Raw genomic sequence first — 142,326 nt, 5'->3', positions numbered from 1 at the left:
GGTGGCTACCTGAATTTCAGAATTCTTTTACTATTACTCTGAGTCTTTAATTTTGAATGTCGTTACTCAATCAGTTTGTAATTGTCATAGTCTAATAAGTTTAATAACAATAGTATACAAATTATAAGTCCTAATTGACTGGAAGAGCTAGCTTGAAATACTGCAAGTTATTTCCATTACTAGTGACACTGAAAGGAATTTTAAAACATAACTACTGTCTCGAGCATAATCCTGGACAGTATTAGTGCAGTCCTTTCCATGTGCCTTAATTCGTTGTTGATATTAATTCTTTTATTGGGGGGGAATTTTAGAAAAAATAAAAAAAGGAGAAAGATTTGTGGTCAGTCTGTTGGCTGCCGGACAGCCTGGCATTTTGCCTCAGTGCTAGAACTTAACAGCAACAACAATTTATTTTCCTTCCTGAGCTAGTAGGAGCTGATCTGTGACTTCAAAGTGGAAGTGAAATGTGGACAAAACAGTCTGCTTTGAAAGCAAAACACTTCTAACACAAATCAATTACAATGCAAAAATATCTATGATGTCCATATAGCAATGTAAAATGTAATAATTTTTTGAGTTCTTGAACGTGGTTACCAATGCCAGTTGTAAGAATGATGAAGTTTTGTTTCGATGGCAGGACTGCTGCAGTCTGTGACAATAACAGTTGATACTATTTGCATGGTGACTGAATTAATTCACTGTCCATGTGTTTTGAAAACCTGCAACCAACGTTTTTTTTTTTTTTTTTAAATTGGCATGTATTTCTTCTTCTTCTGTTTAATTAAGTGAATGATGACGCTTATTTTGCTCTATTACTGTATTGGGTGATGTATATTGTGTACCTATGTTTGGGCTTAGGTCAGATTGTTTCGTCCCCCAAACACTCTTGTATTTTATCTTCTGTTTATTTTATCTTCTTTTTTAATACAGTATTATAAATTAATACAAGGCAAATAATTTGCTTTCCCTCTTTTTTTTTTTTTTTGACATTGCAGTGATTAAATAAGCAGTACTACTTCATTTTATCCTTGTTTTGCAAGAATGGTAGTCAGAGTTCTTTTCTCCCAATTTTTAAGGGTTATGATCTTTATTTGAGTTGTGAAGAGCCAAAAGGAATCTCAGTTTAATTGTCTTCTTGAAGTGCAGGTCAACTTACAGTGCATTTTGCAAAATTGGTTGTATGTAGACTCTGCCAATGTCAAAGACCATTAAAATAGAACAACTAGAATAAGAAACTTTGCTTACAGATTTGCTTTAAGATGTTTTGGTTGTATTTGTGATACATTATAAGGAAAATTCAGAAAATATTTGTGGCTTGAGAATAAAATCTGTCAGCTAAATTGAAGAAAGCAGTATGATAATGTCTTGCATCTTAGAACACTGCGTTTCAGCTGTTACTGCATTGTATTTTTCTCTGGAGCTCATATGGACTTAAGAGATGATTTTGTAATGTGATGGGAGAACATCAAAAGGTCCTTCTCACATGTGAGAAATAATAGTATGACAATTCTAGCAAAGTTTTGGCTTTTCACTACCTCATTTTACATTTTGAAGAAAGGGTTTCCTGCTGAACAAACACGTTAGCCTGATAGCATTTTCCTGTATTTGAATTGTGAACAGTCAAATGACTCAAAAAATTTATGTTGTAGTAGATACAGGGTTTTCACATAGAATATGTGCATACAGTAAATCTATTCAACTAATCAGTCTGCTTCCTTTCCCTCCCACCCCCTTGCAGCTGGAAGTTCATCAGCTTCTGCTACTATATCTAGCTTCCTCTCGAGACTTTCTGGAATAGAGTTAACAGTGGTGGCAGGCATTAATGAACAATGTCATGATTATAGTCTGCGGGTCTGTATAAGTTGTCATTTTCCATTGCTACTAATTCTTATGGAAACTACGTCATTTATTTAGTATGAGCACATTATGTGTGCCATGCAAAGTTGCGTGCTGCAGTATTTAGTGAAAGCATGTACATTGTCATTAAATCAGTAGAAAATATTTTTAGATTTCATTAGTGACCAATCTGGCATTTAAACCGGAAAATTTATGATAAGATTTTATTTTCTTAACTTCTTAGCTAGGGTAATGCAGGATGGCTAGACTTCCATTGATAGATAGTTTGTAATTCATTATGCTTTGAGGTTCTTTGGCAGATGATAAGACTTTTTTAAGGTACAACTGTGGAAGAATTCAGGAAGAAGAAAAATTAGATGCTTCCATTTGCCTTAACAGTTGTAAACTTTCATGATAAAATACTTGCAGTCAGATCTAATGGAATCTAACAGCCTGATTAAAAACTTGAGTAACAGTGATTTTTATTGACCTTTTTTCTTTAAAGGATCAAAATGTAATTTTTCAGAACTAGCTTCTGGACATGTAGAGATACTGGCTAAACGTCTGCAGCTTCAGTTGTATATGGCACTTGGGTGTCCTGGTCGAGCTTCAAATACTTCAAAAAAGTTTTAAGGTCCAATTTATTAAGACATTGAAGAGATGGTAGAACAGATGCTGTAATTGAAGAATCTTTTAGAACTAGTTTTTGTATAATTTTGAAGTGGACTGTAGACTGCTGCCTGTTTAGGTGTATGCTGTCGGGATTAGATGATTGTTGGCGACAAAAATCTATGCTTACTAGTGCCACCACTTTTATTACCAACCACTTTTCTCAGTGGTCGAGAAATACTTAAAACAATAGTTTATCTGTGAATGGTATTCTCCAGGTGTTTTGTACTCTCTGCTGTATTGCTTGTGTTTGTGAAATACGGAAGAAATCTCGAAACTGCATTAACAAGTTTTCTCGCTACTTTTTGCATGAGCTGTGTCGGCAGAGTTGCAGACGCTGTTGCTACAGACTACTTAACAGAAGTTACAACTTGGTATTTCTGGTTGCCCTAAGGCAAATTTAGGATGATTGCAAGTATGTTAATATGAGTCAGATTTTTTCAGCCTTATACAAAGTTTGTCTTTGTATAGTGAAAGCTGGTGCCAGGTAGAGCATTGCTCTGAAGAAGAGGCTACCTCTTTGGAAATGTGCTTAGCGGAGCCTACGTATAACCACTGTGTCTATGAAGCTGGTATTTGCAGGTAAAAAAAATCTCATGGTTTGCTAGGTTTTACTCGTTGAGGAAGTGATACCTTTTATTGTTACCTTTTGTGTCACGTTGAGGGGTAGCAGAACTAAAGAATTTGGTCCCACTCAATTGTTTCCCGGTCAACAAAAATGTTTCCTATTTGAGCATGGCAGGATGAAGTGGAAATCTGAGAAAGAATGTTTATTAATAGGAGCAGCAGGAGCTGGTGGATTTAAAAAGAGGTTGAGGGTTGAATGCCAGTTAGTTGCTTAAAGTTTTTAAATCTCTATTCATTTTCAGGGAAAATGCTGAATTTTATATGCTGTAAGTCAGAGACATTGAGAGTAATAAAACTAAATTGCTTAGATCTTTGAAGTTAGAGGGATATGATTTTTTTTCTTGTTAAGTACTTAGGTGAGAAAAAATGATTAAATTGTTTGAAAATAAAGTACAAAAGATTATATGTTCAGATTATTTTTCACTGATCTCTGGAAGGAATGCAGTGATTTTGCCAGTATTGGGCAGAAAGAACAGCTTAGAAAGGGCAATATAATATTTTAGCAGATCTGGCTGAAAGTGTTAGGGAAAGTTTAAATAGGAAGAATGTATTTATTCAAATGACGTTTTGATCAGAATGCCAGAAGGTCTGTCTGGAGTATGAAAAATCTTTCTTTTTGTAACATAGAACTTATGTCTGCACTTACAAGGATTCAAGCATATGCTGAATGTGCTCTATTTTGGAGTATGGTGAGCCAGATTTGGAGTGAACTGCCAATGGTCTTTTGCCAAGCAAAGAATGGGAGACCAGGGGTTTGACCTTATGGTAAGTGGATCCATCCGGCAAACTTCTTATCAGTGGACCAGATAAAAAGCTCTTTTATATCTGGATTAGTGACCTGTCAAGCTAATTGTTTCATGGTGTGATGGCAACCAACAATTCACGAAAGCTAAATATACTCTTCTGAGGAATCTGAAAATGCTTTGCAGTCTTAAACTAAGCCTTACTATTCCTTCACTAACAAATCTATGAATAAATTTATGACCTCTCTTAGTGCCCTCTCAGGCTACAGGGCACGTGGCCAGTGGGCCTGTTGATGTAATAGCAAGAAGCTGGAGCAATTCAAGCCTGAGATGGCCAAGAAGCAAAATACTGTATTACCTGTAGTGTGTTTCTCTCCAAGTACTGCAGCTCAACGGTTTCCATAGCAGGTATCAGGGTTACTTTTTTGGCAGAGGCTGCAGGGACTTCGAAGGCTTGCGCAGCGTCAGACATCACATTGTGCACAACTTTGTGCATCCTGGAATTTGTCTTGTTCTGGGGGAAGGTAAATGCTACTCGAGCAGTTACTTGGTAGGTGAGCACCCCGTATGGCACTCTGTAGCTGCCCTTTGAAGACATTCTTCAGAGAACGAAGATTACTTTCAAATCCAGCAGTTGCTCCGCCTCCTTCAGTCAGTGTGCATCTTGGAAAATGAATAAATAGAAAGCTTCTGCAATAAATACTGCTTCTGAAATCTAACTCCAGAGCTGTGTCAGGCAGGGATGGGGGAAGGGGAAGGATGAACTTTGCCTTGCTTTTTCTGAAAATTGGATTTGTGTGCTTTAGAAACAGCCAGCAATCCTAAGTAACTGGCTAATGCTCTCCACTAATGAGTGAAGTACAGCAAGCAGCTCCCTTATTGCCAAGAGTAGATGTTACTGGAAATTTGTGACAGAAAGACTGTCTGAGCCCCAAATGTTTTGCTGGGAACATGGTAGGTCTGATGAGCTGTGCCTGAATTTCAAGCAGGATTTGAGGGTATTGCTGGCAGGCAGCCGCAGGGACTGGGCTCTGCAGGCTCCGGGACCCCCCTGCAGCTGCTCAGCGACATTCCTGTCAATTTTCCATGCTGCTACTCGAAATGGATCTGACAGGAATGTCTGCTACTACTCTGGTGTATTTGCTTTTCGAGTCTTTTTTTCCAGGGTCTATCCTAGGAAAAAATGTAGGTGCACACCAGCCAACCGTTTCCTCTCCCCAGTAACTGGGGGTGCTGTGGGAAACACAGCCATTTTGTAAAGGCAAAGCCGAAACACATTGCTACAATTTTATTCTTTTTTTCCTTCTCATAACATTTCAAAAGCTGAAGGGATAAGTGTGTTCTTGTTTGCCTCTTCCTCACCCAAGAGATGATGAAATGATCTCTGCTGTCAGAAGTTGTCCCGCCCTTGGTCCGAGATGCTTGGATCCTGGAGCTGAAAGCAGTCTAGATTGGCAGGAGGACATCTGTGGTTAGTCCAGTTATTCACAGGAACTACTGGGAGTTGTGTGCCAGCGGGAGATGGAGGATCCCTGCTTTCCTTGTCATCCACACATACTCCTTGGGATTGTTGGGGGAGAGGGAGGCCTGTCCTGATTGACAAGGAAAAGGAGTTGACAGAGGGGATTTGCTCTCCTGTCAGTAATTCAAACTTTGCCTCACACTCTACAGAGTTGCTAGGAATCATCCCAAACCCTCTGAAGTGAATGCAGAGCCAAATCCTGGTCAGTGGCAGCAGTAGTTCAAGCTGTACAGCTTCCCAGTCTGTATGGGCTTCCACTTGTTTGACCTGTTTTCCATCAGCGGTCTGTGCTGATCACTCTCCCATGCTGGTCAGCTGAAGAGTACGTATAGAACCACTTCTGTTCCCTTACAGGAGAGCGACTTCGGTGATGGTTAATAGACTGGAGGCAGTCCAGTGCTAACCATTTCCCATTTTGCATGAAAAAGGCATGCAATATAACTCACAAAGGTGGATATTCTTTGCCAATTTTCTGATCTGGATTTGAACTTGGTAATGTCTTAATATTACATAGCATAACGTCAGTGTGCTGAAGACTTAGTGGAAATCTGTTAAAGCTTGCTTACCTGAAGTTTTGTCACCTTGCAGTTGTTTAAAACTAAAGTGTTTTTTAATTACTGTCAGCATTGCCTGCATGCTTGGCTCACTCAAAGTGAACTGCACTGTTGTAGAAATTGGTCATGGCACCATCTGGTCCCTTTCCATCCTATTCTTTGTATAATTCTGCTACTTCTATTGGGCAAAATCATAGAATCATAGAATCGTTTAGGTTGGAAAAGACCTTTAAGATCATCCAGTCCAACCATTAACCTACACTACCAAGTCTACTCTAAGCCAATCAAGGGTAGACATAAATGCCCCAAGTTAAAAGGTACATGCTGCTTCTAGTCTATGGCTTAAAAGATCTTACTTTTAGAAAGCGATTCCATCTACGCTTTTAATTTCAGAATTTTCTCTTCCTGCTGCAGGCAAGTAAAATCCATGGCTCTTTTTCTGCCCTTTCTTTGCATTGGAATGAATGAAGGGTTTCAATTAAATACATGATATCTTTAATGTGTCACTTAGTTGTGCTGTGTATACTTGCCAGCGTGATCTGTTCCTTTCACCTCCTAGATAATGCTGAAGGGGAACCCTGATTTCCTTCCCAAGACTCCCACTTAAAAGTGGCTGTGGTTCTGCATTGCAAGTGGATACATTATTTGCTATCAGCTGTTGCCCATGGCCTCTCCTGGCATTATTGCTGGACCATTTTCTCACTCTGGGGTGCTAAAATTTCTTGTGACCTGGATCTTCCAATGAAAGTAAACAAAAGAAATTCCAAATTTGTAGACTTTATAAAGACTAAATTTTGTGTTAATGCTTACTGTAATATAAGCAAAGGCTTTCAAATGCAAACATCAGAGAAAATTTGATTTCAGCTGTAGCACTAAGTAACCTACCTATTTGTTTCTCCAGTTTTGCACATATGAGTGTTCCATAGGGAGAAAATTATTACTGAGTTCTCCCAAAATTATTTATCTGTGAGACTCTGCCTTGCAGCAAACTTATTTGGGGGTTGGGGGGGAATAATTTGATTCTGTTTCGTGGTGTTTTGTTGATCTGATGCAGTGTAAAGAGAAGGCTTGAGGCCTCTTATTTTTGGAAGGGTAGCATCTGTATTTATACTGGTGGTGTTACTACACAAAGCTGATTCTGATCACCCGTCCCCATTATTTGCTGTGGGGAAATCAGATGCAGTCATTTTGTTAAAAAGCTGAAAACCAAGTAAGAAAATTTTAAGGCAGTGTAAATGCACCACTGTTCCTAAAACAGCAAGCCAATGTAAGACTGCATTTTTACTTACGGTGCTTGGCACTGTGAACTATTACATTTGTCCCACATTGCTTCGATGTTACTGTTTTCCCTGTTGAAAGAGGACTATAATGTAAGATGATAGTATAAGCGACAGTGTATAGCTATAACACTGTAATCAGAATGGTGATTCACTAGATTTCTTGAACAGTAATTGAGGCTAATGAAGGCACATGTTATCTTGGATAGTATTTCCTGTATCTGTGCTAATCTGTTCATAACCCTCCCTGAAAAACATACCACTACAGTGTGGCCAACATCTCCCTTTATAATTTCCACATTAGCTAGCATAAATTTTTTCTGCACTTCTTAAATATGCATGGCCATGCATATTTTAACACTTTATATTATTAATGCGAGTATTAATGTATTTGGGTAAGAGATTTAGAATGGTAAGTTAAACTCAGCTTTCTTTTTGTATTCAGTAATTTATATTTACATATTTTAGAAAGAAAAGTTGGCCTAGAAGCATCTTCTGATCTTGAAGCGAGAGTAGAGCGACTTCAAAAGAAAAATGCTCCTAAAAGGAAATCCACACTTATCTATTTTTAATATCAGGTTGAACTACTTTTAGGATTTAGAGAGTACAGCCTGTAAGGGTGAGGTTTTGGGGCTGAGCTAAGCTGGTTTTAGGACTGGCTAATGTTGAGGGGGTTGCTGTCCCCTGTACCTCCCTGCTGCCAGGGGTTTCTGCTGGCCTGTTGCGTTGGCTTGGGCAATTCTGTGGTCCCTCAGTGAAACCATTTGGATTGCTAAACTGGCAAAAAACAAACCCAGAAAAAATGGGATCCAGGCAAGGTCATATATCCAGGAGCAGCAAGTGGCAAAGTGATGCAGGAACATAGGGGAGCCGGTACCAACTCGCTACCTGTGAAATCTCGCTCGGAGCTGGTCCCCATGTGGTTTTTCTTCTTTCTCCCTAAGTGATGCTCCTTTCTTTGCTTGAAGGTAGTTCTTTTACTTTGTTGTGGCAAAACACTTGGCTTCCTAATGGAAATACATCAAAATGATGAAATAAGATACGTTATTGAATGTAAGATGTAAAGGAGGTAAATAAAATGTAATCGTGGCCTTCAGTATTGCCTGTTCATAAAAATAACAGAGCATGGACAATAAAAGAAGAAGTATTCATTAACTTAAACACATACTGCTTTCAAATGGCAAATATCTGTGTCAATGGCATAATTAGGAACTAAAAAGCAAGGTAGGTGTCTCTCCATTTTTTTCTATGGGTATATCTATATAGCAAGGTGGAGACCTGAAAGCTGTTGTAAAGTACCTGTTTGTGCTTCAGTGCCATTAAGAAGGCAACTAATAGCTAGCAGCAAGGGGTTAGCAGCTCATGCGAGAGCTATGAAAAGCCTTTATTCTCTTCCATTTCACAGCTGTTGTTGCTCACGTTATCGACATACACAGTTTGTAAAGATACATATGCTGCAGCCATTTGCGGCAAACTCCTGTTCGTCAGGTTCAAGAAATGCATTTACTGTGGCTTATACTTTATAGACAGAAGCATATTTGCAGGTACCGTGGTGAGGCAGCGCTCTTCTGTGTGTGACAGCTGAAACCAAATGTTTTTTGGGAGGCAGGTGAAATGCGTGGGTTGGATTCCACCCCCCCTCCCTTAAGTATTATCTAGACCCTGATTTTGCAGTTTTGGAACTGCCTACTTTCTGCTTCACTAGGGATGTTAGCACTAATTAACTTACATATGGCTATTTCTGACCAGGACAAAAACAATCTTGCCTTATTTGAAGTAATTCTTATGGATTCTAATAAATACTGTTTGTCTTTTACACGAAATGGTTTCACACTTGGCAGTGCAGGTACCCTGCTGTCTCTTTTCTGTATAGAATAAAAATGTATTTCATACTTCCAATTTTTTATGCTTTTGTTCTTTCAAAAAAATCGTGATTTATGTGAATCACTGGTATAATTAAACCTACCTTGCAGTGGAAGTAAAAAAAAAAAAAAAAAGAAGAAAAAAAATCTTAAAGATTTAGTGGGTCACATCAGAGGGAAACTTTCCTCTGAATTCCTGAAAACATATTTTCATGTGGTAATAGGAATACTGTTGTTAGGCTTTTTTTTCTCCCACATATTATTAGAAGCCCAAAAGGACAATGTCTTAACTATAACTTGCCTGTAAAGTATCTCCTTATCCTAGGGAGAACACTATTTTCAGGAAGATCTTGTAATGGTGTGATTTCCAGAAGCTAAACAATGAGAACGATGGATGTTTGAGGTTCTCTTCTGGGTTTGGCCGCTAATGTGCTTACCGACCACAGTGTCCCTCGTGACTGAAAACTCTCAAAATAACTCTGCAAGCCATGGACTCGGTCCTAAATTCCTCATATCACTGACCGGTAATTTTTTGTATGTGAAAGGATACTGTGTACAGGATTATTTCCCGTCTTAATGGAAGTGCGATTGCCCTATGCTAGAACATGTTCATCGGTGACTAAATAGCAAAGATTAATGCAGTAAGGTAGTTAAAGAGAAGGAAGCAACCAAATCCACCTAGTTTTACTGATTGAATTTAATGCAGATATGGCTTGGTTTTGCACTGTGAAATAAATCTATTCAGGAGGATGTCCTCCTACAAAAACTTCTATGGAATTTTTAATAGCCACAAGTGGTCACAGCTTTGTTTATGCATCTTGTTCGAAAGCTGGAAAATGTTCCTATAATTAAGTTTAAAAAAAGGGAGCGTGTAGGGAGAAAGGAAGAGAGAATAGCCTGAGAATATCCGTTGAGGCAAATGTCCTGAGACAATCAGATTTGTTCTCAGAGATGAATGTGTATTATTTTAAAGGCCAGAAGAAACATGTCTGCCGATTCTGTGTATGGGTGAGGATACGTTTGTTTAGTTTTAAGCCTTGCATTGTGTAAATATCTGTACACTTGCAAGACGTTTCAATTGCAGCAAAATTAAATTCCATCTAATTGTTCTTTGCTTGGAATGGAAATACTTAAGACCACCAATTTGGGGCTAATACAGAAGAAGGAAAATATTTATCTTTATGAAATCAAAAAGCTGGTTGAGCAATGAGAGTCAGGGGGTTGTGTTGCTTCATAAGTGGGGTTACAGAATTAGTGTTTTATCTATCGTCAGATACTGTTAGATGTTTGCTTTCTGCTGGCTGTGGATAATAATCCACAATCTACTGTGTCCTCTTGAGAGAATGAATTCTGAAGTCAGTTGAAGTGTTGGAGTGAGATTGCTTTAGACCTTGGCTGGTGACTGATGATCAAAAGGCTAATAAGTGAAAAAAAAAATTAAACACGGGAGTTTTGGTTAATATAATACCATTGGAGAGCTTGAAAGGATTTAATTTTTGCTACTGAAAAAGATGAAGGTATCAGGGGTATGGACTTGGAAAGTACTAGATTTCTGTCTCCTATTATGGGATTTGCTCCTAATTTTCACAAACCTGTGGGACTTTATTTGCAAGTTGATCTGTTGCAGTTCTTTCTCAATCTGGAAAAGACTTTTTCTTTTTTTTTTTTTTCTTTTTTTTTTTTTTTTGTGCCTGCTTGCTCAAAAATGCTTGTGACGTCTTCATAAATGTCAGTTCTGGGCTAATGCTTTTGTTTGGGTACTGTACTTGGGTTGTCAGTAGTGGAAAATTATTTAACAAAGTGACATCACAGCTGCAGGACAATGCACTGATATCTGTGACAAGCTACAGTTTGGGTTTTGTTTGTTTTTTTCCTAAGACATTTAGAGTCAACAAACCTGTATTAAAAGTGTGTATTCCAATATGTGTTGGTTTACAGGAAATTCATTTAAGTACATTTAGATAATTTACGATAATTGAACAGAGATAGGCCAAGTTGGAATACATGAAATTTTTTTTCTTTTTTTTTTTTCTATTGGTAGTAAGCGTAGTAGTAGTAGCAGCATATATGATGTTGGGTTTTTTGTCTGTTACTACTTGGCCAAGAATATAATTTGTACTTCCATCACCTTTGTTCCTCTTAAATAAAATATCAGTATGTATATTGACTTTCTATTTAGTAGTAGCTGAAACTCTGAAGTTTTAGAAAAAGGAAACACTCTCCCTGTAAGCTACAAGGTTTTCACGCAAATGACTTAAATTAGAACATTGTCTTTATTTAAAGATTAGAAGATAGCATGAAAGCGTGCTGTAGCTGCAGTTTGTTCACTGTACTGAAATGCTTTTGTTCTTTTTTAATATTTAAATGTTCATGCTAACTCCTCCCATCCTGTCTACTTTGTGTTTAGATTGGTGAAAGAAAAAACTTGGAAATGACTCAGAGGGGACAGCTAGAAAATTTGTCTTGCAGAACAAATATGTAATACACGCTCTATGAGCTCTTCTGTGTGGAGGATTATGTGAACACCAGGTTAGAAAAAGCAGAAGTGTTCTAGCTGCTGAAGCCAAAAAGGTGGCTTATGGAAGGGGTCTTGCCAGGGCAGATCATCACTTCTCATGTGTCTGCAATATTTGCTTAGGACTGTAAAGATGTTTTAATGCACTGTTGTTATTTGTTGGCCACTTTTGATCTCCTGTTTGCTTGCCATGAGTCTAACATCAGCCTTGATGCCAAACATCTTAACTGTGGCTTTCAATTTTTTTGAATAAATAAAATGAATATTTTTCTTTTCAAACTGGAAATATTCCAAATGCTTATTCCATTTTTCTAAGAACAGGTGGGCACCACAGCTCTACATGTTTGCTTTCCAAAGAAAATTATTTTCAGGCTCTCACTGTGGTCCCTGCATTGCAGGTTGCGTAAGGCACCTCATGCTCAACTTAGAAAGACTGAGTCTTCACTGAGGAAACATTTTATCTATTTAGAAGTAAGACGTAGGGTTTTGAATGTTTTCTAGATGTTTTAGAATCATTAGAGAGCAATGAAAAGCAAAAAATAATTGACATGAAAAATGTAGAGTAGATCCTTACTTTTCCTTACTTGTAAGGAAAAGGTTTGACTAATGGTGGGTGCCCTTCTGTGTTAGTGGGGATTTTTTTGTTTTGGTTTGGTTTTAGCTGCAGTTGAATATCTTCTACTCTTCCTTTCCTTTCAGGTAAGGCAGGCACATACTCTAATGTTAATATTTCAAAAGCCTTCACTGAAATACAGAAATATTGTTACATTTTGTTTTAAGACAGAGAATCAAAAGAACAGGGACAATAGACATAAAGTCACATAGCCTCCTGGAGCAGGCACCTTCAGCCTCTGAAGTTGCAGGCTGTAATGCCACATACAGTCTCTTCAGAACCTTTTTTTTGGTGAGCTCATTTTCCCATTGGTAAGTTTTCTCATGAGCGTGAATAGCAGTGCTGGAGAAGGGAGGTAGTGATGATACACAACCAACAGAAGGATGAGAATAAGGCTAACAATATCTTGCACACATGCCAATTTATGGTAACGATAGGACAGTGCACTTAGGAGTCATCCCACCAGTCAGTCGTCCCTTCTCTGTGCTGGTAGTGTGAGTGGAAGTGAAATATTGACTCTGCCGGTAGCTCTGGAAGCTGAGCAGCACTGTAACCCACACTCAGTTGTATCCTGGTTCTTTTATTCTTATCAAAAGATACTGGAATCTTTTGGCTCTGATACTAATACCGTTATTTAAAGATGTGGCATTAATGTGCAGTTGTCTCTAAGTGCTGTCTTATAAGTGCTTTCCAAGTGCAGAATCTTCTTTTCCAGCAGACTTTTCTTGTCTTGCATCTGGCAGATAGATACTTGATGTTATTTCCTAATGCAAAAGGCAGTCTGACTCCATTTAGTTTATTTCCTTTTTGTCTAACAGCATCATTAATTATACTGAGGGCTGTCACAGCTGCAGCTGTGATCAGAGGAAAGGGAAAAACAGCAGTCAGACTTTGGGTGCTGTAGGAAAAGGATCGAGGTGTTTGATTTCTTTTCTTAGGTGGGTTGCTTGAGCATAGAAAACTGTCCCAATTCGTGTTGATTCCAAATAGCGATTTCACTGTTCTAGATATTCCAGACCTGTCCCAAGGAGCTTTCACTGCACGGTAATGTAAGGGAGAAGAAACTGCATTACCACTCGCTGACATTCTGCTTTGGGAAGAGTTTGTGATAGCAGCTAATCCAGAGATTTTGTAGCTGAGCTTGAAGAAAAATAAAGCACCATCTATGAATTCTAAATATTTAATGCTTAAATTATTTTCTATTTGGGTTGTCACAAGTATTTCCAGTTGCCAACGAAGGTGAGAGTTACCGAAATGTCTCCTGTGGCAAAAAGTTAAAAAATGAAGAACCCTTAACTAATACTGGTACTGCAAAATTTTAATCTAATTTCATCTACCGATGTAATACTACAAAAATGCTTTAAGGATACTTGAGCATACTTCCTAGCTAAGAGAGTGATTGATTATACACAGTTTGCCTTTTTAATAGTCAACATTGCATAACAGTTGTCTTTTTTTTTTTTTTTATTGTCAGTCCTCAGTTAACTAATTGGAATATTTGTGGTATGTGTATGTACATAGTGTTTGTATAGTCATAAAATCTCTTGAGTTTTGATGGTTTAAGATCTTAGAGTATACATGTAAGACAAAGATGTGATGTAGACACATGTATTTATAAGGTTTGATGTGAAAAGAATCTTACTGGTATTTGCATGCAAGGAATTTTTAGGAGTGGGTAGATTTCTGATGAGATGAAGGGAAAAAGCAGGTAAACATATTGAAGTCTGGTATTCATTTGTTCATCAGAAGACTGTCATTTCCTAAACTGGAAGTAATTTAATCATGTTTGTATCTGGAGTAGTTAAATGAGATCATTTGCCATAATTACTTCATGTCTGACAAGGTCTGTTGCCATTTGGATTTTATGTTACGATTCGAATCCTAAAAAGAAAGGAGCTTAACCACTGGACGTTGAAAATAATCAATATATTTCAGATTTGAACAGAAGCTGTGTTTCAAATGTGTCTAAAAAATCTCCTGTCAGGCTGAACCTTTGCTTGTGATCCTGTTGCTACAGTCTGTTACATGTGTATATGACATAAAGAAACAGCTTTGGCCATCCCAAATGATTGCATTTGTTGTGTGTTGCTGTTGGGATGGAACCATTTAAATATCTTAATAATTATTTTTGTTGTTCCATTTTACTGAGCTAGAAGGAAAAGCTGTTTATAATTAAGGAGCTGTTTCCAAGAAAGTGGGTAGCGGTAAAACTGTTATTATAGGATCATTGCAAAGGAGGTGAATATTTGTGGTTGATGTCCAGTGCTGTACAAGTAAGTGAGAATAATCTCTGTCCAAAGAAGTTTCTTGCTAGGGAAAATCTAATTGCTCAAGAAAAGCAGAGGTTTTGTGCAAATAATTTCTCACGTTTGCTGGTTGCAAGGCAGAGACTACAGGGTAAGGCACTGCTGCTAGAGCGTGACAGCTATAGCAGCGTACAGAAACATGTTTGTATCTTCAGTAGCAAGTAATTTTTATCAACAGGGTAACATACTTGTTTTAGCATAGCCAAGGAGAGACCTAAAATTGACTTAAATATTTCAGACTCACTTAAACGTTGTCATACAAACACGTAAGTTTGTGATATGCTGTGTTAAATAACTGATTCTGATCATGTATTTATTTATATATCCTATTGATGGAAAGTATTTGCTGTTAAGGACGTTAGTAGTATCGTACTTACCTGCATCTCTGTTCTACAAAGCAACCAAATGAAGGGGTACTGCTAAAATTCTGATGTTGTCTGAAATCAGCACCAGGGTACACATCTCGGTAGTGAGTTGTATATAGCTTTGGCTTTTCTTTGGCTTTTTTCCCTGAAAGATAGTAATGTCTTTTCAATCATAATTCATTGACGCGAAGAATTTTGGTCTGTTACTGAAATAATTGGAAGGATATCAGACTTGAATTTGGCAATGCAGCTGTAGAGCCAAATCTTACCACATATTGTAGGACAACAAGTTCTCTTTGATTGTCTACCTTTCTTTTGAGAGATAGTTTCTGTCCATAGTCATTCATTCAGTTACATTACTTACAATTTTATAAAGTAGAATTCCAATAAATTAGGTTTGGTGTTGTTTTTTTTTTTTTTTTTTTCCTGAAAATGATCCCAGCTAAAAAAAATGCCCTGATGTTTCATGTAAACTTACTTTTCTTAATCAGGCTTATTCAGTTTTCTGTGATGAGGTATGTTTACAAATGCTAAAAGGCTGTACATTTTGCTCTATTCCAGTGCCTGATGACCTCTCCATAGAAGAAAGAGAAGAGCTTTTAAATATTCGTCGCAGGAAAAAAGAACTGATTGATGATATTGAGGTAATTGATTTATCTGTAAAGAACCTTAGAAGACTGCTTCAGTAGATTAAGTTACAGTAAACTGCATAACTAGGTATGAATTCCAGGTAATGTTTTTAAAAGCATATAAATGGCTTAATCTAAATCTTACTAATAATGAATAGGATTTATGCATCATTTGTGTGCTTTTAAAAATGCTAACTTCTGTGTTTACGTAATGCAATATGTGCATATGTACACATTTGATTTGTGTAATCAATAACTCATTAAACAGGAGATTTGCATACAGAATAGGAGTGAGTAGAGAAATTTGGGTAGAGAAATTTGGGTAAAGAATTCTTACACTGAAATTGGTAATGGCAGTTTGGTCTTGATGCTGTGACATGAGCACACACTGGGAGTTCAGATACAAGTGTTTAGCAGTCATTCAGCTGTGGTAAAATCTTTAAGCTAAATATCTAAGGAAGTCACATGATTCATCACTTCAGGTAACTAGCAAATATTAGAAAATAAAACCTAACTGGTCATATTAATATATATGATAGATGATTTCAAAAAGTGTTTTAAGGTAGGTTAACATATTGTCCTTCCTTCTTTTGGCAGAGATTAAAATTTGAAATTGCTGAGGTTATGACAGAAATTGATAATCTGACTAGTGTAGAAGAAAGGTAAGTAATGCTAACATATGGACATGATTCAGTAAGGCCTTGGAACAGGTCTTCCAGGAACAGCAAATAAAAATAGCTTCATCATGGTCAACAAACATTGGATCACCTTTATTCAGTCTCTTACAAAGTTTCTAAAGCCTGACTTTATCCTGTTCAGGTGTGTCATTTGTTTGGATAGAGAATATGTTGGATAGAATGTAATATTTTAGACTGTCCAGTTGGTAATGATACAGTTCCCTGAAGCTGCAATCACTTGAAAGAATTGAAAATAGTAACATAATTTTCCCCTGTATAAAAAGTGAATGTCTTGTTTTTGTAATAGAAAATACAAAGTAGCCAAAATACAAATGAAAAGAAGCTCATCCAGAAGTTGTTGGTTTTGTAAAAGAGCAATCAATAACTGCTTGTTGTTTCTTCTTTTTCTCCACGTGTAGCAAAACTACACAAAGAAATAAGCAAATAGCCATGGGAAGAAAGAAATTCAACATGGACCCTAAGAAGGTAGAGAATTTTTTTTTCTGCTTGCCAGGAATCAACTTCCTGTTTGTAATATGATCTATGACAAATATAGTCATGTTTTCTTCAGAAAATATTTCTAATAATATAAGTTCACAGGCCTTATTTGTATATCCTGTAACTCACTGAGCAGAGGGTTAAATTAGAAGCAGTCATCTAGTCATTCCCTGTCATGTGCTTTTTTTGCTTTAGCAAACCTTTTTTGATAATGGAGGTTGTTTATCAACAATCAAATATGCCAGGTATTGATTGAGCTGGCTTGCAGAAAGAATATTTGTACTTGACAGAGGTATTCTACGTTGAGATGTCAAATACAATTCTAAAAATATTTTGATGTTTGGTTATCATTAGTGAGGCCATGCTTCTTTTTTATGGCCTTCTAGTTTTGTTTCTTCCAAAATACCTTTAACGTGTTTTTTAATTTGTTCTCACATTGACTTTTATATTTGCATATCTGAATTCTGTTTGTGAAAAAGGCCTGTGTGAACATTTGTATGTTTGCGTACAGATATACATGTACCTATATGACTTGTACGAACACCTGCAGGTAGAAACTTGTTACCAGTTTCAAGAAGTCTACTGTGCATTTAGCCAAGAAGTGAAGTAGTTCATTTCTCCGCAGTGCCTCTACTTTTCTTAAATAATTGTTAATTTTCTGGAAAATTCAGACACCTGCACATGCTCTTACAGACCTCCCCCGATATATTTAAAAGAGCTGCTTTGACATATTTGACCTTTGCACTTTACTTTTCATTTTACATCTTCTTGCTTTGTTTTACTGCCTTCTGTTGTTTGTAATTGGGATTCCATTTTGAATTTGTGAAGAGTCTTTAAGGTCTTTTTGGAATTGTTTAGCATTTGTTTTTCTGTGTTAGTTCTTGACATGTTTTCTTTCCAATTGTATTGAATTCAGTTACATTTTGGTGGCTTTTCTGTGATGTTCCAAGTACACTGATGGCTGCTATTTCTTCAGGCTGTTTTCAATTTACCAGAAACACTGAAGTACTTTGAGATATAGAACCATTTTAAGCTACTGACCATGTCTTTTATTTTTATTTTCCATTTTGGTGACTGTCTAACTTCAGTTCTGTTGAGGGCAGAATACCCCCAAACATCCTGGTAGTTTGCTGTTGTCCTCCAGTGCTTTCACATCCTAGAAGTTTGCGGCAAAGTCACAGGATGAAGTCAGATGCTCTCATTCCAATGTTAACTATTTTTTGTTACTGTTCTTGTTGGGTGAAATTATTTCTATAAATAGATGCTGTGGTGGCATTGCTACTGTAACATAATTTAAATGTGGTAAACAGACTTGCAGTAGTAATTTCTTAATAATGTCTGTGAATCAGTGGTGGCCTGCAGTAGCTGGCTGCTCTAAAGCTAGATCATCTTCTTGTTTGCCGCTGCTACTTTAAATTACAGGCAGCTGAAATATATGTCTTTCTAATGTTCAGAGAATTAACTTGGGGTCATTGCGAAAAGGGTGTTTTTCATTCATAAATGGGAGGGAAGATGGTCTCCAGAGTTAGGAATGTGAAAGAACTGGGGTAATAATCCATGTGCTGAATCCCCCAAGTTTTCCTCTTTAAAACCAAGTAACAGAGTTCTAATGTTTTCATATTAGCAGGAACACAGTGAGGTAATTTTCTTCTACCATTTTTATTTGAAGACCTTTACATTTTTTAGTGTGTAACCTATATGCAGAGCAATTCTCCCTGCCCCCATCCAGAAAATCCTCATTCAAAATAGCTGTGTTTAACGCAGGTACGTGATGTAATATCACGTACCTCGCTGTTTGGATTTGGTTAGCTAGTGTGGGAAGGGCTATAATGGTAAAGCTTATAAAACGCTTCGGGAATCCCTGTGCAGAGGACTTAAAGCTGTGCTTGAAATTTGCAGCACTGGAAGTCAGTACTGCCTGTGTTGGGCCCAGAAAATGAATTTTCTTTGACAAAGGCAGGGTTTAAATAACTGTAAAATTTGTAGTTCAGTTACTGTAAAAGCTATGAAATTCAAAGCAGATTTCATTGCACTGACTTAAAAAAAATCTATTGCAGTATTTGTAGTGAATATTGAATATCTCTGTAGCCATGAATTTTGTGTGGGGAGGTCAAACTAATACAGCTGTCTTCTGTCTCCTGTCAGTCTACAGAAAGAAAGTTTGCATCAAGACAAAAGATAGCATAGGAGTTGATGAGGATTTGGCTGACCTATTTTGCCATTTATTCCAGACGCTGGAGTTGTTGTCCCAGACAAATTCCTTTTCCTGCCTATTTGACTTCTGGTTCTTTAACATCTTAAGAATAATAAAAAAAAAACAACAAAAACAACAACAACAAAAAAAAAAACAGGAAAAAAAATCCAGCAAAAGGCAAATTAAATTGATTTTTGTAGTATGTTAAAGTATCGTCTTTTGTGCACAGAAATTTGTTTTCCATGCTCCTAGTCATGTCCATTACCTTTTTCAGTAACTTGTACAACTTTTTAAAAACTGTTCTGGTCAGTCTGTTTACACTGAGCATGAATAATATGGTCCAGGTGTTGAACAAGGGAATCTGCAACTGCTATTTCTGACGTTTGTTAGAAGGAAGGTTCTCTGTTGGTGAACAGAGCCAAGAAAGCTTTTGGAATAACTTGGTATGGGAAAAAAAGATTATGTTTCATAGTCAAATGAATTTTTTGTATGAATAGTTATCAAATAAGCTTTGAAGGGATCATTTCTGAGGAAAGCTCAGCTACTTCTGCTTCAAGATAAAATGGATATGTTCTTTGCGATGAAATCATGTCTGTTCTGAAATGACTTATCAAAATATTAAGTTGTCAGAGTCGGAATACCAGCCTGTCATTGAAACTAAGTTTTCAGATGAGGATAACTGCATTCCAGACTTCTTTTTTTTTTTTAAAGCTTCAAGCCTTATAACGTCACAGTTAATTTTCTTTGTTAAATTAGGTCAGAAAATTGACCTTTTTTTGTCAGGCAGGTAACCATTTAATTATAAAAATCCAGAATCAAACAGAAGAATAATTACTTTTTTGAATGTTACTGCAGGGCCTCGCTATATCAAAAAATAATGGAAGTTTTCCCACTTATAATCAAATAAAAAAGAAATATATTCCATCTGCAGAAATTGAAAAACTTCTAATATTTCTGAAATTATGAAATATTCTAGTAGAAACATTTGGAATAATATTAAGCTCTTCTGTACCTATTTGGAATCCAAGACATTAGGGTTACTTACAGTTGCCATTCCTACTTTTCACTAGCATGCTGTTAACAGTTTTATGAAATCAGCAGGAATAGCAACCTCTTTGTTGGGGTGTGTGGTGGGGAAAAAAAAAGAGCGCTGTCTCTTCATGACCTGCTGAGCATTGGAATAACATCACTTCCATCCTTTACATAATCTTTATATGACTCTTAGTCTCCTTTCTTTCTTTACCGCTTTGCAGAAAGTTCTCTGGGCATCCCTAGAGTGTGCCAGTTATAGGGCCAGTAATTTATGGAGGCATAGGAGTCCAGGGGCTTGATCAAGTACTCCCTGAGGGACAGGGTAAGACTTCTCCTGGCTTTGATAGAAGCTCCATGGTAGAAGCTTGACTGGTTCGTGAAGAATCCTTTGTGAGTAGTTTAGTTCAAGTCCTTTGTGAATAGTTTAGTTCCAGCACAACCAGAAGTCACTGATAATCCCAGTGTCAGCATAAACTCTTTTAAACCGGTTTCAGTATCTTCAGCCACGACTTCTGCTGTAAGTAGTGGCTTGATGTATTGGGTTGCAGTTTGTAAATTACAAGTGATGCTTTATTTTGTGTCATGGTGGTAACGAAGTTATTCCTATGTACCTCTTCATTATATGATTTTACAGATTATGTCTCTGCAGACGTTTAGGCAATATTGTGAACAGGCTAACTCATGTATTAACTCCAAAGAGCAACATGGAATCATTATTCAGTTAATATTTGATATTTCTACTGTTGAGGTATTCAAACTGCCACCTAGTACTTATAGCTTTAAAAAAGTGTTCTCATTTTAATCTTTAAACCAATACTAAATATTGCCTTTCTAACTGAAAAACATTTGTTTACCATTTCATTAAAAAAAAATCTGTTGGCTAATGTAATTCTTAATATACTATGTATATGTCTGTGTCAGTATATTAATACCAAATGTTATGAGCGGTATTTACATAAATGCTTGTGGAAAAAAAACATAACATGCCTTTTCCTCTGGAATTGCTCTTCCTAGGGAATACAGTTTCTGATAGAAAATGACCTCCTGCAGAACACTGCGGAAGACATTGCACAGTTCCTTTATAAAGGAGAAGGATTAAATAAAACGGTAATTGGAGATTACCTCGGTGAAAGGTAAAATAAAAATATTGAAACTTTGTTCTTGAGTTTACAAAGCGTACTTATGGGTTTTGGTAGTTATCTTCCCCTTCACAGGCTGCATGTAGTGGAGTAGCTACTCTACTACTCAGATCTATAAAAGCTACAGTGGGAAGTAAAACTACTACAGTGTTGTGCTGGGTTGTTGTTCTTTTTAAATGGGTACATTGTGGAATAGTATTTAATTTATTGTAACTTACTATTTTGAGAAAATATCCTTAAATTTGGCTATAGTGCAGAATTTAATACCATAAGCTTTTGGAACGTCTGAGAGTTGTATTGCAACAGTTCTGGTAACTCTTGGTACTGTGCCCAGGCAAGGAGTGATTTACAATCACTAATAATTGGATAGTAAAGAAAGTACTTATTAAAATGGCTAGTTCCTGGGACAGTGGTTATAAGCAGGTTTTAGTGGTGTCTTCTTCTGCGCACAGACTTTCCATTAGTAAGTAGGCATCTCAAAGGGCAACCACACCGTATCCTTATCAATCCTAGTACAGTAAACATGCAACATGCATATTTATGTATACTATTGCAAAACACAATCAAAATGCAAATTACTTCCATTGCTGTGCAATCCAGGAATTGATTTCAAAAAAGGCAGCAGAAAGAGATGGAAGTGAAGAGCGGGTCAGAGTACGTGTATCTGCATGCTTGCACATGTTCCGGTTCAGGCGCCAGTTATGGAGGTTTAAAAGTTGACTCATTTAGGATATACTCCTGTAGCAATATGTTCTGGCAGATCCCTTTTGAGGCACCTGTAGTCTGTTTACAGCATCGGTGCCTTAGTTTGTGCTCAGCAATTTCCTCCTGACTTTAATAGGTTTAATGAAAGTTTTCACTGTAGTGTGTGTGTTTTGAAAATAGATGTTGGCTATGAAGTATCTATACAGTATATGTAGACATTTCAACAATTTTTATATGACGACATTATGTTGTCTCTCATGAATATTTGGGCAATCAGTATTATAAAATCACTTATACGTTATTGTCCATAATGGCAAAACTGTAACAAAGCTTGTATAAAGCAGTCTGTGTTCGTTTTTGAGAGCTGCATTTTATCTTGGCATTGTCTTCTGAAATACTTCCAGTTTTTCTAGCCCTGTTTATTCCCAGAACCCCTGTACTCATGCAGAAGGGTCTTACCAATATGTCCAGGCCCACTGGATTCATCAATAATATTTGTGTGACTATTTATGGGTTCACATTTAAAATTAAAAAATGTATTGCTCGTTGTTTTGCATCCCTCGCAGGGATGCTGCTGGGCAGCACTGTGGTCTAATCTGAAAATACAGGGCAACCTTTCTTAATATTGAGTATGCACACAGATAAATATGCAATTCAATTATATCTTCTGAATTTTTCAAGACTTAAATACAGACAAACATAGTGGTCAAACTGAATAACAAATTTGATCAGGAAACTTTGTATAAACTGTCAACTGGATAATAAAATCTTAGAGGAAGTGAAAAAAATGAATATACTGCTCCTATTTTACCACAATGCAGAAGCAACCTATCCATTTCAAGGAGTAGTTGAAGTAAAAAATAAATTTAATTTTTTTTTTTTTTTTTTTGCTTTAAAAGGAGCTTTTATTCAATGTGTCCAGTCAGTCTACTTTAATTGGGTTTGCATGTTTCTTCATTTCTGTGAAGGGTGTAATATTAATATGGTAATGGGAAAGCAAATGGTATTTCTGTCCATTTTTTTCTTCACTTACATGAATTAGTAAGGGAGGGTGGAGGTGAAGAGATGACAATCTGATTTTCAGGAATGTGTATGGACATTTTAGGGTAGTCAGGTCTGGAATGGGGAATTGGTTCATCACACTCCTTTGAACTGCAACGTTAATTTCCTAGAATCCTAATAATTTTTATTCATGTTCTTCTGAAAACAACATATTAGGCCTTTAGGTCCTGGGATAAAATAAAATGTGACAATTGAGGTGGTCTTAAGCTGCTAGTTTTGCTTTTGTGACTACCTCAGAAACAGGCTATTAAGTGATTTGTGCTATGCAAATGGCAGTGCATATTATAGATGAGTTTTTATTGAGTTATGTACTGTCTTTTGTCAAGGCATTTGGAGTCTGAGGGCATTCTCTTACTTTGCCGCTCCCTCTCAGGGGCCCATCATGAATTATTTCTGCATTCTAGCTAAATATACCTGAAGACGAGACCAGGATAGTCAACAGAATGAAATATTTGTGTAACATTCTGCCATAAAGAGATATATTTTAAATTATTGACTCTGTAGTGTTACAGCACTCAGCAAACTGAAAAAAGTGAATGGTAAAATGGAACGAGATAGTATCTAAAAATGTACAATAAATAAGGGATGAATTACATCCTGTAAAAGATTTAAGATTTCTTTATATGTGGGTAGGTCTTCACTTATTTTTTTAAGTGGCTTCCTAGACCTTTCATGAGATTTGGCTTGTGTCTTTGGAGCTGTACCCAGCACAAGTATCACTATTAATCAGTCTACGTTAAAACCTAGAGGAGCAAAAATTAGAGTGTAAGGCTAATATTTGTTCTGAATTACTGCAGCTTTACGTAGACATAAGCAAAATCAATATTTGGTTTACAGTAAGAAAGTACCTCTGTTGAGTGCTCTCTTTTGTTATGCTATTATGCTACTTCATTTCACTGCACTGAAAAGTAGTCACGCAGTTGAATTGTGCGTTACTAAATTTGATGAAGATTGCTTTGTTTTGCTTGACAGAGCTTATGAGTTTTTCTGTAAACAATATGGGGACATCCTAACAAATGAATAGTTTGTTTTAAGGTATTTACTCGTGTGTGTTACAGGTTAGTCTGACTATGCAGTTAGTCAGTAATGCAACAGATAATTCTTGGTGGGTGCACACCTTCCTATTTTTGGGTGGAGGCTGATATGCAACATTCTGTCTTGGTGATGTATTTAAAGCACACCCTGAGGATTATAAATCTTCACACTTCTGGCATATGAACTCAGTGATGGTGTAGACTAAATTCTGTCTGCATCCAAATAGTTTTGTGTTCATTGATGTTTAAATGTTACTTTTGCATTTAAACACCTTTGTATTGAACAAAGCATAATTTGACTCATGATTTACAGAGCAAAAATGAGCAAAATACGAGTGTTAAATATTTAAATGCCTCTCAAATAAATATGTAAACTGTTCCTGATGACTTGATTTTATCAGTATGATCATTTACTTCTTTGCTGATTCTTGGAAGCAAATAGAGATAGCTAACAAGCCTTTAAAGTTCAGAATTGTAATTGTCTATTTCCATTTTTGTCTTTCATAGAGATGAATTTAATATTAAAGTTCTTCAGGCTTTTGTTGAACTCCATGAGTTCGCCGATCTCAATCTTGTACAAGCCTTAAGGTGAGTAAATTCTTTGTCTTTTTTGACCTGAGCTTCCTTTATCAAATTGCATGTTCATAGGAGTCACTGTGTTGATTTATTCATCAGAAAGCTGATCTGCAGCTCAGCACGATTATACGCGTTACTGTGCAAGTTAGCAGAGACAGCTCTGTTTTAACCCTTCCAATTGTTTGTGTGTGTGCTGCATTTGAAGGTGAAAACTTTTAATTATTTGAGACAAATACAAACAACTAAAACATAGCCACAACTCTTCGTTGTGCCTGCCATATGTGGACATTTGACAGAGATAGGTAAAAAACCAAACAAACCCCTAACACAAGCAAATAAATAATTTTCTTTGCTGCCATCTTCTTTCTCCTTTCCTTCCACCTCAACTTGTTCCTCTGGGCGGGGAGGGGAGGAATCCTGCTGACCATAATCAGTGATTATGTTCAATGGCTAAGAGGTTTGAATCAAAGTAATTTCGTTCTCCTTTCCTCAGTTTCCCACTTGTCATGTGAAAGAAAGAGTAATATCTTAGTATACTTTTTCCCTCACTGAGTGAACCGTTTATTTGGTTTCTCTGGGATGCCAGCATACAGTGACCTTGTGAAGTTCCTTCTCGTCTTGGTGGAAATCCATAATAGATCTAGCAAATTAAGTTGATTTAGACAGTTCTGCTAGTTTTGTTGACACAAGTGACTCCCTCCTGACACCAGATAAATTGAAATGTCCGTGTGATCTTTGTCTCAGGTGCAGGGCCTTGTGATGTGGAGTCAGAACAGCTTTGCTATGGTTGAGTGATGTGGTGATGATAACTTGAGCTGCTTGAGGCTTGAGCTAAGGAAGCCTTTTATCTGGCTGCTGAAGCTTGTCTGGGAGGCTTCATATTCCTGTCTCTTTTACCCAATTTAACGTTAGGTTTGACTTTATTCTTCCTTAGCAGCTGCTACTATTAAATGTTTGTATTTTGGTAGCTTACAAAATTCGTGATCTGGGTTGGAACCTTGCATGAGGTGAGTAAAAGACAGTATATAGAGCTGACAAACTAAAGATGGCCTGCGACACTTTAATATAATGTCCTAAAATGAAAAGTGATGAAGACAGGAATAAATGGTTATATATTGGCACCCAGCATACAAGGAATATTGAGAACTTGTTTTGCATGGCAGAGCATGTAACTTTGCTGGTTTAGATCCTGGTTTAATTTAGGTAATTCTTTTGCTAAGAAAGAAAAGTATAAGTGATAAAATTCATTGGAGCTTTTTAGCGCCACAGTGTGCCAAAAGTAAATTTGTGAAGACTTCTGTCCTGTATGCATTCCAGTGTACCTATATGTAGAAATAGTAAGTTACAAATGTAAAAACTCTATTTCAGTTCATGCTGCTAAACAGGAGCACAGATCTCCTGCATATATTACAAAATTACTGAGGTGTTATCATGAGTCTTTTATTTTTAAGATCTGGGTCTGATTCTTGTGGGGTGAATTTACACTAGACAGGCAGCACCTCTCAAGCACTGGGGTTTTTCTTGTTGTTACTATTTTTTAAATGTTCAAGGAGTTCAAGTAAAGATGTTGAGTGTTTTTTGTATTCCTTGATCCCCTACAAGAAATATTTTATGTAATGTGTCTTTTTACATTGTAAACTTTTACATTGTAAGTAAAGTCTAGCTGAATGTTTACTGCTTTTAGTAGCCAGGAAACCCAGGGAGGATTGAACTGATTGTTTCCCCATAGCATTCTCATGGCAAAAATGGGATGCATACAGAAAATTGTTCACTAGTCTGGAAAAAAGAGAGTCTCAGAATATGAACTGCCATATTATCTTGCCTGATAGCATGCAGTGTTGCTGGCTGAATTACTGGGCTAGCCATCTGTGCATGTTGCTTTATAATAGCTCCTGACTTGTCTATTGAGAGATTGAGAACATATTTCTAGGGCATTTTATATAGACGTTGCTGATTTTTTTTTTTTGTTTTGTTTTGTTTCTAATTATTAGTAGTATATGCTTAATATATAAATACGGGAACGAGTCTAACAACTATTTTTCCCTTCTGTAGGCAGTTTCTGTGGAGCTTCAGACTCCCAGGAGAAGCTCAAAAAATTGATCGTATGATGGAAGCTTTTGCTTCACGCTATTGCCTTTGTAACCCAGGAGTCTTCCAGTCTACAGGTTAGTCACAGGAAACAATAGGAGTTCTTAAGTATATATATGTATATATATATATGTGTTTTGGATCATATATCTTCTTCTACATTTGAGGCAAGGAGGCGATGGCCAGTTTAGAAGTTCAGGATAAAATAATATGTGAAATGAGAAATTTCTGAGAACTGAGAAAATGCAACTGTCTAATCCTACCCTTTGTTTCCAGGAGGTGCAAGCTTATGGTCAGAATGCATTTCCGTTTATAAAACTTTAGCATTAACATATATTAAGCCAATTAAAGTATAAAACACACTTTAGGAATGTCATGAAAGACTTTGGCTAGGAATTGGAAAAGTAAGATTCTCAGGGGCTTAAAGGCAGAAGAGACCAATAGGTTGGGTAGTCTTGTCTGTCAGTTACAAGGACTTTACACCTGATTGTATCAAGTCCACCTATACATGACTATAGTATATTATCTAGGAAGTCATCCATTTTTGTTATGAGGACTGTATCCTTTCTCTTTAGCAGCGTGTTCTGCAATAGTTTATCTCAATTAGAAATGCACCTCAGTTTTCCATGGAATTACTTGGTTTAGAATTACTCAAGTCAGAAAAGCTAACATAACTTTATGATACTGCACAGGATGCCCTAGCATTCTGGCATTGTTGGTCTGTTTAGTTATATGCACACATAGCTTGCTGTTGACCACTTAGTTTGAGGAACAAATAGGCTAGGAAGAGGTTATGTAAAGCAGGTCTGCAACAGCTAGAGAGGAAAATACTTACTGAAACAAAATGCTGACGATGCAAACACATTTTTCCTCTGTGTAGCAGAGAGGTTTCCATCCTGCTTTTTACACAGGATCTTGTACTTGAATTCTGGGAGAATTTACTGTAATCATAACCATGTCAAGAGGCATGATAAGATCTCCTTTGTCATCTTTTTCAGTGGTACTAGCCACCTTGTGTATGCCAAGAAATTGAGTCAATGTAATTTTCAGTCTGTTTAAATGCAGTTCAAATATTATTTTGAAGAGACTGTTCTTTCTCTTTGGAGAAAGCTTTGGGAGTACTTTGAGTAGGAGTCTGATCGACCAAGTCTATTATAGGATTTACCAATATAATCTAGGCAAAATCTCTGTGCAGAGAACATTTTGCCCAAGGACGCTTCAGTGTTTTAAGTGAAATGTTAATTTAGGGTGATAGCAATGATTTCAGAAAGTTTAAAAAAAAAAAAATTGAATTCTCTTCTACTGTTTTTCTCATACTGGCTTTTAATTTGAATTGTAACCTATTTTTTCTGCTTAGGCTTACTTCAACAGTTTAAAGAAAGATGAGACTTTGCTTTCATGTATAGCGTTCAGGATTTTTTGACTACATGTTTCTTTTTCTTTAGCAGTCAGGATGAGTTATATATTCATTTTACAGGTTTCTGCCACAACACACAGAGAGTTAAATGATTTTTCAAATCTTATTTCAGATACATGCTATGTGCTGTCATTTGCGATCATTATGTTAAATACCAGTCTACACAACCACAATGTAAGAGATAAACCAACAGTAGAGAGGTTTATTTCTATGAATCGTGGAATTAATGAAGGTGGGGACCTTCCAGAAGAATTGCTACGGGTAAGTTAGACTGGGTAAGACAAGATACTGCTTTGTGTTTTTAATAGGAAACTTAGAAGTGTGTACAACAGTTCTCAGGCAGATTTGTCGAGGGAAAGTAAGAAGAACATTTTCTAGCATGCATAACCTTTTGAGTAGCTGAAAGAAGCATTTTCTGACATTCACAGCTGCTTTGAGCTATTTCTCCCTATATTCAATCTTCTGTTAGGGAAAGGAGATTTCCAGAGAAAACACTCTGTATATCTCTCAATAGTTTGCTGATGGCAAAATTCTTGTGGAATTGGCTTCTTGGGGAGGGGGAGGAGGGAGGGGAAGTAGTATTTCTGGATAAGTCAGAGAAAGCTGGAAAAAGTAGTAAAAATCATTGTTTCGTTATTGCCTCTCATTTCTTTCCATGTGTCCATGTGTGGAGCTTCCTCCTGTCCCTTGAGATTAAAAATACTTATTTGTCTAAGACAGTGTGATGGTCTAAACCATTTTCCGAAAACCCAGATTCATTTGGCAAAACTTGTACTAAATGAGACCTGAAGCTGAAATCTTTGAAATATTGAATGCTGAAGGTAAAGAAAAAATGTCTTTGCTAGGAGTGCTTATAAAATCTGTAAAAAAGAGACTCTTACTTATAGATGAACTAGTTTAAAATCAAACTTAATCAAAGTAGTAAATAATGATTGAGAAGGGATAGTCCAGAATTTTATGGACTGTGTTTCCTATGCTTTTTGTACAAATAGTCTGAGAAGCAGTAGGATGTCCTGGTTGCATTTTCTGTTAGACATTTATTAATGAGGTCTTTTTCCTCTTTTTTTATTCTTCTAGAATTTATATGAAAGTATTAAGAATGAGCCGTTTAAAATTCCAGAGGATGATGGAAATGATCTAACGCATACATTTTTTAATCCAGATAGAGAAGGTTGGCTGCTGAAATTAGGTTAGTTATAAGGGCAGTTTTGCTGCTATATGTTTGTTCTCTGTTAGCATGTTTGCTGCTTCCGTGTCTATCTGCTTTCTTGTGAAGGTAATAGGATTAACTTTGTAATTTGTATTTAAAAATGTATGAACCAAAATTAGTAACTCCTTCACATCTGAAGGTTGTTACTTCTTATTTTATGTATCCAAATCAGGAATCTTGTTTCAAACTTTGGAGTTTTATTTCTGATATATGAGAAATAAAAACTCAGCAACAAAAAGGAAACGCCATATGGTATTTACATGCTGTGACTGATAAATAACAACTAAGTCTCCATAAGGTCATTTCAGAAAACTGTGCGATATTTCAACTCAGTTTTCTGTGTACAAAAAAAAGGATTTCTCTTCAAATAGTTATTTTTGTATGTCTTTATTTTTCCATATTATTTGTGAGTTTCTCTTGGTTTGGTTTTGGCTATGATTTTTTAATGAGTGGTTTAAATGTGCCTTCTTGTTTTCCTTATGGCCTATGACCTATCACCTTTCTGTTCTGTGACTGGCTGTCTCTGCTTATTCTGCATTAGGAGGTACGTATCTGATTGCTTTCCAGTCCCCTCTTCTTCAGTTGCTCATTCTTTTATTTTCTTCGTCCTTCCTCCTGGTTTTTTTTCTTTTCTTTTTTTTTTTAAATCAACTTTATTGTAGCATTTTGCTTTTTCACTCAGTGTCACTAACAATATCATCAGTGTGCTCTGAAAGACTGGCATGTCAGTGTCTAGCTCACATGCAAGTGTCTTCTGCAAAAGAACAAAGTGTTTACATGTAAAGCAGAAAAATAAAGATGACTATTCAGCATACCTCCCTCCTTCATTGAAGAACATAACAAGGGAAGAATAATTTCTACTGAGAGAAAAAAACACGTCTTATTCTTGTGATGAAGTTCTAGAGTGATTTTGTTACTTGTATATCAATTAGATTATTGAAAGACTGATTACATTTGAACTATGCATTTGTAAAAGCTGTTATTTTCCTGCTTATTTCCCTTTGTAAATAATGTATTTAGCTTACTTAACAGAATCTTAAATGAGCACCTAATTTAGGGTTGCGGAAACCTCTGGTAATTTGCAGTCTCCCTTTGCAAGATGCCCTTGTTTACAGACTCTCTTAAAGTTGACGGGATTCACTTTTTCACTTGGCCTTAGGGAATTTTTTTCCTATATAAAGGAGACTGAAATTTTATTTTAACATTTGTTTTTCAATGAAAGAAACCTCTTTTATATAAAACACCAGTGCACGCTCCAACAGAGCCAGTTGTTGGCCACTTGAATGTATAACTGCTTGTTAAAGTAGAAGGAACTTTGTACTTGGAGAATGATGACTAAAGTATGGAAAGGGATGTGTGCCGGGTGGGGCACATGGGGGCGAGTATGGTGAAAGTGGAGCCTGGTTAGAGCCACAGGCCCGCTCTACTGATTGCACCTGGAAATTAGTGGTCATGCTAGTGCTGGAAGAAAACAGATGTGAAAAGGAAGCATTTGTAATTAATTCGCATGCTCTCCAATGTCTTATTTGGACCTCTGTGCTACAGATGCTTTAGAGCTCTTTGTCTTTCTAACTACAAAAAAGCAAAGCTCTTGCTTTTTGATGCGCGTTGGTTCAGCTGGCACAATTTCAAAGATGACTTTGCAGCTTTTCTCCATTTTGTAGCATGAGGCGATAGCTATCTCAACAGAAAGGCTTTCAAGATGAGTAGATAAAATGTGCTTTCTGGAGAAGAGGTAGGGTGTAAGCCCATGCTGTGCATATTTCTCTTTCTGCTGCCAGTGCTCTCTCAAAGTACACGTACTGAGAGTGCAAGCAAGAGTGTGAGTGCGTGTAGGGGAGTGACAACATCCCTTGTGGAAGAAACTGTCAATAAAAGACATATAAGAGATCTAATAAAAAATAGAGGAACAAAGAAATTGAAGAAGAAAGGTGACTTGAAAGTCAGTGAGAGCTGCCAGTTACTTCTGCACAATCCATCTCTGGCTCTGGTGCAAGGTCAATAAACCCAACTTTTCATTATGTACAATGTAGATGAGAGACAGTGCACAGAAAACCCAATAGTAAAAGTGTGTGTGAAAAGGAAGGGTGTTGCACGTAACACTCACACGGCATGAGGGTTATTTGAATAAAGAAATGAAACATGTCCAGAAGCCTCCAGTGAATCAGCCTGTAAATGTGTGAAGCTGCGCTTCCATGAAAGACTGTGGGTTTTTCAGCAGACACTGACCAGTGTAGACAAATACATTTTGCTAGTTTAGATGCAGTGACCAGAAATAAACATGGCACTGTTCTTTTTCCCCCCTCTCCTTTTTTTTCCCCTCTCTTCTCTTTTTTTTACCTTGAGTTTCCTATTTGCTGGGAGGCTTAAATTCTATGTTTGAGAGCGCTGTTTCAATCCACATTGTTTGCATTTTTACAGTCCTTTCTGTTGGGAAACACTTCTTGTGAAATGGATAGGGTTTCCTTCAGTTCTGGAAGATGCTGATATTAAAAGTTCCAATATTGTTGAAATGCTAAGGAGACTTTATTCCTGCATGAGAGTTTAAGTGCTCAGTTGTGGTCATACTTAAAAGTTGAAATAGAAAGTTAAGACGAAGACATCTCCCAAACCCTGCGTATATCCTTTTGTATTTGTTTTTTCTTATAGTCAACTCTTCCCATTTATCTACTTGTGCCCCTCTTTTTAGTATTCCAGCTCACTGTATTGATTATCCTCTGGGCAGGAGATGAATAGCATGAAACTTTCATATATAGTAAAATTAATCTGCCCTAAAGACCACCCTAACTCTCTAGCCTGGCACTGGGTTTTAGAAAGCTGGGAGGGTGCAAAATGCTTTTGGAGAGTTTGCTGGTCTGAATTGTTCAGAGGTGACTTTGCGTAAAGTCTGAGTGCCAAACCTGGCAGCCAGACAACAATTCTGGTTTTATCTATCTAGACTCAGCTGGTGCCTTTATATAGACATCTGTATCGCAGTAAACCTAAATTATCATTCAGTTCTACATTGTTTGAAGTATGGTGTAATGAAAATGAATGCTACAAGTAAAAAACTGAAAGCTGCTGAGTGCTAATGAATCCTCACTTAGAGCAGCTTGAGACGTTACGAGCTTTTAGATTTTTCTGCATAAATTATTAGTGGTGTTGGTACCATGACATTTTCTGCCACCCACTTTAAGGTATTTTGAAATGGTTGTCTGTGCTCTCTCTCCTAATGCCCAAGTTACAATTGTTTTGCACATGGAGGCGTTTCCGTGCCTAAACCAGCTTCTCTTGGCAAATAGCTTGGTTTGTGTAATACTTTCTTCTAGTTAGAGGGAAACTGTGACATTATTCCACCAAACTGGAGAGGAAATGATTCAAGCCAGACACATGATCGTGTTAATTTTTTCTGCCAGTCAGGCAGTTACTGAGAGCTTGGAGATTGTCCAAAAGCTTCGCATCCAGGCCTGTCCCGCCAGCGGTGCTTATTCCAGCGCATCTGTCCTTGAGAGGATGTCGTTTCTCTTCCCTAATCCGGGGCGAGAGAATAGCAGTGGTTCATCAGGAAACTGGTGCCTTCCGGTACCTGCTTGGCTCTCGTAGTAACTGATGCTCTTCTAGGTTTAGGCAGTTAATGTTGCAGTCGAGGGAAACTTCTTTTTCGAAGAAACCCAAACTTCGATCCAGTCATCTGTATAGCTGTACAGTTTCTGAGTCCATTCCACCTAGTGGTATCTAAATGAACTGAGAAGAAAAAAACATTCTTGATGTGTGCACCTCTTTCCCCTCTAAAACTTTATATAAATGTGCTGAAGATTGGGGTAGAATTTTCTAACTTTAGATACATTGCTGCCTTTAGTCTTAAGGCCTTTTTTAATTTTGAAATTGGTGTTTCTAAGTCATTGCCAGTTGTTTGTCCCTTTAGTATAGGTGGTTTCTTTTACCTTGTTCTCTAGTTTATACTTTGCCCAGAGTTGGAAAAAAAATAATCCTATGTTGGGTTACATAGGTGAGGAGGGTTTCTGTTCCTCTTTCTGTACATTTTGCCTTTTTGTGACCTTTTCTTCTAGTTTCCCTAGTTTTCCACATACAAGATATCATGCTGCTTTATTTTGTTGTTTGAGATGTCTTTGCATTTTAGTTAATCAGATCTTTGAGAAGTACATTACTTGTATCTCTCCATTTCTGTAAATGTTTATGGATTCATACTCTGATTTTCTTGATCCTGTTCTGCCAACTTAATTCCTTCCAATTTTAATCTTTAAAAGGCTGGGAGCTCAAATAAGATATGACGTATGGTACTAAAACGCTTTGTTGTTGTATTGTGAGCCTACAGCAATCTCGGCCAAGGAAAAGAATGTTTTGTTATCACGAGTTCTTACCCCCTAATCTTGCATGCAGTGTTTACAGGCCACAAAGCCTTATCAACCAGCTTCTTGGGTTTAGCCCATTGTAAAGGCATATTAAATACATGTTATATGGTGACCCCCGCAAAGTTGATGAGTACAGATTAGATTGCCTTTCAAGTTTTATTAGAGTTTCTGTGCTGTTGACAGCTGCCACCAAGTCATGGGGTGCGGAGGGAGAGACTTACATGTGAGATTAGTTCCTTATCCTGCCAAAAAATCCTGCCTTGCTGCTTTTTTTCTGGAAGACAAGAGTAACTCATAGCTTGGTGGAGCAGGGACTTAGGGTCTATGTCCACAACTCAGGTGAGTGCTGTAACCTGGTGAGCTACTGGCTGTTTGAGGGAGAAGGGAGCAGCAAGACAGATGTTGTTGGGAGATATTTCATCATCTTTTTGGCTTCAACACCAATACGATCCTGGAGCTGGGAAATGGTTCATGACAAAAGCTTCATCAAGACTGATTACAAAAGGTTTCAGGTTTGAGCAATCTGGCTTTTCCAAAGAGGGGGTATGTTGTCAGGAAAAATTTCAGCAAACTCAACTGTCATTTGCTATTTGGCACTTCATATTATTCTAGGTGTGTGTTTTAAGACCGTTGTTTCTGCCTTAAATTATAAGCAGGTCTTCTTTTAAATATATGGTTATTACCTGATTATTTTTTTTATTGTGTTTTGACATGATACCACAGTTTATGAGAAACACCTTTGTTCATTTTAAGCTGCCTCTGTGATGGTAATCTCTTTGCCTGTCTGTTTCATCCTCTCTCTTGTGGAGTTGTTTTTCTACTGGAACTGGGCAAGCCATGACATTTGACGCTAGCTGATGTTACCTGTTAGCCTGAAAAATGTGATGATGTTTTTGTGTCGTAAAAATGTTAAATGATGTCAACCTGTTAACCTTAGAGAGCAGAATGTGACTTAAAATCACGGCAATGAACATTGGGTTATATGAAAAAATGTCATGTTACGGCAATAGCAAGGACTGCCCTGGCAGTCATCTTGACTCAGCTGCTGCTTATTCATTGATCTGGAAGTGAGTCAAGCTAAAGTTCATCAACTTTCCATTCCTAGCCCAAATACTTCCCGATACTTGAACCAGCTCTCAGTCAAGGTGATGGGAATTTTTCTAGTGACTTACGTGCCAGTTTGAATGTTTCTGAAATGCTTTATTTAAGGTTCTGTCACAGTGGTTGTACTAAAATGCCACCAGTTCTTCCCTCACTGTCTCCAGTTCACTCAACCATTCATTCTGTCACAGCTTCTGCATCTTGCACTATTTTGCCTTCTCTTATTTCACCGCACCTGCTTGCAGATTAAATTTTTCTTAAGATGTGTGTGCGTGTAGTGGAAACGTATGAGTACATTGAACACTGCAGTGTGCTAGCACTGGGCTACCATTTAGGTCATGCAACCAAGCAAAAGGAAGATACGACATGCAACATACTGGGTCTGCAATGCAAACATGTAGTAGGCTGGTATCAAGAAATTTCATTATATCTCTAGAATTGTTCTTCAACTTAATATGATTTGGATTTCTGTATTAAACAAAAGCCCAGCTATCTCAAGTAGAACAAAAAGATTAAAAAATTTTGTTTCTGTCTTAGATTTAGTTATACGACTTGGATTAAATTGGGGATCTTGTTTGTATTAATGCTACTCTTTTATGCACAGGTGTTCAATAGCAAGATCAACTATTTTGAGATGTTGGGTTAATGAGATTAAATCATTGCTGAATGGATGATGCACAGGTGGTGACATAATCCTGAAGTCAGATAACTATGGTGGAACTAAGCCTGTATATTAGTAACATGTGAATGCTTTATCTACAATTGTCTTTCCTGGAAATGAGTTTTAAAAATAATGTAATTGTGGCATGGTAGACATGTTCTGAAGTGGCCGATGGCAGAAAACCAGCTGAAAGGGCTGAGAAAATAATGTGTGTTTCTAAAGGAACTGTTCCCTACAGTGTGACATTAGCAGGTGTGAGAAAGAGGAGCTCTATGGTTGCTGTTGTCTAAACTGTTAATGCAGGAAAAATTGGATTTTGGAGCAGTAGCTATTTCTTCTGTCAGGTGTACTCAATGATATATAAACCTGTAAAGAGAACATGTTTTTAAAATACTAAATGAGGAAAAGTGACTAAAAATGGTACATTTTGGCATAGGATTTGCTCCTTATTGATGATACATCATATTTGTTCTGCTAATAATGTTTATAAGCATCTTACGCGCTTGATGTTAAATCTGAAAGTAGAGATAGGTTCTTAATCACACATATGCTCATGAGTGGAGTGAAAAGAAGGGGATAAAATGCCCTTAATTTTATTGATGGGACCCTTTCCTTGTACAAGACAGGCTGTGGAGAGGGTTGGTCCTGTTGCTGGAACCCAGTTACTGGTTTTGCTGGTGACTGGCCTCCCTTTGCCATAGCAGCACTGACTGCGTTTCTGAGAGCTGTATAGTATAAGTATTTTTGATGCAGTAAACAATGCTGATGGCATGGACAGAGGGAGCGGGTCCGTCTGCTAAACTATTGCATTCATTCTCTGTAAGACAGTTGACATTTACAACTTTAGAGCATACGCTTTTTGTGGCTGGTCAGCAACACCATAGTTAATGCTGTCTCAGGAGTTTGATCTTAGTAACAGTAACATGTTCCTTTACAGTTACAGTTACAGTAACATGTTCCTTTAACCTCAGCTCATCTGTGCCTGATCCATTTACAATTAAGTAATTAAGCCATATTTTGAAAAACAGGCAAAACTAAATTATTTTCTTATCCATTGTTGAAGCCTTGACAGCAACACACATTTAATTCAGCCATACCTTTTGATTGTAGGGGGAAGAGTAAAAACGTGGAAACGGAGATGGTTTATTCTGACTGATAATTGCCTGTATTACTTTGAATACACAACAGTGAGTATATATTACAGTGAATTTGGTTTGTGATCAAGATATTTAAGTGGCTAATAATGTGCTATTTTCCTGGCTTTTTAGGACAAAGAACCTAGAGGAATTATTCCATTAGAAAATCTTAGCATAAGAGAAGTTGAAGACCCTAGAAAGCCAGTAAGATATTTTCATAATTGTTTTAAAAATGAAGATAAGTAAACCATATAGACCTTTGATGTAGTGTTAACTGAAGATGTTTGTCAGTTTTGGTTTGCTTTTTTTTTTTTAAAATTTATTTCTTCATTGCTACCCTCCAGAACTGCTTTGAGCTCTATAACCCCAGTCATAAAGGTCAAGTAATTAAAGCATGTAAGACTGAAGCTGATGGTAGAGTGGTGGAAGGCAACCATGTAGTGTATAGAATATCTGCTCCCACCCCAGAAGAAAAAGAAGAGTGGATTAAATCTATCAAGTGAGTTTAAAGTCTTAAATGTCTTTCAGAAATGAAGTGTAAGCTCTTTTTGGAGTAAGATACTAAGAAAATTTGTATTCTAACTCATTTGAAGAATTCTGATGTGGCAGTGTCCTCTAGGATTAATGACAAGCTAAGTGGGGTTGACGAATTAAGATACAAGTCTCCTGTTACTGTCTGGTCTTCAGGAAATAGTGCTACTAACTCAAATGAGGAAAATGTGGATTTTTTTTTTTTTTTTTTTTTTTTAGGCAAATGTAAAGCCTTGTGTGAATCGTCTTTAACCCTAATTTTATTAGATTCTTACTTCACCTAATAATTACCTTCAGTGATATCTATCTTAAGCATGTTCACAGTGCAGCTTTAAACTTTCACAGCTTGACTTTATCTTGCAAGGTTTAAAAAGCAGACCCACACTTAAAGAAACAAATAATGGTCAAGATGAAGGTATGAACTCTTAACAAATCGCAGCTGAATAACATCTTTTTCTAAAGAAATATTTGTGATGCTTAGAAGTGAACCATCCATTATCTTATTAAGAGTGTGGAGTCATCCACAGGGAAGAGAGAACAAAATGGTTTTAGTTTTCAAAAACAGGTATTTGTTAACCAAACTGATGATTCCTTTTTTCTCTTCTAGAGCAAGTATCAGCAGGGATCCCTTTTATGACATGCTGGCAACAAGGAAACGAAGAATTGCAAATAAGAAATAGAACATGACCAGCAACTTGTATACCTGCATCAACCTATAAATGAGCATACAATTGAGTGATAATGTAAAAATTGGACAAACTAAACAAAGACAGTAACTGTAAATTTTATATATATACACTTTACTATGACATAAAAACTTGGCAAGACCGTTCAGGGTAAATTGTTATTGGCATATAATTTGAAGTAAGCTTCAAATCCTGGAGAAAGATTATATTGGAACTTAATTCAACTGAAAACATGGAAGCCTTGTTTTCATTTATATTAGTTAGAACTCCCGTTTACTTGGGTTGGGAGGGAAGGAATTCGAGGCTAACAGTAAAATGTCCTGTACCTGTTATTTTTTTTTCCCCGTAAAAGGAGGAGTGATTATCAGACTTTCATTTCTCGCTAAAATGCAGCACCAGAAGCGGAGTACAGAGTGATCTAGCACTTAATTTTTCTATAAGCAGAAACCCCACAATCTCAGTATCAGTTTTCAAGTCTTAGGTGTTTCGCAGTAAATGAACAGCTGAGCGAAGCTTTCATTTAGGATTTGCTCCCCTACCTTTATGGAAGTAGCTTTTCTTCTTCAGAAATGCAACTCAGTGGTAGACTGGCAGCTACGTAGTTAACTAGTTGTGCCAAAGGGTTTGGTTGATATGCACTGAAACGTATGCAGGTCCCAACAGCAAAGGTTTGAGCCTGTAGACCTGACACTAAGTACAGATGTGGTTTGATATTTGCCAGTAGGCTAAAACTCATTCCTGTCTGCTCATACACTCACAATAAGCAGTAAGATTTAATGACTGGTTTCGTCTGCTTTTTATATAGTAACATCCTTCTTATGTTTTAGATTTGTTGTAGTTTAATTAACACTAAGTTGCTACTAAAGGAGTAAGATGACAGGGCTTGCATGAGTTTAGGCTTCGCATGTGAAAATACCCCCCAATAATTTCACATGCATTTCATGTTTTTAAAGGGAAAAACCAGAAAGGTGAAATCTTTCTGTGGGATACAGCCCTAGAGAGTTAAGCAAGCAGGATTCATTCCTTTGCTTGATAACAAACTTTGGACATACAGAAAAGCTCGGTATTTTTATTGCATTCTTAAAGGCGATTTTTCAGATCAGTGCTTCAGCAGTTGAAATTGAAAAAATGAGTAGACATCCTTATTTTTACTTAAAAAAAATAAAATCTTACACATCGATTACCTAGTGCACTTAAGCTCCCCCACAAGCATGTCGTCTTTTTTTTTTTTTTTTTGTAATTTGTGGAAGATCTTTCTGTGGTGCTACTGATAGTCTTTCAGTAACATGTAAACTGCTATGGCACATTTTACTACAATGCTTTTCTGTTGGTAGGGCACATACCATTCTTAAGATAAAGCCCCTAATACCATTCTTAAGGTAATGCCCCTAATTCCACAATGGGGGAAGAAGGGGTTTTTCGGACCCTACTGCTTCTGTTAGTGCTCAGGTTTTCACAGACTTGTTGAACCTGAGCTGTGCCTACTGTGCCAATGAATGCTTTGGAAATCCAGTACTTGTCAAAGCAATTTTGCTTGTTGGAGGTACAGAAGCATCTCTGGATACATTGTAGGGAACTGTGCTGCACTGTCAAAACCACAGACTTTAAGTTGATCTGTTTCAAATCTCCTTTTAACTGTAAGGGAGAGCCTGTTTCATTGTTCCTGTCTTACTAATTTGCCTTATTTTGCATGGGGTGTCAGCCTGTGAATGTTTTGCTTTTATTGCATGTTTGCCAAAAAAGGCCGAGAGGAAAAGAACAAAGTGAACTTTTCTACACCTCAGATTTTCCTCAGAGTGTGTGAAATTGCAGTCTACTTGGATGAGTGTTCAAATCCAAGTACTTTCAAGGGAGTAAAACTCAACCAAAGGAGGTAGAATCAAGTGTCAGCGTGGGGACATCTTTGCTTAATGGAACGCATTTAAACTCTTTATAGAAAAGAATCAAGTTGTATGTCCTGGGTTTGCAAAGCAGCATGATTATGGCGCTGCTAACATCACTTGTTTTGAGTCTTCTGTTCTGCAACTTCAAGTTTCGTTTTCAAGCAACGCATACATCAGTTTTAGCTTTGGACAAGTAGATTTGTAATGCATATAGTGATACGCCAGAATCAGTGGTACTAATGAGTGTAAAGGTGAAAAGCAGCAAATAAAGTATTTCTGGAGAAATGTGAGATTACAGAACCATTAATAAGCCGTGAAGCACTTTCATATCAATTCTTATCTTCTGAAATATCACCTTCAAGAAAATCTATTTATTTAACCAGGTGAGGATGTCTGCCTATAAGCATGAAGGAAATGCCTTGAGAGTTCATTTGTTGTATTTAGTTTGAAGTTCTTATATCCGGCAGAAATAATTATTTAGAGTAACATGTAACTGAGGATATTATAGCAGGAAATATATTATTTCTTAGCATTAAAATGCGACATCTTAAACAGCTATTTGTGGTGCTCAATATATCTATTTAATTTACCAAAGCTAATGGAATAGCATTCTTGTGTGTGATAATATTTGATTTCAAATATTTTGTAACAGTATTAACAGGGAGTGAAACTGGCCCAAAATTTCCACTGGCCACGAGGCCAGTAAAACAAAGTGGCTTGTGAAAATTTTGGCCAAATCAGGTACTATCCATGAGGGTGAAGAAAAAATCTCTCAACCTTTCCCTTTTTTATTGGGCTTCAAGTCCAGGGGTAGCTACGCAGACTAGCTGCTCGGTGGCCTAAAGCAGTATCTGTTACAGTTTGGCCATGCTGAGGAAAAGTCCTCCCGGGACAACAGACTTCTCCCCTCCTGTTGCACTGAAACTTGCACAATTCTTCAGCTCTTTCTTTGTAACATTGCCCTTCACAGCTGCAGGGGCCAGCAAAAGCCACCGCTGCTTCTGCCACGTGCATGGCTTCACTCGGCGTCCAAACCATTTGGCCACTAACATCAGCCACGCTGCCAGTGCAACCTAGGGAGAGAGCTGTATATAATACTTAAGCTCAGCTGGACTGACTTAAATTTACAATATTCTGACAAAATAAGCTCTACGTCACTTAACATTTTGAACCATTTTAAACTGGTACAAAACTGAACCTTTGTAAACTGAGCAGCATTTATAATGCTTCATATATAAAACCAATGCATATTTTTAAGATTTATTACATATCTATGTAGATATGCTTGCTGGAAAAGCTAGGTCTGTTGTAGACCAAATGCTACAAATTAAAGACTTGTGGCTTACCAGTTTCATTTCTATATTTTCTTGGAAAATGTTTCTAGCTAGAGTTTAAATATAAAATGTAAATACTGTACAGATATGTATTGATATAAGTATTACTTGGTGTACACAAGTGATTTGCATGACATACTCTGTATCAATCATTGTTAAAAATGTGATGTTCTGTGTAAATCCACTGCAATATTAATGTTTTCATTTATCATTAAGACCTGTTGCTTAAATCTGGAGACTTTCCTCAAAAATAAAGCGTGAAACTATATCGTATAGCTCCTCATTTACCAAGAAGGCATGGGAGGCAATTGCTGATTTTTCTTTTTTTTTTTTTTTTTTTTTTAAGATATTAAGGTTCAGTTTTATAGCATGTGGTTATAACTGCTCTTGTAAGTAAAAGGCCTCTTTTCCCTACCTTTAGGCACACTGATTTAAATTACCAGGTTTAAATTTTCAGAGAGAAAAACCAACTGCAAAATAGACTGTTTCAGTAAAGCATGCTACAACTCAGTGTTACTACATCAAGAGCTGGTTTCCCTTGAGAGCCACCCTAAATTAAGGAGGTATTTTGTCAGTTCCCTTCCATGAGTTTCAGTCAAGGGGGGGGGGGGGGGCAGGACTCAGATCTCTTCTCCTCAAGTAAATTAATTAGCCCTCCTCCCCCAGTTAGAAATGGCTACTGCTGCTGCAGTTGCCCAGCCTGCTCCAAGCTGTCACGAGCTGCCCTCCCTCCATTTACTGCTCATTAGTTAGTTCAGGCAGTTGTTCCTTCTGGAGCTCTTCTGGAGGTACAGCAGTCAACATTTGAACTCCTTTTATACATTTATGCTGGAGTTACTCATCAGACAGAAGACAATACACCAAATCTTGGAGCCAAAGAGGAAAAAAAAGCCAGATACAGGAAAGGTATGTGGTTTCTTTGTCACGTTACTTTATGTAACTTCACATAACTGTTGCCATAGGAACATTATGCAGGGTACACTTATGGTTTGGCTTATGGTGTTCTCCATGTACCAAAATATTACTTAAGTATTTAGTAAAACATTAACCTTGCACTTCTTTTTTTTCCCCCTTTTTTTTTTTAGTGTTGCACACAGTAAAAAGCTACTGCTGAGCTTCCAGCCTGTTGCCTGTTTTTGGAAGCTTTTAACTTCAAAGGAGAAAGCCTTCTGCATCCTTGTCTAGGCAGCTGAAGTCCCAAGTTACTTATCTTCTCTGGGTCACACCGACAGCATCTTCTCACCTACCACTGAAAGGAAGATCTGCTTTCTTGAGTATCAAACACACTCTGAAAGCTGTCAATTCACATGACATATTGCATGTTAAATAACTCAAGTAAAACTCAAGTAAAAATCCATTTGAACTTTGCTGTATTTATATACTATATAAATTTTACATGCTATATATTTACAGTGGGGCAAGTGCTTTTATCTTTAAAAAAACAAAGATCAAACTTTAGACATCTCTGAACAACACCGCTTGTATAAACCAGACAGATTATTCAGATGAACTGTATTTAATACAGGTTCCCCACTCATCTCCTGATGCAGGACCAGTGAATAATAAGTGCATCACAGTTTGATAGCATTTAATAATAAAAATAAAAATCACAGTATGAATTTGTCTGTAACGAGACACTTTAGAGAGACAAAAACGGACAACTGAGACTTAAGACAAGTGACAGTATATTAAGAAAATGTAATAAAAACATGGAAGAGTATACAAAGTCGAGAGATACATTCGGAACTGCATATTCATTGTTTCACAATGTTGAAAACCAGAAGATTTTCTTCAGATCTTGAATATAACTCAAATGTGAAGTAAATTAGTTTCTAGTGTCAGACATCACGGAAAAAAGATGCAGCTCTTGCAAAACTCTAGTTATTTGAGAGCTTGTGAAATTTTAAATAAGTCTTTAAATTAAATATACAGACTGTCAGTTGCAATTTTTATAATTCCTGGTCGCTCTTGCACCAGATGTCTAACTTGGAGTAACATTACATGAATAACATAAAGTCAACCTGAGTCTGTAATTAAGCAGCATTTGAGATGGTCTATTCCAGGGCATTATCTCACATCAGTGAGATATTTATGTGGTAATTTACAATGTTCAGCAGTTGTAAAAAGTCTCCACCCTTTTGGATTAGAAGTATATTTTTAAAAAAGAAAGTCTCAAGTTAAAAACTAAAAAAAAGTTCTTTCATGGTAAAATTCTGTACAGAAATGTTAAGCACCACTTATGACTGGATTTTGTCTTGATGGTAATTGTTTTGATAATAAATTTTAAGTTTTGATGGTCAGTGTCAGGTTTGGTGGTCAATGTCGGTAATGTCAGGTTTGGTGGTCAATGTTGGTAATGTCAGGTTTGATGGTCAATGTCGGTAATGTCAGGTTTGGTGGTCAATGTTGGTAATGTCAGGTTTGGTGGTCAATGTCGGTAATGTTGGGTTTGTCGGTAAGAAGTTGTTGGCTTTGATGGTAGGTTTAGTTTGAGTATGGAAGGCTTCCATCAGTAAGCTCCGCATCTGAAAGACAAAAGGAAGCAATGTCACTCCCTGTCGTGGCATTCAACATAAAACTGTCTCAGTGGTTTGATCTCTGAAAGAGAAGTCTCAAACCTGCACACAGCTCTGTCTGCCCTGCGAGTACAGCATCCAGCTGACTCGAGAAGGTGGCTTACAGCATCCAGCTGACTGGAGAAGGTGGCTTCCTCACGCTTAAAACTGACCGCATTTCCGTTCTGCGCTAAGACTGGGAACTTTACAGAGTATTAGGACAAAGCTACGTGCTTTAATAGCAAATGGTAGACCTTAGGCAAATTAAATTTAGTTGAAGTTTTGCCTAGACGGCGTCCTTGTTTTACTAACAATCTTGTCGTCAAACTGACCAAATCTTGCCCACAAAAACAGGAGCCTTCAGAAACTTGCTGGAGAGAACATGAAGGAATGTAGGAAATGAACATCTTTAAAGCTGCGCCTTCTCCCATCCTATCCGGATTTTTCTTAAATCACAAGTTATCACTAGCCATTCTCATCCTTATTCATTTATTCAAAGTAACATGAGTCCCGGTGAAAAGGCACAACCTAACAATTCCTTCCCGGTTGTTCCTAGCCTGTCCCTAGGTTGTTTGAGAGGTTCAGTGCTCTCTAAAAACACACTGCTGAAGTGGCCTTTTTTGAGATTAGATTCCATCATTCAGAAAATCCCACCTGAGACCCATTTTTTTAAAAAAAAAAAGTTTGCCCTTCCACATGATGAAGCTAATTAACATCCATGGATGTGATGAAATACTAAAATCCTCAAGCCTTAAAAAAATTGCTTTTCACAGCCCTCATATCCCACTTGCGTTGCAAGCAGCATATCAAAGTGGGGTACTGGCGTCATATTTATCACTGAGTATCTCTTTCACCTACATAGCCCGGTAATCTTAATGCCCCCGACTCATACAACGAGATGCAAAATGTTTACTTTCTTACTATACTTTTGGCTGGTTTAGAAAAAAACAAGTTTGCCATCTGCTGGCCAAAGAATTCCCTAAAGCCAAACGAGTATTAGAGCAGACGCATTTTGTTCTGTTCGGTTCCTGATTTATGAGCTAGAACAGAGACACTTTTAGTGCAGTAAGAATTATTTTGACATTAGTATCATAAAAAAGTCTATTATTTGGAAGACCTCAATTCAGTCCTCCTTAAATTTGCCTTGTTAAAGAGATAAATATAATATTGAATTTTACAAGAAGAATGTGTGAACAATCAGCTTTCCCTCCATACTATATTTTCAGAATAAAACTTTTGGTTGTCTATGTCCTAAAATACAATCGTCTTTTTTCCACAAATGCACTTCCTCTTTGCCGTAAGCTAACTTCTCAGTGCAAGAATCTACTGACTGTGGCAATTTACCTCAATGTGGAAACAACAAGGAGTTTTTGAAAATTAAAATCTCTTCCAAGATTAAACTTCTCCAAATTGTGAAATGCATTCAGCTGTAATGCAAGTGTTTTCTATGCCAGAATGACATTTTCAACACTGGGCTATTAATGAACAGGATCGTCACTGACTATTAACCCAGTTCTTAAGTTGTGGGTAGGTATAAAGCTGTCTTCTTCAGGGAGTACTTCAGTTATCTATAAGAGTAAAATAGATGGTTCGGGTTGTTTGTTTATTAAAATATCTGAGTAACTGGGACTGGCTTTATGTCAGATAATGGGCATTTACGGAGGTTTTATTTTTATAATAAACACTTCTGTTCAGAAAAAAGTCATGGGAAATGTTGTCAAATTTGATTTTAGATGTTGAATTTGTTGCAGTGTGCAATCTTCTTCATTGCATAATTCTAGAGCTAATTAATTTAAACCATATTATCTACTGAGAGCCAAAGTCAGGACTCCAACAAGCAACAGCAGACAGTTGAGTGTAAATTCAGTCAGGCACTGAAGTTTGTATTTAGGTTGGTGGTTTTTTTTTTTTTTAATAAGAAGCACCAAACCCTCTTTTTTTAATATTAAGAATTGGGAAAGAGCTGTTTCATCAGCCCACTTCTGTTAGTATAGGCTTAAAAATACAGAGAAGAAAAGCACAAGTAAATAAAACAATAGCAGGAATTTAACATACTCTCCAGGTGTTAAATTGCAAAGTGTCCTCTGGAGGGTTAACAACTGTGAATTCAGTGTGCTTAGGAGAAGGCAGACCTATATCTGAAACAACAATATTTCAGTATTATCACCAACTTATGTTACTCTGAATAAGCAGTCAGCATGGTTTCTGTGTTATGAAAGAGCTAAACATAGTATTTTATTGAAATTGATTATTCTGGCAGTCTTTTTTAGGAAGATGGTGTTTCACTACAGTATTACTAGCCTGGAAATCTCATGTCATCATCCTCCATCTTGACTACTGAACCTCCTGTCTACCTACTAGATTCTTTTTCAAGACATAGCTGCCCAAGCTTTATTTTTCCTAGTTAGTTGGACAGAGTTTAATAAGGCATCTTGCATTTCTCCCACTTGTTCACCACTTAACCATCAGATCAAATTAAAATTACTTGCCCTTCAACCCCTTTGCAGTTTTATTTCAGACTTTCTTTCCTAGCAGTCATTTAAAAATGGGGAAAAAAAGAAGAAAAGCCTATCAAGTTTTTTTTTATATTAATGTAGCCTGTTTAGAAGCCATGATATAAAGCAGAGATTTTATCACACAAGCATTTAAAGATTATTTTACATAATAGTGTCTATGCGAATAAAAAGGAGTCCTGCAAACATCCTGTGGCCCCTTACCTTTAACATACTCATTGGATGTGACGGAGCTGTACTTCTTGCTTTCACCTGCACCAGAAGGCTTCTCTTCCTTGTAGGGTTGTTTACTGCCCAGGTTTCTGTATTGCTGACATAAATAGCCACCCAGAGGACGGGATTCTTCCTTCTCCTGTGTTTTCTTTTGGAAATGAGGATGTAAGTGTTCCAAGCAGCCTTTCATTTTTCTGATGTGTTTCTTCTTTTTCTTCTTTTTCTTATGCTTGCGATTGTCATTTTCAAAGCGGAGCACAGTGAAATCCAAATCATAAAGTCTGAAGGAAACATGCAAGTTAAAAATAGAACAAAAGATGTGGCACTTGATGCATATATGAAGCGTTATTTATTTTATCACAGGTGATGACTTGCAGCGTGTCAGCTGTTTTGTGGTAATTTCTGCACATCTAACTTACTTTAGATGCAGCAAACTTAAGCCCTCAGATTGAAGGACAATACGTCCTGGTTTGTACACAAATCATTAACAGTGGCTAGCTGTGAAATATGTGGAATTAAAAAAAAAAAAATTGTTGCAACCTAATCAAGAATGGTGTGCAGATGTGATTCTAACTACGTGGTCCAGATCTAGCGTTCTAACACAATTCAGCAATATCTTTCCTATCTTTGCTTGACCAACCTAATGACATGATCCCCAGCCAGATTATGCTATATAACTAACTTAGAAACAATGAAAAAAACAGCAGACATGAGAAACACCCAGAAAATAATTAGGAAAAAATTGCTGATTATGCTGGAATCCTTGCTTACTTGTAATCCTTCTCTCGATGTTTCTCTTTAGACTTTTTTTTCTTCTTGACCTTCTTATACTTTTTCACTCTTTGGTCACTTATCTTTCGGCATTTTTTCTCTATTTCGCTTCCGCTTCCACTTCCTTCTACATGTGTATATTTTCTTTTGCTATTTCTTAGTTTCTCTTTTTCATTTTCATGGGAAGAGTCCTCAAAATTGGCGTAAGCTGACATGGGTGGAAGAGCATGCCTTTCGCGAGAGTATTTTTCATGCTGATGAGGTACTGAATGATGATTCAAGCTTGCTCTATGGCTACTGAAATGATATACGTCTTCCTCTCTGGAGAGCGCACTGAGAGGCCACCTGCTTTTGCAGTGGTAATCTTTATGTGACCTGTTATACGCTTGACTCAATTTGTCACAGTCTTTATCGCCATGAGAGAACTTTCTCTCTCTGTCATCTCTTGTTCCATGAGAAGCATAGTAGTCACTGTAGTACCTGCATTTTTGCCATCGCCGTTGTTCATCTTGGTAATACCTCTCTCTGCTCCAGGTTCGCTCTCCCTTGGAATAATAATATCTGTTCCTGTCTTGTTCTCTACTTCGGGATCTGTAACGCGAATACTTTCCTGAGCTTTTGCCATTGTTTGGGCTGTTTCTGTCACTATGCAAAGATCTGTACTTGCTTTCGCTGCAATATTCCTGCTTATGGCGATTTGGCTTGTTTGTTTCCATGCTGCGAGAGCGCCTCCTCTTATAGGAATGATCGTCTGGTTTGCTTCTAGGTTGCTTGTCCTTGTCCTTCTCTTCGGTGTCCGAGTTTTCCCTCTTCTTTCGGTAGTGCTCTTTGTCAGTTTTTTTAGAGTCATATATTTTTTTCTTGTATTTTTTCCTATGTTTATCGTCTTCACTTTTTTCATTACTTAGTTCCTCGTTTTCTCTGGAAAACTGACTCTCCAAAACTTTATCCAGCTTAGTAATACAACAGTCATTAACAGGTGGTACTGCCACGTAGTTATTAGGAACGTCTTTTGTATCTTGGCATTTATCTGTAATGTCAAGAGATGTAAGTTTTTTAGAACTACATTCAATATCTGACTTTATAGCAGAAGTTTGCCCTAATTTGTCTTCCGCCTCAGGAGACCCTTTGCCATACAAAGCATTTTCTTTTGAAATGAGTTCAGACTCTTTTGATGTTCTTGGTTTGTCTTTAGACTCACATTGCCCAAAGATTTCATCTCCGGTGTCCAGCGATTTTTTTCTGACTTTATGCTGACCGTTCATACAGGGGTGTGCATTTTCAGCTTTTGTTATAATACTTTCAGTAGCTTCTTTGGTAGAAACGGTGGTTTCATAATCTGATGGACTGAAGAGATTCTCAACGTCACAGCTGAAGGTGGAAGCAACCTTCCTGGATTCTTCATAAGCAAATAGTGCTTCCTTCACTACAGTTTCCATAACAGCATCATTCTCGGAAGATTTTTGAGTTCCAGGGACACTGTGCAGAATAAAAACATGGTTTTCACTTGAAAAAGTCCATTTAAAAGATGAATGTTAGGAATAAAATCCCCTTAAGTATAAAAAAAATTGGTGGCTACTGGAAAACTCTGAAAGACATTCCTTTTAGAAACCTATTCTTACACCATCCTCAACTCCCAGAGGAGGTGTTTCTTTCCTCTTGATTCTGCAAGTTTTGCATAAAAAAACCCCACACCCAACACATCTGTCTCCCTCCACTTGCTGCTCTGAATCACATCAATAGCCAAACCCATTGTATTTGCTCTCCCCCCAACTAGAATAAAGTAAACACATGGATTTCCCTCTCTCTCCCAAATGGGAGAGCAGACAGTGGGAATTTACATTCACACATCCTAGGATGGGAAAAAAGGGAAAGAGGAATAGAAAAAGTATTCCAGGCAATGGAAAGAAAAAAAAAATGGAAAAACATTCTATGAAGAAACAAAAGTTTTCCAAGAGGCATCTCCCAGTATTTAATACCAGAATAATATATGCCCAGTGCTGATGTTTGTAACGCTAGACGCACAGTGTGGAATTCTCTGTACTGATTTAAATCTTTCTATTAAATAGTATTAGTAGGCAGGTAGAACAATTATAAACTTGTATGAAATCTTGTTTTAATCAGAGTGTATTCATTTTACCTTATTTCCTCTGACAAGCAGGGCAACTGGTTGTACGTGAGAGATTCCAAAATTATTTCTTGAGGAACTGGTGACAAAGCTATAGGCATCTACAATTAAAACATAGAAGTTAACAGACAGAAAAAATACTATCTGTAGTAGAAAACTACTGCTTGCAAAAGTTCTACATTAGATGTTCAACAAGATCACTTTGAGTTACATGCACTATCCCCATTTTACACATCACCCCACTCACCCCCCCATATATATGAAACTTTTGAAGTAGTATCTCAGCTGAACTTCTCTTAAGCTGACGTGTTCTTGGACATCAGCTCAGCTCTGCAAACTCTAATGGGATAATAGCACAAAGTGTTATGATGAAATTTTGTGCTGTGTGTTTTCTCGGCATTTCACTTGAATTAGGAATGTTATAATGCTCCTGAATACCAAACACATCATAGGTGAGAAATTCTAGATAGAACAAACAGAACTCACTGGTTCAAGCAATCCATTTGTTTTGGAAAAGAAAATCTCGGAAGGTTTAATGGATTGGACTTGGCGAGCGGTATCATCAAGTTTAAGTCCATTTTCTTTAGACTCGTTATCTAAACTAATAGCACCATTTAGTGAGTCATTTTTTGGCAGCTCATGCTGGGATCTTTCTTCTTCAGCATTCTGACAGGAAGAATGGGAATTCTGCAATGTACGGACCACCTTTCCAATCAAAATTCCATTAGAAGATATTATGTTGCAATTCCTTTTAAACAAGCCCTTCGACTCCTCAGATTTTCCTGAAGATTCCGCACCATAAGGGACTGCACTATCAGAGCTAAGTTTAGGATTTCCATTCACTGCTGGCTCAATAAAAATTTCATCAGGAACTTCCTGTTTGGAAACGCTAGTAGCAACTGACATTGTAGATGCATTTGAGGTAGACTCTGCTGCAGAAGAATTTGTAATTGTGGATGAAGGAACAGGCTTGCTAAGATCCTCATCCTCCGCAGCACTGCTAAGACAGCCAGGTTGCGACACAGTCTGACGTGCAGGCAATTTGTTATGAATACTGATAGTGATCTTCTGGTTTTTCGATGGATCAGTAATTGAAGGCCTGGTAATTGCCCAGTTTTGAACACAAGCTGCTGGCGGAGCTGAAGACGGCCTTTTTAGGGTGACACCAACGGTATTTGGATCCTCTTTTAGGGGTCCATTTCCATTTAAACGACTTGAATTCTGTATTTAAAAAGAAGAGATTGAAGATGGATATGTGCAAACACACAGCATTTGAAGCTTTAAAACATGAAATTTTCCTACTAAATATTTCTACAAATTGCCTCAACACCCAAGAAGAAAAACCACGCTGCTTCAAATACAAATGTTAAGTCCAGCAAGCGTGTTGAATTCCCGCTTTTGTTTTACTGCATATTGGTATCCAATGAGCATCATTTCTGAAACCCACCCAAACAACATTGACTAAAGCTATTCCCAAATATATTTATTTTCCCCTTTAAACATTCCCTGAAAACACTGGAATAATTGTTCTGGTACTCAGGAACAAGACAATTTGTTTTCACTGTCTCAGCTAAAGTGACACTGATAGGGGAGGGGGGAATCTTTTTTTTTTTTTTTTAATTATTTAAGCATTAATAGACTACTTAAATTGTCTCAAGACAGTGCTTTAGAAAGCTGAGTTGGAAATATAAAGTAATGAAGTAGCATGGCTGCACAATTTAGGATTAGTCACTGTTTGAATAATTCTGGCTGTAGCATGAGGGCTGTGAAGAAAACTGCAGTGTGAGAGGGAAAACAAAACTCAGATGCTAAAACAAAACAACAACAACAAAACCCCACACCAAAACCAAAAACCACTACCAGTTTGGTACCATTTTCTGCCCCCTTCAAATTACCTTAATCATATGAGGGGGAAGACGTGGTCCCATAAATCCAGCCTGTTTATTATTAGTCCCCCGCTGACCGAGGAATGAACGTGGGTAGGTTGGTGCTGGTAAATAAAAAGCACGGTCCCCAAGTGTCAAGTCATAGCGCCTTGGGAAAAGAGCAGGGATCTTAGTTTAGAGTTTTTCTTTCAGCCTATTCTTGCATTAAGCCCCATCCTATAATTTCATAGCAACAGCTTATATGACACAGAAGACAAACAGAAGACTTAACCAAGACAGCAAACTGACAATTAGATAATGGTCTTCCTACAATGACTACTCTTTTCAGAGCGATAACTCATCCTTACACCATCTATGGCCTTGATTTCTCTTTTCTAAATTAGCCAGCTACAGAGAGCAGATATATAGCAATATACACAAGTGCAGCAGTTTAAGGCCAAGCAATGAAAGATAATAAATGACATGGGGAATTTCAGGTTAGACAGAACTGAATTATACAAATAGTAATCTTTTCCTAGGACAGAAAGAAAAACACTTGAAAAGAAGAAAAATACCAGTAACAGGAAAGTAAATGTATTCTGAACGCATTTAGTATTTGTTACTACCTGATATAAAAAAGTACATAAGCTTGCTGATTGAGGACTGTTTTGATGTCGGAAAGTTCTACTGAGGCATCGTTCATGCGATACCAAAGTCCATTGCCGGCCTGCAAATAAAGACAACGATATCTTTAGATGAATTGCGTGTTTTCCAAATGACATCACAGATAGAACACTACAGAACAAAACATACCAAAACAAATCAAACAAAACATATAATGCAACCTTTTCCCCTAAAACCAGAGGTTATCAGTAACATTTTAATTTCTTTGTCAGCACAGATTTTACCCTGTTAGAAACCAAGCTGATATCTACCTTTATGAAGCACAGATAGTGTCCCGCGTTACAGTTGAAACCACTATGAACAAGAACCGCATATAAAGCGTAGATCAGTGGTTCTCCAATAGATTGTGACATATATGCTCGAAGATCCAAATACTCGGGGTATTTTACGTCCTAACACAGACCAAGAAGATTCAAAAATTATCCTGAAATACTTCATAGAATAGCCTGAGAAAAACACTTCTGAAAACACAGACTAGGATTATAGGAATATATTTTTTGTTTCATTTAAAAATACCTATTCTCATAAACAACACTTAATAATTTAAGTTGCAGAGAACCGTTTTCTACTGAATTAGCTCTTTTAAGAATAAGGTATATTTCTTATGGTCACACATGAACTGTATAGTTATTAAAAAAAAGAAAGAAGCAGCCACAGTTGTTATATCGACTTTTCTTAGACCATAGTTATTAGTCTATAGTTATTGCCTGCAAAGGTTAACAGTTTTTAAGTGAGTATTCATCTTTGGGAAATCTCCCATTCCAAGAAGATAAAGTTGCATTACAGCTGTAAATATACCTTGTTGATCTTTCCACCCGTAAAATTCGCAAATCTTTTCAGTGATATTGTAAGTACATTTGAAGAACGATGTATTGTGTATCTCTTTGATGCGGGAACCATCTTTTTACACCTTAAAAACAAGCACAGATAAACGTTTAACAGCGTATCCTTTCCCCTCCCCAAAGTCAAACAAGTTTTCATCTCTCACACATGCTTATGCTATTTGAATGATATTTACTTGCATAATATGTTTTTTCTTTTCATAAATCCATACACTGCATTTCAGGTTTGTTAATAGAGAGAAGATAGCAGGATATAAGAGGACAGCTCTACAGAACAAAGAATAAAGGATTTAGAACATTATCTTTTGATAGCCAAACAAATGTCTGAACATGTATCTTTGTTATGCCAAAAAGGTAAGGCTTCCCAACAACTTGGTGCAAAGCAGGACCAGTAATCTCTCACTAGGGCTCATCACCAGAATGTAAGGCAAGGTACCATTTCTTCTTATGCCAAAGTGGCTATTTTGAACATGTGTCCTGGATACATTCTTTCAGCTTTCTGCTGGAATGCAAATTTAAAAGTGGAACAAGAGAGTCTTGGTCCTCAGGACTAGAAACTGCAAATAATTTCCAAAATGAATCATATACCAACGTAAAAAAATACAATGGAAGGAAACAGTCATTCTGCAGGAGGGAGACATTGGACATTGGAGTAAGTCCTCATGTAGTGAAGTTGCCTGGAACGACACTGAAACCATCTGCAGTCCTTTGAAACAAAATTGTTAATTGTAAGTTTGTTGCATTGCTCACTCAAAGGTAGGAAGTACACAGTAAGCCCTGAAATTCAATCACTAGCACAGAGAAAGACTGCAACATACCAGTTAACCTCATCAAGAAAAATACTGTTGATAGTTAACAAATACAAAGAATTAAATAGTCTCTTTTCAAATTCTGATGTCAAAATACAAGGCAGAGAATTCCAAACTGATGGAGGAATGCCTATGAACAAAAAAAGAAACCCACACAGTATAATGCGGGGGCGGGGGGAGAAAGAGGTGTTTTATAAAATTCTGTGAAACTTTTAATTAGATACAAAGTTTTGAGGCAGTAATCTTTATTAGAAAAATTCGTGAAAACATCAATTAGGAAAAACTTAAAAGTAATAGAACAGTTTACCAGCAATGGAAAAGATACCGTATATACGCCAAACCTTTCTTTTTAAACTCACAAAAAGACTGAAACTTCTGGTTTTATGTACGACTAAACTGATCACACTCCACATTAATGAAGGATCATGCAATTCAGATGTGAGGTGCTTATTACAGTTATCTTACTCTTCCTCAGCCATAATCTGTAAACTGTGAGAATTCTTCATACATTACATGTTGCTTGTTAGGATCCACAGACTAAAATGAACCTGGGATTAAGTTGTTGTAATAGCCTGTTGGATGCTCTTTATTCAACATCTGCATTCAAATGTGCTAATTAACTTATAACTTTCCAACAACAAAAAGCAGGTATTGCATTTTTCATTTAGAAGGATCAGACGGGAATGTTACAGAACCAAGCGTGGCAGTCTTTGCTTTTCCGAGTTTATGTTTGAATAACAACCTGTTTTGCCAAAATACCTTATACAAATGTTCCATGCCCTTACATATGTAGAAACATTTTACATATTGATCAGCACACAGGACATTGTAACTCCATATGCTTTCACTAAGCACAAGTTAGGTTTAGGGTGGCTGATTTCAGACAACAGTAGTCCACAGGTTTTACAACTCAAAAACTGTGCAAGACATTGTTCAATGAGCCAGTAGAGGTTGCTATGTTAATTATCAGAGTCTGTTCACATTCACTGAGACCCAATCTCACTTTGTTTCACAGTGAATACTAGGACGTTCAGGAAGCTGCTGTTGCCTCCCACCCCAAATCATTGTCCATAGCTCCGCGCTTCAACTCACCACTACTTATCAGACATGCCTTTTAACTTCTGGCCATGTGAATAATTTCAGTGTGCAACTTCACACTTAGGAAGGCTGACAAGCCCCAGCGTCAACAATACGAGGAATAAAAGTCTAATGTGAGCTAATGGCCACAATTCTTACAATATATTTCCAAATATTCAAACAGAAACATAAAAATTACTCTCCTAGAAACCAATGTATTATTTTCCCAGTTTTGAATTATTTCAGTGTATTAGTCGTGTAAACAAAAATAAATGAAAGAACAACAGAGTGCTGTGTCTCATTATCTTATTCCTAAGTGAAGTCAAAAGATAACTTATGCTCCAAGTCATGCAATACATTAAGGACTTATCTTGTATTAAGATGTAATTAAGTAATAATCTTACTTGCTACACTTATAGCTATTTTCACCGTCCAGTTGTTCCGGTTTCACAAATTGTTCTAGAGCTCTGGTGACAGATGTAACGGCCTGGATGAGTAAGAAAGTAGAGCACTAAGTCACTGGAAATGCAAAAGTTCGAACACTTACTAGTAGTTCATGAGAGAACCTCGCTAGTTCATACTTAAGTGACCTGTGAACCAGCAAACACTCTGAAGGAGGCGGCAAACAGAGTACACTGAGCATTTACCTCATTTGAAAGTTATTCTACTTCAAAATAAATAAATTTTGCAGTATCACAGACAGCATATGTGGTATGCTTTGGCATCAATAATGAGAACAATCAAACCCATCAGTCTAATAATAGATGCATACTGAAGTAGACTAATCGAGAAGTAAGACAGTATCATTGTTTGTATAGATACAATTATTATTTTTCCAGCTTAAATCCAATGCAAACATGAAGACCATTTACATGGCTTCCACAGAAGAACAAAGTCCAATCCACTCCCATCCACCACCAAGCTCTTTTGTTTTAACACTCTATGTTTTTAAGTAAAATGAGTTTATTTTAGAAAGCTCCACAAGTCTTTACACATCTCAACCCATATTCACAAAACATCGTACCTTTATATCCAAAGTAATGTCGAGGAATGGCTCATATGTATCCGAAACTGCTTTGCAGTTCAAGCACTTTACTGGAATCAAAATAAAAATGCTTAACAACATGTGAAGGAGACTAACTGTGCAAATTTAAATTATTAATACATGTTACTTTAGTCAAACTACAAACTCCTTTACTACAGACAGACAAAAAGACACAGACCAGTTTGAAGGACAGTAAGATTTTTAAAAAGTACCTCGGGATCTTAGATATCCTCCAAATATTTGATAAATAAGTGTGGTGGCTTGAGAAGATCTGTCCAATCTGGAAATAAATTATAATCAGACCTCAGATTTAAGGTACAGAGTTAACTCTTCAAACAGTTTTTCTTTTTATGAAAACCAAGGACACAGATTTTAATTTATGATAGTAAATAAAGGAATAAGAGGGGCTAGAGAACATTTAAAAGTTAATTTGTTTATGCTTACTTGGTGCTTCCATTTAAGCAAGCTTTCTGCAAAGCATCAACAGTGAAGCATAAGAATTCGTGTGCATCCTCTTGACTGCCAAAATGGAAATGTTTTCCTATTCCTAATAAATAAGAGGGTTATTACATTTATCTCATATAAAATGAAAGAAAACTTGTATTTCTAAAACACCTTTTCTTTAAAGTATCAAAATAATTTATATGCATCAAAATTATGTGAAAAATTAAAAAAATTATTAAAAAAACCCATCTGAAATTACTTACTTTTAAGGCCATTGATAACAGATGTAGGTTTGATGGCATTATTAGAGCAACACAGGACCTGGTTAATGTGAGTTTCCATCGTGCACATCATACAGAAGCCTTCTTCATGACCTGAAAAGTGAAAGAAGAAAGCATCCCGGTCTAGTCAAATATACATTGCTACAAAAACACCCAACAAACCCTAAAAAAAAAAAAAAAAAAAGGAAAAACCTTTAAGTTATAGGTACAATGTTCACTCTCAATGCTACATTCTCTTCTCCTAAGGTGTCAATACCCCAACAGTTTTGTGACATTTTATTACGCAGAACAGTATAGAATAAAAATGTCAATTAAGTCTCTGTTAAAGTGCATTTTGTGCTGAGAAATCTAAGTAACCATTGCAATGTCATTTTTTTTGCAGGCTGACAGGAATGTGAACTCCACAGACTGCAGAATATATGAGGAAACAATATTGACATTGATGATACAGCACTAAGAGAGAATGTGTGTTATTTTCAGCACACTGCTCTTGGGTGAGCTACATGACACAGAGCTAAGAATCCTCTGGGAGAAAGGAAAGATTAAAGTAATGTATGTATTAGTATTTCTGCCCTCCTTTTTTCAACAGGATTCTTATGTGAAATAATTTTTATATATGGTAAGAAAACAGAGTTAAACTTCTAGGAATAAATTCTAAGGTACCAGACCAGAAAGCACACAGCTGCTTTTGTAAAAATACACATATATGGATATGAAAAGAGGCTCCTAGGCTTAAATAAAGTCAAGTATAAAAATGAAATTTAAAGAACACAAATTCAAGGGTTTAAAAAATACAAAATTCTATTTAGAATAAAATCAGTCTAAATTTTAATACAGTCCCACACAATTTTCTATTTGAGTTCATAAGAGATTAGCTCGTAGTGCTTTCTAGGGTGTTTTTTTTTTTTTTTAATGGGTCATCAGTGAACATATCATTTATCACAGTATTAGTGCATTACAATATCTAGGCTGCAAAAACTAAGAATCTACAACCCCAACATCCTAAATTTTATCACCTTTCTACCAGCAGGAAACCCAAATGCCAAATGTTCATCAAATGCCTTACTTTAATGCACTTCAAAAAAAGATCATTTCTTGATTCATGTGAATAATGAAGTTTTACCGTCGTACATTAAATGAACAAATGCACTTTATATGCCATTCTGAGCTTCCTGTTAATATAATCATAGAACCATTTAGGTTGGAAAAGATGTCTAGGATCATGTTCAAAGCCAGCTTCTACACATAAAATAGGACAACTAAGAGTTTTCTTTACAGAATCACTGTTGTTCTTTCACCTTCGGAGCTGTCCAACAGATTTATAATAAAGTACTCACATGACTGGGTGTGTTCAAGAGAAAGCATGTAATTGGCGAGAGGAGGAGTGTAGGTCAAACACTGTAGAGTAGAATTAAGGAAACATGTGTTGCCGAGATTCTGCAGTCCAACTCCAACGCTTTGTGTTTGCTGCCAATCCATACAAATTTTCTCAGGTGGAAAAAGAATCCTTTGTGGAGGGGCAATTCCATCATTAACAACTGCAAGAAAATTATATTTTAAAAGAGATATATTGTTTTTGTTTTAAAAAGGATATTTCAAAAGTAGCATTCTGCCAGAAGAACGAGCTATACTCCAAAACACAAAAACATACGACACACAGCTTCAACACTGCCACTCGAATTTGCTGGTCAACACGCTTGTTTTGGACAATAGTTTATTCATCTGTTTTAATTCTTCTAATGCAAGGCAAACTACCACCCTGATTTTAGTAACTTTCGCCATGTTTCTTTCTATCTATAGTCTTTAATTCTGATTATTAATTCAATTGTTTTTTTTCCTTACTGTAACTTAAACGACAAATGTACACTTGTAATTATATGGTAATAAATATAAGAACTAAGACAGAAAAATAAACAAGTAACTAGCACAGAAGGTAACCCTATAGACATCAGATCTCTTCTGGAGCAGCGTTAGCATTCAAAGACTTGTGAATAATGGAAGCCATGAATAGCAATGGTAAAATGTACTTTTCTCTGCATAACAGAAAAGACCTGAATAAGTCTATGTATTGTAAAAAGCTCCCCATAATTGACTGTAAATAGATCAAAACTAAGTTACAAATAGATTGTAAATAGATAAAACGAAGTTTTGCAACACCAGTCACTTCAGTTGCCTTAGGGGATTCACAAAATCGAAGCCTACCACTGAAGTCTTTATTTGTTGTAGTCCCATTTTATAGCAGTACAACAAATAAGAACTGCATTTTCTACTTTTGTTTTGGTTTTAAGAAAAATGGGGGAGGACAACAGACACACTTACCTAGATCTCTTTGGGCAAAAGGCTTAGATTTCTGGGATGATCTACAATAAATAGCACCTCCAGGTCCTTTGTCCACAGAGACTTTGTTTGGGTCTTCTGCAGGTGGTATCCGGCCCAAATTTGCGGTGCGTGACGTCATTTTTTTAGTACGGGGTTTCTTAGATTTGTCAGACCGCCTTGATGATGACTTTTTAGATTTTGAAGATTTTGGCTTGTTAACTATGGTCATTGTTCATATCTGTAACAGAGGCAAAAGTCCTGGTTGACAGAAGAACGATAAGAAGCATTCCAGAAAAAAAAAGAATAGGAGAAATCCTGTCACTTAGTCTCAAAGAAATAACTTGAAGAACTAAACAGCTGATACGAACAATTAAAAAAAAAAAATCAAATCAAAAGAAAACAAAACCCCCAAACTAAACACACAAAGCAGAACTTCCCATCAAAACTGTATCAATATTACTTTTAACTTCTGCAGAGCTGGTGACCGATGACATTTCTTACACTTTCATAGGATTTTAATCCATTACAGTTATGAAGACCTTTTTTTTTAAAAAAAAAGGAGCTGTGAGCAGTGGCACATTCAAGTGCTGGCCTGTTGAGATCCAGGAGGATCCATGTTTGGCCCATCTTTTCACTCCTGGGAACCACACAGCTCTGGAGCCACAGAGGATGGGATATAGTTCTGAGAAATCTTGGGAAAGGAGAGCAAAAAGCCACTTGCAAATTTATTTCTGCCTGGGTTTCTTCTGCCTCCCAAGAAATATTTGTTTGGATGCAATTTTGGCAGCAGCACTCGTGGTATTTTGCACCTATCACATTTACAACTCTTACTATCAACCGAAGAGTTGAACCGAAAAGAATCTTTTTCAGTTCTATTTATGTAAAGTTGTACATTTTTCCCTGGCAAAACAACAGAGGAATGTAAGCTATAAAAAGGAAATGCTGAATGTAAAAGAAAGTAAAACAAACCCTCAGCCCTCAAGGACAAAGGCAATAACTGATATTAAGTCCTTTTTGAAACACTGATTATCTTTAAATAGGTGTAATTGTGTGTGCATAGTAAGCAGCTGAATAACTACATGATCAATTAGCAATTTCTATATGTAAATTTTTGCTCCTATCTTACTACAGCACATAGGGAGGGCCCTTTTCAGTTCAGGGAAACTATAAACTTAACTGAGGGTTTAAAGCATAAGCTGCTTTGTTTTACTGAAATAACTGAGAAAACAAAGCATAAAGCAATTTCAGATTTATGGCGCAACTCAATTGCTATTGATAAAACTTAAGGTAGATTAAACAAAGCACAGTAAATTAGAGAACTTCTGGTCCCACAAAAGACAAGTTATATGCAAAGGCTTTAATTAGATCTTTTCCCCTTTAAATTTTCCATTTAAAATCCACTGTATACACATTTTCCATTTCTGAGAAGATAATACACAAAACTGGAAAATTCCCTCTCATTTTACTGAGAAATAAAGACATCCTCGTCCATTTGGAAGACTAAGATGACAGTTCTTGGGCTCAGTGATTTTCAGATAAGATCCAGTCTTCAAATTGCAGATACCAGTGCCATCTCCTTTTTCCCCGATTGAAAGGGAAAGTGTTTCAACAACATATTTAACACATATTTGTGGGACAAAAAACTGAATCAAGGCTGCAGTGGAAGGCACACAGAAGAGTATTATCACAAAAAAGCTTGAGCGTTATATTGACCAACGAAGTAAGCCTCACGTATCTTTTTATTTTTGACAACTGAGTGATACATTAGCAGATATCAAGCACCAGACAACAGCAAATATCAACGCTAGTAAGAATAAATCAGATCCACCACTTTTTCAAAATATGTCAATGTAATTCTTGATTTGGACATAACACCTCTTTGACAAAGAAGTACAAAACCTATAAACACTGATACTTTTTCCTCTCCCATTGTTCAACATGCATACAGATTCTGTTCCTGTACCACTGCTGAACATACATTTAGATTGTCATGTGTACTGAGTGATGTCATAATAGACTTTTCCCAGTGTGATATTGAGAAGCAGAACAGATAAGCCAGTTGCTTTCCTCCCATTCAGAGTTTCGCATCAGTGTTGTTCAGATTTTTTCAGCAGTCTCATGACAAAACACATCACTGATGACTTGGATCTAAATATTTATACTTGGTCTCCACTTTGCGTGCAATAAATCACAGCTCAGGAAGATTTTATACAAGATCCCATTCACAAAACCGTGCTTAACCAGGGAGCGGTGATTATGCATTTACGTCATTGCAAAACAAACATTTTCAAGCAGCGATTGTAAAAAAAATAGCACACACACACAAAAATACCTAGGTAGAAATAAGGAGCAATGGAAACTACTATAGCATCGATACGAAGACCAGGCACGTTTACGTCTCTCAATTACAAACTACGCTTCCACACTGCAACGCTACTGTAAGCAAAAAAAAAAAAAAAAGGAAATGAAGAAACACCCCAAACACAAACACGCCGCACTAGTTTTACTTTCATTAAAAAATAATCCAGCCACCAAGCCAGCAAACGCGAAATTAATTGTCGCTTTACCCGTAACTGCAGGCCAACTGCGTAGGGCAAGTGCAGAGGAACTCCAAACATCCCCCCGGTGTCGCGGGGCCGGCACCGAGCCCGCGGGTGCCCGGGCAGCGCCGGCACCGAGCCCGCAGCCCGCGGGCGCCCGGGCAGCGCCGGCGCCCATCCCCGCTCCGCTCCGCACCGCACCGCGGCTTCCCCCGCCGGGCCGCCGAGGGGCCGGGCGGGCGCCGAGACGACCCTGCCTCGGTCAACGCCTCGTAACGTCCCTGCTTAAAAGCAAACCGCCCGCCTCCCACGCCCTTTCGCTAGCAGGGCTAAGCCTGAAGCACCAACTCGGTCACCCCCCGCTCCGCCTTCCTCGAGGGTCTGGGCTCCCGAGAACGCTTTGACACCGAGAGATAAAAGGCGGCTTTCACGGGCAGGCGCCGCACGCAACATGTCCGCACTGGGGAGCGGCGGGAGCCCAAACACGCACAAAACAAAACCCCGCCGCGCAGCAGGGGGGCCGGGAAGCGGCTCCCAGGGAGGCCCCCGCTCCCCCTCGCCTCGCCCTCCTCCCTCCGACTCCCGCCGCGCCCCGGCCCCGCGGGCCGCCGCGCACCCCGGCCCCGCGGCTCCCTGCCCAGCCGGGGGCAGGCCCAGCGCCGCGCCGCGCCGCCTCAGCGCCCGCCCTCCCCGCCCCGTCCTTACCTTTCCGGGCCCGGGCCCGCGCCCTGGCCGCGCAGACCGTCCGGAGGCAGGACCGCGGCAAGAATGGCCCAACGGCGACTCCGTGCCCATGGCAACGCGGCGGGGGGGCGGGGGGAGCCGGCGCCGGGGGGGGGGCGGGAAGGGGAGACGAATCGAACCCGGACCCTCCGAGCGGGAGGCGGCAGGCCCCGCGGGGAGCCGCCGCCTCGCCGGGCGGGGAACAACGCCACTCGGCCGCGGGACTCGGGGCGAGGGGGTCCCGGCCGCCCTCCCGCCGGCACCGGGACGCGGGGAAGCAGCGCCGAGTGCCCGCGCCGGCAGCAGGAGGAGGAGGAGGAGGAGGAGGAGGGAGAGGCAGGCGGCGGGCGGGCGCCGGCGGGACCCCGGCGCCTAACGGGGGAGGCGGGCGCGGAGAGGAGGCACCGCACCGGGCACCGCCGCCCCCCGCCGCGCGGGGAGGGGGCCGGTCCCGCCGGCCCAGGGGGTGGCGGCGGCGGCGGCGGCGGCGGCGGGGCTGGGTCCCTGCGCCGCGTGCTGGGGACGGCGCGGCGCCCCGCCCCGCCCCGCCCGGGGGTCCCACCCCCTCCGGCTGCCCGCCAGCCAGGAGGGCAGCGGCCGAGTGCCCGGCCGGCGTCCCGGCGGGCTGGGCTGGGCTGGGCTGGGCTGAGCCGGCTGCTCCCGCCGGCCGCTTTCCCTTCCCTTTCCCGGGCCGGCCCCTCCCCCCCGGCCCATTGATTTCCAGGCGGGGAGGCGCACGCGGCGCTGCCGGGCTCTGCCAGGCCGCCGCCAGGCCCGGCTCTGCCCCCCAGCCCCATTACCTGGCTCGGCCCCGCTTGACTCGGCGCTGCCGGGTCCCCCTCGCCGCAGCCCCCGCCTCAGCCCGGCCCGCTCCGCCTACTGTTACAGCCCGTCGGGGAACAATGACGTCCCTCCGCCGGCCTCTTGCATCCGGGGCCCGGCGCCGGCCGGGCAAGCGGGCGGGGGGAGGAAAGGAGGCGGCGGCGGCGGCGGGGGGGGAGAAGCGAGCTCCTCCGGGTCACACGGGGACCAGCGCCGCCCCTGTGCCGCTGCCGGGAGCCGCTAGAGGGGGCTCGGCGACCCCCGGTCGGGGCTCGGGGCCGCGGGCGCCGCGACGAGGGGGCTCCGGAGGGGCTGAGCGGGCGGCGCGGGCCTGGGGGCCCCGCCGGGCGATGCGGGGAGGCGCGGCCCCGCGCGGAGGTAAGGGGTCTCCGCCGGCGCCGCTGCGTGAGGGGACGCCTCGGCTGCCCGCCGCGAAGCTGCGGTACGAGCCCCTTCCTCGGCCGTAGCCTGCCCGCCCGCCCCTGCCTTCAGGGCCGTATTCGCCCCCTCTCCGAGTTATTCCTCCAGTTACTGTTTTATTGCCCTGCGCTCACGGAGCGGCCATAAGCGCTGGCCCGGCCCCCGGGGCCGCCCACAGGGAGGCGGGCAGGCGGCGCCGGCCGGAGCCAAGGCCGGGACCCCAGCGCCCGGCATGTGGCGGGGGGGGTTCCCGCCGAGGGCCGCGGCGCCCCGCGCGCCGCCGCCCGCCATCGAGTTTCCTGAGGAGAGCCCGGAGCCGCGCTTTGACGGTAAGCGGCGCGCGGGGGCAGCCCGGTCCTCCCCGGGAGGTCTGGGGGAGCAGGGAGGTCCCCCGCCCCTTCCCGCGGCTGGCGGCGGGGCCCCCGGCAACCCCCGGTTGGCAGGGAGGGAGGGTGGGACCGCCGCCGTCCTCCTTCCCCACCGCCCCGAGGCAGCGGCAGCCGGGGGTGATGCAAGCGCGGGCAGGCCCGTGGCAGCGCGCGCCCTGCCCGCCGGCCGCTGCGGGAGCTCCCCCCCCCCTCGGGGAGCGCCTCGGCCTCCCCGGTTAGCGCCTTGTGCATAGAATCATAGTTTAGGTTGGAAAAGACCTTTAAGATCATCCAGTCCAACCATTAACCCACACTACCAGGTCCACACTAAACCAGTCAAGGGCAGACTAGACTAAACCATGTCCCAAAGTGCCACATCTACCCGTTTTTTGAACACCTCCAGGGATGGGGACTCCACCACCTCTCTGGGCAGCCTGTTCCAACTCTTGACTACCCTTTCCGTGAAGAAATTTTTCCTAATTTCCAACCTAAACCTCCCATGGCGCAGCTTGAGCCCATTTCGTCTCGTCCTATCACCTGTTACTTGGGAGAAGAGCCCAACACCCACCTCACTACACCCTCCTTTCAGGGAGTTGTAGAGAGCGATAAGGTCTCCCCTCAGCACTTATATAAGTGTATGCACTTATAAAAATTAATTATAATTAGGCTCCTAATTAGCATCTTAAGGTTCTCACTCAGTGGCAGCTCGTGTGGTGCCTTTTCGTGAGCCGGGGTTGTGTTGCAGCTGTGTGGGTTCATCTGTGCTTTTGACGTTTTGGTAAATAGGCATATACTGAGACCTAAATTCGTTCGTCTGACTGTCCTTTTCCAGAATCGGATGTGCCGGCGGAGCTGCGAGTCGCGAACGGGTCGCAAAAGTTTGTGAATTTCACTTCGACCATCCAAAACCAGCTGCTGCTTGTGTCGCTGCTGGAGCATCTCTGCCACATGTACACGCACAACCCCGTTCATTCGAGGTGTTTGTTCCGAAGTTAGTAAGAGTAGTTCTTTCCTGTCTCTAAAACTGCCTTACTGCAATATATACCAGATTCTTCTGTGCAGAATTACAGTGTAATATCAGTACAAAGCTGTAGGTCTCATACCACTGGGACAAGAGTAATTCTGAGAAGAGGATGAATACCCTGAATCAACTTGGGAATGAGGACCTGTCTTATTTTTGAAAACAGTAACAGAACCTTGTTGTCGATGCACGGATCAGACAGTTCTGTTCCAGCTAAATCATGTGAGTTGCATCATGAGAAGGGTAGCAGGGTAAATTGTCTAAGTTTTAAATCTGATCTGAAAACACAGGTAGAAGAGGAATTTAATGAAAACATTTATCAAGAAATAGCTGTAGCATAGTCTTCACTAAATCTTTCAAAACTATGGTCTGTGAAAATTAGAGTAAATACTTTTGTAAGTCTGTTATTTTCCCCTAAAGTCTTTTTATATAATTCGGGGAGCTTGTATTTTTAGGTGTGAAGTGCTTCTTTCTAAATCTGTCTTTTTGGTATGTGACTTATCTTAGGTATTTTGTTCGTTTAGGCACATACTTAATGCATTTGAGAAACGATCTCCAAGGTTTTTCTCCTTACTGTACATGATTGTAGAAAATAAAATCTAATCTATTGCTGGTACATAAAATTGAAGCCATTTATAGCATTCAGTAGCAACAGTGCAGACAACTGTCATTTTTTCGTTCTTGAAGTCTGATGTAGATGTTTGGCCCTGGGTCTCACTATCATCTCTATCAAAACAAAAAAATTCAGGGGAAAAAAACCCCAACCAAATTTCTTCCTTTTGGGAGAGGAACAAAGAAAAACCCAACCTGGGCATCTTCCAAAGTATGTAGCTGCTTGGCTTCCCAGTGTATGTCTATGGAAAATGGCATTCCTCCATTGGTATAGTTTAAACCAGTTTTCCAAGTGGAAATAACCTGATGAATAAAAGAAAATCATACTGCAGTAATCGTATCTGTTTTGTGGTTTTGGCTGGTATAGTCTTATTGGCAAGGGTGGGGTTTTCCCACTTTTCTATGTGCGTAACTGTGTCCATAAGGCTTGTGTAGCAAAATTCCTGATTTCTTATAGGTTCACTTTCAATAAATTTTATCTTCTTTAAAAGATAAAGTAATAGGATGATTTTTTAAATACTGGTACCAAAGAAATACTGGTACCAAAGAAACTTACGAGCAAGTTTGTTTTAGGACCTTGGAACTCCTAAAACTTCGAAGTGTTTTTTTTTGTATTGTCTTCACAGTTGCGCCCATCTCCAGTATTTGTTAGGTTTTTGTCTGCCACAGTGTTGTTTTATTCCAGCTGAGAAAGATGTGGTGCTTTGGGGGGGATGGAAGCGAGTGACTTCATTCTTTACTATGAGTACGTGCGCAAATGTGTGAGTTTGTATGTGAATTAGGAAACTTTGACATTACCACTTTTGATTATAAACATGTCCTCATAATTGTGAACGTGCCTTGAATGGTCAAAATTAGTTCAAGGGTAACAAGTAAGTGAAAGGGTGGATGTATGTATAATTCATCTGCTGAGATAAGGAAGCAGAGGAGGTGGAGTTGTGACCATGAAGGGCATGGCAAATAACTGTATTATGCCAAGGGATTCCCACAGAGCAGCTCTAGTTCAGATTTAATGAGTTTTTATTGCTAAGAGTATGGGAAAAGGCATTAGAGTAGGAGTGACTGTTCATTTTTTCAGATGCACTATCTTTCAAATAAAGTTTCTCATTTAAAAAACAACTGTTTACATGGTCTTATTGGCCGGCTTTATTTAATGTGACCTTTCTCTGTTCCTTTGTACAGTACTTCGACAGGCTTTCACAAGAACAGGGTTGCTCTCCCCCTTTGCCTTCTGTGATGAATTTAGTACCGTAAGACTGCAGCATAATAGAGCCATTACTGAACTAATGAAAGCAGCTAATCAACAAATACTTAATGGGGTAAGCTTTGTTAAATTTCTTTGGCAACCTCTGTATTAAGGAATTAACACATCATTGCATCCAAAGAAGCTTTTGTTTGGGGGTTCTTTTAATATTGGATTGGGTCTTTTTAATAATTATACAAAATGGTATTCCCATTCTGCCTTAGCTGTTTGGGATGGCATGTTCTGGTTCTATAGGTGCAAACCAAAGCTTTTGAAGCCAGCAATATTTTGTTCCGTCTTAAATAGTAAAAAAAAAAAAAGTAGTTAAAAAAAATCTTTATAAGCACAGGCAAGGTGTTTTAGGTATTACTACAGCTTTTTTTGACAATGGACAGACACCCATTTTCAACTTTTAACTGTTCCCGTTGATTATGTAAACACCCTCATACTTATATTAGTGGAGGGCATAATTTGTATGCTGCATAATGTGCTTCAGGCTGAATCAGACCATTTTACTTATCTCGCTGCTTGAACTAAGCCAGTTAATTTTGTCTTAAGCATGTTTTAGAGCCCTCGTTTTATCCTGTTTGCCAGCAGAACTCTAAAAAAGCAGTAATCTCGCCAACAGAGAGTTGCGAGCAGATTACTGGTGGGATAATGATACTTAATTTGGTGAAGCTCTCTGCAGAATGTGAATGGCTATCAGTAACCTCATTTTCTTCTAAGAACATAGTTGTAGTTTCTATTTTGGTTAAGCTGTCTGTGCCGATGGCATGGTAGATCTGTTATTCTGTATGGCATGTTTTTATGTTGGATTTTGTTGCTTCACAGGAACTTGATAATGGAGATTCTCATGCAATTGGGTATGTATTCAAAGCATTTAGAAATATTAAACTTAACTCCCTCCCTAAAGTTCTGTGTTCCACTCTGAATTTAATCAATACTGCATTTTGTATTTTGGCTCTGAAACATAGAAAAAAAAGGTGAAAATTTCTCCAAACTCTGAAAACGATCTGGTGAAAATTCATTCTTCAGTACAACTCTTATGGTTAGTGCCGCCATTCAGGAAAACAAGATTAATCAGGCATAAACTTAAAGAAATCATCTTAATACTTCTGTTAACACAGTGTGGATTTGTAGCACATGTGCATAGTGTTGCAGCCTTCTGGTTTTCAGTATTCATGATGGTAATATCAAAATATTTTCTTCTTCACGATGTAAATAATATTTCTAGATTGTGTACACCTGTAGCCTATACAATACCATACTTATAAGTTGTAATTTAGTTTAATGCAGCCTAACTTTTTTGATTAGGGAAAACGAAGTTCTCTTTGAAGCACAGACTTCACGATACTTGAATGAATTTGATGAGGTTGCACAGCTAGGAAAAGGAGGATATGGTAAAGTATACAAGGTATTCTTTACCTTCTATTTAGAACTGATCAGTTTCTATCTAGTTTTTCTTTGAAATTTAGAGTTGCTGTTTTGTTTATTTTTCTAACAGAAAACCAAAAATACTAATTTTCGGATAGAACAGGTGCAAACCTGCACATGTGAAGGACGTTGGCATTTCATTTCAAAAGATGCTCAGTTGTGGTTTCTGTTTTCTGTTTGTCAGAGGCAGGATATATCAGATGTTTTACTTTGTGTATTTTGACCCTTTTAAAGTGAATGAAAACTCCTTTTTTCTTGTGTGAAGCATTGTAATATATTGACTTAAAACAGCCACAGGAACTGATTAGTCTGCACACTCCAATGTTCCAGTTGTGGCTGCCTGGAAAAAAGCAGCCTTAATATGAATGTAAACTGTCCAACCCAGCGCTGAATTGTATTAAATACTTGTAACGTATGGCCAGCCTAAGGTTCCCCACGTGGTATATGTAAATGACAGTTGTGGTCTCACAGATTTATTGGGGCCTGTTTAAGCAGTTATCAGGACCTGTCAGCATCTTTTTATTGATGGAAAGACAGCTGTAAAGCTGTGTATTTCACAAAGATTGGATGTGGTGGTTGCAGTCCTGAAAGAAGGCAAAAGTAGAGTATCCTTATCTTAGACAGCTGGGGCCTAATCCCAGTTTCATTCTCTGATACGGGTGAAAGGTTATCTGAATTGTGAAGGAATTAATTTTTAGAAAATAGTTGGTTCTAAAGGATTTCATAATTAATTAATCTAAACACATTGTCATCTAATTTTATCCTCTTGCAATTGATTTCAGGTCAGAAACAAGTTAGATGGTCAGTTCTATGCTATTAAAAAAATTAACATTAAGAAGGCTACAAGAAGAGATTGCATGAAGGTATTCTTTTTCCTATGTTTCATATCCATTTTAACCCCTTGTCTGCTCTAGCTGATTCTGATTTAATTTAGTAATGCAGTTAATGTTTCCCAAAACATCAAAAACATTAATAACTTTTTTACGCATTCTGAGTTTCTAAAGATTTGACCCTATCAATACCTAGTAGGAAAAGAGTGAATGAGAGGTGTTCAAGTCCATTAAAAGAAGCGTATTATTAACTTGAATTTTATTCTCTCTGCAACTGTGAAAATCATAATTTGTTTTAAAGCTTCCAAATTTTCTCCATTACTGTAATCATTTTATCTGTTCTTTCTCTCTCAGAAACTGTTACTTTTTGTTTTCTTTCAGGTTTACTAAGCACTCAGAATAAAGGACAGTCATACTGTTTCTTTTTGGTCTTTTTTAGGTGCTACGAGAAGTTAAAGTGCTGGCTGGGCTGCAGCATCCTAATATTGTAGGCTATCACACTGCTTGGATGGAACAAGTTCAAACAGTACGCCCAAAAGGAAAGTACAGCATATTGTGTAGTTCTTGCTTGCATCCTGCTTATAACCTCTGTACTGTTATTTGCAGGAGATAAAATAACTATTTTTTTTCCCATCTTTAAAACAACCAAAAAAAAGCAAACTACAGGTGACCACCAGGTCTTCGTGTCCCTATGTGCACTTCAGTCTCTTGCCTAATAACTTATCTGTTACTTAATGATGAATTTGGAACTGTGGAAGTATTAGTTTCACTTCTGGTAATATATGAGGAGGATTTTAAAGTTGTGTGAAGTTCAGTGGAATGCAATGAAAATCTTTTTAACGCAAAAAGTAGTGAGTTGACAAGGAGAAGAATGAATACTGGGGATGAGCCACTTCAGATATTGGGGGGAAATCGTGAATAGGAGGAAGAAGCTCACAAATTTGCTACCATGTTTTGAAATCTCAGAGTTGTAGCAAAACTAGGATAAATTTCCCGCTATGCTTCTCTTCCTATCCGGAAAAGAGTTTAGAAAAACTGAAAGAACCTGGAAATAAATACTTGAAGGGAGGGCGGGAAGGGGAAAGATTGCCTCTTATTTTGCTTTCCGCAGGCGAGTTTTTATATTTGATGAATTGCGTTTCATTGTTCGGCAGTGACAGAGCAATCTGTTTTTTTGGGTATCAGCTACTGTCTGTAACTGTTGAGAATTTATCTACTTTTATATTCATTTTGCACCTTTTTCTGCCCCCTTTTTTTTCTCTTCAGTTTCTCTGTTCTTGGCTCTTCCCACACTTTGGTTCCTTTGTAACCCTAATCCATTGGTCCCTTTCTTTCTTGTCCTTTTCCGGAATGCCTTTAGCAGTTAAATCTTTTGATCCTCTCTTAGTGGGAGGTTTGCTTATGCTCTATATGACTTTATTGCTTTCCAAGTCAGTGACTTGATGCCCAGTCAGCTATAAGCACAAAAGAAAATGCATAGGAAGTTGACAGTATAGTAAAACAGACAAGACTTTTCAACTGATGATACTGAGGATCTTGAAGGATGCAACTTTTTAGTGCTAGGAGTACTTCACAAGTATTTAATGGCGATAATATAAGTACATGACTAGATCTATAGGTAGGTCCTGTGGCACTTAATGGTTTTCCTTGGCTTACAAGATTGGTGTTTCATATTTGCCTCTGTGTGCTAAAACAAATGCTTTTTCACATACATACACAAATTTAATGAAAATTATTTCCAAAATATCAAGTGTCTTCAAAAGAGCAGCAGCGTGATACAAAGGATGGTGCCTTGTGGAGTTGCTTCTCTGTGTATTATCATATACATTATAAGCCCTGATTTTGAACAGGCTAACTTCTTAAAGGTGCAGTCTAGGTGAATATCTGAGAGAGCCCAGTACAACCCTTTCAGTGACCTCATACAACATGTATTTTCTTTTCATTTGAAGAAAAATGAAAAACATATTAGGGTTGCTTCTTAGGAGAATAACAAGCACCTTTTGCAGCAGCACAGATAGAGAAAAAGATATCTACAGGTAATGAAGTTAAATTCAGTAAGATGCTGTAGCTTAAATGTTATAGTAAATATATGCATGCTTTGTTTTGTAAATACTATATTTATCTTTTCATCCCATAGATAAAACAATAATGGAGTTGCAGCCATCATCTTTGGAGCAAGAGAATAGCAAGTAAGTATTATAAATCTCAATGATAGCATTTATTTGGCTTTAACATAAGGCTTCTTTTAAAGTAACGTTAAAAGAGTACAGAATTCAGCATATATTGCACAAGTGCTTTTTGCTGCCAAATTATAACCAAAAAAAGTCCTAATTATCCTTGTCATTTGTTCCTCGTCTTGTTGCGTAAGCTGAAGAATATTACTGGATACGTCTCCCTTCTTTGGATCTCCCAGTTTCTGAGTGCCTGAATGTAGTATGGGCCTTCAAGTTTACTTCAGAAGTTCTGTGCCAATCAGCAACACTGATTAGTACTGTGGAGTCTTCTTAGAGTGATGGGGCCTTCTGTTTCTCAGAAGTGTTGATTAGCCCTTTCAATAAGGAGATGGAATCCTATGAGAAATACAGTGTTATACTTCCTAAGTTTAAAGGAATGGAGATGCACCATACTTCTGTCCAGGGAATGCTGTGACCTAGGACTGTATGTATTTATGAGCTGTCTGGGTCAGGGATCAGAAATGCCTGCTGGGGGAAGGTAGTAAAAAGGCTGGAGCCTACACTGCCAGTTATGTAATCCTAAACTTTTATATGGGGAAGCAGCTGAACTCGTACTCTGGAATGCAGTTTGCAATTGTGGGGGAAAAAAAAAAAGTTTTCAGAATGGTGTATCACAAATAGATGGTATAAAACTGTACATATTTTGATTTCTCTCCTTTACTACTTTCAGTGAGCGCTGTCACATTCGGAGTGTGGAAAGTGGTAGTTCAATTATCTTTGCTGACATTACTTCACAAGAAAAGAAGTCCTGTGACAGTACCAGTCTTAGAAATCTGGGTAGTGAATCAGTGCAGGATATGAATGTAAGGAATGATTTTACAAACAGCAATAGTAGAGAGTGTATGAAACCAAAGAAACATGAATTATCCATAGAATTACAAGAAGACTCTGTAAGTAGTGTTAGCAGTAGATCAACTGATGTTAAAAATTCAGCATGGAGACCTCATTCTAGTCTGGATCAAGATGCTAGCACTGGAAGTATGTCCTGCACTGAAGAATGCACCAAAAATGATGTAGCTCTCTGTGGAGAGTTTGAGGTAAATACAATTCTCATTTAAATATACTTAACTGCTGTCTAATTTAGTGATGCTTGTACAGTAGAATTTGGTAGACAGAGGAATGATTTATAATGATAAATCTTAAAAAATGAAATTACTGTGATTAGAGCCAAAAATGTAGACAATTTTTACTTAAGTGGGTAACACCATTACAAGGAAGCTGACCAGAGGAGCTGGCAAAACTCAACATACAAGGGAGTTCCCATGTGTTAGTCATCTTGGGTTCTTTCAAAGTACCTACATGAGTAAAAAGTACTACTCTTGCATAAAAAAAAAAAAAATCATCAAACTTGGAAATCTTCAGCATTCAGTAATGATAGCTAATTCAGATACTATTGATGAAAGTATCTAGGTATGTAATGTGGTGCCTATACTGCGTAGGGTTACATGTGAAAAAGAGGGAAGCGGGTTTGGGCATGGAATCACCACTCTGCCTATGCTTCTAAAACTTTGTTGGCATTCATACCACTGAAATGTTTTGTATAACACAGCCAGCTCTGGAATGCTTCAAGCTTCTGTTATCATTTGGAGTTCCTTCTTGCAAGAAATCCAAGATTTTATAGGTGTTTGTTGAGTTGTCCAGGTTATCATATGAACTAGTACGTTATCAGAAACTGAATATGTTTATGTTAATGAAATTCCATATCAATAGGTTGATATTTTTGCTATTTTATATTAATTTACACTACTTTCTTGATCCAGAATGAACCTCTGTTCAGTATGCCTAGACGCTTTTAAACTCTAGTTTGCATATTAAGGTATGTAGCTGGCTTTTGTTAGCTTTTATCATAAAACAATTGTTAAAATTTGAGGAACAAGCAAAAAAAAAAAACAAACCCCAAACTAGGTAGCATTGTTGCATCTGCTTCTTCAATGCAGTAGATTAGTAATACTGTATTTGATCTAATTTTGGTATCTAACTCTTTTTTAGTTTAATAAACAAATTTTGGTTTTACTAGCTTTAAAGAAAATAACTAAGGAAATACTGTTCGTACTACAGTGGCAAAATCATGGACCATTATTTTTTTGTTAGGTGGAGTATTGTTTGATGCTTCATATACAAATGCAACTCTGTGAAATATCCTTGTGGGATTGGATTGTTGACCGTAATAAAAGATGCAGTGAGAGAACAGAGAAAACTTCCAGTAAGATTCATCACTGTCTTAAAAAATTACTTATTCATTATAAAGCAAATATTTCTTTTTTCCTAATTGGAAGTCCACTTGCCTGATTTTATGCTTTACTTCAGCAGCTTATAATATGGATCTTCTTCATTACATTATTTATTCACTTAATCAAATAGCAGCTAGTACTGAATCTTTGTATGATAGAGGTTGGTAAAAGATTTAAGTTTATGAGTTTTAGACAACTCTTCAAAAAAGAATGAAAGTATGCCTGAGGCATAGTTGTTACCTGGAGAGATCTGTGCCTGGGCAATACTGCTTATTTGGAATGGAGGGTTTTCTTTGACAGAATCTGCTTTTTCTCAGTAAGCTGTTTAAATAATTGAAATTTTGCTTTGGTAGTAGTCTTGCTGCTACAAAATAGAGCTCTTCAGAGGCTAATTTATCTGCTGTGGAAAATATAAATACATCTTTTGTTCCAGACAGGTTGCAACATTCTTAAAAGCTTTTAAGTTTGTTCGTAACAATCAAAACTCCTACGCAGGTTAATTTGTCATTGGTCTAAAGAATCTAACACTGACTTTGCTTGAATGGCCAGAGGAGTTCTCATGCCCTAATACCAAGTCGTCTTCAATAACTGTTCACATTTGGAAAAACAAGTCTAATGCTCTTAAAGCATTAGAGACATGTTTCTTTCTCTGGGGTGGTTCTATTAGAAAAGCATATGCTTAACAGATTGTAAGACATAAACTGTATGATTAGTGTTTAATCTTAGTTTTAATCACTATTAAGATAAATCTGTTTTCAGTCATGGAGTCAGGTTTACCAGCTAACTATCAGCTGACTTCCAGTAATCTCTCCTGTAATCATGGTCTTTTAGCTTTCATAAACTAAAAGATGACATTCCTGGTCAGGGAATGACAGAATTACTAGGGCATTTGACCTTGCAAAACACCGTTTTCACACATTTTCACAAGCAACAGGAGGGGAAAGGTGAATGCTATTATACGTTAGACATTAAGAAACAGAAACCCAAGAAGGAGTAAATGGTGAGTGTTCAAAGTGGCAACAGACATGTTAGATCTGGGTCATTAGAGTAGGAAGACAATGTAGTTTAATAAAACAATAATGTGGGAAACGGTAAAAACAATGAGATGGTAAATTTTTATTTAGGACAGCTACAGCTAGAGGAGATTTGGGAATTTCAGAGGGTACAACAACAGCAGAAGGATTAGGATCCAAAAAGGAAGGGTGCAAATCAATACAGAAAACACGTCATTATGTAAATTAGTATGATTTTATCTGGAACTGTATTTTTCATTCTAATACAGCACTGCATGGAAGTAAAGAGTTTGTTAAATTCATAATCAAATAACTAGCTGATGGGGTTTGGAGGAATCTTTTCAGGCAGACATATGTTCATGTCCCCTGAACTTTCCTTTTTGGAATTTTGAGGTTAGTGACTTTTGCTGTTTCAAAAATACTATCTTAGGAGAAGTATGGGAAATTCTATTTTTAAACTATGCTCATTCTGTTAAAAATTTCTTCCACATCATAAATAAGCAGAATTCAACAAGACATACCACCATAAACTTAAATAACTTAGTAAAATTAGCTGAAATAATTTAGATTTTAAATTGTTTTAAGGTCCATACGATCTTGTGGATGTCTGCTGGACAATGAAAATTTTTCAAGAGTTATTAGAAGGAGTATGCTATATCCACAGCATGGGAGTGATGCATCGAGACATTAAAGTAAGTTCATCGAATTATTACTTGAGGTTGAAGAAAACAGAGATAACTTACATTATGGGAGAATGAAAGCAACTTCATAGTTAAATTTGAGATGACCTGAGCTCTTAAGAATTTAGCTGTGTTCATATATGAAAACATACGTTATCGTCTCTTATACCAGTACCATACTTTCTTTACTATAAGCATAGTACTCAATTACATTGACTTATAAGTGAATTATGATTAAGTTCTGGAAATGTTTTCTCTCTTGTGAAGCCATTTTCTTGTCCTAAACAGGGATGGTCAGATTGGTTTTGTTTTGTCTTGGTCTTTCCTTAACCAGGGCAGGAACTAAATTACCTAATTACCTAAAAAATATTAATTTAGGTAATTATAAAAATAAGCAAAGCCCCTCAAGTACACCTCAGTTTGCTAACAGCATATCAGTTAGCTTTTGAAAAGATGTTCAAGTTATGGTTACTTGCTTTTTTAAAAAAAATAAAATTCCTCTAGTTGCAAATAATTGCTGTCTTTCAAAATGCTTACTGTCTCCTCTAAGGGACTGAAATTGTAGGTGATGTTAGTGACTGAATGAAAAGTTTTGGTTTCATTCCTATTAAAATTAATGAAGAGCAGACTTAAATAACACTTTGAATTATTAGAATAGGATGCCCTTTATATGTTCCTGTGAAGTTTTTTTGGAACTCTAATCATAAGAATAGTTTTGACTTACTGGTTGGCTTAAATGTGAAGCATAGGTAGATATATCTTGCTCCTCTCTGCTCCTCTTTAACCTGATAGACTCAAATAACAAGGAAGTGAATGTGTATTTTCCTAGTCTCCTTCCTGCAGAGGTTCTCTGCATCTGATATGGTAGCTATATGAGAAAATTAGTGTAAAAACCATCTTGATTATTAAAACTCCACATGTGGAAACTTGGAACTACTTGAAAACACACAGTCTTTGTTCTGGATTAATTATAATTTTTCTGCTGACTGTTTCAGGGTCAACAGTTTTTCAGTTTGCTTTCCTGTTTAGCATCGTCATGGCCTTATTGTCCGAAGTCCTGGCAGTTGTATAAAGAATTCCATACAGTTACTGGGAGCCTTTTTTTGAGCCAGTGCTCGTTGTTTTCACCATATATTCTTTTAATGGTGGTTTTGCAGATATCTTGGAGAGACAGTAATTTCTGTGATAATGTTGTAAGAAAGTCTTTCAGCATTTGAAATTCTGAGAACAGAAGTCCAAGGTGGGTGTCCTTGGTTATCCTGCAGCTACATGAAGAGGCATCCAGCCAGACTTGTTGGTGTCCTTTAAGTTAAGATAATACTCAAAAAGAATGGATATAGGTGGAAAGGCACCATCAGACTGTTGGCCTAAACATAGAAGACCGTCATATTTGTAATTACTCATTTCAGGATTTATCTGATGTTTTACATTTTGCAAGATATAGAGACACTTTTCTGTATTATGCTGTGAAGTTGGCTGATTTCTCTGAAATTTGTCTGAAATGGATGTGCCAGCCATAAGTACTAGGCAAATTTAGTAGGAGAAGTTGAAGTGTTGTGTAGCCTCTTGTTATTTCTGTAACATAAAACATTGTTTTAAGTTAATTTGTTTTTATTAAGGTGAAATTACTTAGACTGAAACTGCTGAACTGGTAGGGTATAACATAGTAACAGGTCCCAAAACTTCAGTTGTCAGAACAAATTTTATGAGTTGCCATGACCTAACAGAAGCTTGGTCATTAACTTATATTTGCTAACCACAGCTTCTTTGTGCCCAGCAGGAATGCATAAGATGGTGTTATGCCTTCAGTTCCTCTATTTCCTAGTTTTATAGCATGAGAAATGAGTCATCATGGTTCAGCTTCAGGCCAGTGAAGCTCACAGAAGAAGTGTAAGCAAGCAGAAGTTCCATCTCATCTGTACATACAGACATAATCTGGCAGTGCTTGGGCCTCTATAAAGTCATAGAACGGTTTGGGTTGGAAGGGACCTTTAAAGATCATCTAGTCCAACCCCCCCTGCCATGGGCAGGGACATCTTTCACTAGATCAGGTTGCTCAAAGCCCCATCCAACCTGACCCTGAACACTTCCAGTAATGGGGCATCCACAGCTTCTCTGGGCAACCTCTTCAGTGTCTCACCACCCTCACTGTAAAAAAATGTCTTCTTTATATCCAATCTAAATCTACCCTCTTTCAGTTTAAGACTGTTGCCCCTTGTCCTGTCACTACCAGCCCTGGTAAAAAGTCTTGTCTTTTTTTATAAGCCTCCATTATATACTGAAAGGCCATGGTAAGGTCTCCCTGGAGCCTTCTGTTTTCCAGGCTGAACAACCCCAACTCTTTCAGCCTGCCTTCATAGGACAGGTGTTCCTGCCCTCAGATCATTTTCATGGCCCTCCTCTGGACCCACTCCAACAGGTCCATATCTTTCCTGTACTGAGGACTCTGGAGCTGGACGCAGTACTCCAGGTGGGGTCTCATGAGAGTGGAGTAGAGGGAAGAATCTCCTCCTTCGACCCGCTGGCCACACTTCTTTTGATGCAGCCCAGGATACGGTTGGCTTTCTGGGCTGCAAGCGCACGTTGGCTGCTCATATCTAATTTTTCACCCACCAGTATCCCCAAGTCCTTCTCTGCAGGGCTGTTTGCAGCGTAAGAAGTATATTCAACAATGATTAGTGTTGTGTGTCTGAGTCAAGAGATACTACTTTTGGTTATGGTTTCTGTTTATAGTAAGTAAAACAAAATTAACATTCAAAATTATCAATAGATGTGATTCCATCATATGTTGTATTAAGTCAGGAATAGTATCATTGGGGTGAAACAAATTTATGTGATTGCTTGAACTATATGTAGCATCTTACTTAATAGACATTTATGGATATTTCTAGAATTTGTCATTTTTTTAAACTCATGTGAGTGTTAATTAGCCATCCTGCAGCTATGTCTCCGCAGAGTTCAACTGTGCTGTGGTGGGGATGAATGGCCCTAGTTTTGAGTTGCCACCAATAATTTAATTTGATATCACCTATTTAATTTATTGGAAGAAATACTGAATAGAGTTTCGTACTTGCTTTTCCCATTCCATGTGTGATTTAATAGATCTGTTTTAAATTTAACAGTTTGTCTTGTGTTTTATATTTACTGGTTCCTTGAATAGAAGCCATTCCAAATTTTCATCATTCATGTCACCCATCTATGCACAATTTTCCAGTTCTCTTATGTGCTTTTTGAGATAGGAGACTCAGAACTGCAGACGGTACTCAAGATGGCAGTGTATTCATTCATATGGTATCACAAATGTTTTCTTCTTTGCCCCCTTCCCCCCCCCCCCCCCCAATAATGGGTGATGTACGATTTGGTTTATGAGCACTTTTAGAGCTGCCTGTTACCATTCTTAAGCTGTAACAGTCAACTTAGTTGTTACATAGTTAAAGTTGGGATTTTTTTTCCCCTCAATTTACATTTTCATGTTTATTTGCACCAAATTCCTTTTGTCATTATACTTCCTGCAAGATCCTTCCACAGTTCTTTGTATTCAGATCTCATCTTGATTTCTCTGAATAATGTAGTACTGCCAGCAAATTTTGTCATCTCACCATTCACCCTCCCTTTTCTACCCATTTACAAATATGTTGTTCAGTTTAGTTCTCAGCACAGATTCAGACAAGAATCAGCTGACAACACCCTTCACTGTGAAAGCTGACCATTCATCCCCATCCTTTATGTCTTTAAACTAGTTATCTATGCGGGGACTTTCCCTCTTTTGTTCATTTTTTAAAAAATGTAATTTTCTTAATCTAGAAGTGTTTGTAATCACAAATCATAATCCTGATCAAATGGTTACTTGGAGGGAGAGCAGATCTATGAGGTGTAAGGGTGCTTCCAAGTACTCGCTGTTTCACTGACGGGATGATCAGCTCGTAAAGCTTTAACAGCGCTACTGTCATCTTCCGTTCGTACTTCATATAGCTTTTCACGGTGTGAATTTTATTTCCTCTGCCCACAGGAAAACACAGAGGCAGGCCTACTTACTCATAAATGAGGGAACTGTGATTTTTGTAATGAAAATCCATAATCAGAAGTAGAGGATTTGGAATTTCACACTTGAACAGCGTCGTCCTTTGAGATGTTGCAGGATGTCTGGTTCTAGAATAGCTTTGAAGTAACATTTTAAAGTATTTTGAGAGTACTCTAAAATTAGCAAAAGTTTAAGAATGAAAAAAAAGGCTTAAGTTGCCTTTGCTTTCTTGCTAGTGCTAATTTCTATTTAGTAGGAAAAAAACCCTGTACTAAGCAATAGTGCATTCACTTCTCATCCAAACATACATAAGCTCAGAAACCTTGTGCTATAGACTAAATAAAAACAGTAATTTTGTATTATGTTTTCTTTTATCTGGCAAGTATGTCTTTTTTTTTCTAGTTACATAATGCTAGCATTTCTCCTCCTTAGTGTCCCTAAAGCCAAAATACATGGATAAAACTATTTCAGTTTTTCCAGTCAGTGCTCTCTACTCAAGTCTCTCATCAGTTTGGGTTTTTTCATAGCAACTTCCCAGAACAGAGTAGCATGTTGTAGCTGTGCTTATCATATAGAAAAGTGTATATTGTTTTACATTATGTCTAGCCCAAAGATGATATTTAGTCCTCCTTCCTGCTACATCAGTTGGTCTAATTTGCTGTCTGTTCTTGCCTGTTAACATTAGTGTTCTGCAATTTTCCCATTTTCTGCTGAAAAAAAAAAAAAAGTACTTTCCACTAAATCTTTGTTTTTCCTGTTTTGCTTTTCTTCTTTTTTCATGGATACTTCATATGTGGTCTTTCTGCCCAAATGGTGTTGCTAACACGTAATTTGGTATCAGCTATGACGTTTTTTTCTCTCTCACTAATGAAAGCGTTAAATAACTGTCTTACACCTGTGAAACACTGGATTTTATAGACTTTGAAACAGGTGAAATTTCATAATTCTTTATATGGATATATTTTAGATTTTATACTGTCTTATTTTGTAGCCCAGAAATATCTTTCTATATGGATCAGATCATCATGTCAAAATAGGAGACTTTGGATTAGCTTGCAAAGACCTTCTTTGGGATAATGCAGACCGGAGGTTTAAGACAGAAAGGATAAATGGTAAGAGAAAAAAAGCTTAAGTGGGGTTTCTATGATATTTAAACCATTAAATATTAAATTCTGAAGTGAAATGGTAACAATGTAGCACTAGCTGAGTAAGTCTGAATTGTCTTTATAAAGGACTGACGCATACGTCAGGTGTGGGGACTTGCCTCTATGCCTCACCAGAACAATTGCAGGGATCTCACTATGATTTCAAGGTAAGGACTAATTTTTTTTTTTTTTTCCTATTAACACATGATGATAGAAAATAGGAATAAAACAAGTCTTTCAGTAGGTGAATACATAAATATTCCTCCTACTGTTACTCCTAATGTTTTTGTTGAAACGTGGATTTCAGCTTTGCCTTCTAGTTTACTACTAATGCAAAAATTATTTGCGCTTCTAAGATCATCTTGAAGAATCTCTATAGATTTGGATTTGTGATCCTTTAGTAGTGTCATAATACTTTTCATATCATCATAAAACTTCATTGTCATGAAACTTTTTCATATCATGAAATTTTGATGAGAAAAAGGCATCTAGTAGTAATTAAAAATACCAGGTATCCCAGAACTTTTTCTTCATCCCATTACCAGTCAGACATGTACAGCATGGGTGTTATCCTGCTAGAACTCTTCCAACCATTTGGAACAGAAATGGAAAGAACAGAAGTTCTTACATGTTTAAGGAATGGCCAGATTCCTCATACTTTCTACAAAAAGTGGCCTACTCAAGCCAAGTACGTTAAACTCCTCACCAGTCAGAGATCTACAGAAAGACCAACTGCTGCTCAGCTTCGTGAAACTGAACTGTTTCATACCACAGAACATGTAAGTTATGCCAATAACCTCAACCTTAACAGGATAAAGAAATATAAAAAAATGCCCTTTGTTTCCCTGCCTGTATTATGGGGGCTTTTGTTTTGTTTTTAACTTAAGAGGATTGTGTGATTGAGACTTCTTTTTTCCCCCTGATTACAGTATTTAACCCACTGTATAAATGTTTCTGGTGAAATGAGGTAAATGGTCATTAAGTATAGGTAACTTTATGAAGACTGGACAGTTGATTTACATATAGCTTGAGGTATTTTTATAAGTCAGAAAAGCTTCTGAAGCTTTTCATCAGGTCTGCAGAATCTTTTTATCATTTACCCTGTCCTTGCCATGCTTTGTTTGTGGATTAAGTTGTAGTATCAAATACACAGAATAGCTGTGGTGCTGCAGAATGTCTGTAGTGGATTGTGAACACAATTCAAATAGGTTAATAAGGCTTTATCCTTGCCTGTCTATAAATGAAGTAAACTGACTCTCATTTTCAGGTTATTTCTAACCTACAACAGAAGGTGAGACAGCAAGAGGAAGAAATAGAGAGACTGAGAGAGAAAGTAAGACTGCTTTCTGAAGAACAAGAGGAACGTGTGAGACTAGGTTCTCCTGTTTAAGTACAGGAAGAACTAACCTCTACTGTATGCTGAGTTTATATAAAACATTTCTTTTTTTACATAAAAATATTTCAAAATGTATTTTGAGTTTCCTGTCTGTTCTTTAAAGGTATTCATCTTTTTGTCTTAGTTCAGAAGTCTCCAGTCAACAGAAAGTATTTATGTTGCACTTGGCCTCAGTACAATTTAACTTGTGTAAATAAGCATTTGGGTTGCAGGGAAAAATATAAGGAAAAATTGAAAGTGCAGCTTGTATTTACACAGGACCACTTTAGATACTTTATAATCATTAAACAAACATGCATGTTATGCACCAGTTACAAAAAAAGCAAGGTCACACCCAAAAGGTAGCTGTAATGTTTTTATTAATGTTAGTATTCTGTCCAGCTGTAGTACTTGAATACATCTCAGAAAGGACTCAAACCACTACAGCAGGCATGAAGTGGAATAAGATTAAAATTATACAGTTATGAAGAGTACAGGCTTACTTCAGTAGCTTCATAACAGAGCTGAAAGGTGCCAAGTTCTCACACGACTTCATCCATTTTTGCACATTGGCTGGGGCAGCATTTGCACTACCCGTCTGCTGAAGCGCACACCAGGCAACAATGTCTGCTACGGTGAGTTCATTTCCCACCAACCACAATGTCTTGCCCAGGGCAGCATTCATAGAGCGCAAGACTGCTCCTTTTTCCTTACTGCTGCCTTCTTTTAGCTGGAAGATGGCGGTATCAACCCAGCTGTCAATTAGAGTTGAAGTAACTGCATTGTACTTCTGGCCCAACAGGGAAAAGAGAAATCTAGCGATGTTCCCCTCTCCTTCAATAGGGCACATTGTTTGAATGCTAAACTTCATCTGGGGTTTTGGAACTGAAATTAAGAAAAGAAAGCAAGTGAATGTCGCATAGTAAAGAAGTTAAATGTAATTGTAATTCTATGATGTATTTTATTTGTGATGCAAGCAACACTTCACATTAACCTGATGAACAACTTTCAGTTTTCTTAGTCTAAATACTTAGTCTAAGGCAGGAAACTGGGATAAAGAGATAACTTTTTGCAAACTTCAGCCCAATCTCCCACCTAATTTCTATTCTAGCTAATGTATTTGTAGAAACCAAAAACCACTTCTATAAAAAAAATCCTGTGGGTACAACCAACCACATAAATGCCACATGTATTTTAATAGCAGTAACCACAAACAAGAATCTTCCTCCTCTGTCCCCATCATAGTTCACAGCTATAAAAAGAGCGCAAAAATGTTATCTGCAGCACATATCCATCGTGTGTCAGCACAAGGACAGCAAAGCGTCTGTTGTCAGGGTTTTATAGCACAAGTCTTATTTTCTCACCTATTGTAAAATGTTGATCTACAAGTTAATGTCATTCTTACCATCCTTCCAAATAAGAGTAAAGCCCAACTGATATTCATGACGTGGCTGCTTCTTAGTCTGCTCTCCAAAGCATTTCAAGAGGTTTTCTGGCACACTCTTCACCGATGAATGTGTGTGAACAGCTGATAATATTTTATAGCGTTCACAAAGCAGACTGTGTAGTACTAATAATGACAGTGGAGGCACAGAAGGATTTGCATTGATTACAATATCTTTCAGGGCACCATAATCCTGAATGGAAAGTAAGACACGTTCCACGTCAGACTTTGAAGTAGTGGAGTTTTCATTTGACACCAAAAGGTACATAGTTATTGCATGTGTATATCTGAAATTCTAATGATATTAAAATAATTCAAGTTTGGACATTTAAACCTTGTTTAAACATCTCCTTACTCAACAGTAATATAATTCAAGAACATGACAAGTAAATTCTAGTCCCATCTGAAGCCAAAGTTAAAATTTCCAGTTAGTAAAAAACAAGAAATCAACTGTCATAATTTCAAAATTCACCATTCCAGCTTGGACTTATATCGAAATGAGAATATATAGGATTTAGTATTTAGAAATGTCTGTATCTAGAACCTGGATGCCCAAAATGAAATGGTAGTTGTAGGTTATCCGTAAGAATATGACTTCTATGCTGAGTTCTGAGTGTCCCAGGTTTTAATACCACCCTTTCAACCGCGAAGATCTGAGAGCAAAGAAAGTATCTGTCAGTACATAGCTCAACTAAACTTACCTTTCCAAGCATCAAATCTAAATCTGCTCCATGTGCTGTCAAAGGAGAACATTCATCAGTTTGAATAATATTAGTTACATCAAAGTCAGCATCTGGGGTTTGTATCATCTTTGAGAGACCATCGACAGCACTCTTCAGTTCATACAAGCGTTTTAGAACCTCTTCCTGGCGGGATTCAAGTGCTTGAAGTGACGGGTCAACGTCTTCCTACAGGAGAGGAAAAAACAAGGTCACATAAACGTTCACTCAGCTCACTGTCAAAATTAGTCCACAGCTCACTCGACAATAAGTTTTGAAAGACTTTAAACGCATTCAAATAACCGGAACGTCATGGTCTTATACCTATTAGTTGTCTCTTTTCTTTTGTCTGAATGAATGTGGTGAGATGGGTTATTTAGTCAAATCTCCGAAATCTTCCTGCTTAATGTATTTTTTTAAAACCTAGCTACAGCAAACTCCGTAACGTTGTAAAAAAAATCAGACCACAGCCATGGAAACTTCAAGTTGGCAGTGAAGTGCTGAATTAAAACCTGAAAAACCAAAGTTAGCTTGTCAGGAGGATTCTCTTCAGCCCAGAAGAGCAGACTGATAGTTTGTGTTGATGCCGCCAAACAAGGAAACTTTTTGACAATGCAGGTAGTTAATAAAAGTAAAAAAACCTGCAGGTTTAGATGGATAGTGTATCATATGAAAAAACTCTTTGTAGTCATTCTTTGTTTCAGAGAATATAAGCCATAGAGAAAAAAAGACCTTAGGCTTTGTTACATGTTAATCCCAATGCATCTTTTTGTTATTTCAATTATCTTACAAGTCTCTTGTCTTACAACACCACCTCTTTTAAAAGATGAAAAATATATTCCTGTGGGAGGTTTTAAGTCTACAAACTTACAATAATGTTAAAGAAAAATCTTTATACAGATAATCCGTTTCTAAGCATCCTGAAAAAGGATTAACAAAGCCCAACCCATCAACCAATCTTCCTTCCTCCAGTCTAATGGATAGAGATAACAAGCCAGGTAACCAAGTAAAATCTTGATACCCGCTTACACAATATTCTCAAAGCAAGACATGGAAACACCTCTTAAGTGAGCATTATTTGACTAGTACACAATTTTGTGAAATAAAAACCACTCTCAGAGGACACTGGTAGTTAAAACTTAGATGCCCTCCCATTGGAAGAGCAAAGTAAGCATTCCTGTGAAGTTCTGCCCCAAGTCTACTCCTATTCAGTATCTCCACCAGCAACCTGGGTGAGGGCATAGCAAATACTCACTGAAGAAATGTGATGGCATCAAGCTAAAAATGGCCACAAGCAGCCTGGAAGAATTCAAAGCATTCCTGACACTGGAGAGAGACTGAAATCAACTAGACTAATGTAACAGTTCACATTTTTGCCTTATTTCAGAAAGAAGTAACTGAAGCTAGAAATAGAGGGTGTGCAGCTGGCTAGTTCCTACCCACAGCAGGAAAGCAAACAGACCTGAGCCAGCAGAGTGATGATGCAGCAGGAAGGGACAAGGCCTGCGGGGACAGGCCCGGCCCAAGGCTGGCGAGGCCTCGGCCCGGCAGGGCGCTGCCGTTTGAGAATAAAGAGACGCACAGGAGAGCCCAGGAAAGCCAAGCTGAGAATTACCGAAGGCTTCAGAAATACGACAGGGAAACTGCTGAAAAAGCCGAGCTTATTTAACCCTCGAACGCGCCACAGATAAGCGAGGAGGAAGCAGCGCCCGCCTGTGCTACCGCACCCTCCTGCGGGCTGCGGCGGGTGGGCCGCGGGCCCGGCCCCCGCCAGCTCCCCGGCGCCGGAGGCTTCCCCCAGCCCCCGAAGGCACGCCCCGTCCGGAGCGAACACCGGCCCAGCGCGGCCGCAGCCGGGCCCGCCAGGCTCCTCGGCAGCGCGGCCCCGGGCGGCTGCCCGCGGCCGAGACCGCCGGGGCGAGCACCGCGGGCCGCGGCCTGAGGAAGCCTTCGCCAGGCGGGCCCACCCGCCGCTCCCTCGCCCCTACCTGCGGCGGCGGCGACGCGGCGGGCGAGGGGCGGCAGTGCAGGTTGGGCAGGCGGTACATGCAGGTGGGCAGCTGCCCCGCCAGCACCTCCCCGCCCACCCGGTGGAAGGGCCTCACCCTGTACATCGGCATGGCGGCGCCCTCCCGCGCAGCGCGCCCGCCTCCGGCCCGCCGGCGGGCCCGCCCGCCCCCTGCGCCCATTGGGCCAGGCGGAGCACGGCGCCTTACTGACTCAGCCGCGACCCAATGCACGCTGGCGGCTGTCGCACCGCCTCCTTGTCTTCTTCCTATTGGCCAGCGTGAGCTATTGGTTTGTTAAGCGAGTCTCCATAGGGCAAAAGGTGCAGCAGCCAGTTCTGATTGGATAGTCCCATTGACCAATTGGTGTTAAGGGAGCTGAAACTTCGTTTCGGAATGGCGGGCTCTTTTCTCCAGCTACCAATGACTGGGCGGGGGCGGAGCCTACGGGAAGGGGTCCCTGAGGAGGGTACGGCGCGGCCCGCTGGGTCCCGATGGAGGTGGCTGCGCCCTGGTGAGCGCCTGCCCTGGGCGGGAGCGGGCCCCTGCCCTGCCCTGCCCTGCCCTGCTCTGCCCTTGCCTGCGGCGGGGGGGGCCCGCCCCTCGCTCGCACTCCCCTGCCCAGGCCGCCTCTCCTCACGGGAGGCTCAGGGCCTCGCTCCCCCGCAGCGCGCCTTGCCCTGGCCGCTGGCGCAGTTGCGGCCTCCTCGGCCGCCGCTGGCTTCTCAGTTCCCGCCTCCCCTCCCGACTTGCTCGGGGAAGCCTGTGGAGCTTCTCGGGCGCTCCGCGTTTGGATGCGGCCGCTCGGGGTATCGGTGTTTTATTTTACCCCCCGTCTCGCCCTTGGGTGCCGGTTGCCCTCGCTTGAGAGGAACGGACGAGCTTGGCGTGGCGAGGCGAGCCTTCATCGCCTGTTTTACACTCGCATATTTTTTCCTGTTCCTCCTCTCTTTCAAGCCTGCAGCCTGCCAAAGCCATCAAGCCCATCGACCATAAGTCCGTTCATCGGATCTGTTCGGGACAGGTTGTGCTGAATCTTGGCACTGCCGTGAAAGAGTTGGTGGAAAACAGCCTGGATGCTGGAGCTACCAACATTGGTAACCTTTTCATCGTAATTTCGTAAAATTTCATAGACTTTTGAAGTACTACTTTTTACTCAAAACAGAGTGCATATCAACAAATCTGTGCAGATACTTTCTCTTTGGGCCGAGCATGTTCGTGGTGATTCTGCACCTCTGATAAATACAGCATTTTAATTCCCAGGCTCCAGCTGGGCTCCTAGAAGCATGTGATTTTGTCTGTGTTATTTGTAGCCCTTTTTGCAGCTAAATCAGGTATGTGGCCTATACAGCAGCAGTGATTAGACTCTGCTAGCTGGTGGCCTCAAGCTAGCAGACGGTTAAGGCAGGGTTGCAGTTTCCAGAGCTGCCAGGATGATAGCTGTTGTAACTGGGAAAACTTCTGTTCAGGCAAAAGTGCAATGAAGCTGAACTATCTGCAAGTACAGGCTGGTTTGCATTAGGTTGCCCTGACTTTTGACAGCTATGAGGATTCTTTTTTTGTTGTTCAGACTTGACATGGAAAGCCATTATCTGGTAAAGTTACTTCAAGTACAAAATTAATACTGAATGCTGTGTATGAACATACAGAATTAAACGACTTTATGACTCAATTTTGTAGATATAAAACTTAAAGATCATGGGGCAGAACTGATAGAGGTGTCAGATAATGGAGGTGGAGTGGAAGAGGAAAACTTTGAAGGCTTGAGTAAGTTGAACCTTTTTCATAATTTATATTTGGACATTTTGAAAGCGTATCAGTGGGAAAGCTACTTTTGTTAAACAGATTTTGTGAGTTTAATAATTTTTAATGGATACTTGGCTTTTACATAATATGTGCATGACCTGCAAGACTTGGGCAAAACTAGACTGGACTTCTGTAATGCTATTGTGGTTATAGTTTTTGTAGCTCAGAAGTAGTCTTTGATTTGACTGCTTATTTAAGTGGAACAAAGAATAGAAATAATTATAGAAGAGAAAGTCCTATAAATGTTCATTTAGATTCATTCATGTTGAGTCATCAGTCATTGTTGAAGGAATTGAGCTTTGTGAAAGTGGCTGGTTTTGAGAGGTGAATTATAAACTTGAATATTTGCTGAAAGTGAACTGACATCGCATGTCTGACTCAAATTTTCCATTTGCTAGTTTTAAATTGCATGAAATGGGAACAGAAGCAATATTGTGTGATAAATGTAACTACTGTATGATAAATGTAACTAGCCATTGCAACAGAAATACCCGCATTTCTTTTTCCATATAAAGGCTAGGGATCTCTTTCACCGTAAGTTATTACTCAGTAACTTTGTGTGTTCACAGTATGTGCATGGTTCATCAGAAACTCTTTCTCCTACTGTTCCAGGACAGCAAAGGTTCAGGGGTGCTGCTACTAACTCACTTTGTTACCTGGTGACTGGTGCTGTACTGATGGTGTACCTTGAGTCCTCCTCAGCTGTTGTCATGGTGGAATAGCTTATGCCTGTCCGCTATATACCATGCACAGCACAGCACTGCAGTTGTTTTCTTGCAGGGCAAAATCTGTGACAGGTACATCAGTAGCAGAGGCAGGTATTGTGTACTGCTCCAAGGCATCTTGTAATGCATATGCCAATAGCGCTGTATGAATTTGGGGTGTTAAGTATGGAATAACAGGTGTATCTGAAGATTTTAAAGAAATCTTGCTTATAGGAAAAGGGGAAAGGAAACATTAAGTATTTAATCATTTTGTCTGCAATAATTATGTAAAATACAATGAATAATGCAGAAGTTTATTTGCTTCTTGATATGCATGCAAAATTTGCTTGTATAGACCAGTGTCACTTTGAAGTGAAATATGTATTTTAAATATCTTTTTCCAGCTCTGAAACATTATACATCAAAGATACAAGATTTTTCTGATCTAGTACATGTTGAAACATTTGGATTTCGAGGTGAAGCTCTGAGTTCACTGTGTGCATTAAGGTATTAATATTAAACTTCTTATTAGTAGAAAGTTACTATATGCACAAAAATAACTGAAGCCAACTTTTCAGTTTGCCATTATTGATAAAATGAGGCTTTGGAAACTTCCAGTTCCTTAATGTGAGGTCAATTTTGAGCAGTAGGTTGCATGACATCCTGAGTCCTTTCCAACCAAAATCAGTCTATGATTCTAACCATGTGAAATTATTCTATGATTCTAAGCACCTGACTGGTCCTTTTATGTACAAAATTCAGTGTTACTTAAGTATGCAAATCTTTGCAGGATGGAACTATGTACTTGCATAAGTGTTTGATCCTCTGATGTAAAGCACTATAATATCCAAATGCTGTGTTTGCTAGGCTCCAACTCATTAAAACTGTATTTAAACTCCTCCCAGACAAACTATACATTTGATATAGCACAGCTTTTGTACGCAGTTCTGTGCATCAAGAATATTCTGCTGCTGTGTGTTAGTACGAGGAATGTAGCATCCACCAAAACCAGACATTAACATTGCATTTTATAGGAGAAGAATGAAAGGGGGATACAAATAAAAATGTTTGCGTTGTAGCTAGGAAAATGTTACACTATTCTTCAGGTATGTTTTTAGTTGTTTGTGGTGAGGAGTTAATTTTAATTAAATGACTAGTATTGATGTAGTTTCTATGCCTGATTAGGTCATGAGGAATGGATAAGAAAAGATAGTGCTCAGTGAGTAATCCTGTTGCCTCTTTTCTTTCATTAGTGATGTTACCATTTTTACCTGTCATAAGTCTGCAAAGGTTGGGACTCGTTTGGTATTTGATCACAATGGCAAAATTACTCAGAAAACTCCTTTTCCACGACAACAAGGAACAACTGTTAACATACAGCAGTTATTTTATACTTTGCCGGTGCGGCATAAGGAATTTCAAAGAAATATTAAAAAGGTAGGTTAGATCAGAAATTATTAATTCAAAGGAGTGTCATACCCCAGAATTATACAACTGCTGAATGATACTCAGTTGTCCATAGAATACATTGATTATGTCAGACTATTTCATGCATGTCTTACATCTTCATCAAATAAGAAAACAGTCTTCCTGTATGCTTTCCTCTTCTGTTTTGCAATGATTGGTTTTAAAGTTGCATTCTGAAATTTTCAGATTTTGAAAAGAATCAATATCATGATCACTTTTGTGTATTTTAAAATCGGGGACTGCTGTGTTATGACTAAATATCAATCTTGTAAACATGCTGTTTGTTTTTGAAGACACTATTTTTCACTTTTTTTTTTTAATTTAGTTTGTAAAGAGTTAAAAAAACATTAAACACTCCCCCCTTTTCTGTTACCTGCAAATATTGAATGTTTTGTTTATACATTTTTGTTTTAAAAAGAGACATTTCATACAAATGTGAACTTTCTTTTTTCTTTAATAGGAATATGCAAAAATGGTCCAGGTATTGCAGGCATACTGTATTGTTTCAAAAGGAGTGCGGATTAACTGCACTAACCAGGTTGGCCAAGGGAAAAAAACCTCTGTGGTATCCACTGCTGGAAGTCCTAGTTTAAAGGAAAACATTGGAGCAGTATTTGGGCAAAAACAGGTATTACTTGTATTATTGAAAAGAGAGATAATATAGCTGTATACAGAGATTTTTAGTGTTTAATAAATAGAGGGGATGGAGGAAACCCTTAAAAACTGTAAGAGGGTGGCGCATGTGTTGACTTCTAGCACACCCTACAGGTTGAAAAAGGAGAAACAGTGCATCCTCCAAAAGGAGAAACAGTGCATCCTCCACGGATTCCCGTAAAGTTTCTAAATCTGCTTAGAGATGTTTTGATGGAAAAGAAATGATTTAGGAGTTAGGGTTACTCCTTAATATCTCTCTGAAGCCAGTTTTATGAGCTGTTGTGCCAGCAAGCCTCTGAAGGTTTGTGGTTTTGAAAAACTGTGAGCACCAAGGTCTGTATGTCACAAGAACAAGCAATTTAAAAAATCCTGAAAATGGGGTGATGTGAAAGTCTTAATTGGGGAACAGAAAACTGAGGTGTTTCTAGCTTTTGCAACCTCTTCCTGTGAAACTAAGTTTCATTAGTGTTCTGGTTAACCTTTAAATGGGATTGCAGTCAGCCCCTGTAGAGTTGTGGACTGTGATGCTTTCTAAATAATAGCCATAAAAATAATTGTTATCCTCTAGAAGAAAGCAAAGATGAAAAAAAGCATAAACCCAGCCTTCCTACAGCTGTATATTACAACCATCAGGAATATTGAGTGGTTGATAGCTGCTGGTGCACACAGTGCCTGTGTAGAGATTTCAAAGCCTGTTCATGCTGTGGCTGGAAGTCTAGATGAAAGAGGTAACTTTGTCTTGCCACATAGCAACAAGCATAGCTGAAAATTCACTGTTATCTGAATAGAATATTTAGCTTATAGCCTGCTTTTATAATATCAAATACTTAAATGTAAAATCAGCAGAAAATGCTCTAATGACAGAAGAATAATAGTGGCATGACTGGGAAAATGTTTGTGGTAAACATACCTGTACTGAGGCAGCTTGTGATTCAAATAACATGTCTTTTCTAATAGTTTTATTGTTCTTTCAAAAGAGACTTCTATTACTCTTTTTGCCTTTTCTTTTTGCATACAACTTGATTAGGTCATATGTATGTAGCTGGAGAGTCCAAATTGTGTCAATCATTTTGTTGTTCTGTCTACGTACATTTTAAAGTAAGGGTCTGTGAAATAATTAAGGCAAAAGTAGTGATATCAAAGGATGAGAACAGCCATTCATTAGGGCATTGTTTCTGTTTCTCAGGAAGTAGTGCTACTGTCTTCTAGTAGGTTTGGGTATTTTAAGTATTTGACTTGGTCAGCCAACTTGTAAAAAACCCACCACTTTATCAAATAGATTTTAAGGCTAATAAATAACAGTAGAATAGAAGGAAAAAATCTACACGTTTAATGTTTCATTTCCTCTTTTTTTTTTTTCAGTTGCAGAGCCTCATGCCTTTTGTTCAGCTACCTCCTAAAGAAGCTGTTTGTGAAGAATATGGACTCAACGCTACTGACATGCCACAAAATCTTTATAGGTAGTTAGAAAAGTACAAACCACTGTTGCAAGTGGCATTTTACCATAAGCCAAAATTAAAAAAAAAAAAACCAAAACAAAAGAGCAGAGAGTGGTGATTAATAGTAACAGCATAGTAGGTGCTAGCATACAGTTTGGGAAAGACCATCACTTTATTTAAAAAGTTAATTCAGGACTAAGATGTTGCTAGTCAGATGAGCGGGAAGAGCAAAACTACTATTCCTTGTGTCCTAGTTAGTTATATATTACTGTAATCTTCTGCTGAATGTCACCTTTGTCAGTGCTCTGAGTAATTGGATGGATGAATTGTATCTGTTGTTTATACCTGTATTTCTTCAGTAGTGTTACTGAGAAATGGTATGAGATGAATGTGAATCTTTGGTGTAAGTAAATTACCCTTTACTTTCTTAAAGTGTACTTTTTTTATCTCTCACTATACATGAGATCGGCAAATAGATGCATCAATATCTGACCAATGACAGTTCACAAATGACTTCTCTTCTGCTTTCAGAGCAGAAAAATTACAAATGCCACTTCTTTTGAAATCAGAGCAAGGTACTTTTTCAACTGTCTGATGCCTTTTTGGAGCTGAACGTGTAGCCTTGGTCAGATAAGGAACTGGGAAAGGAAATATGTATACATATTTACTGATGCTGTATAATAGTGTTTCTTTTAGCCCCTTATAAAATATTCTTCCATTAAATATGCTCAGAGTCAGAAAAATTTCTTTTGCTCTGCTCCTCCATTTTACCTTACTTATATTCTTTTTCAACAGTATTACAGGCTTCATTTCTCGTTGTGATCATGGTGTTGGGAGGAGTACAACAGACAGACAGTTTTTCTTTATCAACCAACGTCCATGTGATCCAGCAAAGGTGAAGTTGTTATTTTTCTAACATCACCAGCACTAACTTGTTCGATATTTTCTGAAAACCACTGGATTAGTAGCTGATATGCATATTTGTGGCTTGATGCTGCAAGTTCCTTTGTCTCGCGTTTTTGTCTTCATTGTGTCCATTCGCGTGAACAAAAGCTCAATCATACAATATATGATTTAATACATTAATTGTTTTGAATGGGGTTAAATAACACATACTGGTGGGAAATAGAAGATAATAGTACTAACATATATTGTTTTTTTACCTTCTCTGCAGGTTGTCAAGCTTGTGAATGAAGTTTATCACTTATATAATAAACATCAGTATCCATTTGTTGTCCTTAACATTTGTGTGGATTCTGGTAAGTTATGAATAATTTTCAGTAACTTCTGTAAAGGCTATAACTTCATTGAAGAATAAATTGTATTTATTTAGAGAATAATGTAACTTTTATCTGTATGAATTCCTGCACTGTGGTGATTTTTTTCATCTGCAGTTGGTGAAGTAGAGGGAGGGTCTAGCGGTGGTTCCACTTCTTTTTCCCCCTCAACTTTTTCTAGTAACTTCTTATCTCAATGAGAAAAAGGCAGTCTTGTCGTTAGCTTAAATACAAGAAAACTCGTATCATGTTATTGAACAGAATTAGCTTCTGGTTTGTTTGCTGGAATGTTGCGTAAGTTAAAAGTTTAATTTGCAGACATACTGTGAATGCTAACTGTTGCTTTGGTTTTAATCCTGTGAAATAAAAATGCAGGGTGAAAGGGCAGAAAACTTTGATCCAAGGGTGCAAATTTTTTTTTATTTTTCATTTATAATGAGATTGTTTTTCTTTTCTGTGTAGAGTGTGTTGACATCAATGTAACTCCAGACAAAAGGCAAATTTTACTTCAGGAGGAAAAGCTTTTATTAGCAATTTTAAAAACTTCTTTGATAGAGATGTTTGGTAGTGATGTTAACAAACTGAATGTCAATCAGAAACTTCTGGACATTGCAGGTAGGACACAAATCTTGAACATTTTGTGTTACGATATATGGTAGAGAACTGAAAATGGAATAATGTGTTTTTAAAAACCCAAAGAAGTAGTGAAAAAAATGTCTGACTTAATTTATATACCTTTCAGGGCAGATTTTTCATGTATTACTTACACTGAAAGATTGTAATTGACGTCAAATAATAAAGGAGTACCCTAAGTTACTAAGTGATTTACAGTCAACTACAAAAATTGCTGATTCTCTTGTGACTTTCAAAATTGCTTTTCTGTGTTAACACCACCTCATCCCCCTCATTTCTTTCAACAGAACCCCTTCTAATTCCCTTTTTTACTGAGGTATAGAATCAGTTGTATCCTGATTCTTACTGTTAATTTAAATTAATCTTTAGTAAAATATATGTTGGACTCACAATCTGAGAGGTTGGAGGTTGAAGTCCTCTAATTATCTACAAATCACGTACACTACAAGTATCTATCGTGCCAGCTCCTTAACACCTTGCCAAACAACTTTTATAGTGACCATTAAAGTGTAAGAGCAATTCATTTTTCATTGTCACTCAGTCATTAAACTCTTTTGATAATATAAATAAATGTGCTGATTGGTCTGATTGCTGTTTCAGTTTAAAAAGAGATTACAAATTAATTCACACAAGTACCATTAAGTTTCTTAAAGACGTAACTGCTCGTCTGTCTGATGCTAATGCATTTCAGCCACATACTCAGCCATTGTCTGAAGCTTAAGGGCTCCTTTGAGGAGTTTGCTGTGTTTCTACATCTCTCTTAATTTCCTTTACTAAAGCACGTCATTTAATTCATGTTTCCAGCTAACTTAGAATCTTGACATATTCTGTGTTCTGGTTTTATTAGGCAACTTGAAGAAGACACTTCCTGAAGAGACAGAAAAGCCTCAGGTAGAAATGGTGCCTGACTCTGAGACTGAAAATCCAAGTGATGAAGGAAAAAGAATAATGACTCTTGCCAGATTAAGGGAGTCATTCTCTCTCCATCAAACGACAGAGAGTCATTTTCAAAGCCCTAAAAAGGTAAAACAGCAGCACAGCTCCCCTAGACAAATGTCACTTGATTCAACTTTGAGTACTGTAAAGACTCAAAAGGCTGTTTTGAGTAAGGAGTCTGAGAGTCGTCATAAGATGGACTCAAATATATCAATTCCAAGCAGATATTTGCGAAAATTAGAAGATAATGCTGATTCTGGATTCTGTAGCACTTCTGAGTCAGATGCTGGATGTAGTACACCAGAAGCTGGGAGCTCCGTCAAGAGTGAAGGTGTGATTAATCCTCCTGAAGAAGAATTCTGTAGCTCAGAAGAAAAACTTCAAAATGAATGTCTTAAAACTCTTGGATGTAGTGAGAAATCATTGGAATGTGATGTTCAGGTCTTGGGCACTGAATGTAAGTTAAATCAAGTGAATGACTGGACTAATCAAAATCAGTTATCTCAAGAAGCCAATAGTTCTTCCCCAAGAGTAAAATGTTTTAAAAGCAGAAGCTTTAAAAGTGAAGCAGATGACATCAAGGCAGGTAAATGTCCTGAAGTGAAGAATACTAGGAACTGTATGCCAAGCATTGATGTACTGGTGGAAGTTAAAAAGAAAACTGTGCCACTTGAATTCTCTATGAAGGTTTTAGCAGAAAAGGTAAAAAAAGTAATACAGCAACAACAGAAAAGTACAGAAACACAAAATTACAGAAGATTTAAAGCAAAAATTAGTCCTGGAGAAAATAAAGTAGCAGAAGATGAATTAAGAAAAGAGATCAGGTATTTTCACCTTCTTAACATGTTGTATTCATCAATTAATAAAAATAGTTAAGGAAAAATATAAGACCTGTCTTGGGGGGTGGGCAGGAAGCTTACATCTACCTGTTAGTTTGGGATATATCTTTTATTTAACTTACGCCATTAAAATGTCCATTTGACAAGTTATTTTATCTGACAAAGCAGCTGTGAACTAGGTGCAAATGGAATATGGAAAAAAGACACTAAAAAGGTGGCCACAAACACCATACATTTGGCGTAGTTCAGACTTGTAAATTTGCAGTGTAGTCAGAGAAACACCAAATGTCATGACAGAGAAGGACACTCTGGAAAGACTCCATAACTCATATTTCTTCCTCATGTGAATTTGAAATTTGGTGAGACGTGGCTGTGAAAATAAGTTACATTCAGGTGGTCACTGGGCAGCAAAAGTGTATGATTCATTAATTTTGGATTAAATAAAAGTGTTAGGAAAGCCTTCTAATTGTGAAAAAAGGGCAAGTATGTCAGCTGCCTTACTTCAAAACCATGATGCTGCCTTCAGTGTTACTCATTTGGACCATCACCATATTACCCACTTCTAATTTTATTATCACCAGTGGCTGTATTTAAAATGGGAGAATCCTGAACGAGTCCTGTCTTAATGATGGACTGTGTTCTGCTGGAAAGGGTCTTGTCAGTCAGTGGCAGATTCCAGATAACTGTACTTTTCCACATTCATATGCTGCCTAAATGAGATTTTTAAACTTTTTTTAAATGTAAAGTGTGTTCTGCAGGGGAGAGAAATATGTTTTTAAGTTTTACAGTCTAATATGATAACTGAGGTGTAATTTATAATCTGTTCATCTTTTCTATATACAGTAAAGAAATGTTTGCAAAAATGGAAATCATTGGCCAATTCAATTTAGGGTTTATAATAGCAAAGTTGAATTCTGATCTTTTCATAATTGACCAACATGCTACTGATGAGAAATACAACTTTGAGATGTTACAACAACACACTGTTCTTCAAGGTCAGAAGCTGATAGTGTAAGTATTTTCAGTGTTTTAACAATAATAATTTTTCAGTTTAATTCAATGTTTCAGAGGGGTATTTATGATTATATTTATGTAGCATTTTGCACATTGAAAATACTTATGACAAAAGTTGTTTTTATATTCTGTGTTTCAAAGAGTCAATCTTCACATGAAAAATAAATTCCACAGATACAGTCATAGCTATGCAGCGAGTCAGTGGTCAAACAGATTTCACAGTGGGCTTACCTGGCAACCCCCAGTTTGGTAAGCGTGGTCATGCAACGAGGATATTGGAGACTGCTAGTGCAACAGGGAGTGCTGCCCAACCAACTCTGCTGAGTAACACTTGGAAGTGATCTGTTCAGCAGTGAGATTTTTTTTTAACAAAGTGAAGTAAAATGTTTTAATTGGAGAGCTCTGTCTTAGTATCTCTAGATTGCTTCTGAAACCTATCTTAAGTGGTCTGCACTATGTATCTATGCAATACCATGTTTTTATCTCTCTTTCAGGCCTCAAAATCTCAATTTAACAGCTGTTAATGAAACTGTATTGATTGAAAACCTGGAAATATTCAGAAAAAATGGGTTTGATTTTGTCATAAATGAAAATGGTGAGTTTGGGACAGAATTGCTAGAAGTAAAAAAGTTCAACGGTTTAATCTTATTTATTATGAAAAAATCCCTTTTGGTAGCTATCAGAAACTTTGAAATAATATCTATTACAGTATATGGTTTGTTTGGTTTTTAAGACTTACGATTCTGTGGTCTCTTTGGACTATTTAACAGAACACTGTAGAGTATTCATCTCACCAGCATTTTACAGAAGTTTCTGAAGACTCTTTGGAGTCACTGTTTGCCTATATGACTGGATGTGTATTTTCTGGATGTGTTACATTAAAATCCTTTTGTTTTATTAGTACAGTTGCTGGTCCCAGTAGGGTTAGATGCAGACAAATCATAAGTTTAGAAATTTTAAATTAATAGATACCATTGGTAAATAAAGTTCTTTTGTTTTCCTTATGCCTTTAGCATTGACTTGCTATGTACTTTTGAGCAAATTGCATAACCTGCAAGCTCCTTACTGTTTTCGTTTATAGAGCAAGGGTAATGGAAGTGCTACCACTTTGGGAAGTCACTACAGATTTTTTCCCATATTCTTCATTCCAGAATCTCCAGTTTTTGTCTAAAATGCTATTAATTACCAATCTCTTACCAACAAAAATCCTTAATTGTTTTGTAGTCACATAACCTCAAAATAGCTTCATAAACCATTTGTTCTTTGGAATTGAAGGGTTTGTCATAAATTAGATCTATCTGCTTTGAAGTTTGCAAGCAATTCTCTTATTAATGTTAAAAGGATATCTGCCATAGTTACCGCTTTGGTTAGTTAATAACATCCATCAAAAGACTAAGTTTAAACTTTAGCATATATGCAGATTGCATCATATTAATGTATTAGTTTTTCAATTTTTCTCTTGAGAAAAAGTAATTTCCTATAGTGCTCTGTTTCTTTATTAATAATTGCAAATCTTTCAGCTCCTGTAACTCAAAGAGTTAAATTGGTATCGTTGCCAACAAGCAAAAACTGGACTTTTGGGCCACAAGACATAGATGAGCTGATCTTCATGTTAAGTGACTGCCCTGGAGTCATGTGTAGGCCCTCCAGGGTCAGACAGATGTTTGCTTCTCGAGCTTGCAGAAAGTCTGTAAGTACAGCGCGTGACGCTTGTTTTCGAGTAAATACCATATTTTCTTTTTTATTATAGGTGGCTGCATCTATATATATTGCAGGGGAAGCTGATTTACTATTGACAACAGCTAATATCCTTCATTTTGTTCCTTGTGTTTTTGTCTAGTGTAACTTGGGAAATGTTTCTGGTAGTTCTTTATTTTGTTTCAAACTAGTGCCCTTACAAACAGCTGTATTTTGTCTTCTCTTCATCTTGTCTTTCTGCTTCTAATGCCTTGCACAGTGTCTTTTGGCTTTAGTAGCTGAAGTACTGCTCTTATCAGTGTCAGTTGTCAATATGGAGAAAGAGAAGAATAATGGGTTTTTTTGTCTTTACTTGCAGGTGATGATTGGAACTGCACTGAATGTGCAGGAAATGAGAAAACTGATCACCCATATGGGTGAGATTGAGCACCCCTGGAACTGTCCCCATGGAAGGCCTACTATGAGACACATAGTCAGTTTAGACTTGATTTCACCAGAATAAGTCAGTTTCTGTTTATTAACATTTTCGCTTTTAATTCTCAGTGATCTGTTGAGCTTTTATCATGACTCTTCGAGTAAAAAAAATTTAGCCAGTCTTCAAATCTGAAGACAATAATCCTTGAAAGCATTCAGCAAGGTTTCATTGTTATCTTATCACGTCAACAATATCGACATACTGGAATTCATGTGTAAATAACACTTATTTTATTGTGATTTACTGTGTGTATTCTTTATTTTTGCAATCAAGACTTTTAAAAAATAAATGTTTATATATAAAGATCAAGAGTGGGTGAACCTCATTTATAGCAAATACAGTGATTCTTAAGTGGAATGTGAATTTAAGCCTCCAGTAATGCTATAAAACAAACATTAACTTTTTATGTTTGTCCATCCTGTATATGATAATTTTAAAGAAAATGTTAATGATATACAAGGGAAAATACTTTTTTTTTTTTTTTTTTTTTACTGATACTAAAGCTGGGTTTGATTAGAGAATTACTTCAGGCATTAATATTGCATTTAATGATTAATTTACTGGCATCCATGTTTAATGCTTGAATAGAAAAATTCATCTGGCATATTTACTTTGAATTAGCATTGTTCCCATCCATATTCCAAACACTTTTTTTCAAGAACAGGGATTCCTTCTCTGAGAATGAATGGAAAAAAGCTGTCTCCCAGGCACTGCCGATCAGCACAGGCCAAATTCTGTCTCGGCAGAATCAAAGTAGTTAGAAAAGTGTCTTTTTGAATGACAAAGCCATTAAAACAAATAGCTAAGCTCTTCCATTTCTGTCGGACCAAGATTTGACCTAAGAAATGTTCGGGTTTACTGCTGCCTTTCCCTTGGCACCTCCCTTCACCGCTGAGGGGGCGGAGCGGCGCTGCTGCTGCTGCTGGCGCTGCTGCTGCTGCTGGCGCTGCTGCTGCTGCTGGCGCTGCTGCTGCTGCTGGCGCTGCTGCTGCTGCTGGCGCCGCTGCCCCGCGCCGCGCGGCCGGTGCGCTGGGCGCCCCCAGGCGGCGGATGCGCGCTGTCCGTGACTGCCACGCGTGTGGGCGTGCGTGGGCCGAGCGCCAGGAGTGAATTGTCTGTGTTCGGTGTGGAGCACGTGCAACGTCTGGTATTTTCCACCCACGATTTCTCTGTATTAAAATGAACGCGGACACGGCCGTTTTCCCCCCCCGTCCTGTGTAATGCAGAATTACTCTCCTGGCCGAAGGACGGCCCCCCCCGCCGGGGCGGGCTAGCCTGGCTACTGCCGCAGTGCCCTCGGCGGGGCCACGGGGAGTCGCCTCCCCGGAGGCCGCGGCGGGCCCCGGCTGGGTGCCGCCGTGCGGTTGCTATGGTTACGGCAGCCCTCGCCGCACTGCGGCTGCGCGGCGCGGGGCCGGCGGCGGCGGCGGCAGCTGTGAGGCGCAGGGCGGCGGCCCGGGGCGGCGGCGGGCTCCCGGCTCTGGCGGCGCGGCGCTGCGGGCGGGAGGGGCTGCCCTGCCGCCCCTCGCGCTCCCACTCGGGCCCTTCGTGCGATTGCTCTGATACTGTAACTGCCCGAGTGGGACGAGGCGCTGGCTGGAAGCGAGCGGCGGTGAGAAGATGGCGGTTGCTTGAGGCGGTCCCTGTCGGCCCTCGCCACTGCAGCACGCGGGTCTGGGTCGTGTGTTAGAAAGCAGTGATCGGCAGTCTGTGAAGTGCATGGGAATTGTGATTACAGCCGTTCAAGCGGTGCTGTAACCTTCAAGTAGCTCTTCACTAGCAAAGTAGCTTGAGTTTTATAAGCTATAGTTACTCTGTGTTGTGGTTCAATCCGCAACTCATAACTTTGAAAGCGAGTTAATAATACTAGTGCAGCTATAACTTTCAACAAGCTCAGCAAACTCTTACCTTTGAGAAATGGTTTTCAGCTTTTCCACGTGATTAAATCTTAGACACCTAAAAATCTCCTAGTAAAGATGGAGACCTCTGTGTAGCAAAAGTAAGTGTATTGACAACACCTCTGTTGTGGTGGTTTTGATGGAGTTCTTAAAGGTAATTCACAGACATTGCTTCCTGTTAGCCTTGCAGTCTGCCTACCACAAGCTGAAACCATTGCCTTGAGGAACTGTTATTACAGAAATAACTTGAAATACATGCATATACAATAATTAAGACTGATAGTTTTTCATGTAGTTAGCTGTTTTGTTGGGGGTTTTTTGGGTTTTTTTAATCAAATAGATTATAGGGAGAAAAATCTTTACATAAGACTTGTACATATCCAGAAGGAAGATACACGTTGAGACAGTTCAGTAGTTATGGCAAAGGATAAGAAGAAAGATGGCAAGAAGGCAGAGAAGTCTGTACGTCCTCCTATGCCTACACAAGATATTACAGCTGAGAGTAGTTCAACAAAGCTGACAGATTTGCAGACCTTAGTGAATGGAGTGGAAGAAACACAGGCAAATTCAGTGACATCAGATAAAGAACCAGAGGAGGTAGAGGAACCTCCAGTGCAAGATGTTCCTCAATACTACGAGGAGCCTGTTCTTACTCAAGTTATTGTTAAAAGGTATGCTTGTTACAAATACATCAGTGAAGTCAAGAATTCTCATTTAAGTATCTCTGGTGTACCCAATGTCATACAGACACAGATTTGACTCTTAATTTGAGGCAGTGAATTGGGTTATTCAGACCTAGTAGCGGTGCCACCTTATGAGACTGATACAGGTGGATTCTGCTGCCCTCTTGCATGTTAGAGTGTTACTGGCACTCTCTGCTTGCCCAAAGACTCATTCTTTTAGCTTGTTCACATACGGGGAGGTTTTGTCTAAGTATACAGACAGCTGGCAAAGAAACTGTAGCTCTGCCATTTCATGTTAAGTTGTTGCTGCCTTTTAACATTTATGGTTTTTCATATCCCTTAAAATATCCTAAACTGAGGAAACAGGTGAATGGCCATATTAAGCAAATCCTTTGGTAGTTCAAGAGGACTATATGTAATGTTTCATATACTGACCAGGTTGTCTGGTTGTAAGCTAGTAAATGCTACCAATGTGCTTTGTTTTCTTAATTGAAAGAAAAGGGTCTGAGGTAACACAACAATTACGTGAAATATTACAAGGAAGGTGCAAAAATTTGGAAATTTTATTGTAGCTCATTTTTCTACACAAGATGAAACAACTGGCCTGTGTGTAGACCATGGCAAATCAAAGGTCATTTATTAATATGTCTGTTGTGATTTAGGTCTACTGGCAGTGACTTGAAATCTTCATCTTTAGTTTGTTTTCCTTGTAGCTATGAAGGTGAAAAAGTCCATGGATTGTATGAGGGTGAAGGATTTGCATATTTTGAGGGGGGAAATACATATAAGGTAAGTATATAAGTTTAAAATAAAGTAGTAGTGGATCAAGTTCTTTCTCTAGAACAGACAAGCTATTTCTTTTAATGGAGGTGCGGGTAGAGTACTTAGAATGTGTAACTATTGAAAGCTCTGTTGGTTTCTGGCATTAAAACTAGTAGTTGTAGGGGAATTAGTATGTCGTCACTTTGAAACCTTACAGTCACTGTAGGCTTCAGTTGTGGTAATAATAAATTTGCAAATTATGCCGTTCTTTTCATTTTGAAGGGCATGTTTTCTGAAGGGCTTATGCACGGACAAGGGACTTACACGTGGGCTGATGGAGTGAAGTACGAGGTAAAGTGCAATTTAACTTATAACCGGACACAATTACAGCCAATTAGATGTGCAAATTCAAGGGAAAGTAGATAAGTTGCAGTAATTGGTACAGTATGGGTGGCAACTGCTGAACTAGGGCAGTGATTTCAATCACAAGCCTGACTTCTCCCAGATAGTTGGGGAACAGTGAGTCTTAGTTTTTTAAATGTTGTAATTTAATCTTTTAGGGAACATTTGTTAAGAATGTGCAGATGTTCAATGGCCGTTATACATGGAATGATGGCAGCGTTTATGAAGGATCAATCAAGAATGGACTTAGGCATGGATTTGGATTTTTCAACAGTGGTACTCGTCCTGTTTCTTACATTGGCTATTGGTATAAAGGCAAAAGACATGGGAAGGTAAGTAAGAACACCAAATGAGAGCATGGTCTTCTAGAACAGCAAGCACTCTTGTGGAAAGGTTTTGCAAAAATGTTTTGTGTCTTTATGTGGTCTTATGCTATGTAGAGATTTGTTTTTCCTAAGGATCTTCTCTGAAGTTGTGAATGCTTAATTAGCATTCAACAATTGGGACGAGATCTTGTTTGTAGTGGAAGAGATGAGTGGTAGCTTAAAAGAGTAATTGGCCTGTTACGTGGTTTGTCCTTTATGCTGCCCCAAGTAGATGATGACACAGTCAAAACTGGTGACTGCATCAGTAGCCATGTAACAATGACAGAACAATTAGCTCCCAGTAATGACAAAGTGATCCCGCCTCCCAAATATGTTAAGCAGACTGAGTATGATAATTACAATTAAGACTGCCTTATCTAGTGTAAGTAACATCTAGTTCTAACTTTTTAAAGGTAAGTAGTGCTTTTATCTGTCTCTCTTCTGTACATCCAGATTGAGACACTCTTCTGGGCCTGACATTTTAAAGACCAATGCTCAGCATGTGAAGAAAATCCATTCTAATCACATGGGTTTTAGTTCTGTGTCACTAATGAGACACTAAAATCACACCGGCTGCTGGTGGATGGTCACCAGTGCAATGGTCTGTCCAGGTTGTTCTGAGAGGAAGCTATCAGATAGAGAAAGACAGAACAATTAGCGCTGTAGACCTACTGTTGGAAGTTGGATTCTGAATGAGTCAGAAAACTGATCTGCCTCAGAGTGACTACTGTGATTAAGTTGGCAAAGTTAGCTCTCTGAAAGTATCTCCAAGTGGTTTGAAAAACACGGTAGACTTTGATGTAATGTAGTATGACTTTTTTTTTTTCTTTTTTGTTTTGAACACTTGGTCTTTTTTGAGGTCTTAACTAATATTCATCAAAAGAGGTTGCATTTTTATTTATCACTTCAGTTGCTTTCAGTACAGTGTCTCAAAGTGACTATAAGTATGAGCATGATTATATGTATATGTATATAAGTATAAGCATGATTATATGTGTCTTACATAATTGGTATACAATGTTTTATTAAAGTAGATGAATATTTAGGTATTTAAATTGACTATACTGTTTGTTTCAGGGTACCATTTATTATGATCAGGAACATACCTCTTGGTATTCAGGCGACTGGGTAAATAATGTCAAAGAAGGATGGGGAATGAGATGGTAAATGTGGTAACACTTGTTCTTACCTTCATATTTTTTTATTTTACATGTATTATCATACAGCTTCTCCTGTTGTTTAAAATGTACAATTTATTCTACTGCAGAAAGTACACACTACTATGAAATGGTAACATTTGTATCCAAAGTGCTTTATAAGAAAACAGATCTTCTTCATAACTTACATTTTTATGTTGGTATATTTCTGCTGATCGTTCCCACAAAAGAATATCTAAAGACAAAATCCAAAATCAGCTTTGGTAAACCAAAAATGAACACTTAAAAACAAATAAACTCGATTGATTTATTAATGAAAGCAGCTCCATCTGTTCAAATGAATTATTTGTGCAATTATATATCAAAGAATATTTTGATTAGCTATGGTGAAGACTCTTTGGAAGAAAGGGAACTGGTTAATATTTTTACAGTGATTTGTAATTTAAAAATAGGAGGTAAGCAGGGGGTACAGTCAAACGTCTATATCCATGTCACAGTGAGCCAACTTCCAAATTAATGCTTATATTTAGCATAAATAAATGCTAAATTTATTAGCAATGAAGTTTTGCATAAACTTTGCTTTCGTAAGATCAGAATTTGCTATGAATGAGTCATTAACTTACTGTTTTCTTGCAGCTATAAGTCTGGAAATATCTATGAAGGTCAGTGGGAGAAAAATGTACGTCATGGAAAAGGAAGAATGAGATGGTTGACAGCTAATCAAGAGTATATGGGACAGTGGCTGTATGGCATACAGGTATTAATTTCTTCCTCAGCAATCTCTTTAGTTCAGCAGCTGTCCATTACTCTAGTAAAACTAGGTAAGGAGTTTTGTGCAATATCAAAGGAGCTTTGTATGATTTTTGCCAGTTGAGACAGTGGAAATATGCTGTTTATTGTAAGTTGATTCTCATGTTAGCAAAATTCAAATTTTTAAAAGGCTTTTGACTTAGTCTTACAAAATCATAATTTAATTCTCTAATGGAAAATATAAACCTTTTTCATTAAAAAAGTTTTAAAAGTTAAATGTTTGTGACTGTACTTAGTTTGAGATATGACTTCAGCAGTGAGTATATGTGGCAATTTGCTTCTATGTCACCTGTAAAATATTAGACAACACTGTTCCCTCTTAGAAAAGTTTCATGATGGAAGGAGAAGATTTCTGGCACTTTCTGTTCCTTCCATTTTTTTATTCTGTTGGAAAAAGAATGTGAGCTACTTCCTCTGTCTTTTCACTCTGCATAAAATTGTCAAGGAGTCCAGCTTCTGGAACATAGTGGCATGTTCTCTATCTGGCATGGTGTTCCTCACGTGGCTGTCGAGCATTACAGTCAAAAGGATTCAGGCGGAAAGGATGCCTTTAGGAGCCCTGTTGGTAGAGTTTGCTCAAGTACGTGTTGATTCGGTGTATCCTCTGAGCGCTTCTGCCATGCACCTTTGTAGAATATAGTTCTGTGGATGGTTTGAAGTACTGCAGCTATCAACTGGGTGCTTTTATCTGAGAGATTCGCCAACAGTGACTTAAAGATGCCTAGGTGGGTCTCCTTTTTAAAAGTCTGGACCTGTAGCAATTGCAGCTCTTCTGGAGACTTTTTTTTTAAACACACAATTTTTTTTCAGCATGGATATGGCACCCACATATGGTTTTTGAAGAGAATGACTGCGTCTCAGTATCCTTTAAGGAATGAATACATAGGTGATTTTGTAAATGGGGAACGACATGGACACGGGAAGTTCATATATGCCAGTGGAGCAGTGTACGATGGTGAATGGGTTTGTAGTAAGAAGCATGGCAAGGTGAGTATTGACAAGTAGTAAGACAAAACTACAGACGACACCAGAGGAGACTATTCTGCTCTGTATAGTGGATCTCTAGATTTCTGTATGGAAAAGTAGATTCAATTTGCATTGTGGATGGAATCTGAACATAAAGGGCAGAGTCCACTGAAAGCTGTAGGAGCCCTTCCAAGGACCTTGCTGGGCCACAGACTTGACTCCGGTTAGATGTGTGTTGTGCGTATAAAGAAATATGTTTTACTGTGGAGATTTTCAGTGTAATAGGTCCATCTTGATTTTTGCAGTGGTTGGTCAGTACTTTCACTCTTACACTATGAGCTAATGGATTTCAAGCTATCCTTGCATAGAGATGTTCTCACATTAACAGATTGTTTTAAAAAAACCTGTGAGCGGAGTGCCACATATGCAAACTAAAGATTGCAAACAAGTCTTTCTAGGGCAGCGGGAATGTTTTTTCCTCAAAATACTTTTTAAAATTAAACAGATATATAGACAATTCTTCATCCCAGCAGTGTACTTTAATTAACAGATGACAAAGTACTTTATGAACGAGGGTAGGAAAAACTATCTTGGTTTATTTTATCTCATACATTGCATTTTAGCCAAGATTTTTAAAAGGAATTTGAGAGTGTTAGTGTTATTTTTTCTGATCTTTGATTTATATTTATATTGAAGTTAATCAAATTAATCTGTCCATAGGGCAAGTTTGTCTTCAAGAACGGTCGTGTTTATGAAGGAGAGTTCATAGATGATCATATGGTAGAATATCCTGCTTTTCGAGTGGATGCAATGAATGCAAAAGAGCTGAATGCCATTTGCACAGGAAGCCATTTTGGCACTGGTAAGTAGCTTAAGAAAACAAATTCTACTTAGTCCACATTTTGTTGTTCCTTTTTACTGTAACATGAAGCTGTTCATACTTACTCAAGAGCCAGACATATTTCTTCAAAGAAATTTGATAAAGATGGGAGTTACCTTAATAATTAATGACTTTTGCTCCCATGCTTCTTGTTTCCTATGCATGACACTTTGAGTGACACATCCATGCTACATCTTGTAATGCTTTTGGAACACTGTTGTCTGAAAGTTTCATAACTTACATAATATCTGCATTTCCTTTTGGCTAGGGGTTGGATTTGACAAAATTACTCTTCAGTTGTTACACTGTTGATTATGAAATCTCTACTCCTCACTATAAAGGAGTCTGTTATTCTCAGTTTGAAGTCAGTAAGATAAGAAGGAATAATATATGTTTTATTTTCCCTCTGTGTGTATATGTGTGTATATGTATTTAACTTATATGTATTTAACTTAATTTTAGTTTGTTCTAATTTACTTTATTTGCATGGTAGAAAACGTCACAATCATTAATGGCTCAGAAAATACTTCTATTCTGGGATCAGATATTGAGTTGGATGTATCTTCACTGCTTGACTTGTTCCCAAGGGAAGAGAGACATGAAGAAGTGAAACAAGTAAGAGTCTACTGTTTGATATTTTCAGTTTTGCCCCGCAGTGTGTTTCATATTATTTTATTTCTGGTTTATTAGTATTAAAGTAACTCTTTCCCTTAAAGACTTATACAAAATCTGAAGGCCATGAAAACAGAAAAGCAAAAAGAATGAATAGACAGTATCGCCTCTTCTGAGCTTCCACTAGAATACAATAAACAATACATTAACGTATCTGGAATATGTATTACAACTACATTCGAGTAATGTTCTCATGAACTCTTAACCAGGGATATGCTCTTTGAAGTTACAAGATCAAAAGCATTATATGCCCAGTTACAGGATCAATACAAGCTCATCCCTACTTGCTGTGAGACGATGCTGAAAACATAACCTGCTTTATTTAGGTAGAATTTGCTGTGTTGAGGCATATTACAGAACTGAGAAGAGTTTACACCTTCTACAGCGGCTTAGGCTGTGATCATTCTCTTGACAACACCTTCCTCATGACTAAGCTCCAGTTCTGGAGATTTCTGAAGGACTGCCAGTTTCATCACTCCAACATAACTCTTGCCGAAATGGATCGGATATTGAGTGGTTTGTATTTTTGTTGATTGGGGTCTAGAATCTAGGAATTTTAATAGTAAGCTGTGGAAAGTTGGAGTGGCAAGTTCCACTGATAGCTCAACTCTGGTAGTTAAGTGGCCCTTAGTGAGTACCTCCATGCCTGTGAGTTCTCAGTGGATGCATTAACACTTCTCCAGGCACTTCAGGAGCTTAGGTGAGAAAACGCAAAATTAAAATACCACTTAAAAAATTGTTCTGAGGAGCCATCTGTTCAAAAATTGTATTCATCCCTGGTCTTGCCATTACTACTACGTGTAGTTTTAAGAGGTCTGAGAAAGAGAAAGAGAAGAAACAAATCCTTTTTTCTTTTTTTTTCCCCCAGTGCTCTTAACTTTGGTTTGCATGTAGTATGTTTTTTTTTCTTCCATAGAGGCAGTTAATCATAGAATCCATCAGTTCCATTTAGACCTGCAGTGGGATGCACTGCAGTGTCCCTAGTATGTGAAGGGTTTAACTCCAGCTTGCTTCCCCTTTCATTCCTATATGCTGAGTGGATGTATTTCTAGAAGGAATTTGGTAATATTCAGCTATAGGTCAACAGTCCTCCCTTGCCCTTCTTGTTTGGAAGTGATGCTGTGTCTGGTCTGGTTCCTCCAGGAGTGTTGTTACACTGTGATAGGTAGAGATGGAGAGGATAAGAAAGGCTGATGAGTCAGTGTGCCTATAAGCATTTTAATGTACATGATAGCAATAGAGATTTATTTTGTCAATTTTTTTAGGTGATAAAACACCACTTGAGGAGATACATTGTCCACATGGGACTTTACTGTTCAGAACATTTTTATCTTACCTTATTCGTCTAGCATTTCATATCTATCATGAAGAGCACAAGTAAGTTTCATCTCTTAGTGAAATTTATTTCAGTGTAATCAGTTTGAGTCTTCCCAGATGACTATTTTTGTTTCAACTGTAGGGAGAAAGGTCCTTATCTGCATAAGTGTTTCTTAGAAATGATGTCCAGGAATGTTACTCCCGCTGCCTGTCGTATTCAAGGTAAGTAATGGTATTTCTTCTGTGCTGTGCAGAATTCATCAATTAGTACCATACATGTCACGGTTTTATTGTAACTGTTATTTTTTCCTCAATTAATTTTTAAAGGTATCTTATTTTCTGAAGAACGATGTACAGTTTTTGCCATGAGCTACATCAACAAATGCTGGGAAATATACAGAGCTTTTCGTAGACCGAGTACCAGACCTCCATTTGAACCCACAATGAAAATGAGGCACTTCCTTTGGATGTTGAATGTAATAATCTAAGGTTTTTTTAGTTTATTTTGTGTGATTAGATACACTTTATTTTTTCAGTTCATATGAGCATTTTAAAATACTCCCTGTGGCTTCTGCACAGTTGAAAAGGTAGGAGCGATGTTATTTGTACAAACTATCCAACAAATATTAAAGGGACAGTTGTCCTACAGAAATTATTTATGTACTTTTGCAGGATGGAATTCTGATTTTGTGCTTGATAATTTCAAATAATCAAATCTTCGACATGTGTTTTAAGGGAATATAAATATTTTTGCTGGCTTCCCCCACCCCACCCCCATCCTGTAAAAATACACACAAAATGTCTTACTGGCGGAACTCAAAGACTGGCAGCTTTTGCAAAAACACAGTAAACCATTTTAATAATGTATTAATTTAATATACTACAAGATGAACATGAGACTCTTTACTAAAATTCAGTAATTCAGGGACAGATCAAGATTACACTGAAGCTAGGGAACAACTCCCATTGATATGACTGGGTTTTGGATCACTGTCACTGTTTAAATCCAAGCCTTTTTTTCATTAAAAAAGTTAATTAAAATATTGTAACTTTTTGTATTTTTATTTATGACCTTTCACACGTTCTTCCTTAACACTGTTTTTGCAGTGCAGGAAAAATTCCCATTGACTTCAGTAGGGCCAGAATTTCACTCTATTGTTAATTATGTATGTGGAAGTATTATTTGAAACCACTAGAAATTTTGACACAAGCTTTAAAGGGAGTTAGATTAGGTCCATGTGGGAATGCCTTAAGTGCTGTTAACATGTCACATTTACTCTTACCCAGGATTTTAAACTTCTCAGCAAACAATTAACTGCTTCAAGACTTGTGGAAATACTTCTCAAAGATGGTCCCTCTCCACATGATAGCAGTAGTACCAACCTGGAGCAGGAGGTGTGTATGGAAAAGAACATATCATCGTTCATTACTACAGAAACAATTAAAATTACTTCTAAGAAATGCTGCAAATACTGTCCTATCTGCTAGAACAGGAGGAAAATGAATTGATTCCAAAAGAGTACAAACTTGAGCCTCTTACTTTTGTCTTGCTTTGTTCTGCCTGCATCTTCTCGTTTAGTGTGTGTCCTTCTATGTTTTGCTTATTATCTTAGCTGCCTTAGTACAGTCTCAGCATACCTGACCATACAGATAAGTCCTTAAGAGTGCCGTAACCCAGAGGGTGAAATACCATTTCTAAGAGACTGCTGCTAGTAATAGTTCTGTCTGTGGGGCAGTTGCTGACAATATGTGCATACAGTGATTACACAGGGATGAATCTTGGCACTTCCAGCTGTCAAGGTATGCACTGGAAATGTTAAGATGGGTCAGTAATTAAGATGTGAACCCACTGATCCTGAAAATCTGGTGATCCAAGAAACCTGATCAGTGACCTGTGAAGTGCTGCCACCTCAATGAGGCCGAGTAGTGACTGTAGAAGACTCTGGTGCTACCTGACAGCTGGCCTGCTGTCCTTCACCCTTAAAGAGTTAGCTCTTACTCAGCGATGGTATATTACAAATGACATAATTGAATTAATTGTTTTAAAATGTATCTGATAAACTGAACACACAGTGTAAGTCTTACTGAGGGATTCATTATACACCCATTCTTGGGGTTTCTGGAAGCATCATATGCAATTAAATGTTTTAGGTAATAGCAGTAATTGTGTGTGATTTATTAAGAGAAATTTCTTGTAATTCCAGATACAGCAAAAATCTGTGCAGTATTTTATTTCAATGTGACTTGTATAAGGCGTAACACAGTATATCACGTCCTGAATTTTTTGAGTTTTGGCTGTTTTCAATTTTTCTTCAGAAGAAGGGATGTTTGAGTAAATAAATGAGGCCGGTGAGGCTTCACAAACAGTCACTTTTGAGTTCTTTGCTTGCTCAGGTACATCTGCCCATTAATGAAGGAATTTTGCAAAAATGAGTGAATTAATCGCTGTGTTTGTTTTACTCTAGTTGGTTTTTCTTGAATTTGTTGAAGCTCTTCTTGATTGTGCATTGGTGTATGTTACCAGTGATATGATTAAGGAGCAAGTAGATGGTGCTAATCAGAAAAGAAGTAGCTTTAGAATCGAGGGTCTCTCCGAGGGAACCACAAATGTGTCTCTGTACCCAGAATATTCTCTGTCCCAGGTAAAGTTGATGCCAACCTGTTAAACATTATTAAGTGTCCACTTAGAGGGCGAAGTCGGGCCCTGTGAATGTTCTATGTTTCCTGAACATGGAAACCAACTACTTCTTTTTGCATAAGCAGTCATCTGATTGGGTCCTTTTTCTCTTTGTTGCTACCTTAGATTGTAACATCAGTATAGACAGTTTTAACACACTTGCACATTTTCCTTGATAACTATAAATACACAAAAAGTACTTGGAAGTCTTCCAGTGTTCAAAGGGGAACTGACAAATTGGTTGACTGGTGGAAGATAATACCTCTCCTGCTTTAAGTTGAATGTCTAAAATTGCCCTGTAAAAATGGCATTGCAGTTGTATGTAGCAAGACTTGCTGTTCCCCAGCAGTTAAGCTATGCTCTGGTTTTGCTAAACTTTTGAATAAGGATTTTGTAGGCTGTAAGATGCTGTCTGTGACACTGGTGCAATTTAGATGCACAGGGTAGTTGAAGGCATGACTTAGAATTGTTATTATTTGGAATTATGCACAAGATGAAAGTATTTCTATTAATTCAAAGAGCATTTACAAACACCTAATTTCATGGTCTCTGTAAGCCAGTAATGCCACTGAACACCAGCACTTCCTGTTCTCTGGCCAATTGTTTCCATCCTATGGAACCCATTCCCTTGTATCACTGCAAGCACTAATGCAGTTGCTCAATGAAATGGTCTAGTTAAAATAGTTAGATTTTCCAAGACTAAAAGAAAATCTTAATTTAAAACATATTGAATGTAAAATTCTTCTTGTGTTTACTTTTTATTAGTGCACTTACAGCAGAAGTATAATTGGTACACACATAAATGATGACATTTCTGAAGCAGATGAGCTTTACACTTGTTCATGGTTGTCTTCAAGCAAAAATGTCGTATCACAAGACAAAATAAAGAAACATGAGGTACGTAAAAAGCCCACACTGAAAGATGGAGCAGAGGGTTTGCAATTCATGGGTGACAGAGTAGCCAACGTAGTTTTAAGTTTTGAAAGGGACTAGAATTTCATCTAATACTAAATACAACGTGTTCCAGTGCCTGGATCCATGTATGAGCCTAGAAGTGGTACATTTCCATTGCTTACAAAGCATTTGCTCCCACACATACCCTCATCTATTGTTATTTAGAGTATTGGGTGGCATCTTCTACATTAACTAAAACAGTGGTGAATAAAGCTACAGTTTTACCTTTATTCACAGTGTGGGGACTGAGAGGCTGAGAAACAGGCAGAAAGATTTAGAAGCACTGGAGAGGGTAACTGTAATATAATTCCTAAAACACTTTCCAGAATTCTTCCAGCAAACTTTTCACCCTCACTGCCTTTACAATTTTGTACCCAGTGTATGACTATAATGACATTCTTGATATTCCAAGAACAAAAATGGATTGTCTTACCCCTGTGATACCAGGGTAAGACAGTAAGGATTACTAATTTGTACTGGAATCGTGGAAATCAGAGAATTTGGAAACTTCCTGACTTACAAAATATACCAACACTTAGAAAACAGAATTGTGTTTGATCTGAGTTTTTGTGAGACTTTTGCTGTCACTTGTCTGAAAAGAGTGGCATCATCAGGCTGCAGAAGATGCTTGGGATGACAGAAAGATTTAAAAGCATCCTTCTCAGATACACTCTTGAATGTTCTCTCCTTTTCACTCAGTATAATTCCTGGAGTATATTCCTATAGTCAGGAGTAGAAATTCATTATTGTTTCCTCAGGAGCAGATGAATAATAAATAGTATGTAGAGCAACATGTAAGAACAGAGGGACATGTCTAAGAACAGGAGCTTCCATTCCCTGTACTTCTGTCTTTCCCTAGCTCTGAAATAGGATAATCCTACTTCCCTGGCTGGTATCAAAGGTAAAGTGTTTTGACTGATTTGCTAATACTTGAAAGTGTGAAACACTATTGCAACTTAAATGTTTTGAAATAGGCATAATTGCAGAATGCATTTGGTTGACAGAATGCTTTGGAGATAGAAATTTGCATGACTCAAATGGACATGTGATTTAACTTTTTTGATTTGAACACAAGTCCAGGCATTTAGTAACTGAATTTAAAACTTCTTGCCAGCCACTGAGACCTTGTGAAGACAGAGGGCATCCTCCTCTTCAACAATTTCTACTGGGTGAGTACTGGAGTTACCATAAGCATCTATAAGCAGTGGTGCTAGAGGAGATTCACTCTTTCTGCAACTTTAAAGATTATTAAAACAGTAGCTGATCATTTAAACAGCTGGATGTATTGCAATTACAGAGGGTAGCTGCATTCAGTTTTTGGCAGTTATGACAAGGTTTACATTTAGCTTTCCACACCTGCTATACACAGATAGCTGGTCAAGTTGGAATCTCTGAACTTTTTGTGCTTTTTATTAGAAGCTATCGCATTTTCCTTAAAAATAACTTAAAGGTTTTTAAAAACTAAATTCTTGCTGTTCTGTCCCACTCATTTGGGCATGGAAACCGGAGATTGAACTCTGTACTGTGCCTTCATTATAAACAAACTTTTCATCAGTATTTCAGCCACAGGTCTAGCAGTAAGGTCAGATGACAATTTATATTTGTTTGTGCTGAAGATCAAACCTGGTATTTAATGCACAGAATTACAGACTGAGTAATTCTACTTTTCTTCCTTTGCAATATCAGATACTGTCCTCTCATTTCACACAGCTTATGGCGATATCAAAGATGATCCGTCATTGTTCAGCTGGGATGCAGAAGAACAACAAGATTTCTGTCCAGCAAAGGAATTGACAGGTAAAGCAGTCCTACTGTTTTAAGACTAACACAAAGAAATCCCTTGTAGCTCTTGAATTGTGAAATTTTAATTGTATATGCAGGTTTCAGCTTGTCACAAGAGGGCAGTAAATGAACATTAAGTCTGGAGGAAGATTTATAAAGAAAATTTTTAAAAGAATTTTTTTTTTTAAAGAAAATGAAACTTAATTGTTGAGACATTTAAGTACTGACTTAAATAGTTTCCCCTATTTTAAAAGGGGGTTTTTATCTGTAGGGCATCTATAAGCTGTAACTTGTATTTACTCTATGAGAAGCTCAGTCTGCAAGCCTGCCCATTTTTTTTTTTTAATGTCTTGGACAAATAAAAGATATTACTGCTACATCTTGCTTCTTTTACTTCATGTAAGAATTATTAATAGTGTGCCACAATTAGCTGGGATAAGATGTCTTATGTTATGACAGGCCAGCATTCACGCAGAAGAGAAATCAGTAACAGCATTTTCTTATGCTGAGGCTAGTAACCTTTTCATACCATCTCTCTTCTGGCTGATTAGCAGATCTCATCTGGGTTGGTTTTTGTGCTTGTTAAATGTTTTCTACAGATAAAGAACCCAAACCAAGAACATAGGTAAAGGATCTTTGTGTAGTTATCACCTCTTTCACTGAAATTTGATGACTGAAAAGCTACACATCTGAAAGAACATTGTTTCTTAAAGAACCAGCAGATGGGCCCTAACCTATTTTTTGACAGTCACAATTGGATGCTTGCATGCAATTCTGTTCTTTCAGGTAGTCATGTTCATTCCTCCATTCCCCCATGCACAGGAGTCATGGATACTGAGCTGTCATCAGATTACTGCAGAAGACATTTATCATAGGATTAAAGGGGAAAGTTCATATTTTTTTGATGCCATTCCTAGGGACAAGCCACTCTGAAGATCCACAAAAGGGCCATCCCCTTTCACATGCATCAGTTAAAAGTTTCTTATGGTTGTCATCTTCTGTACCATGCAGAAGCCAGACTTCCCCACTGCAGAGTATCAGATCTGAAATATTGTAGTCCAAAACACATTTGAAATAGAAGTGCCCTGCTAAATAAACATCTTTAACTTACTTGTTGCAGATGAACCAAAAGAAGCCAAAACTGAACAAGATGAGGAATTTAGTCTGTGGATGTGTCAGATGCAAATCTTTTTTACAGCTAAATTCTTTCCTGCCTACCAGCATGAAAAAGTGCTGAAGGAAAAAATAAAAGAAAATCGGATAAGGGATGCTGAATTAGCTGAGCTGAGAAAGATGAAGGATGAGGAGCTGGCAAAGTGAGTGTCATATCTTATCTTGAAGTACTGTTATCTCTTCTACTAATAAAATTACTGAAAATGAGAAGTGTGCTTTAATAAAGTAGTATAGCATACTGTAACTGGGAAAACAAATTCATCCAGGTAGAACAAGCAACACACAGAATGTAACTCATGTGACTTCTGTTACTGTCAGGAGTAACAAATATTCGGCTGCTTTCAGGTTACAGAACTCTTTAACTCTCTGGTATTTCCTGGCACTTAAGCCTTGCTCTGTGTAAAGACAGTTGAGACACTTTTAAGACACCTTTTTTTTTTTTTTTTATTTATGTACTGTAAGTCAGACTTGAAACGGTAACTAGACAGATTTTCTGCTTCTCTACAATATGAGTTTATACTGCTCATACTGTGAGCATAGCTGTACTTGCTTAGCCAGTATAAATCTGTCTTCCCCCTCTTGCAGTACATTAAATTTAAACTTTGTTCACTCAGATTTATTGCTGGGAGAGAAGCAGAAGAGGCAAAAAAGCAAGAAGCAGCTGCAGCAGAAAAAACATTTGACTCCAGGAGTGCAGATTTTAAGGAGTTAGAGGAGCCTGTCACACAGTTAGTACCCCCTCCAAAGGAAGAGGCACCCACTGTAGCACCCCCAGTTGTTACCAAGGTGCCTGCTGGCAAAAAGAGAAAGAAGAAATAAATCTTCTGATGAGAACTACTGAACCTTCAAGTATGTACATACTCTCAAAAAGAAAAAAAAACACAACAAAAAAAGAACCACACATGCAGTAAGGTCAGTCTAAAATACAAGTATGATAAAACCATATGCACAAGACTTGCTGGTTTCAGAGGGAAACTGTCTGCTCTTACACCAAGGGTTTTGGGAAAGAGGATATAATCATTTACATGAGTGTAACCCTTTAAACAAATCTGTTCCAGAAGTCAGTGTTTGACTTGTACCTAAAAATTCCCTCAGCGTTAGGTTGATACAAGAAATGGTATCTTGTCATGATTGTATGTCCCAATGAAATGGCTTCTGCTTAAAACATGTTTTATTTGACTGATAGACTGTATGTAAGAATTTGACAAAGAATGTAAATCAGGCTGAAGCAGGAGCTGCAAAGAACAGGTCAACCTAGAAAGTTCTTTGTTCAGGGGTCTTTTGTAGCCAGTCTAGTTTCACGTTGTGGAAAATTAGCAGAAAGTCACACGATGCAAATGAACACAGGAAAACAAAAAAGTGCCCTTAAAAGTGTAACAATTATTAGTTTTATTTTCCAGTAAAATATTCACATAACGATATCAGAATGGAATGGTACAGATGAATTCAGACTGGTTTTTAATTAGTTTGCACATAAACATTTTTAAAATCTAAAAATTTTATGATCAGAGTTTACAGATTTTAGTAGAAATTTTGATTCTTACAAAGCAAGTATTGCTTTACTATTGTCATTATTCCAGTCAATAATATGACTAATAACTTTTCATGTTGAACAAGTGTCTGACATTGACATCTTCAATAAATCAGCCCTTTGCAGATCAATCCAAGAAGAAAATATTATTAAACTGTGTTGCACAAAGTTTCTTCACTTCTTCTGTAAAAAAATAAAAGTAAGATATTTCAGTATGGTATTTTACAGAAAACTCTGCGAGAAAAAGCCTGGGGATCATCAAGGAGAATACAATTCAAAGAGAAAAAAACTGAGGCGTTTCTAATGTAGAAATACACTTCATTTATTCTGTCTTCAGTAAGAGAAAGTTGAATCAAGTCTGACGTTTTACACTGAAAGATGAGTTGTATTCTAAGTAGCTAAAGTGTAAATGATGATTTGAGTTTGCTGCTGGGCCACTCATCTTGTCGAACTTTTACACTGCAACAGCAGAAGACTAAGCTTCAACACAAGGAAGTATTCTGCAACCTCTTTTCAGGGGAAGGAAGGATGAGCGTAGTCTGTTACAATAAATCAAGTCAGAAAAACTTTTGCTTTGTGGTGTTTGGCAGACACCACTTCAGGGGTAGCAGTACTTCCTAAGTTTATCAGGCACAGAAACACTCATTTACTGTTTCTGTATGGCAGGTTTCATCCTGACAGACAGTGAGAAATCATTGTGTAAGTCATGCAACTCATTCCTCTTTTTAAAATGTCAGTTGCTAGGCTTTGGTCTTGGAAAAGTATGTATTCTTTCCCATCATCCACGTGAGCACATTGCCTCCTGTTAAAACAGAGTGCCCTAAAATTGCTGCAAGTAAGATTCAAACTGCCATTTCTCTTAGTCTACTTAAAAGCTTACTGCATCTTAATGTTAATTTGCACTCTTAGTCATAGTAAATCATTCTCAAAACAGCATTAGAAACAAGACAACAATGGAATGAGGAACACTGACAGGATATACATTATGTCTTAAGTAACCTACCCATGGATCATTGACAAATAAAACCTAACTCAGATGTAAATATGTTCATCTCTCACCTTTAATACACTTCATTAACTACTCCTAAACTAAGCTCACAGAGCTCTCTATTATTTGAAGGAGGGAGAATGACTGATTAATAATTAAGAATGTCTGCTGAATATTTATGCTGTTCTTTCACAGCTGGTAGAAGGCAGACTAAAACCTTCTGCAAACTTAGCTGGTCTATCATAGATCAGTCCCTCTCTAGCTTTCTTGTGAGATGGATTTTATTACCTCTCCAGGGACATACATTTTAGTAGCAACTATTTAAAGGTACTAAAAAACAATCCTTACCATTAACTTCAATCAGGTTTGCATTTTTTTGATTCAAAATAACATACAGTTCTCGCTGGTCAGACTTTTTCCCAACTACCCAGTAATCACTCATTGCCTTCACAATAATTTCCTCATCTTCATCAACTCTGAAAGAAGTTTTAAAAAGTAAATAAGGTGGCACAAGTTCATCTTCAACAACTTTATTTGTAATCATTAGGACAGTTTAATGTCATAAATTGTTGTGGTTGTGCACTATCAAAGAGAGACTACCAATACTAACTTAGACATAATTCAGCAATCCAGGATGAAGGCTTCATAAATGACTGCTTAGGACAATTACATCCCCAGAGGAGTAAATCATTAATTTGTCCATCAGCCAAACACTCCAGTGCTCTGAAGAAAACACCTAAACTCCATACTGTTAAGGACACACTTCACAGAATTATGATTTTCTACACAGTGACCAAATAATGAAAGTTGGAGATCGTATGGTGATACTAAGCTTTCACGTATCTTATTGTTAAACCTAGAACTAAAACAAACCATGCTCAACAACTAGATATATTACATAAAGCAATCACTAACCCCATACTTCCACAATATGATGAAACATTCTTTCTTCGTTTAGAGAAAAATGAAAAACTTGTCCTTAGCAGAGTGGGAGAAATGCTAGTCACTAATTAGTTACCAACATCACAATCATTCAGCATCTTCATGTTCTTTATTAATTTTTATAGTGACAGAGGGTCTGTTCCACCTTGAAGCACGATACCCATTGACAAGAAGCCAGTTATCTTCTCTATCAGCAGTACTGTAGTAACTGCAAGGTTCACATTTCACCTATTGTCTAATCCCTAAAAGCAGCCAGGTGTTTCAGAGGAGGGTATAACGTAGGCAGAAGCAGGTTTCCCTGTCCTTTTTACACTATTTATCCCAAGCTTAGTCAGACTTAACTGCAAAAGCACTAGCCTTCACATCCCTTCTAAGTTTGTTACGGCTACTCTGAAACTTCAAATAGATTAGATATTTTCCTGGATAGAGGCCCTGGCCCTTTTTAAAAGGACAACAGAAGTTTTGTTTAAGACAGAGTACTTCTAAACCGACACAAAATACTAAATATGACCTGTGTTACACCATTCATCTCAAAGAGCTATTAATAGCCACCCATGAACAAAAAGACATGAAAGCTTCACTCATTTGAAAATCTCTACTTGACAGGAGTTACAGACTATTTAATAGTTAAGCATTACCTGGAGAAGTCACTGTTGATGTCACCGAGAATCTTCATGAGGTCAGGGTGAACAGATGCAAGTGATACACTGGGTGTTTTCCTCATGTGAATGGTACTTTTCTCTGCCAGGTTCATGTGATTGAAATAGATAAACTTAAACTGAGGCTCCTTCTCAGCCCTAGGAAGAATTTTTAAAAAAAAAAGTGACTCGTGAATACTGACATGTTCTATAAGCACAGGCTTCACAGAGAACAGGTAACTGCCCAGTGCAAAGCTTACTCAGACATCCTGAAGTTATCCTCCCACTGAAGAGACCAAGTACATTAAGACTCGTGGCATGATCAAACTTCATTTTAACACTTTTTTTTTTTTAAAAAAAAAGGAAAAAAAAAGAGATAAAAAAAGCAAGCCTGCAAACCCAACCATTTTTCCCCCTTCTGCTGCTTAGGCTGCTAGTAAATAGACACTGGGGAGTCTAAAGGCCTTGTCCCACTTCCCAGTAGTAGTTTGCATTTTTCTAATGAGCTGTTTTTTTTCCTCTGTCCCCATTTTGTTTCCTTGCTCCTCTATGCTAGTCCAGTCTGGTTTGAATGGATGCTAGGTCTTTAATTTGATTAATCAAGTAATCTTCCACTCACGTCTTTGTTATTCGTTACAATCAAAATAAAGAACTCTTCCCCCCATCATTTGTGTGGGCCAATCAAGAGGCTATTTTCAAACTCCTCCCTTGGCAATCTTCCTCCATTTCTTCTTTTATTAAGTTAACATAAAATCTGTCACTTAGAGCTGTAGTTTTGGTGGAAGTCTCAACAACTTCCAACTGGCAAAAACTGGCCATAGCAATTGGTACTTCAGGCTATGTATTATTTACAATCAGGAAGATAGTGTGATGACACCGCTCACCTTAGCAAACAACTAGATACCCTTGCTCTCTGTCACCCAGATGTATTAGTGTCAAGAAACTGTATCATGTTTTCAGGACACCATGGCATTAAACTTTAAAAGAGTTAAAGCTGCCAAAGCCAGTCCCAGATGACATTAAAAAACCCCAAGTTTAATGATTTAGTAGATTGGCACAGTTGCAAGCACATCCTATTATATACCCTGCGATTTTGCTGATTTGGCGTGCTACCACTAAATAAGTTCAGTCACACATATCTTTGGTTTAATTCCTCTTTTGTTGTCATATGTGATGCTGTTCTTGCTTCCCCAACTAACAAAACTATCTAAAAATAAATACAATTTTATGGAAAGTCAGCTATAGTTCCAAGTGAAGTGTATTTTCCAAAGCATTAACATCCTTTTTCATTTGACTTTTTTTTTTGCCCCTCAAGTAGTTACCTTAGTCCTGCAAAACAGAAAAAATAAGACAGTTTTCCTCACCTACTATACACGGCAACACTTCAAGAAGCAGTAATTCTGGAAAAAAGTACTCAGCTGTAAAGCTTGCATTGTAACCAAATAATCTTACTTACTAAAAATCTCTATCTCAAACTGTTAAGCAAAAGTTGTTCTAGTATCTAAACCTCCATTTTCCTTTTGTATTTGTAACAAAGTTGAGAGTTATGTACACTCCATCCAAGCTGTAAGTACTTGTGTCTAAGGTGATACCTGGACAGAGCTAGTGGTGTCAGTGACCGCTTTTTTTTAACATTATACAAAATAGCAGAAAGTCAAAGCAGAAGTCAAAGGAAATCAGCACAGAGACAGTGGTGTGGTGTTTTTTTTTTAAAACTCAAATGTCCTACTAGCCCAAGGGCTATTTGTGAACATTATGAGATTCTGTTTTCCTCAAGAAAAGTTAGAAAGTATAAACTGAAGTTAAGATTTTGCAAAAACTGCTACTTCTCTACTTCAACATGGTGGACAGTGACAGAAGCCTACCACTTCAGTTGGCATTTTTGCCATGTGGTATGCAAGCACCGTAATCTGTAGAACTCATCATCTCCACAGGTCAGCTAGTTTCAGTTCACATATGAAAGAAGCAAAACCTAGAAGATCCACCTCTTGTATCTGAATAATCTGCTGACAGTTGGGGGATGAGGAGGCAGAATCTTAATTAATAATAGTGAAATTTATCTTAGTATTTACGTGATCTTTTTCTGCAACAATTATGTACATAGAGGAAAAAGGTTTCAGCAGCCGCACAATAAACATTCATTCCTAAATTAATAACATGTATGTTGTCACTTCAGGGAGACCTAAATATGCAACAACAGGCACTTTATAAATGCTTAAGATACAGAGAGGTAGATAAATATTGTTTAAAGTACACAGTTAACTCAATGCTTTCAACATTTGTGCTCATGTTACCATTATTTAAGCAGTTCATTAAACCTACTTTTTAACCAACTAATGAGGGACTGCAACAGAAACAGAAATGTGGTACAAACCCTGATATTCTCTTGTTGATGTTGTATTGTTCACATATGTCTGATGCTAACACAGTGAGTTGAGGCCCAACAATGCTGTCCAGTTTACGGCAAAACTCCAGCGTAGGCGGAATTGAAGCTAGGTGGCAGGTAAAGAACAGGGAGAGATGAGATTCTCTGCCCACAGCTGAAGGCACAGTTTCTGTAGTTTTCTTTAAACATCAGTGAGAGTCCTGGGACAAATTTTTCTCTTAATGATAACCTTACAGATGATTTTGAAAGTGCATGGCTAACTGAAGTAATTTTATTGCATAAAATGAGCTACTTATACCGGTAGAACAAAAATCAAAAGCCTGATAAAAGTACTCATGAAGAACAGACTCAAATAACAAATTAATGTGAGTATTCTTCAAGAGTAAAACAAGTTGCATGTAATAGCATTTTGTACTAACTATGTCTTGCCAAATAAGTGATGCTAATAGGTACTTACCATCAATCATAAAGCAGACAGCTGCACTCATGGCCTGGAACAAAAAAGTTAAAGCAAAAAAAACATTTACAACAGGTTACCTCAACTACCTCAAATCAATGACAATGCTTCAGTGAGGTCACACACAGGTAAACCAGTTAAATTGGAAAAAAAAATCTAGTTTAAAGGTAACACTTCAATAGGATAATCTCTTTACAATCCTGCACAACACAGGATAGTTATGATTTTAAAATTCAGCCCAGTTCAGTTTTTAAGTTGTAGGGGAAAGGTAAAATTTGCTAAAAATGCATTTTATGCAAGGATATGTCTGCAAGAAACTTGCATTTCATTTAAAAAAAAAAAAAAGGTTTTGTTTTATCGATTAGTGCTACATAAAGCCAGGTATGAAACCATTTAAAGTTACTGAAGGCTGGTGTTTTGTAATAAAACAACTGTTTGTTTTGGGGAAAGTACAGAAGGGGGGAAAAGAAGATTCAGGCTTTAAAGCTTGTTGCTAGATATACCAAAGAGTTTTCTGTCTCTTTGCTTTAACCTGGTCATATCAATGCATCTTTCTATACAATTCAGAAGTACTTCACATAATTTTCGTGTTCTTTGTATATAGATTCCTAATTCTATGGAACAATTGCAGAAAAAATGTAATACCTTATAAACAATTAAATGAAGCTCTTCGTAAGTGTCATCAGTGTTAACAAATATTTTGGGGAAACGGCATTTTGCTTCTGGATCATTAAGATTTAAAGGTCCAGTAAGAAACCTAGAAAATAATTCAATAGGTCAGATGTGATGAATTCTTATATTTTAGTTTTTCCTATTTAACAGATGTTTTTGAAACTAGCAATTACTTGCATGTATGAATATCTTTGAATACAATGAGTTTTCAGCTATCCAGATAGGCGTAGAGCCCTTTATATATTCTCTCAGCACTCTTACATTTTCAAAGTATTACTTGCATATATGCCTCAAAGAATTACAGAAACAGGATCAGAAAACCAGAAAAATGCCAAGGAAATAAACTGTGTAGATCGTCAAAGAAACAACAACAAAACTCTTTCCACATTCGAGTTGTGACTATCTTTAAAAACCCTTTTTTTGTTACTACTGGGAAAGCACTCTTCCTTTGCTTTCCAACAGTACATTCAAATCAGTTTTGCGAGGAACAGTGCTGTATTAGAAGCACCTAAACTTGGCGGGGGCTGGGGAGGGGAGTGTGTGCCAGTGCCTTGATCCCAAAAGAACAGATCAGGCAAGAGGAATTACCATGATTAAAGAAAGATGTCCAAACCCACAATTATTCAAAATAATGTTGCCCAGCTGCTCAAGTACAGAATTCCCTACTCTGACATGCTGAGTACAGAGGAAAAATAAATACATAAATCCCTAGATTAAATTTACACCTTTGTTTGAAGTGCCTGACTGAAAAGAAATGACAAGAGCACTTCCAAAATTTTTCATGCCGTGCATTAAGAACGGTGGAGAAGAAAAAGAATTATTCAGTACTGTTAATGAAGCCTTTTCTCTTTTTTTTCCAGAGGTCAAGTTTTACATTGCACCAAGTACTGTGTGACCCTCTGGAATGAACTGTGTGTGGAATATATACTCAAAATACATGTACTCTTCCCAAACGTTTTGCCCTTGAGGGGAGAAGCAGTAGATGGTGACAGTAAACCAGAGCTACCTTCCATAGTGTTGTAGATTTCCTGGCATTTCAGCCCGTATTGGAGAATCTCTTCCTGCTAACTGAAGCAAAAAAGAACGCACACAAGAAAAAACAACTTAGAGGTATTTTCTCTCACTTTTCATGGATTGTCTTTAAATCAAATCAAAGCAAACCATTTGCAGAAATTACCACTCATGAAGATACATACTCTGTGTAACATGAAGGAGATAAAGCTAAGGTATAAGAGATAGAACAGCATGATTTTGCATTTATTTGGAGCTTTTTGATGGGGGGAGGGATAACTAATGCCATGTGGTCTTAATGGCACTCCATGCTGCATTTAGCCATTAAGCTGACATGATTCATTTGCAGTACTGAGCAGTCATCAGGTATCAACATTCAGTAAACTCCCTACCACCATCCCACATTCAAATTACCAGCACAGTTCATATTGTAAGCATTAGATGCAAATACTACTAAGTTTAGTGAAGTGCCCCAAAAGCAATAAATCTCAGAATTCCTCAACTAAAATTTAAGAGGGGAGGGGAAGACAGAAACTCCTCTTTGGTATTTCAGCCCTTAGTGGCACCAGATAAATAGAAAAAAAAGAAGAAAAAAACCCCAGCCAAACACAAAAAACAAAACCACCAGCAACCTCCACCCCTCTCCTACCCCTCAAAGAAACCAACTACCATACCTCAGGCTCCATGTGCCTTGGAAACAGAGATGTCGTCAGATATTTGTACAAAATTCTCATGTCATCTTGTTCCAGTCCACTCCTAGAACATCAGGGAGAAAAAGAAATGCAAGTGATGTTTGTGCTGCAGTTCAGATCACACATTTTCCTCTAACCAAAATGCAGGCAAAGCACATACCAAACTATGGTAGCAACATTTCAGTGTCTCAGTAGATTCAATCCCAGAACATTAATTTTTAATAAAATGTTAGTTTATTTGCTAAATACAAAACACATCTAAGTTAGCCATAAACCAGAAGAGAAGCAGAAAATATTTGAACAAAAAAAGATCAAGTTTGCTATTCTTAAGTCCATTTTTAAGTAGAACTGCTCACAATTTTCTGGTTCAGAACCATATAAAGAACAATCCCTCTAAGTAACCTTCTCTACTAAAAGGTCCTACAGAGGAACTTGTGTATATGCACAGAGGCTCTGTGCCATGGAAATGATATTTCTCTAGCTGCTCCTCAGGCCAACTTGGAAGTAATCATTTGGTACAGGTTAGAGATTTTAAAGCCAAAGACCAATGCTTTTCTTCCATATCACTCATCCTACCATTCAGTTCTCTCATTTTCACGCAACCCTTTCACTGATTCAGAAGCTTTGCTATTATAGCACTTATTTATAGAATGAGAAATTGAAGACACTCAAAAGAATTATTGAAGCACCTACCAGATAAGCTGGTCATTGTAGAGAAATGCAGTATACTTGACTATGTTCAGGCTTTCTTCCATCCTATTAATAAATGACTGAATTTTCAAGTAAGTCATTTTATCCAGTGGAAAGAAGCTGATTCCACAAAACACATCCAGCAGATCGCAAGACTGTAAATGCAGTGTCTGCAAGTACTAAGAGAATAATGACAGTTGTTTTTCAGAATTCAGAAACCTTCCAATGTGTAGATTTAAATGACAAATTTCAGTCTAATCCCTAGTAATCTACTTGTATGACATACTCCTTCATGTGGGGGCAGACTTTTGAGTAGGGCCTGTAGGGATAGGACAAGGGGTAACAGTTTTAAGTTAAAAGAGGGTAGATTCAGACTAGATATAAGGAAGAAATGTTTTATGATGAGGGTGGTGAAGCACTGGAACAGGTTGCCCAGAGAGGTGGTAGATGCCCCATCCCTGGAAACATTCAAGGTCAGGCTGGACCGGGCTTTGAGCAACCTGATCTAGTGGAAGATGTCCCTGCCCATGGCAGGGAGGTTGGACTAGATGACCTTTAAAGGTCCCTTCCAACCCAAACCATTCTATGATTCTATGCATGAATGTGTGAATACAATTCCAGATGTCAGCTTGCTATTACTTAATCATAGTGATAACAGATATTAAGGCAAGCTCAAGATCTTTTGAGAGGGTAAGAAAGCACAGCCTATCTTACTAATATTTAATTTCATAACTAATTCTGTAGAAATATTAGCAGATAAATCCATTAGTTTTCAATGTGCAAAGGAAAAGATAATTGCTATTACTCTCTCTTGACAGACTGTAATCTTTACCAAGACATTTCAAATGCACTATCAAATGCTCTGCTCTCTGAAAGATGAGTTATCCAATGGCTCCCTCTACAGTCATTTCACATTACCAAAAAACCCAAGTGAAATATTTACAAAGAGCATGACAGAACTCCATCACAGTTTATAATCTAAGTCTCATTTCCTTTCGGAGTTTCAGTGCAGTCCAAGCCTGCCAGCAACATGTAGCCAATTCGTTCAGTAGGGTTATAACAGAACAACTTGCATGACCAAACTTTTTAAGCATTTCTAATTCCCCAGCAAAAAAAGAGAAACAACTTTTCCTTGGATTTCTTTCTGTTATACAAATCTATAGCAACTACTGTTTTATCTTCAGTAGGAACTTCAAAGAAAACCAATATTTTAAAGACAAAAATCTATTACTTCCCTTTTTGCCATGCTCTATTTTTTAATTTAGTCTAGACAGAAGTATACTACAGCTAATCAAACAAGTACTTGTGCCACAGCATTCATCCTAGAGTCTATGATAGTCTTACAAAAAACAAGCAAAAAAAAAAAACCCCAAACCCACAAGGCTGTCCTAAAATCAAACTGAACTGTACTTTTGTTTACACTGTTACAACATTGTGTGTGTTATTTTAAAAACCTCTTAAGAGAACTAAATTTTAAATACCAGTATACAGTGTCTACACTCCATCATTATCAGAGATATCAATATTCACATCTCTACCACAAGAGAATTAACTGCTGACAGCAGTCCTCTGTTTCCTTCCGTGCAAAGGAGAAAAATGGGGGTAGACAGACATTTGGTTGCCATCTTATAAAGCCAGCTTGATGAAACTTTTCATGTAGGAACTCAAAATTCTGCCAAACATGACTACTCAGTCAGCTACTTTATGTGAAAATACCTGAATAACATTTGATGGATTTCTCGCTCAGAAATAGGTTTTGCTTTCCATCCTTCAGTAAAACATTTGCTTTTAAAGATTGAAATTAAATTCTGAGGACTAATTATAACCAAGGCAATATTTCCTGAAACCTTATCAGGCACAACTACTAATTCCACATGGGGGACGGGTGCAGGGGAGAAGTTGAAAATGACAACTATCTATTACTGCATAGTACTATGGGACTTCTAAATCCGTGCATGCAGGTTGTGGAACCTCCATTTCTGGATATTTTCAAGACTGAACCAGCCAAAGCCCTACACAGTTTAGTTTGAATTCAGTGTTACGCTACTTAAGCAGGAGGCTGAACTAGATGACCTCTCCAGATTCCTTCCAACACGAATGATTCTGCAACAGTTACTCAAATAGGTCTGCACAGACTGTTATCACACTAACCAATTAAATGTTAAAGCAGAATTTCCAAAGAATGAACATGATTCCATCAGAAAAAATATCCAACAGCTAAGCTGTTCCATCAAGACATAACCCTGCTTTGTGGTTCGGCCCCATTTAAAGAACCTACCACATTAATAGGAAGCAGGAAGTATTTGAAAAAATGAGTAACCAGACTTTTTGTGTTGCCACTACACCTTTTCCACTGCCTATGTTTTATAGTTATACTGCAGCCGCTTAGAGGAGATTTTCACACTTTATTTCCAACGCAGAATCACGCTGTATGTGCCTGAAAAATAAGGTCTTACCCGATGGAAGAATTTCTCTAGTCTCTCCTTTAGAACTTTTACACCTCCATCTTCCATGGCTTTCAGGAATGTGCCATTGAAAAGCTAATAGTTAAAAGAGGGGGGGAGGGGGGAGAAAAAAAATCAGTCAGCTGGGTGGTCATTTACAATAATTTCTTATAACTCAGCCATGAATATAGCTAGATTACAATCCAGCTCCTGTTTCTTAGTATTTGGACTCCACATGGATCCAAATGTACCCCTTCTTTATTGAGAAAACCTCTCTCAGATTTGCTGAGTCCAGGTACATATGGCAGCAGACACAGAATTAGATAGAAAAGGAAACCAAATTCTTCAATAGTTGAGAAATTATTTATCCGTGTCACTTAAGTATCTTATGCTCTTGCTTTGTAAAAGCCAGATGGATGGCCTTTATCCAGTATTGTTTCTCCAACAAATAATATCTAACACCATTAAAATCAATGTTTAGTAGTGTAACTGCCCATGAAAGAAGAAATTTGGACTTCATAGAAATTAGAAAGTTCTTATTTTTACAATAAGCTAATGAACTAGCACAAATAACTGCAAAAGCTTTATTTTTCTCTTCCATCAACACCATTACAGCTTCAGAAAGACAGCAGACAATAGTAATGAGACAAGAATGTCAAAGCAATGATGAGCTTGCACATCCAAATGGTTTCTGAGGATCTCTTCCTCTGCCCAGAAGAGGAGCCTCTAGTATTAACTCTACCTTGTACATGCTGTAGCACTGCTGTAGGACCGAACTATAAACCTTGTCCTGCAGAAAAGAGAGCAGGACATTAGTATAAGCAGAGGCAGAATTTCAAATATTTTGGCTGAGCTACACATAACGTATGTTTTCATGGAGCCAGCAAACACACAGATTAGAGAAATCAATCTCTGAGAAGTTTAATACCATTTTCAGTCAGCATCTAGAAATTTCTTTGTAAAGTACTATTTCAATAAATGGAGTCCCTTCCCCCCTTACATTTAATACCAAAAAGGCCTTATTAACTCATGCACAAGATACCAGTTACAAATAGTGCCCTTCCCTAAGGCCAGTGGTCACTGAAAATGAACTTATTTCTGACAAGTCTTCTCTTCATCCAGGTCAAAGGCTAAAGGAGGTGGGACACCACAGCAGGTTTTTATTGGGCTAGGATCTTAACCCAGATGAAAAAAAGACTATTTTATTGTCTGTCTGGCAAAACAGCATACCTATGACACCAATCCTTTTCTTAGAACACAATAAGGAAGAGAACTAATGCACACTGTAGTGAACAGAGGCAGCATAAGCAACCAGCTTTTTAAATACTATCTCACCTGGCCAAATACCCTTCCTGTATAGTTAAACTGACCCAATGATACTGCAGTTTGGATAAGAAATCCCATGATAGTTATGAGCTGTTTGTTTTTCCAGATTATTAGAAAACATTACTAGCAGTCTTAAGAAAGTAGTAACATGTATACTTAGGCCTAATAAAAACACATAGATTTAAAATCTTGTAAGAACTTTATTAAACAAACAGATCCTGAGAAAAATTCACTTGTTCTAAGCTAAAAGTCTCACAGGTGTACATTTCACTGATGTTTATTGGGTGATCTTGAACTGCTATAATTCTCTATTTTGCTCTTTTCTTTAAACTTTATTGAAGAGTACTTTTCCCTTTTTCCATTTATAGAGAGAGATAAATATATTAAAAAAAAAATCAATTTGGCAGCAGTTCAAGAAGAACCAAACTAAGATATTTTTGGAGGTACTCTTAAAATACAATATAACCCATTTAAAAAGAATTAAAAAAAAAAAAAAAAAGGAGAAAGTTCAGTATTACCAGTAACTCTTCTTCCTGATATTCATAGACTGGCTTTCCATCTTTGTGTTTTTCTATTATGGGATTCCGTACAACCTAGAAAGTGGAACAGGCTGGTATTAGACAATGCAGAATGCATTGAGAACATTGCGATATGATGTTTTAGAAATATGCATATCACATGCATAAGTACCATGACCATCCAGAAATTTTCTTCAGGTTCATGGAAAAATTGTCTATTCTTCTGCGTATGTAGGGATTTTGCAGGTTTTGTTGGACTAAAGGTCCTGGAAAGAAAACATATATGTAGACATAGATATTTATACACAGTCACAAAAAGAAAACATATGATTGGAAAATTTAAAATAGAGGGCTTGTGCTAATACAATGAACCATGCAATCAGACTTCATACCTTGTGAATTGTACTATAGCTTCACATAGTCCCACATTTCTAATTTTTTCATTCTTTTCTACTTCATTGGGGTGATAGAAGAGAATCTTCTTTTCTTCCTAAAATTTGAAAAAAGAATCAAAGCAAATGCATTTTAACAGAGTTAAAGAATATTAAGTTTTATTCACGGTTTGCTTGTTTATTAGCTTTAATCTCTTAATTTCCCAAGCAGAATTTTATCTTGTACCTAAATGAGCCTCTGTAAAATGCATAAAAGGCATATTTAAGCATGCTTAAGCAGTCAGTCATCCCAAGATATCTCAAAATGCTTTATAAATTCCAAGGCTATTGAAATCGTAGGCCCTAGTCACCTCACAGCTAGTTCAAAGCAAGGCTAGCTTCAAAGCCAGATCAAAGCATGGCTAGCTTCAAAGCTATCTCAGATCGCTCAAGGCCTTGTCCAGTCAAGGTCTGAGTATCTCCAAAGATGGAGATTTCCAGGCCCTGTTCTGCTGTTTGACCACTTCACTGTGAAGAATTTTTTCTTTTACCTGATCAGAATTTCCCTTGCCGGAACTTCTTCCATTACCTCTCATCCTTTCACTTCAAGAACAACCTGATTCCATCCTCTACAGGCACCCTTTAGGCAGGTGAAGACAGCCATCAGACCCCCAGCCACATCATCTCTTCTTCAGGCTGCACAAATCCAGTTATCTAAGGCTCTCCCGGTACATCACAGACTGCGGCCCCCCAACCGACTGACGGGCCCTCCACTGGGCTTGCTTCAGTCTGTCAGTATTTTTCCTACTCTGGGAAGCCCCCGACGAACACAGTGCCCACCAGCAGTCTCACAAGTGCCAAACAGAGGGGAAGCAATGACTTCACTGCACCCACTCATACAGCCCAGTCCGCTGTTAGTTTTCGCAGCCACAAGGGCACACTGCTGATTCACGTACGACCTGTTCACTAGGACTCCCTCGTCCTGTTTTGCAACGCTGCTTTCTAACCAGTCAGCCCCTGGCCTGCCACGGTGCATGACGTTATTTCATCCCACACGCGAGGCTCTGCATTTGCCTTCGTTGAGCTCCACGAGGTTTCTGCTAGCCCATTTCCCCAGCTTGCTGAGGGTCCCTGTGAATAGCAGCCCTGCATTCCGCTGTATCAACAGCTTCCCCCAGTTTGGAGTCACCCGTGGACTTGCTGAGGGTGCACTCAGTCTCATCACCCTGGTCATTAATAAGCACATAAGTACACTGCCCTGTTCAAAAACTATTAAAACTTAAGATCATCACATGAGCCATACAACATACCATTATCTAAAAATAGAGACTACAGCTTCTTGAATTTACTTGTTAAAGATAACGATAGCAAGAAAGTGTTAGCAATAACTTGAATTGAATTAGTTAAACACTAAACTTTTTACCACATTATACCTACCTGGAGGAAATTATTTTTCGAAAAAGTTATCGCATCGGTAAGAGATAGTTACTAATGGAGCAGCCCCTCGTCTACAATATTTTACGTGCTGCTATTGAAAACACCCTCGGTCACAGTCCTTTTTTAGTCTGAAGCAGGGACAGATCTAGACGTACGTGGCACTCGTCCCCGGCCCCCCTGAAGACGGCCGATACACAGGCCCCAGGTGCTGACACGGCGGCCGGGGCCGCGGCCTTGGGAAGCCGCAGCTCCCCGCTCCCCAGCGAAGCCCTGGGCGCCCCGAGGCCGCCTTTGTTCGGGGATGCTCCGCGGGGGAAGCGCTAATCCCGCGGGCACACGCTGCGGCCCAGGCCTCGGGGAGGGACAGCAGAGCCGAGACAGCCGCCCCCGGGCCCCTGCGGCAACGGAGGCCGGGACGGAGCTGGGCCGGGAGGCTGCCCCCCTCTCCCCACAGCCCCCGGACGCGACGCCCCCCACCGGTACCTCTCCCTCTTTGGGCCCCAGCTTGGGGTTGTAGATGAAGAAACTGAGCAGGGTCGGAGCGAGCTGTTTCTCCTGGCCGGCTCCCCCCGCCGCCGCCGCCGCCGCCATCCTGAGCCTGCAGCGAGCGCGCCTGGGGCCGGCAGCCGCCACACACCATCAGGGAGCAGCCCGGGGCCCTGCACCGGCCCCGGCCCCGCAGCACTTCCGCCTTCTTCCCCCGCCCCGGAAGAGCACGGTGCGGGCCAGGAAGGGCTCCCCGGGGCCGGCGCCGCACAGCGCCCGCGCCGGCGGGGAGAGGAGCGGCAGGTGTCGGGCTCCGCGCCCTGCCTGGCGATCGGGGGGCTCGCCCCGGTGAGCCGGTCTTCCCTCAGCAGGAGGTTGAGCCTGGCCACTGATCCGTGAGCCCCGCTGGAGCTTCGCAGCGCAGCGCAGCCCCTCCCGGGCAGCCCCTCCGCAGGCGAGGAGTGCGGCCGGCGGGCGCTGCAGTGCCAAATCACCATTTGTCCATTACACCCCTTTTCTGAAGAGCAAACACAGCGCAGTTCGGTTCCCTTCTGACTCGATCAAAGCTGCCTGGCAGCTGAAAAAAGTAGAAACGCTTTATTTTTAGAGGTAAAATCCGAGCTTTGAAAGATGAGATCTACAAGTTTGAATATGTTGAAGGAAATGTCATCCAGCATCACTTAGCACAGGTAATCCTTTCTCCATAAATAGATACCTTACATTTATTGGTTTTCGGCTTTTTGTCTAGCACATTTAGGATAGTGGCATTTAACTAATACAATACTCGAGAAGCTTTCTTGTCACTTTTCAATTCCAATTTTAATCAAAACTCAGTGTGAACTAAATTATAGGTAAAACCAGCTACATGGTAAGAGATGTATCACTTTGCTTCTCTATAGGAGCGTGCGGTTTAGGAATCTGAATAAACTAAAGTTATGTAATTGCTTAAACACCTACATAAGGTATAAAAGATACAACTGAACATCTCATTCTACCAGGTCATTTAGAAAAACGTACTGGGAAGCTTTCTTGAAGTTGTGCCAGATCAAATCTGAAAGAAAACAGTATTTCTTGAGGTTTTAATTTTTCACTTTTGCTATTATTTCGGTTCCTATCATCACTCTTAGTTTATATTTACTTTCGGTGCTAGTAGGGTCATTCTGGATAGTCCTCATCAGCTTCACCAGTTGATGGCTTACTTGAGAACACAAGTCAGTGCTGTAGGAGCACTGTGTGGAATAAAGATGCTGTAAGACTGCAGTAATTTAATATTTAATGTCTGTACTCAAAAAGTGAGTGGTGTAAGCACGAGAGAGATGACCACTATTAACCCCTGGGCTTTTAGAGTCGGCGTGCAGCTGTCTCCCATCCCTACTGCCATGCCATGGCTGCAACCCCTCCTGGTACCTCGCCTGAGGGAGGCAGCTGCCTCGTGCAAGGGAGAGGAGGCACAAAATGGAGGGGGCCGCTTCTTGTGAGGGAGGGGAGGCACAAAATGGAGGGGGCCGCTTCTTGTGAGGGAGGGGAGGCACAAAATGGAGGGGGCCGCTTCTTGTGAGGGAGGGGAGGCACAAAATGGAGGGGGCCGCTTCTTGTGAGGGAGGGGAGGCACAAAATGGAGGGGGCCGCTTCTTGTGAGGGAGGGGAGGCACAAAATGGAAGGGCCTGCCTGCTGTGAGGGAGGGAAGGCACAAAATGGAGGAGGCTGCTGCTTGTGAGGGAGGGAAGGCACAAAACGGAAGGGGCTGCCTTCTGTGAGGCACAAAATGGAGGTGCTGGCTGGCTGTGAGGTCCAGTGAGCCAGGTGGGCAGCCATGGTGAGGCCCTCTCAGGCTGGTTCACATGGAGTTTGAATATGTGAATTCATATGAATGTAGTGTCTGTGCAGACTCCCTTTCCATGGGTGTGGAGCTCATCACCACCTTGGGTGTCATCTTTCCTGCCTGCATGCATGGTGTTTAACCCAAACCTCTCGAGAGCTGAGCAGCTCCTCATGTCGTGTGGATTGGACAGGTAGGAGCAACACAACAGGCTGAGCCGTAGCAGCAGACAGAGCATTTCCAGTCAGTGCCAGCCAGGTCTCAAACAGCTGTAGGAAATGTTTCCAAATCTGCAGAGGGAATCTGATTTATAATTTAATGCGGGTGTTTTCAGAGAGGCTATAGTGGAAGGTGACTCCTGCCTCTTGCCAGCATAAGAAAGCAGGATGGGGGAAGGTCCTGCTGTGCTGAGCTCCACAGGGTTTCTCTCAGCAGGGGCTGAGTAAGGATCAGGCCAAATGTGTCAGGATGAGGCATCCAAATACAGTAATTCTTGCTTCCTGCCCTACAGCTGTGAGTTAAAATTCAGCAGTGTGCGTAGATCAGCCCTTTAGAGTTATAGTCTGTCTGTTTAAAGGCTGCAACACAGATAAGACAATTTCTAGGAACATCCAGCCAGGGTTGAATAGATCAAATGAAAAAAGCAAAGTTGCCCCCCTTGCTTGTGCTATACTATGGGTGGGGGTGGTGGTGATCAGGTTTGCAGGCCAGAGTGGAAGTTAATTTCTTTATACTACTTGCTTAATGCAAAACATGGACATGCTTAAAATTGGTGGTATTGATAGTCAAGTTAGTTAATTTCTTACCAAAGAAATTATAAAACTGCAGTGACTGTGGATTGTGGCTTCTGTTGGGTTAAACCTTTAGATGTGTGTTTGTTCACGACTTAACACAGTGGAGATCCTGGTCTATGACTAGGGTGCCTATTTACTGCTCTAATACAAATACTGTTGCAAGGGATATATTATGGAGGCACATATGGCACATAATTGGTGATTGCTAAAGAACATGTTTCCGTGCCAAACTTTCCCTGCCAAACTTTCCCTAGGAAGGAAATTAATGTGTGTGTCGAGATTGCTAGAATATAGTTCTGCCCAGTGCAACCTCATCTGTAATTTGACATCGCTTTTGTTGGAAGTATTTGTGAGAATCTACAAAGAGTAAGTGATAACAGATTCAATTAAATTATTACATTTCTAATGTACAAATTAACAGGCCAGGAAGAAATTTCAATTATGGTTCCAATTTAATCCCATCTTCTTAATTGTATGTGCAGTAACACCACACCTTGACATTTGCAAAGTGGCATCAGATCACCCCGAGTTTGAAATGTGATTCCTAGCCCATGATTATGTAAAATTAAACTGCTGCATAAGTACATTGGGAATTTGACAGGACAACCCCTGCATCAAGAGACAAATAATTAACAACTTTGACTGATTTCCAATTTATTAAAAAAATTATGTTGGAGTAATAAATAGTATCTTCAGCATTGTGTAGTCATGCTTTTTGGTTTGTTGAGCCTATTTCTAGGTACTGTTTTGAGTATTTCCGTCAGCTGCATAGTAGCAGACTTAACAAAAAGGTACACTATAAATCACTCAGGGTGTTAGAGCTGACAGCTGTAAATAAATACAGCTGACAGCTCAAATAGCTGTTCCATTGACAGTATGTGGTCTAAATGTGTTAACAAATGTGTAGACTCAGCAGTTTGGGATTAGTTTAGCAAATAAATTACAAAATAGTGCTGTGATCCAGCAAAAGCACAATGCCTGTGTATCCCTGGTCTGCATGCCTTGTTAATACTGTAACAGTCCTTTGTAATTCTATGTGAAAATACAACACTGCAGCTAGATATAGGGGTCCTGCTAAGAGTATCATGCACCTTCCCCAGATTTCTTCTTAGTATGATGTCAAGGAATGTGATCAACTGAGTGTCATGGTGAGTAGAGATGGTTTAATAATGGATGCATTTGCTTTGCAGAGTCAGAAATTTCATAAAAGAAGGTAGTAAGTTTACACTAGCTTTGGTTGTGATTAAGGATACAAAGTCACTGAATAACAATAAAAAACTACTTTCGTGCAAAACTTGAGATATTTAAATGTTTTTATTTGTTTAATATGTTTGACAGAAATGCCTAGGTGTTGTTACTAGCCTGGATCTGTAGTACATGTGAAAGAAAAGCTGGGAAGAGAGGATGAGGAAGGGGCTAGGCCATTAAAAGGATTTCAGCTCTGAAGATGAACTATAGTAATATGTTAGTTATTTCCCTGCTGATCACAGCAAAAAATGAGAGAATTACATGAAGAATTATGTCACGTTTTGACATGTTTAAGGCATGGTGGTTTTTATGCTTAGAGTTTGAATAAAGCCACTATTTATTCTTTTATGTTTTAATTTTAACTATTCACAGACAGGGTAACATGGCACAAGGTATTATGGAGTAAATAATGTGAACATGAAATGGAACTCTGGACGCCTGTATTTTAATAGAATCACAAGTATTCGGGTATTTTCTAAAAATGTATTTTTATAGTTGTTTTGTGTAGTGAATAATTTTGGTGTACAATGTACAAGTGGTAATCTGATAACTGGTTGCAACTTTTGTTGCAATCTGTAAGCATGATTGTCAGTAGTAGCCGATTTCTGAATGCTGCCTCTCATGTCAATCTTTGTAGCGAATGCAGTTTATTAATGCAGTCCTTATTTCCATCCCGTTCATTAAATATATGATTATAGAAAGTGGCTGCTCATTCCCTTCAGTGAGCACCCATATCCACATATTAAATGATGATTAAATATGGTAAATATCTTTAGTTTTTCCTTCCTTGTCAGTCAACAAAGCCCTACCCAGGAGCTTTCTCAATTACAAGTCTCTACTTGAAACAATTGGAATTCTGCATACCATGTCTCTAGCAGGAGGCTTACTGATGGCATTTTGTTTCAGGCCATGGAGCAGACAGGTATCTCTGTCAGTGAGTAAATCCAGTCTGAGTTATCACTATCGTGTTTTACAAGAGCATTCAAAAGTATGATTTAGCATTTTAAGGATTCCAGGGAAGTGGTAAATGGTTTTATCTTTAAAAGTTTCTTCCACTTCAAAAATCCTACAAGTCAACAAGTTTTCCTTTACTTAAAATGTTCTCCCACAGAGAACAGTAATCTACTGGAGTAGCTGTTGTACTAGTAAGGTTTTTTAAGGTACTTTTTCCTGATGGAAATGCATGGAAAGGTTCCTTTAACTGCAATACTTTGGATGTTAGAGAGATCTCAGAATATCTTGAGTAAGTGGGTTCTATTTTTTCTGTTTGGTGCTGTAGTGTACAACTTGTATACAGTAATAAGCTATAAACAAACAATTGAGACATTTTGAATTAGTAATAATGAACAGGATTTTTCTAAAGCCTTTACTTACAAACTAGTTAAAAGGATACGGGTCAGGCCAAGAAGTGCTTCCCTAGTCTTTTTGTGCCTTGCCTCTTGGTTGGACCTAAGTATAGTTTGCAGTTCACATGTTTTACAGGAAGTTCAGATGCAGACAGATGTGATATATTCTTCTTTCTGGGAAATGAAGAAAGTTCTAATTTCACTCACAAATTTTTTGTGGGCCAGGGCACTGCACGAATCTTCTGTCCACCCTCTGTCCAGTGACCTGCTCCAGCAATGTGTTGCATCTTAGTGGAAAAAACCAGAATTTGTACTTTGCCTCTGGGTTTCTTTGTCTAGGTCCATGGTGCAAAGGCTGAAACATTGAGAGCAGCTAGAGTTCAGAGTGCAACAGCAACTGGAAAATTCTTTATTTTACATGCATTTGCCTGCCTGATGTAATATGATTAGTCAAGGTCAGGACACTTAATTGTGAGTGAAATGGAGAGCGATTTGTTTGTTACTTACATGTGAACTAGTCCAAGACCCTTCTGTCATCAGACTGGTTTCACTGCCAAGAACACACTTTATTTCTTGTGAATATCCTGTGACATCTGTCTTACACTATGAGAATCTCCATGGGTCAGATCCTCATGGGTCAGATCCTCAGCTTGTGTAAATCTCAGTAGTTCTGTTTAAGTCATTGATACTCTAGTGATTTCTGCCAGGTGAGTATATTTCATAACGTTAAGAAATCTTATTAAAATGCAGTGTTCATTTTTTATCAGTTTGTATTATTTTTGCGCAATAAAAGGAAAAGTTCTCAGGTGTGCTGAGTATACCAGCTTACAAACAACTTGTATGCTGCTTGAAAACATTTTGAAATGGGACAAAAATTCTGTTTTCAACCATCAACTGTTAAGAATTGTAGATTAACTTATACATGTTTTTTTAAAAGGCAGTAGATGTTTCTTCGCTGGTTCTCCAGTACTTGGCTCCCAAAAGAGTAGATGGCTGCAGAGAAGACGTGGAGGTGAGTATTCAGGGATGAATCGTTATAGAATTTGTATTGGCACAGCTGTCTAGGGTGTCCTGGAGGATGGCACTCCATGCACTTTTTTTCACACTTAGTAAAGGAGAAATTTAATTTATTTAACTGCTTTGGCTTTGATGATGAACATGTTTGAGGCCAACAGGAACTTTTCAGTTGCTGTTTTGTTCGGTTTGCAAAATACAGGTTGGGAGAGAGAAAAGGGCCTAGCATATCAAAGCGTTAGCCATATGGTCTCTGTCTTTGTGACTTTGTTGCTCTGAAAGATATATAGGCTTTCTTGCAAGTGCATTCAGATTCTTTAGTCTCTTTCCCAGCAATAGGTGGTTATCTCATAAACAATTCAGCTCTGGTTTTCATGTTTTTCTGCACTATTACCAGTATTTATAGAGACTTTTGAAAAGAAAAAAATGCAGTTAAATTTGAATGTAGTCATTTGCAGCAAAGGAAGAAATGCATTGAAACTGTAGTGACTACACCATTCACTTTGCTGAAGAGGCTTCTCTTGTGTTCTAGTGACTCCTACAAGCTGCATGTGTGTGAACTGCAGTATATAGCACTTGTTAATATTGCGACAACAAATGAATATATAAATACTCCATCAGAGCATCTGAACATCTCTCTTTTCTAATCACTGAATTGTTTATTCATAAAAAGAGACTTCTTCAGTATCCCCAGAGACAGATACTTGTGTGAAGGACATCTTTACTATGGCAGACATAGCCTGGAGATACCGGGTAGAGTACGTTGGAGCTTTCTCAATATGCATTTCTACAAATTCTCTCTCCACACTTTTAGTCCTCCCTATTGAGAAAGCTAGAAAATACCACCAAGAAGATATCTTTTACTTCCCCTCTGCATTTTAAAGCCTCGCAGTTATCTGAAACCTCAAGTCCATAAAGGCTTGCCTTTTAATTCTTTCTGCACAAAAGCATGTGGTTTTTGCTTTCTTGTTCTCTTAATTGGCTAATGTAAAAAGAGTGGTTTGAAACTGCAACATGCTCATGCAGAAACTACTTCTTAAGCAAAAACGTATGACTGCATTTCACTTGGAAGTCAGTGAGAGATCTTATCCTCATCTACCTCACAACTATATCTGAGCTCCTAGTCTTTGATGAAGATCTGAGTGTTTTGAGAACTCTAAGCTTAATCCCGAAGGCTTATTGTAAATGGAACTCCCACTGATTTCAAAAGATGTTCCATATATGAAGGTCTGATAAGATCAAGATCTTGGAGGGATTAACACTTTTAGTTTAAGAATTCACGTTTCAGTTTAGCAGTCAGAAAAATAGACACAAGCTACCGAATATGATTGATTTTTATTGGATATTTTTAAGGGAAGTGTCTGCTAAAGTAGAGTTTAGAACATGGTAAATGGTCCACACAATGAAAAAAAAAATCATTAATCAGTGGTTCATTATGTTGCTAAGGCAATGAACAAATAACAGACACTGTCAAGATAAATAAGGGACTCCTCATTTTCAATGTTTTGGAGTGTCTTGCGCAGATTCATCCCAATTCTGTCTTGTTTGGTCCTTTTGAACCTCTAAGACTGCACCATTTCCTGGAATTCTGTGAAAGATAAGAGAATATTTACAGTAGAAATATTAAAATGAAAGGATTAGGCATAAAAGATTAGTGGCTTGTCAAGAGATTTAGAATAGGAATGAACAGGAAACAATTACTTGATAGATGACCAGAGGAGAAGAAACATGTATGGAAGAGAGACATTATCTAAACTTCCTCTCATGAACAACAGATGGAAAGGCAGTGTTTTGCTGACATTTATAAGGAATAATAAAATCTTCAAGGCAATTTTAGCCTTCTCTCTGCATAATACTCATCTTTGGCAAAAATAATGGAATGGCTAATATGGAATTTGAGTAAGAAGAGGTTAAGAGCTGAAGTAAAAGAATGAAAAGTGAGTCCATGTGTCTTATTAGCTGTTTGTAATGCTTCAGCAGTTGAGCAGTGTTGATTTAGAGCACAGTCTCAAGCCAAAAACGTTGTGCAGTTCCATGTGGTATGATACTGAAGTATTGTGTTGTACAATAAGATATTGTTATTTGGAAGATCTTTTAAATGTTTGGCTTCTGTCAGAGTATCTGATCAGTCCTGTCCCTGAACAACTGTATTAATATATAGATTGCTTCATAAATCATGTGTGTTTATTCTGGCACATTTCCTAAGGAGCTGGATTTAATTCCTTCCAAAGAAAGAAACAGAAGGGTTCTGTCCTCCTAGCACCATGAACTAGGGAATTTGCACACCAGCGCATTCCCTAAGCCCCTTTCATGCTCGTATAGGCAGCTTGCTTCTCTCATGGGGCAAGTTGCCATTGGCTGCAAGCCTTTTGTGTGAGTGTGTGCTTCCTGTTCAAAATGGGATACAGAAATACGGAATTACGAGATCAGGAGGTTTCTGCACTGAGCAGCCATTAAATCACACTGGCATTTCCATGGGGTGAGTGCAATATGCTGCTTCCTAAACCAGCTGCTCCTTCCTATCTGGTCCTTAACCTGCCACTGAAGAAAAATAGCATCCATCCCCATGCACAGAGCCTGTTGTGGGATCTGGTGTCAGGGTAGTGACACTTGATCGTTCTGTTCTCCTTAGTATGCAAAACAAATATTGAACTACATGCTGCTAGCTCTTGTGTATTGTGAATGATTTCACTGGCTAGTGGAATTTCTGTTGGGAGATAACTGCTGTCAATGATCTGATGTATGTGCTGTTGATTCTCCTGTGTGGAGCTGGTTCTTTTGTCCTTGATTTTACATTTGTGTGTTACAAGTGTTGCTAGTTCTGCTTTACATCAGAGTAAGTGGGGGGGAGAAACAAGGGGCAGTTCCTTTCAAAACAACTGGAAATTTGTGAGTGGCAATGAGAAAGTTCCTTAGGGCAGCCTGGGTGGGTTTTTTTGACTTGCTTGTGCAAAAGGAGTTGCAGAGATGAACCTGTAGGATCAGGGACTGTTTCCGCCCTTAAGCAGGTTGCTTCTGCAAGGGTTTCAGTAAAATCACTGGAGGTACATTAATGTACCATCAACATGAAAGAGAATCACACATAATTTACAATACATCCTGAGGAGTCTTTTTCTGTATATAAATAAGCTAATACCTTCAGCCCCAATTTTACCGTCCCCGTCATGATCTGCAGCTGCCAAGAAGGTCTTGGTTTCTGAGGTAGTTAACACTCTGGCTCCACACTCAAACCTCTGAAGGAAATACCTAGGAAGAAAACAACTTTGATTGTGATTTTCACAGAATATTATTCTTTTATGCTGGCTGTATAATCAAACTGATAGCTATCTATAAATAAATTATTTACCCCAATATCTAAGTCCTCCAAACGCTGCTTTGTTTGACAACCTAAATCTTAGTCATATACATTTCTGCTTTGTAAGTCCAGCCCTGATACAACTGATTCTGCCCACCACCAAAATCCAGTCCCAGGGAGTTATTTTTTTCTATACTGACCATTAAAGGCAGGTATTTACTAATCTGTTTTTCTCTGTAGGGTTTATCTACTTAAATACACCTTTCACAATCTGCTGAAGGCTTTATCAATGTTTAGCGTCACTTGTGCTCACATTTACAGAACATTCTGGAAAGAAAAAAGTGCTGATTTTTGAATAGCCTCTAAATAGTTAACACAGAAAATCCTTACTTGAGCTCATCTTCCTCAATAAAGCCACTTTGATCATTGTCGAGAATCTGGAAGATCTCCTTGAGCTGGCTGTTACTCTTTTTAGACATCCCACTGATCTGAAAGAATTTTTTGGGACTAAAGGAATCTGGAGCTGCAAATAAATTAATAAATAAATTAACCCCAGACCGCTGCATTCACTGTTCCTAAATGGTCTGAGGATGCTGCTTTGTTACACTTTAATTGTTCTAAACATGAATGATAGATAAAGCCTGTCAAAGAATGAATTTTGCCATACTGCACCATACCCTCCTAAACATCAAAAAAAATCACATGAGGGTAAGTTACAAACTGACAATATAAACAGTCATGAACAAATATACTGTGACAGCTATGTAAAGAGGTTACAGAAATCTGTTTACAGTATGTGCTTGTTCAGTATTCCTTTGGGACTGAGTTAAATTTTCCATGTGTTACACAAAATAGTAGATTTTTAGAGTTTTAATTGTTTTCTCACCTTGGCAGTCTCGCAGAGCAGCAGCAATATCAGAAGGGCTTAGAATGTCTGTAAGGCTCATTTTAAACCTGTGCAAAATAGAATATTACAATCAGATTTGTGAAACACAAATGCATCTTACAACAGATTTGTTTTTTCAGTGTTTCAAAGAATGCTGTAAGGCTAACAAGACTTCTAAGGGTAGATGAATCTAATTGATCAAACTGACATCACTGCTATTCCTAAACAAGTTAGAAGATTTAGTATGTTACTTCCTAAAAAATAGCAGTGCTGAAGTAATACTTTTTAATGAGATGGATTAAGTAAACGATGTTGTGGGTTGATGATCAATTTTTTTATCATTTACCTGCATCCTATTTAAGTACAGCACATTTTTAAACTCTGTGTAGGTGTTAATCTAATAATTAGGCTTACTGGAATGCATGGCATCTGGCAATACAAATAACACGATATGCAGAGGAAAAAAGAAAGTCAAGAAGGTTTGCTTCTCTTTTCTCCCCCAACAGCTCTGAAGAATAAAAAGAAAACTGATACTTATCTCTATAAGGTCCATCTGTATGTAATTCCAGCAATTAAAATTAAAATCTCAGAACAAAGGTTATTGTACTTACTACCGGTGCAGCTCTGCACAGT

General features: G+C 38.5%; 8 protein-coding genes across 12 annotated transcripts; 4 read left to right on the top strand and 4 right to left on the bottom strand.

Annotated features, from left to right (window-relative positions):
- Positions 1–15,416: 15,416 nt before the first annotated feature.
- Positions 15,417–37,611, top strand: CYTH3 (cytohesin 3). The gene is made up of 12 exons (XM_009493016.2): positions 15,417–15,533; positions 16,116–16,180; positions 16,615–16,681; positions 20,934–21,052; positions 24,367–24,447; positions 26,488–26,600; positions 28,053–28,201; positions 29,018–29,129; positions 36,375–36,451; positions 36,533–36,604; positions 36,745–36,899; positions 37,539–37,611. The coding sequence occupies exons 1-12, from the start codon at positions 15,417–15,419 to the stop codon at positions 37,609–37,611; spliced, it is 1,200 nt and encodes a 399-aa protein (XP_009491291.2).
- A 5,707-nt stretch (positions 37,612–43,318) lies between these two features.
- USP42 (ubiquitin specific peptidase 42) lies at positions 43,319–58,609 on the bottom strand. Its single transcript, XM_009493005.2, has 16 exons — positions 58,381–58,609; positions 57,399–57,599; positions 56,044–56,154; positions 55,781–55,883; positions 55,549–55,616; positions 55,316–55,386; positions 54,696–54,778; positions 52,362–52,473; positions 51,815–51,955; positions 51,506–51,606; positions 50,910–51,048; positions 49,501–50,235; positions 49,027–49,115; positions 46,887–48,365; positions 46,107–46,396; positions 43,319–43,359 (listed from the first exon to the last, which is right to left on the bottom strand). Exons 1-16 carry the CDS (start codon positions 58,607–58,609, stop codon positions 43,319–43,321), a joined length of 3,993 nt encoding a protein of 1,330 aa, XP_009491280.1.
- A 4,508-nt stretch (positions 58,610–63,117) lies between these two features.
- On the top strand, positions 63,118–81,107 carry EIF2AK1 (eukaryotic translation initiation factor 2 alpha kinase 1). Its single transcript, XM_075718921.1, has 15 exons — positions 63,118–63,214; positions 64,086–64,244; positions 66,069–66,205; positions 66,961–66,992; positions 67,444–67,543; positions 68,346–68,426; positions 68,833–68,950; positions 70,531–70,582; positions 71,298–71,664; positions 72,719–72,830; positions 74,457–74,563; positions 79,564–79,684; positions 79,805–79,884; positions 80,263–80,496; positions 80,985–81,107. The coding sequence occupies exons 1-15, from the start codon at positions 63,118–63,120 to the stop codon at positions 81,105–81,107; spliced, it is 1,920 nt and encodes a 639-aa protein (XP_075575036.1).
- Positions 81,108–81,471: 364 nt separating this feature from the next.
- On the bottom strand, positions 81,472–85,375 carry AIMP2 (aminoacyl tRNA synthetase complex interacting multifunctional protein 2). Of its 5 annotated transcripts, none has more exons than XM_075719319.1 (4): positions 85,238–85,375; positions 83,238–83,444; positions 82,498–82,729; positions 81,472–81,977 (listed from the first exon to the last, which is right to left on the bottom strand). In XM_075719319.1, exons 1-4 carry the CDS (start codon positions 85,373–85,375, stop codon positions 81,592–81,594), a joined length of 963 nt encoding a protein of 320 aa, XP_075575434.1. In that variant the 3' UTR covers positions 81,472–81,591. The 5 variants fall into 5 exon arrangements, with proteins under 5 accessions (XP_075575434.1, XP_075575432.1, XP_075575435.1 ...); XM_075719317.1 differs by having other exon boundaries at positions 85,244–85,375; XM_075719320.1 differs by having other exon boundaries at positions 85,262–85,375.
- A 380-nt stretch (positions 85,376–85,755) lies between these two features.
- Positions 85,756–98,308, top strand: PMS2 (PMS1 homolog 2, mismatch repair system component). The gene is made up of 15 exons (XM_075719316.1): positions 85,756–85,775; positions 86,219–86,358; positions 86,942–87,028; positions 88,176–88,278; positions 89,025–89,208; positions 89,699–89,866; positions 91,255–91,352; positions 92,127–92,226; positions 92,506–92,590; positions 93,071–93,223; positions 94,089–95,001; positions 95,860–96,027; positions 96,525–96,625; positions 97,551–97,720; positions 98,087–98,308. The coding sequence occupies exons 1-15, from the start codon at positions 85,756–85,758 to the stop codon at positions 98,228–98,230; spliced, it is 2,634 nt and encodes an 877-aa protein (XP_075575431.1). The 3' UTR covers positions 98,231–98,308.
- Positions 98,309–100,518: 2,210 nt separating this feature from the next.
- On the top strand, positions 100,519–115,520 carry LOC104039200 (radial spoke head 10 homolog B2). The gene is made up of 20 exons (XM_075719093.1): positions 100,519–100,772; positions 101,498–101,573; positions 101,829–101,897; positions 102,107–102,280; positions 103,391–103,476; positions 104,107–104,227; positions 105,091–105,267; positions 105,967–106,108; positions 106,620–106,741; positions 107,125–107,314; positions 108,064–108,175; positions 108,258–108,337; positions 108,443–108,591; positions 109,403–109,510; positions 110,581–110,757; positions 111,558–111,689; positions 112,861–112,915; positions 113,433–113,543; positions 114,649–114,844; positions 115,316–115,520. Exons 1-20 carry the CDS (start codon positions 100,519–100,521, stop codon positions 115,518–115,520), a joined length of 2,736 nt encoding a protein of 911 aa, XP_075575208.1.
- A 735-nt stretch (positions 115,521–116,255) lies between these two features.
- CCZ1 (CCZ1 vacuolar protein trafficking and biogenesis associated) lies at positions 116,256–131,395 on the bottom strand. The gene is made up of 15 exons (XM_075718536.1): positions 131,288–131,395; positions 129,389–129,486; positions 129,169–129,262; positions 128,997–129,071; positions 127,895–127,942; positions 127,165–127,248; positions 124,712–124,887; positions 124,001–124,082; positions 123,322–123,383; positions 122,289–122,400; positions 121,644–121,677; positions 121,175–121,292; positions 118,801–118,959; positions 117,569–117,696; positions 116,256–116,415 (listed from the first exon to the last, which is right to left on the bottom strand). The coding sequence occupies exons 1-15, from the start codon at positions 131,393–131,395 to the stop codon at positions 116,360–116,362; spliced, it is 1,434 nt and encodes a 477-aa protein (XP_075574651.1). The 3' UTR covers positions 116,256–116,359.
- A 7,679-nt stretch (positions 131,396–139,074) lies between these two features.
- LOC104030347 (parvalbumin, thymic CPV3) lies at positions 139,075–141,754 on the bottom strand. Its single transcript, XM_009482032.2, has 4 exons — positions 141,694–141,754; positions 141,198–141,330; positions 140,649–140,758; positions 139,075–139,100 (listed from the first exon to the last, which is right to left on the bottom strand). The coding sequence occupies exons 1-4, from the start codon at positions 141,752–141,754 to the stop codon at positions 139,075–139,077; spliced, it is 330 nt and encodes a 109-aa protein (XP_009480307.1).
- Between the last annotated feature and the right edge of the window lie 572 nt (positions 141,755–142,326).

The sequence above is a fragment of the Pelecanus crispus genome, chromosome 11 (assembly GCF_030463565.1).
Source record: "Pelecanus crispus isolate bPelCri1 chromosome 11, bPelCri1.pri, whole genome shotgun sequence".
NCBI classification, from domain to species: Eukaryota; Metazoa; Chordata; class Aves; order Pelecaniformes; family Pelecanidae; genus Pelecanus; species Pelecanus crispus.
This window is presented reverse-complemented; position numbering and strand designations above follow the sequence as displayed.

Coding starts and splice junctions, on each gene's coding strand:
- LOC104030347 (XM_009482032.2), bottom strand. CDS start 141,754: ATGAGCCTTACAGACATTCTAAGCCCTTCTGATATTGCTGCTGCTCTG. Junction 140,759..141,197: donor ATTGAGGAAGATGAGCTCAA/GTAAGGATTTTC, acceptor TTTTCTTCCTAG/GTATTTCCTTCAGAGGTTTG. Junction 139,101..140,648: donor CGGTAAAATTGGGGCTGAAG/GTATTAGCTTAT, acceptor TATCTTTCACAG/AATTCCAGGAAATGGTGCAG.
- USP42 (XM_009493005.2), bottom strand. CDS start 58,609: ATGACCATAGTTAACAAGCCAAAATCTTCAAAATCTAAAAAGTCATCA. Junction 54,779..55,315: donor ACATTACTTTGGATATAAAG/GTACGATGTTTT, acceptor TTACTCATCCAG/GCCGTTACATCTGTCACCAG. Junction 51,049..51,505: donor TATGTACTTTTTTATATCAG/GTAGTAACAAAT, acceptor TCTTTTCCCAAG/GCGCTATGACTTGACACTTG.
- CCZ1 (XM_075718536.1), bottom strand. CDS start 131,395: ATGGCGGCGGCGGCGGCGGCGGGGGGAGCCGGCCAGGAGAAACAGCTC. Junction 129,487..131,287: donor TGGGGCCCAAAGAGGGAGAG/GTACCGGTGGGG, acceptor TTCAAATTTTAG/GAAGAAAAGAAGATTCTCTT. Junction 123,384..124,000: donor CAAGGCACATGGAGCCTGAG/GTATGGTAGTTG, acceptor TTTTTGCTTCAG/TTAGCAGGAAGAGATTCTCC.
- AIMP2 (XM_075719319.1), bottom strand. CDS start 85,375: ATGCCGATGTACAGGGTGAGGCCCTTCCACCGGGTGGGCGGGGAGGTG. Junction 82,730..83,237: donor TAGATTTGATGCTTGGAAAG/GTAAGTTTAGTT, acceptor CTTTCCATTCAG/GATTATGGTGCCCTGAAAGA. Junction 81,978..82,497: donor TACTCTTATTTGGAAGGATG/GTAAGAATGACA, acceptor TCTTAATTTCAG/TTCCAAAACCCCAGATGAAG.
- CYTH3 (XM_009493016.2), top strand. CDS start 15,417: ATGCTAAAAGGCTGTACATTTTGCTCTATTCCAGTGCCTGATGACCTC. Junction 16,181..16,614: donor CTGACTAGTGTAGAAGAAAG/GTAAGTAATGCT, acceptor CTCCACGTGTAG/CAAAACTACACAAAGAAATA. Junction 26,601..28,052: donor AGGAGTCTTCCAGTCTACAG/GTTAGTCACAGG, acceptor ATCTTATTTCAG/ATACATGCTATGTGCTGTCA.
- PMS2 (XM_075719316.1), top strand. CDS start 85,756: ATGGAGGTGGCTGCGCCCTG. Junction 86,359..86,941: donor TGCTGGAGCTACCAACATTG/GTAACCTTTTCA, acceptor TCAATTTTGTAG/ATATAAAACTTAAAGATCAT. Junction 95,002..95,859: donor GAATTAAGAAAAGAGATCAG/GTATTTTCACCT, acceptor TTCTATATACAG/TAAAGAAATGTTTGCAAAAA.
- EIF2AK1 (XM_075718921.1), top strand. CDS start 63,118: ATGTGGCGGGGGGGGTTCCCGCCGAGGGCCGCGGCGCCCCGCGCGCCG. Junction 64,245..66,068: donor TTCGAGGTGTTTGTTCCGAA/GTTAGTAAGAGT, acceptor TCCTTTGTACAG/TACTTCGACAGGCTTTCACA. Junction 79,885..80,262: donor GATCTCACTATGATTTCAAG/GTAAGGACTAAT, acceptor TCCCATTACCAG/TCAGACATGTACAGCATGGG.
- LOC104039200 (XM_075719093.1), top strand. CDS start 100,519: ATGGCAAAGGATAAGAAGAAAGATGGCAAGAAGGCAGAGAAGTCTGTA. Junction 100,773..101,497: donor ACTCAAGTTATTGTTAAAAG/GTATGCTTGTTA, acceptor TTTTCCTTGTAG/CTATGAAGGTGAAAAAGTCC. Junction 101,574..101,828: donor AGGGGGGAAATACATATAAG/GTAAGTATATAA, acceptor TTCATTTTGAAG/GGCATGTTTTCTGAAGGGCT.